At 45.1% G+C, this 144179-nt stretch overlaps 2 protein-coding genes and 1 long non-coding RNA gene across 3 annotated transcripts in view; 1 reads left to right on the top strand and 2 right to left on the bottom strand.

The window, feature by feature from the left end:
* Nucleotides 1-45616: 45616 nt before the first annotated feature.
* On the bottom strand, nt 45617-101970 carry LOC143172119 (uncharacterized). The gene is made up of 3 exons (XR_012997296.1): nt 101875-101970; nt 47470-47515; nt 45617-45660 (listed from the first exon to the last, which is right to left on the bottom strand). It is a non-coding gene; the product is annotated as an uncharacterized LOC143172119 (long non-coding RNA).
* LOC143172118 (alpha/beta hydrolase domain-containing protein 17B-like) lies at nt 86517-116825 on the top strand. Its single transcript, XM_076361378.1, has 4 exons — nt 86517-86536; nt 94182-94656; nt 115301-115480; nt 116392-116825. Exons 2-4 carry the CDS (start codon nt 94190-94192, stop codon nt 116609-116611), a joined length of 867 nt encoding a protein of 288 aa, XP_076217493.1. The 5' UTR covers nt 86517-86536; nt 94182-94189; the 3' UTR covers nt 116612-116825.
* An 18257-nt stretch (nt 116826-135082) lies between these two features.
* Nucleotides 135083-144179, bottom strand: part of LOC143172249 (adenosine 5'-monophosphoramidase HINT2-like) — a 14322-nt gene continuing 5225 nt past the window's right edge. Inside the window, 3 exon segments of the mRNA XM_076361474.1 lie at nt 135083-135867; nt 142710-142825; nt 143625-143729. Of these exon segments, the coding sequence (XP_076217589.1) occupies nt 135792-135867; nt 142710-142825; nt 143625-143729 (297 nt within the window). The 3' untranslated portion in view covers nt 135083-135791.

Here is a 144179-nt window from a genome sequence, read left to right as displayed (position 1 = left end):
ACCCTCGAGCAGATCAACGCTCCTGCCCAACTTGGTGTCGTCTGCAAACTTACTGAGGGTGCCCTCAATCCCCTCATCCAGATCATCGATAAAGATATTGAACAAGACCAGCCCCAAAACTGAGCCCTGGGGAACACCGCTCGTGTCCGGCCGCCAACTGGATTTAACTCCATTCACCACAACTCTCTGGGCCCGGCTGTCCAGCGTTTTTTACCCAGCAAACAGTACGCCCATCCAAGCCATAAGCAGCCAGTTTTTCTTGGAGAATGCTATGGGAAACGGTGTCAAAGGCTTTACTAAAGCCTAGGTAGACAACATCCACAGCCTTTCCCTCATCCATTCAGTGGGTCACCTTATCATAGAAGGAGAAGTCATAGAAGGTTAGTTAAGATATGTACTTGATTTTCTTTTTACAAATAAGTACTAGTTCTATTGATAAACTTAATACTTGTTATTGCTAGATACAAAAAAGGATTTACAAATTGTGGAGATGAGTTCCTTCTTCACTGTGCTGAATGTGAGCTGAGTTATCATAAGTATGATAACCCTTTTCCTCCAACAACTCCAAAAATAAACACTCACAGGAAAGTTTTAAAGTCACAAATAATTAATAGTCATTTGGACCTTTTGTCCTTCCTTGTTAAATGTTAAGGGAGGATACATAATTATGGAGGACGACTTGCAGTGGAAATGGAAAGGAATGATTGGTCTTTCTCTGCTCCGAAAGCAACTCTGACTTCTGAGAGTCTCAGCAGTCTTTCCTTATCTAGTCTCAAGTGTGACAGTGTGTTAGTGATAAAGTAAAGTCAAGTAACATGAACAATTGCCAGCATCAAGTCAAATTTAGTTACAAGCTGGGCTACAAGAGGGGCCACAAACTGACATTTCATGACAGTAGTCCTTAAATCTCTTTGAGCAGTTGACCCCAGTGGGGGACTCTCTGCTCATGTCTGTTCACGTCTGTTACCTGAGAGTTATTTGTGTGATTGTGTGGTGGACTGACTAACTGCTCTGGATAAAAATTACATGATTTTGATCTGACCATTTTTCAGTCTGATCTGATTCATTGCATGGCCACACAAGCATGTAGACTTATGGACTGGAGGGAGAAGTACGGGGACTAGAATGAATGGCTGGGTGGTCGGGGGGTTGGGATTGTTTCAACTATCTCTATCAGACTGTGCCCCTCACACTAGTGATTTGAAGGATGAAGAGGACAATATTTTTGAGGACAAGAGAGAATCTGGAGGAAATAGTGCAGGCTATGTTATCAGCTGCTTACCAGGGTTGAGCTGAGGAAACGTGGGCTTTCTTGAATACTCAGGATTGCAGTCTGAGATTTTACCAGACCTTAACTGATTCTGAAAATGCACAGAACAAGTAAAGAACATGGATACTTGTATATTTAGAAGTAGTTAGAATGATGGGGTTTTTTTTATTTTCCTCTTAAAAAATGCTTTCAAACAAAAACATTATGTAAGATTTTGACTGTGAAGTTTCCTCAGGCCCACAATGGAATTTCTTGTCAAAACAAGCTGGAAGGATAGCCCTCCTGACCTCTCTTTATGATGAGACCAGTGAGCTACAATGGTAAGGACACAGGGTCTAGGAGAGCAGAAGTGATTCTTTGTTATTGGGAGGCAGATGTGTTTTGCCAGCACTACCACAATATAAACTCCGGTTGTCTGGGATACCTTTTGAGGGTACTTAGGCTTTTCCTATAATCATTGGTTTTATCTACAGAGGACTTAGCTATCTTAAAGGCTCGACCCATCTTCTTGTGTACTGACATATCAGAGTAGATAATACTTTTTAGGGATCTTCTAACTACTGGCTATATGGAAGAAGGTCTGTAATATGTATAGAATGGAAACGTAGTTGTCTATATGTACAGTTATAATTAATAACAGACCCTATGTACACAACCTGTCTTATCCTTAGATTGTATTTTTATCATTGATGTTCTCTATATCTTGAATAAGTTTATTTTTAATGAGTTGTTATGCCAACTGAATCAATCCCTGGATTCAATACCAGCATCATAAGAGAAATGACCAATGTGTTCAATCATTTCTTCAGCTACTTCTTCCCAGAAGCAAGATTTAAGACACCCATATTTTTTTAAAATATCATCCACAGTCATGCATCTTGATAATGCCAATAATTTAATATAGGACTATTACCAGAAAAGTTCACACTGAATTTAGACTCAATTTCCTATTACAGTTCTTAATGTTCATCTGTATTATCAACTGTAGGTATGTTCTGCTATTTGCTTAATGGATACACTCTCTTAGTAGGACGGAAGAATCTGGACAGCATGTATATTGGAAGCCACCGAGGCGAAGGGCTCCGGAGCGGAGGATCGCGCCGGGGGACCCTTCCTGAAGCGGCAAAACCGCAGCAAAAACCGCGAAGGCAAAAGCGCAGGGAGTGAGAGGGTGCCCCAGCCTCCCGCCCCCGAGCCGGAGGAGGGAGCTCCTGACGAGCGGCAGCTCTGACTCAGCGTGGGCGGGGACAGGAGGGACGGCGGCAGTTTAAAACCCAGTGTACCCGCTATTTCAGTGAAGCCACCGAGGCGAAGGGCTTCGGAGCGGAGGATCGCGCTGGGGGACCTTTCCTAAAGCGGTAAAACCGCGGCAAAACCCGCGAAAAGCAAAAGCGCAGGGAGTGAGAGGGTGCCCCAGCCCCCCCCTTCCCCGAGCCGGAGGAGGGAGTTCCTGACGAGCGGCAGCTCTGACTCAGCGTGGGCGGGGACAGGAGAGACGGCGGCCAAACCCCCTCACATACAAGAGCAGCCCCCAGGGAGCACGAGCGACTCGGAGCGCGGTGAACAGCGCGTGGCGTGGCGTGGCGTGGCGTGGCGTGGCGTGGCGTGGCGTGGCGTGGCGTGGCGTGGCGTGGCGTGGCGTGGCGTGGCGTGGCGTGGCGATTCGTGAGGGAGGGCATGCAGGGAAGGTGAGTGTGCAGGGTGCAGTCCCCCTCCTGGCTCTAGAGGCCAACCCAACTGGTAGTTGTCGCTCTCCCAGAAGAGGATCAGCTATGGTTTCCACTCGGCCGAAAGCCATTGCCAGAAGAAATGTGGCGACCCAGATGGAGCCCTCACACAAGCATACAGCTGTCCGGGTCGCTGGCTGCAGGGAGTGCCTAAGCCTGTCACTTGTACTGGAGGGCAGCAGACACAACACCTGTGTGTGGTGTGACCAGGTGGATGATCTGCTCAGCCTGGTGGCAGAGCTGAAGGAGGAAGTGGAAAGGTTGAGGAGTATCAGGGAGTGTGAGAGGGAGATAGATTGGTGGAGCCACACCCTACCATCCCTGAGGTAAAGGCAGCAAATGGAGGCTCTGCAAGAAGCAGAGGATCCCCTGCCTTCTTGCCACCAGGCAGAAGGAGGGGACCTAAGTGATGGGGGGGAATGAAAGCAGGTCCCTGCTCGGGGTGCCAGGCGAACCCCCGCCCGGCCTCCCTTCACGTTCCCGGTTGCCCTTACAGAACAGATATGGGGCCCTGGAACTTGAGGGCCAGGTAAATGAGGATGTAGATGAAGGTCCATCCAGGGGGTTGCCGAGGGTGAGGCAGTCAGCCCCATGCATTATGACTGCCTCTGCTAAGAAAAAAGGAGGGTAATTGTGGTAGGCGATTCCCTTCTGAGGGGAACAGAGGGCCCAATATGCCGACTGGACCCATCCCACAGGGAAGTCTGCTGCCTCCCTGGGGCCCGGGTCAGAGACATTACTAGGAAACTCCCTGGTCTGATACGGCCTTCTGACTACTACCCGCTGCTGGTTATACAGGCTGGCAGTGATGAGGTTGCAGAGAGAAGTCTAGAAGCAATCAAAAGGGACTTCAGGGCACTGGGGCGACTGGTTGAAGGATCAGGAGCACAGGTAGTGTTTTCCTCAATCCCTACAGCGGCAGGGAAGAATACTGAAAGGAACAGGAAAACACACCTGATCAACACGTGGCTCAGGGGCTGGTGTCATCAGAGGAATTCTGGCTTTTTTGATCATGGGGAGGTTTACATGGCACTGGGCCTGCTGGTGACAGACGGAGTTCAGCTGTCTCACAGGGGGAAAAGGATTCTCGCCCATGAATTGGTGGGGCTCATTGAGAGGGCTTTAAACTAGGTTCAAAGGGGGAAGGGGATAAAACCAGGCTCACTAGAGATGAGCCTAGGGGTGGCATGCCAATGCTGGGGGTGAAATGGATAGCCCAGCTCAAGTGCATCTACACCAATGCACGCAGCATGGGCGGCAAACAGGAGGAGCTGGAAGCCATTGTTCAGCAGGATAGCTATGACTTAGTCACCATCACAGAAACATGGTGGGGTGACTCTCACGATTGGAGTGCTGCAATGGATGGCTATAAACTCTTCAGAAGGGACAGGCGAGGAAGGAGAGGCGGTGGGGTGGCCCTGTATGTTAGGGAGTGTTTCGATTGTATAGAGCTCAACGACTGTGATGATGATATGGTCGAGTGTTTATGGGTAAGGATGAGGGGGAAGGCCAACGAGGCAGATATCCTGCTGGGAGTCTGTGATAGACCACCCAACCAGGATGAAGGGGCGGATGAAGCGTTCTACAAGCGGCTGGCAGAAGTCTCTCAATCGCTAGTCCTTGTTCTCGTGGGGGACTTCAACTTCCCGGACGTCTGCTGGAAATACAACACGGCAGAGAGGAAACAGTCTAGGAGGTTCCTGGAGTGTGTGGAAGACAACTCCCTGACACAGCTGGTAAGTGAGCCTACCAAGGGAGGTGCCTCGCTCGACCTGCTGTTTACAAACAGAGAAGGACTGGTGGGAGATGTGGTGGTCGGAGGCCGTCTTGGGCTTAGCGACCATGAAATGGTGGAATTCTCGATTCTCGGTGAAGTAAGGAGGGGGGCCAGCAAAACCACAGCCATGGACTTCCGGAGGGCAGACTTTGGCCTGTTCAGGATGCTGGTTGAGAGAGTCCCTTGGGAGACAGTCCTGAAGGGCAAACGGGTCCAGGAAGACTGGACGTTCTTCAATGAGGAAGTCTTAAAGGCGCAGGAGCAGGCTGTCCCCATATGCCGTAAGAACAACGGGTGGGGAAGACGACCGGCCTGGCTGAACGGGGAGCTCTTGCTGGGACTCGGGGAAAAAAAGGAGAGTTTACCGCTTGTGGAAGAAGGGGCAGGCGACTCAAGAAGAGTACAGGGATCTCGTTAGGTCATGCAGAGAGGAAATGAGAAAGGCAAAAGCCCAGCTAGAACGCAATCTGGCCGCTGTCGTTAAAGACAACAAAAAATGTTTTTACAGATATATTAATGACAAGAAGAGAGCCAAGGAGAATCTCCATCCCTTATTGGATGCGGGGGGGAACATTGTCACCGAGGATGAGGAAAAGGCTGAGGTACTTAATGCTTTCTTTGCCTCAGTCTTTAACAGGCAGACCAGTTATCCACAGGGTACTTGGCCCCCCGAGCTGCAAGACAGGGACGGCGAGCAGGATGTACCCCCCATAATCCAAGAGGAAGCAGTCAATGACCTGCTACGCCACCTGGATGCTCACAAGTCTATGGGGCTGGATTGGATCCACCCGAGAGTGCTGAGGGAGCTGGCGGAGGAGCTCGCCAAGCCACTCTCCATCATTTATCAGCAGTCCTGGTTAACGGGGGAGGTCCTGGATGACTGGAGGCTTGCCAATGTGACGCCCATCTACAAGAAGGGCCGGAAGGAATATCCGGGGAACTACAGGCCTGTCAGCCTGACCTCGGTGCCGGGGAAGATTATGGAGCAGTTCATCTTGAGGGCGCTCACAAGGCATGAGCGGAACAACCAGGGGATCAGGCCCAGCCAGCACGGGTTCATGAGAGGCAGGTCCTGCTTGACCAACCTGATCTCCTTCTATGACCAGGTGACCCGCCTAGTGGATGAGGGAAAGGCTGTGGATGTGGTCTACCTGGACTTCAGCAAGGCCTTTGACGCTGTCTCCCACAGCATTCTCTTAGAGAAGCTGGTGGCTCACGGCTTAGACGGGTATACTCTTTGCTGGGTAAAAAACTGGCTGGACGGCCGGTCCCAGAGAGTTTGTGGTGAATGGAGTTAAATCCGGTTGGCGGCTGGTCACGAGCGGTGTTCCCCAGGGCTCAGTATTGGGGCCGGTCTTGTTCAATATCTTTATCAATGATGTGGATGAGGGGATTGAGGGCACCCTCAGTAAGTTTGCAGACGACACCAAGTTGGGTGGGAGTGTTGATCTGCTCGAGGGTAGGAAGGCTCTGCAGAGGGACCTGGACAGGCTGGATCGATGGGCCAAGGCCAACTGTATGCGATTCAACAAGGCCATGTGCTGGGTCCTGCACTTGGGTCACAACAACCCCATGCAATGCTACAGGCTTGGGGAAGAGTGGCTGGAAAGCTGCCTGTCGGAAAAGGACCTGGGGGTGCTGGTTGACAGCCGGCTGAACATGAGCCAGCAGTGTGCCCGGGCAGCCAAGAAGGCCAATGGCATCCTGGCCTGTATCAGAGAGAGTGTGGCCAGTAGGAGTAGGGAAGTGATCGTGCCCCTGTACTCGGCCCTGGTGAGGCCGCACCTCGACTACTGTGTTCAGTTTTGGGCCCCTCGCTACAAGAAGGACGTCGAGGTGTTAGAGTGTATCCAGGAAGGGCAACGAAGCTGGTGAAGGGTCTGGAGAACAAGTCTTATGAGGAGCGGCTGAGGGAACTGGGGTTGTTTAGCCTGGAGAAGAGGAGGCTCAGGGGAGACCTTATCGCGCTCTACAACTACCTGAAAGGAGGTTGTAGCGAGGTGGGTGTTGGTCTCTTCTCCCAAGTAACTAGCGATAGGATGAGAGGAAATGGCCTCAAGTTGCGCCAGGGGAGGTTTAGATTGGACATGAGGAAAAATTTCTTTACTGAAAGAGTGGTTAAACGTTGGAACAGGCTGCCCAGGGAAGTGGTTGAGTCCCCATCCCTGGAAGTATTTAAAAGACGTGTAGATGAGGCCCTTAGGGACATGGTTTAGTGGGCATGGTGGTGTTGGGTTGACGGTTGGACTCGATGATCTTAGAGGTCTTTCCCAACCTTAATGATTCTATGATTCTATATAATGAAAAGCAATTTATCTCTGTATTGGGTCTGGCTGGGATGGAGTTAACTTCCCCCATAGCAGCCCTCATAGTGCTGTGCTTTGTAGTTGTAGCTAGAAGGGTGTTGTTAACACACCAATGTTTTGGTTACTGCTGAGCAGTGCTCCCACAGCATCAAGGCTCTCTCCAACCCCCCCCATCCCCAAATGCTAGCAGGCTGGGGGTGGGCAAGAGGTTGGGAGGGGACATAGCCAGAACAGCTGACCCAAACTGACCAAAGAGATATTCCATACTGTATGACATCATGCTCAGCAATAAAAGCTAAGAGAAAGGAGGAGGAGGGAAGAATTCATTATTAAGGCGTTTGTCTTCCAGAGCAACTGCTACGCATACTGAGGCCCTACTTCCCAGGAAGTGGCTGGACATCACCTGCTGATGGTAAGTAGAGAATAAATCTTTTGTTTTCCGTTCTTCTGCGCATGGCCTTTGTTTTTCTTTATTAAACTGCCTTTATCTCAACCCATGAGTTTCTCATTTTATTTTCTCACCCTGTTCCACTGAGGAGGGAGAGGGATAGAGCGGCTTGGTGGGAACCTGGTGGTCAGCCAAGGTCAACCCACCACAATTTCATGTTTTGAGAAGTAATTTGAAAAAAAGACACATACAGCTGGATATACTTATGGGAATATCCTGGAACATTAATTGTTGCCCAGAAGAATGTCCTGAAGTTATCTGTGCACTTATGCGTTGCCTGTTCCTGAGAGAGGCAGCCTTAAGAATTTCACCAAAATAGAATAGATGTGATTTTTACCATAAAAAGTGATAAGCAAGGGCTATTCCAAGTGAAGTGCAGAACCATGGTTTTCGGAAATCTTGACCAAGGACTTGCTCAACTTGAAATAGTTATAAAGGAAAATAGACTCAAAATAGTAAGTAATGCATAAACTCATGATCAGAAGGACAGAAAAGGAGAATGCTGGACACATTCCCCTAGTCTGGATAGAACTTAAGGATCAAGTTCTTGTTTAGAATACTGCTTTTTTTGATTTTGGACTTTAAGTCCATCAAAATATTGGAGGTCTCCTTGCCTCTTATGTTAGATATAGGAAAAGCAAATGGATCATACATTCTTGATCAACACAGATGAAAGAAAAGCAGAGTAGATAAGTAGATTTTCTGAAACAATATTTCTAGCTCATGTGGTGAGTTTAAAGAGAGTACTTTTTACTTAGGAAATGTTGCTAGTAAACCTATAAAAAGCACCTCAGGAGTTTTGGCTTTCCCCCATGAGACTTTGGATTTTGAATATACTACTGTTAATCCAGCTTTGTCAGTGACTACCTGACACACACAAGTATTAAAGTTTTGAGAGGGTTTACTACCCATATGGCTGTCATGGTGTATTGGGTTTACGTGGCAAGGTTTTGGTAGCAGGAGGGGCTGCAGGGGTGGATTCTGTGAGAAGACACCAGAAGCTGCTCTCCTGTTGGACAGAGCCAGTTTCAGCTGGATCCAAGACAGACCTGCTGCTGGCCAAAGCTGAGCCAATCGGCGATGTTGGTAGTGCCTCTGTAATAACATATTTAAGAAAGGGTAAACAACGCTGCGCAACAGCAGCTGGGAGAGAGAGGAGTGAGAATATGTGAGAGAAACAACTATGCAGACACCAAGGTCAGTGAAGATGGAGGGGGAGGAGGTGTTCCAGGCACCAGAGCAGAGATTCCCCTGCAGCCCACGGAAAAGACCATCGTTGTGCCCCTGCAGCCCATGGAGGTCCACAGTAGAGCAGATATCCACCTGCAGCCTGTGGAGGACCCCACACTGGAGCAGGGGGATGTGCCCTGAAGGAAGCTGTGGCCCCATGGAGAGCCTATGCTGGAGCAGGTTTATGGCAGGACCTGTGACCCTGTGGGAGACCCACGCTGGAGCAGTCCATTCCTGAAGGACTGCACGCCATGGGAAGGACCCATGCTGGAGCAGTTCTTGAAGAACTGCAGTCCATGAGAAGGATCCACGTTGGAGAAGTTTGTGAAGGACTGTATCCCATGGGTGGGACCCCATGCTGGAGCAGGGGAGGAGCATGAGGAGGACAGAGTGGCAGAGACAAAGCATTATGAACTGATTGCAACCCCCATTGCCCCATCCCCCTGCACCGCTTGAGGGGAGGAGGTAGAGGAGTCAGGAGTGAAGTTGAGCCTGGGAAGAAGGTGAGGGTGAGGGGAAGGTGTTTTTAGATTTGTTCTTATTTCTCATTGTCCTTCTCTATTATTAATTGGCAATAAGTTAAATTAATTTCCCCAAGTCGAGTCTGTTTTGCCCATGACAGTAATTGGTAAGTGATCTCCCTGTCCTTATCTCAACCCACAAATTTTTTGTTGTATTTTCTCCCCCTGTCCAGTTGAGCAGGGGGAGTAATAGAGTGGCTTGGTGGGCACCTGGCAGCCAGCCAAGGTCAACCCACTACACGGGTAGTATTACAGCCTATGTGCCACCATACTGCATTGGTAGGCAGAACTGTGGAGCCACGGCTTTGACTGATGACATGTTTGGTGTTCACTGTCTTAAGCAAAGAAAAAAAATGAAGTGAAAAGAAATTTCACATGCTACCTCCAGTGATCATTTAGACTTAGCTTTCAAGGGAGCTATGAAAATAAACCATTTTTTATTAGTTGTATTGGGTAACAAAGTTTATTTTACTTAAAACAAAAACATCCCAGTTAATGTGAAGTGTTATGTCTGTGCTGTGTAAAGCTTGTAGACGTAAGAAAATCAAGAAATAATTAAGTTTTCATTACTGTCATGGTTTAACCTCAGTTGGCAACTGAGTACCAAAAAGGACTGTCGTGGTTTAACCTCAGTCAGCAACTGAGCACCATGCAGCTGCTCGCTCACTCCCCCCACCCCGGTGGGATGGGGGAAAGAACTGGAAGAGCACAAGTGAGGAAAAACTTGTGGGTTGAGATAAAAACAGTTTAATAATTGAAATAAAATGATGATAATAATATGATAATAATAATAATACACAAAGCAAGTGATGCACAGTACAATTGCTCACCACCTGCCGACCGATGCCCAGCCAGTCCCAGAGCAGCAGCCCCCCCAGCCAGCTTTCCCCAGTTTATGTACTGAGTATGACATCACATGGTATGGAATATCCCTTTGGCCAGTTTGGGTCAGCTGTCCTGGCTGTGCCCCGCTCCCAGCTTCTTGTGCACCTCCAGCCTTCTCAGTCAGTAGAGCATGGAAAACTAAAAAGTCCTTGGCTAGTGTAAGCATTACCTAGCAACAACTAAAACATCGGTGCATTATCAACTTTGTTCTCATCCTAAATCCAAAAACACAGCATTGTACCAGCTACTAGGAAAGAAATAAACTCTATCCCTGCCGAAACCAGGACAATATCCACCCCTTATTCTATACCATCTGCGTCATGCTCAAGTCTCATATTTTCCAGTACATTTTCATTAATCACCAGCCCCCTTTTTTTTTTATATATATATATACACACACACAGATATCATTCCCTTCATCTGAGGGCCATCCCTCTAAAATGTTCGGTGAGTTCATTTAGTCCATGACTTTGGGCTCCATCTGTCATAATAATCTTCCAGGGCAGGAAAGATGGAGATGGTGTGCAGTGTTGGATTGTTTCATGTTGAAGTCAGTTCTGGTACCATTATCATTGTGCTTTGCTTGGTTTCACTGAAGTTATTCCTCATTAGTCTGGGTGATTCTTATTGTAATATCATTAGTATGGCATATAATATTATTAGTATTATTAGTATAACTATTATAACTATAATTAGTACTTAACATCACATAATTCAGATCATTGGCTATTCTCACCGAAAATCAAATCCTCCTGAGGTACACATCGGACTTCCCCATCCTTCTGCAGTATCCACCAAGTGCACCCAGGTCCTTGAGCAAAAGCAATCCCACAACTGGGTTTCCCTTTGCCCGAGGCAGGAATAACCCAGACTGTTTTCCACAACATATTTTTTATGTGCACTACAGGGACTTTATTCCCATCTACAGTACGTAAAAGTTCTGACTGGGCAGGGCCTGCTCGATTGGCAGATCCCCGAGTGTTGACTAACCAGGGGGCCTTTGCTAAATGCATATCCCAATGTTTGAATGTCCCACCACCCATTGCTCTCAGTGTAGTCTTTAACAGTCCATTGTATCGTTCAGTTTTCCTGGAGGCTGGTGCATGACAGGGGATGTGATACACCCACTCAATGCCGTGCTCTTTGGCCCAGGTGTCTATGAGGTTGTTTCAGAAATGAGTCCCGTTGTCTGACTCAATTCTTTCTGGGGTGCCATGTCGCCATAGGACTTGCTTTTCAAGGCCCAGGATAGTGTTCCGGGCAGTGGCATGGGGCACGGGATATGTTTCCAGCCATCTGGTGGTTGCCTCCACCATTGTAAGCACGTGGCACTTGCCTTGGTAGATTTGTGGGAGCGTGATATAATCGATCTGCCAGGCCTCCCCATATTTATATTTCAGCCATCGTCCTCCATACCAGAGGGGCTTTAACCGCTTGGCTTGCTTGATTGCAGCGCATGTTTTGCATTCATGGATAACCTGCGCAATAGTGTCCATGGTCAAGTCGACCCCTCGATCACGAGCCCATCTATATGTTGAATCCCTTCCTTGATGGCACCCTGAGGTGTCATGGGCCCACCGAGCTAGAAATAATTCACCCTTATGTTGCCAGTCCAGATCCACCTGAGCCACTTCAATCTTAGCAGCCTGATCCACCTGTTGGTTGTTTTGATGTTCTTCAGTGGCCCAACTCTTGGGTACGTGAGCATCTACGTGACGGACTTTTACAACCAGGTTCTCCACCCGGGCAGCAATATCTTGCCACAATGCAGCAGCCCAGATGGGTTTGCCTCTGCGCTGCCAGTTGCTCCGCTTCCATTGCTGCAACCACCCCCACAGGGCATTTGCCACCATCCATGAGTCAGTATAGAGACAGAGCACTGGCCACTTTTCTCAATCAGCAATGTCTAAAGCCAGCTGGATGGCCTTTACTTCTGCAAATTGGCTTGATTCACCTTCTCCTTCAGCAGTTTCTACAACTTGTCGCATAGGACTCCATACAGCAGCTTTCCACCTCCGATGCTTTCCCACAAGACGACAGGACCCATCAGTGAACAGGGCATATTGTTTCTCATTTTCTGGTAGTTCATTATACATTGGGGTCTCCTCAGCACGCGTTACCTCCTCCTCTGGCGATATTCCAAAATCTTTGCCCTCTGGCCAATCCATGATCACTTCCAGGATTCCTGGGTGACTGGGGTTTCCTATTTGAGCCCGTTGTGTGATCAGTGCGACCCACTTACTCCATGTAGCATCAGTTGCATGATGTGTACAGGGGACCCTCCCTCTGAACATCCAGCCTAGCACCGGCAGTCGGGGTGCCAGGAGGAGCTGTGCTTCAGTGCCGATCACTTCCGAAGCAGCTCGAACCCCTTCATAGGCTGCCAATATCTCTTTTTCAGTTGGAGTATAGCGGGCCTCGGATCCTCTGTATCCCCGACTCCAAACCCCTAGGGGTCGACCTCGAGTCTCCCCTGGTGCTTTCTGCCAGAGGCTCCAGGTAGGGCCATTCTCCCCGGCTGCGGTGTAGAGCACATTTTTTACCTCTTGCCCTGCCCGGACTGGCCCCAGGGCTACTGCATGAACTATCTCCTCTTTAATTTGTTCAAAAGCTTGTCGTTGCTCAGGGCCCCATTTGAAATCGTTCTTCTTTCGGGTCACTTGATAGAGAGGGTTTACAATCAGACTGTAATTTGGAATATGCATTCTCCAAAAACCCACGACGCCTAAGAAAGCTTGTGTTTCCTTTTTGCTAGTTGGTGGAGACATGGCTGTTATTTTGTTGATCACATCCATTGGGATCTGACAACGTCCATCTTGCCATTTTATTCCTAAAAACTGGATCTCCTGTGCAGGTCCCTTGACCTTACTTTGTTTTATGGCAAAACCGGCCTTCAGCAGGATTTGGACTATTTCCTTCCCTTTTTCAAAAACTTCTCCTGCTGTGTTGCCCCACACAATGATGTCATCAATGTATTGCAGGTGTTCTGGAGCTCCACCCTGCTCCAGTGCAGTCTGGATCAGTCCATGGCAAATGGTGGGGCTGTGTTTCCAGCCCTGGGGCAGTCGGTTCCAGGTGTACTGGACGCCCCTCCAAGTGAAAGCAAACTGTGGCCTGCACTCCGCTGCCAAAGGGATTGAGAAAAACGCATTAGCGATATCAATTGTGGCATACCACTTGGCTGCCTTTGACTCCAGTTCGTATTGAAGTTCTAGCATGTCTGGCACAGCAGCACTCAGCGGTGGCGTGACTTCATTCAGGCCACGATAGTCTACTGTCAGTCTCCACTCTCCATTAGACTTCCGCACTGGCCTTATGGGACTGTTGAAGGGTGAGCGAGTCTTGCTGATCACTCCTTGGTTCTCCAGTTGACGAATCAGCTCATGAATGGGAATCAAGGAGTCTCGGTTGGTGCGATATTGCCGCCAGCGCACCGTGGTGGTAGCAATTGGCACCTGTTGGTCTTCGACCTTCAGTAACCCCACAACAGAGGGGTCCTCCGAGAGACCAGGCAAGGTGGACAGCTGTTTAATTTCCTCCATCTCCAAGGCAGCTATACCAAAAGCCCACCGGTACCCTTTTGGGTCCTTGAAATACCCTCTCCTGAGGTAGTCTATGCCAAGGATGCACGGAGCATCTGGGCCAGTCACAATGGGGTGCTTCTGCCACCCATTCCCAGTTAGACTCACTTCGGCTTCCAATACAGTTAGCTGTTGGGATCCCCCCGTCACCCCAGAAATACAGATGGGTTCTGCCCCTATATAGCTTGATGGCATTAGGGTACACTGTGCACTGGTGTCTACCAGAGCCTTATACTCCTGTGGGTCTGATGTGCCAGGCCACCGAATCCACACAGTCCAGTAAACCTGGTTGTCCCTTTCCTCCCCCTGGCTGGAGGCAGGGCCCCTCTAATCCTCATCACAGTACTCATTTCTCATTTCTTGTACGTACGGGTCAGAAGTTTCTTCATTAAGATCAAGAGTAAGATCAGCCCTTCTACTCTCTCTGGGGAACTGCCCGCTGGAAACTGGAGCAGCAATTTTCCTGGAAGAACCTCTTTCTGTGATTGTTTTCCCTTGCAAATCACGTACCCGTGCCCCTAGGGCTGCAGTAGGTTTCCCATCCCACTTCCTCATGTCCTCTCCGTGGTCACGCAGGTAAAACCATAGGGTGCCCCGTGGTGTGTACCCTTTATATTCTCTCACTTGAGCAAAAGAACGCTTACTTCTAATAGCCGAGATACTGGTCCGTACAGGTGAGGAGTAGGACCTATCCTCTCTGAGTTGCTGGATCTCCCGGGACAGTTTTTCGGACAGTTTCTCCACAGCCGAGACGAGGGAGGAAGAAAGACTTTCCTCGTATTGCCGGAGTTGACTAGCCAATTCATCCACTGTTTGTTCCTCTCCATCTTTCCAGGTCATCACTGCCAATGAATTGGCGTATGACGATGGTAAGCTCCTTATAAACTTCCGCCACATGGGTCGTGTGCACTTGACTTCATCTGGATCTTTGGATAGTTGTTCATTGTTCAGGTCATCATAAATCACCTCCAGCACAGCTAATTCTCTCAGAAACTGGATACTCTTCTCCATGGTGATCCACTTGCTTGGGCGACATATGACATCTTCCTTAAAGGGATACCTTTCCTTCACGCTTGACAAGAGTCGCCTCCAAAGGCTGAGGACTCGTGTCCCTTTTCCAATTACTTTATCAATGCCCCCTTCCCTAGAAAGGGATCCCAGCTGCTTGGCTTCTTTACCCTCTAATTCCAGGCTACTGGCCCCATTATCCCAGCATCGGAGCAGCCAGGTGACAATATGCTCACCTGGACGACGGCTGAAATCTTTTCGTATATCTCACAGCTCACTCAGGGATAGAGATCGGGTGGTCACTGCCTCGTTTATGAGTTCTTCCTCTTCCTCCTCCCCAATCAGCAGCCAGCTCTCCTCCTGCTGTTCTCGTGATGGCCCTTCTCCAGGGTATTCGTACAGTTCTTCCTCCGCTTCCCTTTTAGAAGAAGCTTCTTCCTCCCTTAGTAAACGAGCCGACTTCCGCTTCCAAGATTTCTTCTTGTGTACAGGGGCGACTGATACCGGCACAGGCTGGTTCTTTGGTTCAGCCACAGTGCGTGTCGCTGGGGTCTGAGTGGCCGCAGTGCATGTCACCGGAGTCTGAGTGGCCGCAGGGCCTGTTGCCGGGGTTGGAGTGGCCGCAGTGCATGTCGCCGGGGTCTGAGTGGCCGCAGGGCCTGTCGCCAGGGTCTGAGGGGCCGCAGTGCATGTCGCTGGGGTCAGAGTGGCCGCAGGGTGTGTTGCCCGGGTCTGAGTGGCCACAGTGCGTGTCGTTTTACTGTCAGAGCCAGAGACCTTCTCTTCCCTTTGAGGGTACTGAATGGTGTTGAACAGGGCTCGTAGGCATGGGCCAGGCCCCAGCACGTTGCAATGAGTTGCATCTCTCTGGAGTTGCCAGGGTGACAGCATACTTTTTCCAAATATTCTACTAACTTTTCAGGATTCTGCATTTGCTCAGGGGTGAAGTTCCAAAACACTGGGGGTGCCCATTGGCCTAGGTACTTGCCCATCTTGTCCCACACACCCTGCCACTCATAACTATTCAGCCTCGGGGCAGATCTCTGGATGATATTCTTAAATTGCTTACCAACTTTAGACAAAACCGAAACAATATTCCCAAGAAGTACCAACAGAAGTATCTTAACTACCCAAGGCTGTTCAAAATACTGAAAAATTACTGTAATGAAGGAGGAAACATTATAGAAGAAGGTAGTGACACTGCCATTCTGTATTTCCTCCGTAAAAAAACTCTCAGAAAAGTCACTGTAATTGCTAGTTGTCTCCACGAAATGGTATCCGTGGTACAGTAACGGCTTCATTGCGAAATTTACATACCACACTAAGGTCAAGGTCAATGTTCTAAAAACAAACCTCACAAGCGAGACATCACTATTCACTGCAGACCACAGCAAACTGCAAAAACCAACACCAATCTTTAACATGTACAGCAGGAAAAAGAGCACGATGCAGATTACACAAATCAATATCGAGAACAGAGCAACCAACATTGTGACCCACAACTACTAACAGATATAAGTTCCTTAATACACTCCGGTTAATCTGTTATTATCTCAAACCCTTCGTGCCCCACGTTGGGCGCCAAAAAGGACTGTCGTGGTTTAACCTCAGTCGGCAACTAAGCACCACACAGCCGCTCGCTCACTCCCCCCCACCCCCGGTGGGATGGGGGAGAGAATTGGAAGAGCACAAGTGAGAAAAAACTCGTGGGTTGAGATAAAAACAGTTTAATAATTGAAATAAAATGATGATAATAATAATAATAATACACAAAGCAAGTGATGCACAGTACAATTGCTCACCACCCGCCGACCGATGCCCAGCCAGTCCCCGAGCAGCGGCCCCCCCCGGCCAGCTTTCCCCAGTTTATGTACTGAGCATGACGTCACATGGTATGGAATATTTCCTTGGCCAGTTTGGCTGTGCCCCCTCCCAGCTTCTTGTGCACCTCCAGCCTTCTCAGTCGGTAGAGCATGGAAACCTAAAAAGTCCTTGGCTAGTGTAAGCATTACCTAGCAACAACTAAAACATGGGTGTGTTATCAACTTTGTTCTCCTCCTAAATCCAAAACACAGCATTGTACCAGCTACTAGAAAGGAAATTAACTCTATCCCTGCCGAAACCAGGACAATTACTAAATTTACAAAGCAGGTTGTGACCCTCAGAGTACACTTGTGATTTACTACTAGCAAATAGAAATTTATGTCATATCAGACCTGCAGAAATATTTACAATTCTATTTCATAGAATATCTCAAGTTGGAAGGGACCCATAAGGATCGTTGAATCCAACTCCCTGCTCCTCGCAGGACTACCTAAAACTAAACTATATGACTAAGAGCATCATCCAGATGCTCCTTGAACTCTGACAGGCTTGGGGCCATGACCACTTCCCTGGGGAGCCTGTTCCAGTGACCGACCACCCTCTCAGTGAAGAACCTTTTCCTAACATCCAATCTGAACTTCCCCTGACGCAGCTTCATTCCATTTCCTTGTGTCCTATTGCTGGTCACCAGAGAGAGGAGATCAGCATCTCTCCCTCCACTGCCTTTCTTGAGGAAGTTGTAGACTGCAAAGAGGTCACCCCTCAGCCTTCTCTTCTCCAAGCTGAACGAACCAAGTGACTTCAGCCGCTCCTCATTAGCAGTATTTAGTAGTTTTCAGTTAGTAACTTCTTGACAAACATTAAGCATTTTTCAGTATTTGCTTAATCAAGAAAACTGCCACATAATTATATTCCAGTGGCTGCCTTGTATACTCGTATCTCTGTTGAGGTAAGTACATATTCACATTGCCTGCTTAAACAACCTCTATGACAAACTAAATGTATATATTTTGCATTTCACCAGCAGAATCTGCAGATCAAAATATTCACTCATTTGAGGAACAGAAACAAACCCCTCTGACTCCTAACTGAATTAGATGTTGCAGATAAAAAATATGTTGCTGTTTTCAGACAAACAAATAAAAACAGCTGCCAGAACATCCTAAAGAAATCATATAACCTAATGAGGGTTCCAAAATAACAAGGATTAATTTGTTCACCTGTGCTGGGTTAGCCTTGGCTAACAGCCAAATGCCCACCTAGTCACTCGCTCACCCCCCTCTCTCATGGGATGGGGAGAAAATAGAAGGAAAGCAAAAAGACTCATGGATCAAGATAATGACGGTTTAATAAGAAAAGCAAAAGCTGTGCGCAAACAATGCAAAAAGAGGAATTCACTCACTACTTCCCATCAGCAGGCAGATGTCCAGTCACTTCCTGGAAAGTAGGGCCTCAGCACTCCTAACGGTTACTTGGGAAAACAAATGCCATAACCACAAACCCTTCCTCCTCCTTTCCCTGAGCTTTTATTGCTGAACATGAAGTTATATGGTATGGAGTATTCATTTGTTCAGTTTGGGTCAGCTGTCCCAGCTATGTCCCCTCCCAATCTCTTCCCCTCCCCTGCCTTACTCGCTGGGGGTAGGGGGTGGGGGGGCAGGGCACAGTGGAAAGAGAGAAAGCCATGACCCTGTGCAAGCACTGTTCAGCAATATCTAAAACACTGGTGTGTTATCAACACTGCTTTAGCCACAAATGCAAAGCACAGAACCATACGGGCTGCTATGAAGAAAATTAACTCTATCCCAGCCAGACCCAGTACATCACCCCACAAAGTTATTCATGCAATAACTCCAAAAATAGCTCTTTATATTAGTTAGAACTATCCTGTCCTGGCTGTTGCCTGTTGAAAGTACAGGTTTAGAGAATTTCAAAAAGATCACATAAAATTACTCCAAAATATGGATAATTATCTGAAGCATTTTTAAAATATATATCACAGTTATTAGAAGGCTCTGAAAAACTGTAATATGTTTTTTTCCTTATCATGTTTGTTTTTACAAGTTTTCAAACACATATCATGAATACCTGCCTACTAACTTGAAGCACTGAATCTCTGAGACTGAAAAAAGAGCCTAGGAGCTGTATACAGTCAATAATACTTGCAGAAGTTGATGCAGATCTCTGGAGGCCTTCCTGAGTATGATTAAGTTTAAGCATGGAAAGGTGTAAGGTCTCAGACTATCATTAGATGAACTAATTGAGAGATTCAAATCCTTTTATCTATTGACAAAAAACATCAACTGATATACTGAACACAAAAATCTTTGGACATTTGGCTGAAGTGCCTGGAAGTCAGCAATGATTATTAAACACTCAGATAACTATGAACTTATTGGCCTTCTATGGTAATGAATCGTAGAATCCTAGAGCAGCCCAGGTGGGAAGGGACCTCAAAAGATCATCTGGTCCAACCTTTCGTGGGAAAGGGAGCCTAGATGAGATTATCTAGCACCCTGTCCAATCGCATCTTGAAAACCTCTGGTGATGGGGACTCTACCACATCCCTGGGGAGGTTGCTCCAGTGATTGATTGTTTTCACTGTAAAAAATTTCTTTCTTATATCAAGATGAAACCTCTCTCCTGGTGCAACTTGTACCCGTTGCCCCTTGTCTTCTCCATGTGGCTCCTTGTGAAGAGAAAGTGTCCGTCCTCTTTGTAGCCGCCCTTTAAGTACTGGAATATTGTGATGACGTTCCCCTGGAGCCTTCTCTTCTCCAGGGAGAAAAGACCTAATTCCCTCAGTCTTTCCTCATAGGGCAGGTTCTCCAGCCCTTTGAACATCTTCATGGCCCTCCTTGGGACCCTCTTCTGTCTGTCTGCATCTTTTTTTGAATTGTGGGGACCAGAACTGGACACAGTACTCCAGGTGCAGCCTGACAAGTGCCGAGTAGAGTGGGATGATCCCATCTCTATCTCTGCTAGTAATGCCCCTGCGGATGCAGCCCAGGATCTGATTTGCCTTTGTTGCTGCAGCGGCATACTGTTGATTCATGTTCAGCTTGTTGTCCACCAGGACCCCTGGGTCCCTTTCAGCAAGGCTGCTCCCCAGCCACACAAATCCTAGCCTGTACTGGGCTCTTTGGTTATGTCATCCCAGGTGCAGGACCTTGCACTTGTCTTTGTTAAACCTCATACTGTTCTTGCTAGCCCACTCTTCCAGCCTGTCCAGGTCTCTCTGTAAGATGATGTGTCCCTTCTGACATGTCTACCTCACCAATTTAGTGTGATCAGCAAACTTGGTGAGGGTGCTTTCAATCCCATTGTCCAGATCATTTATGAAGATGTTGAACAGCATGGGGCCCAGTATCAATCCCTGGGGGACCCCACTTGTGACAGGCTGCCAGCCTGAGAAAAAACCATTGATCACCACCCTCTGAGTGTGGCCTGTTAGCCAATTTCCTACCCATCTCACAGACCACACATCAAGTCTGTATCTTGCCAGTTTGTCCAGGAGAAGGCTGTGGGAAACAGTGTCAAACGCTTTGATGAATTCCAGGTAAACGACATCCACTGCTCTCCCCATGTTGACAGAAAATGTTATTTTGTTGTAGAAGGTGATCAGGTTAGTCAGGCATGATTTGCCTTTGGTAAATCCATGCTGGCTTTTCCCAATCACCCGCTTCATTTGGTTTGTGATAGTTTCTAGGAGGACTCGTTCCATTACTTTCCCAGGGATTGAAGTTAGACTAATGGGCCTGTAATGGGCCCTTGCAAGAGGCCGCAGACCAGCCCTTCCTCCCCTACTGGTGGGTTGACACGTGCGTTGTCGTAGCTACTTGATCCTGTGATCTGGGGTCCAGCTACACCAGTAAAGACAGAGGCAAAGAAGGTAATGAGAACCTCTGCCTTGTCAGCATTATTAGTAACTAGTTTCCCTGCCCTGTTTAGCAATGAGCCTATGTCTTCCCTGTGCTTCTGCTTACTGTTCACATATCTGAAGAACCCTTTCTTGTTGTTCTTGACATCTCTGGCCAATTTCAGTTCTAGCTGAGCCTTAGCCTTCCTGACTGCATCTCTGCATGCCCTAGCAAGGTTCTTGTATTTGACTGCGTTTCCATAGCCAGTAGGCTTCTTTTTTTGCTTTTAAGCACACCCAAAAGGTCATTGTTAAGCCAGGGTGGTCTCTTGTTCTGCCTTCTTCCTTTCCCTTTGTAGGGGATGGACTGTTCTTGTGCTTCCAGGAGGCTGTTCTTGAATAACTCCCAGCACTCAAAAGCTCCTTTGCCCTCCATGGATGCTTCCCATGGAATCCCTCGCAGCTGGACTCTGAGCATCTTGAAGTTGGCTCTTCTAAAATCCAGGGTCTTTGTCCTACTACTGGTCTTCAGTGTGCTCAGCAGGATGCTGTGGTCACTGTATCCAAGGCTACCATTGGTAGTTATGTTGTCAAGTAAATCTTCTTGTTTGTGAGCAGTAAACCTAGCAATGCGCTGTTCCTAGTCAGCATGTCCAGCATCTGTAGCAGGAAGCATAGAACTTTCATGGTCTTCATAACTCACCTCTATGCACTCAAATTTCTCTTTTACATAAAATGCAACTCCACCTCCTCTTCTTCCCTTCTTATCTTTCCAAAAGAGTTTGTAGCCATCCATTGTGGTCTTCCAGCTGTGTGAGTTTTCCCACCAGGTTTCTGTGATTTCTATGACATCATAACCCTCAGACTGGGCATGGAGCTCCAGTTCCTCCTGTTTGTTGGCCAGACTATGTGCATTGGTATACATGCACTTGAGGTGGCTGGACTTAGGGTTCTTGCCTTTGGAAAGGGTTGGGGAGCATTCCTCGCTACTCTGGTAAGTGCACTCATCCACCCTGTTGTTTATGGATATACAGGTGTCACAGCTTTGGACACTACCCCCCAAGTTTGTTACTTTAAAGTGTGATTCACTAAGTCAGCCAATCTGCGAGTGAAGATTCTCCTGCCTCTTTTAGATAGGTGGATCCCATCTCTCCCCAATAGGCTGTATTCATTGAAGGACATCCCATGATTGTAGAAACCAAAGCCCTGGCGATGACACCAGCCATGAAGCCAGGTATTGATCTGCAATCAACTTTTGCCTGCACCCCTATCCCTGACTGGCAAGATAGAGAAGATCACTGGGCCCCTTGTCCCTTTCACTTGGGCTGCCAGGGCTCTGAAGTCCTGCTTGATCTTGCCCGGGTTTTGCTTTACCATGTCATTGGTGCCCACATGGAAAAGAAATAGGGGATAGTAGTCTGTGCTTTTTACCAGTTGTGGCAGTTTCTCTATGACATCCTGGATCTTGGCTCCTGGCAAGCAGCAAACTTCCCTTGACTGTATATCAGACTGGCAGATGGGTGCCTCGGTGCCTCTCAGCAGAGAGTCATCCACTACTAGCACTCGCTGCTTCCTTTTGCGGCTTTTAGTATGTGCTGCTGGTGCAGTTTATCCCTTCGAATCTTGCACATTGGTTTTGTCTGCTGCCAAGTCTTCATATCTGTTGCTGGTTGGTATATACGAGAAAGGGGAGTGAAGTGATATCCTGTTCCCATGGGTCACCAGAGACCATGGTGCCTCCTTCTCCAAGGTGCTGTCTGTTCACTGTTAAAGCTCTTTGTCTGGTAGTCCTTGGAGGTCAGTGCCACAGGGCCCTAGTATTTCTTCTTGCAAAGTCTCGAATAATACTCCATCTATTTCTTGTTCACCCTCCTTAATACAGCGTGGCCTGCTGACTTCCTCCTGCAGCTCCTCCACCCACTGCCTGAGTGATTCCGCCAGAGCACACCTTGCGCAGGTGGAGCTTCCACCCTCCTCCACCCAGGACTGTGGGGTGCAGTCTTTGCAGCCCTCCACCTGGACAGCAGCTTCCCCGATAGGAAGCTCTGTCTGGGTGGGTGCCTCCATTCATCCCAGGCTAGCCTGGCTAGGTGGCTGATTCCCATCTTCTGCAGAGTGCAGCCCTTTCCGGGTCTCTACCACCATGCTTCTGACAACCTCAAAGCACTGCCTAATAAGCCCTTCTAATTACCTGGAGATCTCAAGTAGCTGGGTAGGCTTGCACGGCCACCAGTTAGTTGAGGTGAGTTGGGAATGAAGGAGTGAAGTTGAGCCTGGGAAGAAGGGTGGGGTGGGGAAAAGTGTTGTTTTAATTTGTCTTTGTTTCTCACCATTCAGCTCTTGTAAAATTGCCAAAATATTGGCAATAAATTAATTTCCCCAAGTCAAGTCTGATTTGCCCATGATGGTAATTGGTAAGTGATCTCCCTGTCTTTATCTTGACCCATGATCTTTTTCATCTTCACTCCCTGTCCTGTTCAGGAGTTGGCATGAGAGAGCAGCTTGGTGGGCATCTGGCAGCCAGACAAGGTCAACCCACCACACATATACAGCCAATACAACTCTTTCTTCTCCACCATTGACCTTCTTTTTCTGACCTTTCAAGCAGTCTTTAAATCAAATTGTGGAAACCTGCTCACTTTCCGCAAAGCATCCCCAAATACTTCAATGCTAATTTATAATGGCACAGACACAACTCTAATTTTCAGAGGTGCATCTACAGCAAAAGAAAATGCCACCTCAAGGGCATTTTGAACAAGCACCTGTGGTGGGTTGAAAAACTCTTGGGTCGAGATAAAGGCAGATTAATAAAGAAAAGCAAAGGACGCGTGCAGAAGCAAAGGAAAACAAAATGATTTATTCTCTACTTCCCATCAGCAGGCGATGTCCAGCCACTTCCTGGGAAGTAGGGCCTCAGTATGCATAGCGGTTGCTCCCGAAGACAAACGCCTTAATAACGAATGCTCCCCCCCCCCCCCCTCCTTTCTCTTAGCTTTTATTGCTGAGCATGATGTCATATGGTATGGAATATCTCTTTGGTTTCTTTGGGTCAGCTGTCCCAGCTATGTCCCCTCCCAACCTCTTGCCCACCCCCAGCCTACTAGCCTTTGGGGAGTGGCGGGGAGAGGGTTATGAGAGACAGCCTCCATGCTGTGGGAGCACTGCTCAGCAGTAGCCAAAACACTGGTGTGTTATTCTAGCTACAACTACAAAGCACAGCACTATGAGGGCTGCTATGGGGAAAGTTAACTCCATCCCAGCCAGACCCAATACAGCAACATATAGGAAAAATCTACATGAAAAGATGTTTCTGGATACACATACAGGAAGCCTGATAGTCCTATGCAAATAACTTCTGTTCTCTTCTGGTCATCACTACTGCCTAGGGCTAAGGTCTCTGGTCCATCAATTTCCACTGAGCTGTGCACTCACATTAGAGGGCAGAATTTACTTCTTAAAAACAGAGGCACTTATGATCCAGTGGAAGAAGAAATTCAGACATTAAGGCCTGATGAGACAATGAAGATTGGTCTCTTTCATATTGACCATTAACACCTCATTCAGTATTTCCCGCATTCAGCCCAATCGCTGGTAGTAAAGAAGCCAAATTTAATTCCAAATTCTCCAAATAATCTATGATGCTGAAGGGAAATGTCTTCCAATGCTCAATTATCTGTTTTTATTAGTTGAGATTTATGACCGTTCTGTGAGATACTGATGCAGACCTGCCCAAAAGGAAAAGGATTATCACCTTTTTGTGCTGGTGCAAAAACTTCTGCCACTGGAGCCCAGTCCGGTGCCCTGGGGACCTCGGGGTCTCTGCTCAGGCGGAGGGATGCGGCTGCTGCTTTCCCATTTGCAGGTTCAACCAGTAGCAAAGCTGAGCACGTATCCCAGACACACACACACCCACACACAGAGGACACTGAGATGGCTCACTACACAGACTGCCACAGACAAGGTGTTGCCTTCAACAGCACCTACATACAGGACTCACATAAAACATAAACATAGACAGCCAAGTCCCCTTCCTCTTCGACTGGTAGAGATAGAAGTTCACTAGTGAAAGCACACACAACACTCTCTAGGTTCATAAGCACACACACATTTGCGGATTCCTCGAGTACCAGCATGGCCCCTCTGTCCACCCAGTACCCCTGCCTGGATCCCAGGCCCTCTTACCTGCCTCATGGGTCCCCTACTCACCAGCTAGTCCAGCTTGATGCTCACTAGCAAATACGCACACATGCTCACACACTCATCCCACAGGCACTCCACACTCACAAGTGCCCCTGTATCAGCATGGACCCTTGCCCGCCTGATACCCTGGCCCCGACCCGAGGCCCCCCTACTCACCAGCAAGTCCAGCTTAAAGTTTGCTAGCAAATGCACACACACACACGCACACACACACCCATGCATACCAGGTTTGGGGAAGATACAGACACTCAGCACCCCCCCTCCAGTATCTGGCACCAGACACGCAGGCTGTGACCCACAGTCCCTCACTTGCCTCACTCACGCTGGTCCCCCCAGTAGCTGCTTTTTGGGGGACACACAGTTCCTGCCCCAGTGGCTGGAGGTTAAAGACCCCCACTCACTCCAGTAGCTGGCACCCAGTCCACTTACGCCAGTTCCCCCAGTAGCTGGCACTCTGGGCTCAAAGTCTGTAGGACCCTCCCTAGTTCCAGAGAGCTATGGCCCCTCCAACTACTGACGCTAGGACCCTCGCTCGCTCCAGTAGCTGACACCACAGGCCATGGGGCGCCCACACGCCCGGTCTGACTCCAGTAGCTGGCATCAATTTTCACTCACACACACAGAGGTCTCACCAGTAGCTGGTACTTAGTCTTCGCAGCACACATACACACGGGACAGAGAGTGAGATTATGCAGAGAGATAGTTAAGAAAAGATTTAATAAGAAGATATAAGAATATAGGACAGACTGCAGTGATCAGGCATAGGGTTTAGTCAGACAAGCATACTGACTAGCCCCATTTTACACACGACCAGCCCCCTTTATACCCCCTTCTGTCTACCACCTGACTCCCCTTGCCACCCCTGACTCCCCCTTCCCCTTGCACATCCCTTCATCTATTTGTATGGTTCTATTAATTCCCTCACCCCTCCTATTCCGGTGTCCAGGATCTCTCCCCGATTTACAATTTTATCAGTTGCGAAGTCCTGGTTGGTCTTCCTAGGAGGCCCATCAATTAGTGAGACTAGTAAGGTTTGTTTCTTGTCATTGTCTTCACCTTTGTTTTGTAAGATTTATGTCCCAGAGTGTTTGCTTATTGTTTCCTTTTTTCCTTATCATCCCAATTTAGAAGGCCTCAATCAGATAACCCTGCTAGAATAAACATTCTCACACTCCATGTTTGCTTATCAATTAGTGCAACTGACCAGGTTTGTTTCTGGTCATTGTCTTTTTTAACACTAATTGATCAGGATTTCTGACTGTAAGTGTTTGTTCTCTTCCTTTTCCTTATCATCCCAATTTTGTGAGGCCCTTAGTCAGATAATTTTACTTCAACAAATAAATATTCTCACACTCCATGTATCCTTATGCTCAGTATCTCCATTTGCCACACATCTCTATAGACAGTGTTGTCTAGGACATTAAAACCCCTGATAAATATTTATTATGTTCTTCTGACTTACACCTGGGAGCTAAGAATATTCAATAAACCTCTTTTATCTCAAGTTATTTTTTTAATTCTAATCTCCACCTATTTTAGAAATAAAATGCTCTACTGAGTCTTTCAACATCATGAAAGATGGTTAAAAAGATTGTTTTTTCAAGACAACTGGAAGAGGAAACTTTTTGGGAGCTACTAAAGCTAAGGACAGATCCTGTGCATTCACTAAATATCTATGAAAAGTTATTTTTGCTTGGAGGGAAAAGGACTCTGAGTGCTCTTGCCTATCTAGGAAAGAGCACAGGTTAAAAGCATGAGGACAGAACTGCTGTGCCTGAACAAGGATGGGCTTTAAACACAAACCTTGGTTTGCAGATGGAAAGGACATATCCACAACTGATTTTGATCAAAAAGAACTTTTTAACATAAGGAGCTGAACCAGCTAAGGAAATGGTTGGCTTTGCTTCCCTAACCTGGTATTGGGTGTAACTCGGCAGCTGCAAAGCAGGACTCTAAAGACTGTGCTTGTTGCCTTGCTTATTGCTATTACCTTGCTTTTACGTGTAAAGAGCCTGACTCAAAATTGTCTCAGCTTCCTCTCTGGTGAAAAGCATTTTGCTCTGTTATACATGTTATACATATATTCTCTATTTTCAGCTTCTGACTTCTGAATTGTTGAGTCCATGCACATCCCAAGAATATAGGCAAACAATATTCTGTTTATTGGCTAGAACAGGTTTCTTTGTCTTACTAGAATAGCAGCAACTATTATTAAGGTTTTTGAACAGATGTAACAATATTTCCTAGGGTCCCTGAGTGATAGGCTCAATAAAGGCAATGCGGTTGCTCTGTGTGTCTTGTTTTTCCCCTTCCTCCAGCTTAATGAGGAATTTTCTTCCTGATCCATCTGTGCATCTGACTACAATCAACGTTGATAATGATGGGTACATGTGACCTCCAATATTTCAAATAAGTAGTTTTGTGCAGCTCAACTGTCATATCACCATAGCCTACAAATGCCAGCTTATCCCTTTTGCACAAAAGCATGCAATCACCAGTCAAAAACAAGCAATAACCCCTGTGGTTCTCTAACATCTCCGTTAGTTTTGTGTCACAAAATGTGTTTATTTCCTCCAGATTTAGAAGTAAATAAAGAACAGCAAAAACCAACAAAGCATCCCCACAAAAGAAGCAGCTCACAGGACTTTTTTGCTAACACCTCAGAAAAGTCTGAAGTCAAGTGCTGCTGTGGCATTTGAAGCTTTGAAAAGATATGCACAAATCAGTTGTAAGAGATGAAATATGCCTTTTGGATGAAAGGTTTGGCAACAGCGACTTGTTTGCTTATAAGATTAATATATAGGATTTTTTTTTTTTTAAAGATTAAGCATCTGAGACTAGACATTATCTGGGCTTTCTCATCTGGGCAATCTCATATTGGTAATCCACACCTTTTGGAGCTGCTTGATTTGATGATAACACCCTAATTTCCAAGGCCTTAATTACCTTTATTGTATGTAGCTTGGGAGATAAATATTTAGTAAACTTGGTATTGTTTGGCATCTTTTCACATTAGAGTCTTAACAAGCAATTATTGTGTTCTGCGACATGCAATACATAGTCACTTGTGTACAGAATCAGCTATGTGTATATGGCTCAGTTAGAACTATGTGCTGTAAACCCATCCCATGTATGAAACCTGCTTTGTAGCTTTAAATACATGCACAGCTCTTACATGTTAACCATTTAGTGCCAACCATGATATGCTCAGTCTTCAAAAAAAAGGTTGTAGAAGCAGATGATGTCACTGACCTTTAAAAAAAACAAACTTGCTTAGCATAACCAGCTGTGACTCTTCCTGTGTTTTATTTTTTTACTGCCTGCCTTTTCTCAGGTGTTAAGACCTGTGATAATGACTTGCATATGATAAATGCAATACCTGAAAGGGTGTAAGCCTGTTAAGGTGGAATGCTAGCAAAGCAGCAGTGAAGCACAAAGAATATGAGTCGGGGAGATTCATGAGTATTTTCCAAATAAAGTTTCAAAAACTTTTCATGCCCAGAGGACAAGCCTGTGACACTCCTGAGCAGTAAAGGCTGATGATAACAAAGATTTTCAAAAGATTAAAAATATCAGAGTTTTTACCTTCAAAGTTACACAGAAAAAAACCAGATTCACATCTCCTTATAGCTTTCTCCTACTGGGAAAGCTCATCTTTTATTGTAACAGACTTGGCTGAAGAATAAGGGCTTGTCGTGCTATGGTTTTATTTCTTAGTGGCTGTCTACCATCATGGCATTAGCTTTAGCTTCTCAACTTTGTTTTTTGTGAAGTAATTAAAAGGAAAAAAAAGATTTCATTATACTCTTCTCCTCCAGTAGCCTGCTGCTTATTAGTGGCTGTGCATCTTCATTGCTTCTATATCCAGCACCATGAGATGTGTGAGGATTTCATGAGAATGATAGCTAAAATGAACTTGACATGGTCATTAAATAAAAAGTAGGATCTCTGATTCCTCCTAAGGGACTGATGAAAATGGATGTGGCAATTTTAATTAGTTTTCTTTAATTTTGTTGATCTGCTAACCAACAGAGCCAGTGCCAGCCGGCTCCAAGATGGACCCACTGCTGGCCAAAGCTGAGCCAATCAGCCTCTGTGATAACATATTTAAGAAGGGGGAAAAACTGCTGCGCAACAGCAGCCGGAAGAGAAAGGAGTGAGAAAAATGTGAGAAAAACAATTATTTGGGTAAATAATTTCAGTGTAAGTTTTTCTCACACACACAATGAAGATGCCTCTATTCTAGTTGCAAACAGCGTGACCATGTTCTTGTGGGTCCATGCCAGGATTCTAGGGAGGCCTAACCCCCGCGCAAGGCCAAAGTCTAACTCAAACCATTTTCTGAGGCACATATGCAACTCTGCAAGGTTCAGGTATAGTTTTCAAAGTTTTCATTCTCAAGCCTTGGAATATCCACAGAGAACTAAAGCAAATTCCCTCATGAATTACTAAAGCAAATATCAACTAAATTCAAGCATACAGTGTGGAAACTTTTTTACTCAAAATCCACTTTCCTGTAAAGGCTTGTGGGGAGCAAGGGGCCAAGATGCACCCCTCCTGCCCCCCAGCAGAAGGTCTTGAAGGGAGGAAGCGAACAAGCCAGCCCATGGAGAGGTTGGGAGGAGGAAGGGTACGAGTTCACTGCATTTACCTGCAGTTTACCTTTCTTAAAGATATTGTAAATTGCAGATTATAGATATAGAAGCTATAGATATAGAATACTTCCAATTGGAAGGGACCTACAATGATCATCTAGTCCAACTGCCTGACCACTTCAGGGCTGACCAAAAGTTAAAGCATGTTATTAAGGGCATTGTCCAAAGGCCTCTTAAACACTGACAGGCATGGGGCATCGACCACCTCTCTAGGAAGCCTGTTCCAGTGTTTGACCACCCTCTCGGTAAAGAAATGCTTCCTAATGTCCAGTGTGAACCTCCCCTGACGCAGCTTTGAGCCATTCCCACGCGTCCTGTCACTGGATACCAGGGAGAAGAGATCAGCACCTCCCTCTCCACTTCCCCTCCTCAGGAAGCTGTAGAGAGCAATGAGGTCACCCCTCAGCCTCCTTTTCTCCAAACTAGACAAACCCAGAGTCCTTAGCCGCTCCTCATAGGACATGCCTTCCAGCCCTTTCACCAGCTTTGCTGCCCTCCTCTGGACACATTCAAGGACCTTAACGTTCTTCTTAAATTGTGGGGCCCAGAACTGCACACAGTACTCAAGGTGAGGCCGCACCAACGCTGAATACAGCGGGATAATCACCGCTTTTGACCGGCTGGTTATGCTGTGTTTGATGCACCCCAGGATGCAGTTTGCCCTCTTGGCTGCCAGGGCACACTGCTGACTCCTATTGAACCTGCTGTCAACCAGCACCCCCAGATCCCTTTCTGCAGGGCTGCTCTCCAGCCACTCCTCTCCCAATCTATATTTGTGCCCGGTGTTACTCCGTCCCAGGTGCAGGATCCGGCATTTGTTCTTGTTAAATTTGATCCCATTAATCATAGCCCAATGCTCCAATCTATCCAGATCCCTCTGCAAGGCCTCTTGTCCCTCAAGAGAGTCAACAGCACCTCCCAGTTTACTATCATCAGCAAACTTGCTAATGGTGCATGCAACTCCTGCATCCAGATCGTTGATAAATATATTGAACAAAACTGGCCCTAGAATTAAGCCCTGAGGAACACCGCTGGTGACCGGTCGCCAGCCAGATGCAGCCCCATTCACTACAACCCTTTGAGCTCTGCCCTTCAGCCAGTTCTTCACCCAGCACACCGTGAACCCGCTCATCTCACGGTTGGACAACTTGTCCAGAAGGATGCTGTGAGGGACAGTATCAAAAGCCTCACTAAAATCCAGAAAAACTACATCCACCGCCTTCCCTTCATCCACTAGGTGGGTGACCTTATCATAGAAGGACATCAAATTAGTTAGACAGGACTTTCCCTTTGTGATCCCATGTTGACTGTGCCTGAGGATTGCATTGCTCTTGAAATGTCTTTCAGTAGCACCCAGTATAATCTTCTCCATAATTTTTCCAGGAACTGAGGTTAGACTCACAGGTCTGTAGTTCCCTGGTGTCCTGGTTTCGGCAGGGATAGAGTTAATTTCCTTTCTAGTAGCTGGTACAGTGTTTTGGATTTAGGATGAGAACAAAGTTGATAACACACCGGTGTTTTAGTTGTTGCTAGGTAATGCTTACACTAGCCAAGGACTTTTCAGCTTCCCATGCTCTACTGACTGAGAAGGCTGGAGGTGCACAAGAAGCTGGGAGGGGGCACAGCCAAACTGGCCAAAGGGACATTCCATACCATGTGACGTCATGCTCAGTACATAAACTGGGAAAAGCTGGCCGGGGGGGCCGCTGCTCGGGGACTGGCTGGGCATCGGTCAGCGGGTGGTGAGCAATTGTACTGTGCATCACTTGTTTTGTGTATTATTATTATTATTATCATATTATTATTATCATTTTATTTCAATTATTAAACTGTTTTTATCTCAACCCACGAGTCTTTCTAACTTGTGCTCTTCCAATTCTCTCCCCCATCCCACCGGGTGGGGGGGAGTGAGCGAGCGGCTGCGCGGTGCTTAGTTGCTGACTGAGATTAAACCACGACAGTCCTTTTTGGCGCCCAACGTGGGGCACGAAGGGTTTGAGATAATAACAGATTAACCGGAGTGTATTAAGGAACTTATATCTGTTAATAGTTGAGGGTCACAATGTTGGTTTCTCTGTTCTCGATATTGATTTGTATAATCTGCATCGCGCTCTTTTTCCTGCTGTACATGTTAAAGATTGGTGTTGGGTTTTGCAGTTTGCTGTGGTCTGCAGTGAATAGTAATGTCTCGCTTGTGAGGTTTGTTTTTAGAACATTGACCTTGACCTTAGTGTGGTATGTAAATTTCGCAATGAAGCCGTTACTGTACCACGGAGACCATATCGTGGAGACAACTAGCAATTGCAGTAACTTTTCTGAGAGTTTTTTTACGGAGGAAATACAGAATGGCAGGGTCACTACCTTCTTCTATGATGTTTCCTCCTTCATTACAGTAATTTTTCAGTATTTTGAGCATCCTTGGGCAGTTAAGATACTTCTATTAATACTTCTTGGGAATATTGTTTCGGTTTTGTCTAAAGTTGGTAAGCAATTTAAGAATATCATCCAGAGATCTGCCCCAAGGCTGAATAATTATGAGTGGCAGGGTGTGTGGGACAAGATGGGCAAGTACCTAGGCCAACGGGCACCCCCAGTGTTTTGGAACTTCACCCCTGAGCAAATGCAGAATCCTGAAAAGTTAGTAGAATATTTGGAAAAAGTATGCTGTCACCCTGGCAACTCCAGAGAGATGCAACTCATTGCAACGTGCTGGGGCCTGGCCCATGCCTACCGAGCCCTGTTCAACACCATTCAGTACCCTCAAAGGGAAGAGAAGGTCTCTGGCTCTGACAGTAAAACGACACGCACTGCGGCCACTCAGACCCGGGCAACAGGCCGTGCAGCCACTCAAACCCGGGCAACACGCACTACGGCCACTCCAACCCCGGCGACAGGCTCTGCGGCCACTCAGACCCCGGCGACAGGCCCTGCGGCCACTCAGACTCCAGTGACATGCACTTGCACTGCGGCCACTCCAACCCCAGCAACAGGCCCTGCGGCCACTCAGACTCCGGTGACATGCACTTGCACTGCAGCCACTCCAACCCCGGCGACATGTACTGCGGCCACTCCAACCCCAGCGACATGCACTGCGGCCACTCCAACCCCGGCAACACGTCCTGTGGCTGAACCAAAGAACCAGCCTGTGCCGGTATCAGTCGCCCCTGTACACAAGAAGAAATTTTGGAAGCGGAAGTCAGCTCGTTTAGTAAGGGAGGAAGAAGCTTCTTCTAAAAGGGAACCGGAGGAAGAAGTATACGAGACAGATGACCCTAGAGAAGGACCATCACGAGAACGGGAGGAGGAAAGCCGGCCGCTGATCGGGGAGGAGGAAGAGGAAGAACTCATAAACGAGGCAGTGACCACCCGATCTCTATCCCTGAGTGAGCTGTGAGATATACGAAAAGATTTCAGCCGCCGTCCAGGTGAGCATATTGTCACCTGGCTGCTCCGATGCTGGGATAATGGGGCCAGTAGCCTGGAATTAGAGGGTAGGGAAGCCAAGCAGCTGGGATCCCTTTCTAGGGAAGGGGGCATTGACAAAGCAATTGGAAAAGGGACACGTATCCTCAGCCTTTGGAGGCGACTCCTGTCAAGCGTGAAGGAAAGGTATCCCTTTAAGGAAGATGTCATATGTCGCCCAAGCAAGTGGGCCACCATGGAGAAGGGTATCCAGTTTCTGAGAGAATTAGCTGTGCTGGAGGTGATTTATGATGACCTGAACAATGAACAACTATCCAAAGATCCAGACGAAGTCAAGTGCACACGACCCATGTGGCGGAAGTTTATAAGGAGCGCACCATCGTCATACGCCAATTCATTGGCAGTGATAACCTGGAAAGATGGAGAGGAACAAACAGTGGATGAATTGGCTAGTCAACTCTGGCAATACGAGGAAAGTCTTTCTTCCTCCATCGTCTCGGCTGTGGAGAAACTGTCCCGGGAGATCCAGCAACTCAGAGAGGATAGGTCCTACTCCTCACCTATACGGACCAGTATCTCGGCTATTAGAAGTAAGCGTTATTTTGCTCAAGGGAGAGAATATAAAGGATACACACCACGGGGCACCCTATGGTTTTACCTGCGTGACCACGGAGAGGACATGAGGAAGTGGGATGGGAAACCTACTGCAGCCCTAGGGGCACGGGTACGTGAATTACAAGGGAAAACAATCACAGAAAGAGGTTCTTCCAGGAAAATTGCTGCTCCAGTTTCCAGCGGGCAGTTCCCCAGAGAGAGTAGAAGGGCTGATCTTACTCTTGATCTTAATGAAGAAACTTCTGACTCGTACGTACAAGAAATGAGAAATGAGTACTGTGATGAGGATTAGAGGGGCCCTGCCTCCAGCCAGGGGGAGGAAAGGGACAACCGGGTTTACTGGACTGTGTGGATTCGGTGGCCTGGCACATCAGACCCACAGAAGTATAAGGCTCTGGTAGACACCGGTGCACAGTGTACCCTAATGCCATCAAGATATATAGGAACAGAACCCATCTATATTTCTGGGGTGACGGGGGGATCCCAACAGCTATCTGTATTGGAAGCCGAAGTGAGTCTAACTGGGAATGGGTGGCAGAAGCACCCCATTGTGACTGGCCCAGATGCTCCGTGCATCCTTGGCATAGACTACCTCAGGAGAGGGTATTTCAAGGACCCAAAAGGGTACCGGTGGGCTTTTGGTATGGCTGCCTTGGAGATGGAGGAAATTAAACAGCTGTCCACCTTGCCTGGTCTCTCGGAGGACCCTTCTGTTGTGGGGTTGCTGAAGGTCGAAGACCAACAAGTGCCAATTGCTACCACCACAGTGCACCGGCGGCAATATCGCACCAACCGAGACTCCCTGATTCCCATCCATGAGCTGATTCGTCGACTGGAGAGCCAAGGAGTGATCAGCAAGACCCGCTCACCCTTTAACAGTCCCATATGGCCAGTGCGGAAGTCTAATGGAGAGTGGAGACTAACAGTAGACTATCGTGGCCTAAATGAAGTCACGCCACCGCTGAGCGCTGCTGTGCCAGACATGCTAGAACTTCAATATGAATTGGAATCAAAGGCAGCCAAGTGGTATGCCACAGCTGATATTGCTAATGCGTTTTTCTCAATCCCTTTGGCAGCAGAGTGCAGGCCACAATTTGCTTTCACTTGGAGGGGCGTTCAGTACACCTGGAACCGACTGCCCCAGGGGTGGAAACACAGCCCTACCATTTGCCATGGACTGATCCAGACTGCGCTGGAACAGGGTGGAGCTCCAGAACACCTGCAATACATTGATGATATCATCGTGTGGGGCAACACAGCAGAAGAAGTTTTTGAAAAAGGGAAGGAAATAGTCCAAATCCTGCTGAAGGCCGGTTTTGCCATAAAACAAAGTAAGGTCAAGGGACCTGCACAGGAGATCCAGTTTTTAGGAATAAAATGGCAAGATGGACGTCGTCAGATCCCAATAGATGTGATCAACAAAATAACAGCCATGTCTCCACCAACTAGCAAAAAAGAAACACAAGCTTTCTTAGGCGTCGTGGGTTTTTGGAGAATGCACATTCCAAATTACAGTCTGATTGTAAACCCTCTCTATCAAGTGACCCGAAAGAAGAACGATTTCAAATGGGGCCCTGAGCAACGACAAGCTTTTGAACAAATTAAACGGGAGATAGTTCATGCAGTAGCCCTGGGGCCAGTCCGGGCAGGGCAAGAGGTAAAAAATGTGCTCTATACCGCAGCCGGGGAGAATGGCCCTACCTGGAGCCTCTGGCAGAAAGCACCAGGGGAGACTCGAGGTCGACCCCTAGGGTTTTGGAGTCGGGGATACAGAGGATCCGAGGCCCGCTATACTCCAACTGAAAAAGAGATATTGGCAGCCTATGAAGGGGTTCGAGCTGCTTCAGAAGTGATCGGCACTGAAGCACAGCTCCTCCTGGCACCCCGACTGCCAGTGCTGGGCTGGATGTTCAGAGGGAGGGTCCCCTGTACACATCATGCAACTGATGCTACATGGAGTAAGTGGGTCGCACTAATCACACAACGGGCTCGAATAGGAAACCCCAGTCGCCCAGGAATTCTGGAAGTGATCATGGATTGGCCAGAGGGCAAAGATTTTGGAATATTGCCAGAGGAGGAGGTAACGCGTGCTGAAGAGGCCCCAATGTATAATGAACTACCAGAAAATGAGAAGCAATATGCCCTGTTCACTGATGGGTCCTGTCGTATTGTGGGAAAACATCGGAGGTGGAAAGCTGCTGTATGGAGTCCTATGCGACAAGTTGTAGAAACGGCTGAAGGAGAAGGTGAATCAAGCCAATTTGCAGAAGTAAAGGCCATCCAGCTGGCTTTAGACATTGCTGATCGAGAAAAGTGGCCAGTGCTCTATCTCTGTACTGACTCATGGATGGTGGCAAATGCCCTGTGGGGGTGGTTGCAGCAATGGAAGCAGAGCAACTGGCAGCGCAGAGGCAAACCCATCTGGGCTGCCGCATTGTGGCAAGATATTGCTGCCCGGGTGGAGAACCTGGTTGTAAAAGTCCGTCACGTAGATGCTCACGTACCCAAGAGTCGGGCCCCTGAAGAACATCAAAACAACCAGCAGGTGGATCAGGCTGCTAAGATTGAAGTGGCTCAGGTGGATCTGGACTGGCAACATAAGGGTGAATTATTTATAGCTCGGTGGGCCCATGACACCTCAGGTCACCAAGGAAGAGATGCAACATACAGATGGGCTCGTGATCGAGGGGTGGACTTGACCATGGACACTATAGCCCAGGTTATCCATGAATGCGAAACATGCGCTGCAATCAAGCAAGCCAAGCGGTTAAAGCCCCTCTGGTATGGAGGACGATGGCTGAAATATAAATATGGGGAGGCCTGGCAGATCGATTATATCACACTCCCACAAATCTACCAAGGCAAGCGCCACGTGCTTACAATGGTGGAGGCAACCACCGGATGGCTGGAAACATATCCCGTGCCCCATGCCACTGCCCGGAACACTATCCTGGGCCTTGAAAAGCAAGTCCTATGGCGACATGGCACCCCAGAAAGAATTGAGTCAGACAATGGGACTCATTTCCGAAACAACCTCATAGACACCTGGGCCAAAGAGCACGGCATTGAGTGGGTGTATCACATCCCCTATCATGCACCAGCTTCTGGGAAAATTGAACGATACAATGGACTGTTAAAGACTACGCTGAGAGCAATGGGTGGTGGGACATTCAAACATTGGGATACGCATTTAGCAAAGGCCACCTGGTTAGTCAACACTCGGGGATCTGCCAATCGAGCAGGCCCTGCCCAGTCAGAACTTTTACGTACTGTAGATGGGAATAAAGTCCCTGTAGTGCACATAAAAAATATGCTGGGGAAGACAGTCTGGGTTATTCCTGCCTCGGGCAGAGGCAGACCCATCCGTGGGATTGCTTTTGCTCAAGGACCTGGGTGCACTTGGTGGATAATGCGGAAGGATGGGGAAGTCCGATGTGTGCCTCAAGGGGATTTGATTTTGGGTGAGAATAGCCAATGATCTGAATTATGTGATGTTAAGTACTAATTATAGTTATAATAGTTATACTAATAATACACAGATATACTAATAATACTAATAATATTATATGCCATACTAATGTTATTATAATAAGAATCACCCAGATTAATGAAGAATAACTTCAGTGAAACCAAGCAAAGCACAGTGATGATGGTACCAGAACTGACTTCAACATGAAACAATCCAACACCACATACCATCTCCATTTTTCCTGCCCTGAAAGATTATTATGACAGATGGAGCCTGAAGTCATGGACTAAATGAACTCACCGAACATTTTAGAGGGATGGCCCACAGATGAAGGGAATGATATCTGTGTATGTGTGTATATATATATATAAAAGGGGGTGGTGATTAATGAAAATGTACTGGAAAATGTGAGACTTGAGCATGATGCAAATGGTATAGAATAAGGGGTGGATATTGTCCTGGTTTCGGCAGGGATAGAGTTAATTTCCTTTCTAGTAGCTGGTACAGTGTTTTGGATTTAGGATGAGAACAAAGTTGATAACACACCGGTGTTTTAGTTGTTGCTAGGTAATGCTTACACTAGCCAAGGACTTTTCAGCTTCCCATGCTCTACTGACTGAGAAGGCTGGAGGTGCACAAGAAGCTGGGAGGGGGCACAGCCAAACTGGCCAAAGGGACATTCCATACCATGTGACGTCATGCGCAGTACATAAACTGGGAAAAGCTGGCCGGGGGGGCCGCTGCTCGGGGACTGGCTGGGCATCGGTCAGCGGGTGGTGAGCAATTGTACTGTGCATCACTTGTTTTGTGTATTATTATTATTATTATCATATTATTATTATCATTTTATTTCAATTATTAAACTGTTTTTATCTCAACCCACGAGTCTTTCTAACTTGTGCTCTTCCAATTCTCTCCCCCATCCCACCGGGTGGGGGGGAGTGAGCGAGCGGCTGCGTGGTGCTTAATTGCTGACTGAGATTAAACCACGACACCTGGGTCTTCCCTCACGCTCTTCTTGTAAATTGGAATAACATTGGCTAGCTTCCAGTCAGCAGGGACCTCCCCAGACTCCCAAGACCTTTGGTAGATGATCGAGAGGGGTCCTGCCGTAACATCCGCTAACTCCTTCAGTACTCTGGCATGAATCCCATCCGGCCCCATGGACTCATGAACATTCAACTGATACAACCGATCCCTTACAATTTCAGTGTTCGCAAATGGAAGGTCACTGTTCCTGTAGTTGTGGTCCTTCAACTCTGAGGACCGGGCAGCCCAAGGTCTGTCAGTATTATTAAAGACTGAGGCAAAACACCCTATTGAATGCCTCTGCTTTTTCTTCATCCCTATTTGTAAGGGGACAATAGGGGTGTTTGTCTGACACAACACTGGCCAGTTTCAACTCTAATTGAGCTTTGGCCTTTCGTGTCTTCTCCCTGCATATACAAACCACAGCTCTGTAATCTTCCTGCGAAGCCTGACCTTGCTTCCAGAGATGCAAGGTGGTTCTTACAAACTGACCAGCACTCGTGGACTCCTAAGCCCTCAAAAGCAGATTCCCAGGGGACTCTGCTAAATAGCTCCCTGAGTAGCTTAAAGTTTGCTCTCCTGAAGTCCAGGGTAGCAACTCTGCTGTCCTTTTTTCTCATTACACTGAATATTTTAAACTCAACCATTTCGTGATCACCGTGGCCAAGACAGCCACCTACCATCACATCCCCCACGAGTCCTTCTCTATTCACAAACAGAAAATCTAGGAGGGCGTCTTTCCTAGTTGGCTCACTGAGTACTTGTGACAAGAAATTATCTTCCACAAACTTCAGGAATTTCCTAGACTTGTTTGTCACAGCAGTATGGTAGTCCCAGTTGATGTCTGGGAAGTTGAAGTCTCCCATAAGGACAAGGGCTACCGATCCAGAGATTTCTCCTAATTGCCTATAGAATAACTCATCAGTGCTAATATTCTGGCTTGGCAACCAGTAGTAGATACCCACTACATCATTTGCTTCATAGCAGAATGATTCATAGTGGTGACTTTGTGGAAGAGTGCTTGGGGAATGATGATATTCAAAGATTAAAGGACTCAGATGTGAGACTGTCTGGGCAGAATCCCTATGCTAGCTAATATTCTTTTGATCTCTCTTAATATAAACAACTCTATTGTGGGGGAAAAAAGCGGCACGGACTCCGGCAGACACGGCAACCAAAGACCTTTATTGCTTTTTGTTAGCATCTTTTATAGCAAGCAGAAGTGTACACGCGCTACCTGCAGCTTGCAGATAGGTTATAGCCTTGTGTTCACGCGCATCTATGCTCTAGCAGATTGGCCCGTTCTTCCTGATCATGCGAAATGCCTTCATGGTCTTTATCTTGTTTTTCTCCTTCCAGCTGCACATTCCTTTCTCCGTTGTTTTCTGCTTAAGTGCCTTGTCATGCCAGGTGGTACAGTGTTTGCTCATTAAAATCAAACTCAGGAATGTCCGTTAGTGAGATTCCCATCCCCACACTCTATGGTAATTTCTTTGTAAGTATTGTATCATCTGCTTCATCAGTACCTTTCACAATTAAGATTTATATATGGTATGAGTAAGATGGTTTGAGTTTCATTAAGCATATGATGAGAAATATTTTTTTTAAGGATAAAGTTTCTCATGCAGACAAGAAAAATTAAGGAACTAGTAATGATTATAATTCACTGAAAGGAGGGATTTTATTACTAAACAGGTACATAGAATTAAATCTTAATAGGTAATGCTTTTTTCCAGACAATAAGACTTTTTAGTACTTCAGAGAGTTTCCCATTGTATCTCAGGATGAAAGCTAAAGCTTCTGGTGAGACCACTTCCTTGAGCGTGAGAGAAGCCCAGACTTAGTTCACTCTGCTGACAGATATTAAGCAGGGCCTCTGGACCTGACTCAGTACTTATCTACAGTATTGCTTGTGTCTGTGTATCTCACTCTAACTTGTCCAGAAATCCCACCTTGGCTCACTAGATTTTCAGTGTAAGTTTTGATGTTCCAGTGAAAAGTTTTGCTTTGACAAATTGGCATTTTCTACCGAAGGAAATTCAATTGATAATTCCTGCCAGTTCTACCTACTCTTTTTAGGCAGATTTTGACTCAGGGTATGTTAGGCAAGGGAAAAGAATGTTATTTTTCTGAGCAAGAGGCATACTCCCATTAAGAGCTTGAAAGAAGGAAATGTAGAGTAGGGTTTCAAGTGGAAAGGAAAGAATGTTTGTTTGCGGGACCCTGTGGAGAGCTTGCAAGCGCCAGAAGCTTAATTTCCCTTGCATCTCAGCTTCCCCACATGTCCCAGGGACACCACTGAACCTCATTTGGGCTGAAAGATGAGAAGGAAGGGATCATTTTATCAGTGATAGACAGGAATATGAAACAATATAGAGGATAGCTCTGGTGTGAGTTGACTTTTTTTTTGACTGATGTGGAAAAGCAACAAAATATAGCCTATTAATTTGGTATTGAAGAAGTCAAAGTATATTTTCAGTGCTAAATAGATGAAAATCCACTGTAATAAAAATAAATACAACTTTTTCCCTGCTCCTCTTCTATTGTTTTTCCTTATTGTTGTGATAACTACAGCTTGATTTTGCCCAAAATCTAATATTTTAGCGTATGTTCTAAGTTATTTTTCCACTGAGGATTTTCTTGAATTTAGACTTGTTTGAAAAAAGATCTGTGGAAAAATAATGAAGCTGTTTCTTTTCTATTCTTTTCTTTTTCTTGTCTGAAGTGGGCCCTAGGCCATGATTCCCATGGTGATAGGCCATCTGGGTTGGAAATCTGACTCCAGAATTGAGGGTTAGTTAGAGGAAGTAAGTTAGAGAAACATCTATTTGTCACCTTGGACAAGTTTGATAACTTGGATGCAGTGTTTTGTAGCTGTTTTGCCTTCTACAAAGTCTGGAAACCTCTGCTTTCTCCTTTTTTTACCTGAGGAGTTAACACATAGTTACAAAATTGAAACACAGATTTATTTTCATGATTTCTAAAATTAAGGTGTAAGAGGAATATGTAGATTGAAAAATATAACAGTTGTTCTTGGTATTATTTGTTAGAGAATTTTAAATATATTTACTACAACTGTGTTTCTATATTATAACAGGCACTCATCTAAAATATTCATAGAGAAAATATAAAGATGATATCATTTTGTGTCCCCTCTGTCTGCTTTGAAACAGCTCTGATCCTTCTACAGCATATGGAAAACTTTTATAGTTACAGAATTGCATGAGAGAGACATGCATAAGAGGGGATATTCAAATAATGTAAATATGTTCATACATATAAATTTTCTGGATAAAATGTGAATGTATGTGAATGTTAAATGGATAAATGTGAATATATTTCTATATTTAGAATTCCACATGGGGGAGGAAAGTACATTTATCTTCTGGCATCAGTATTACATCCATAAGAATGAGTACGAATGCTTCTGATTGCAAAACCATGGTGCACCTCTCTCTATACATTCACATGTGCTGGAACTGTGTAGTGTGCTGTCTTTGTTCCTACGTTACTCATACAGAGAGGGGACCCTTGCGATCATCCTCTCTGGCATCTTGTGTAACGGTCAAAAAGTCTTGTTCAATAATTGTGGTTTATCTGTTCACATGAATTTTGTTGTAAATCCAGAACAACAACATTATCGATTTTGTAGAGGTGCAATATATCAGCTTGCACCAATACTATTATGTAATAAGATCCTGTTATGCACAAATGAGTAAACAAGGAAAGCAGAGCTTTAACCTCAGTAGGGCTGGAGGAAGCCGTAGGGTGGGACATGTTAATGTCTGTTTGAGGCAGCCAATGCTGAGCCACTGGCCTTCTGCTGGGGAATGGCAGCAAAATCTGTCCACTTTCAAATGTAACATCATCACGCATCTACTGGGTGCCCCACGTGCTAATATGATATATTTGTCTAATTGCTAAAAGACACGGATTAAGTGAACTCATCCAGACTGATTTTTGAACATATAGTTTTTTTCCCAAGAAACCATATATCTCTTGTTGATTGTGTTATATATACATGACAAATTTAGTCTAATACATAAAGGGCTTGCCAGTATAAACATCACCTTTTCCATATATCCACTGAATCATATTTCAAAGCTGACAAAATGTCACACTCATTCCTTTAATTATTTGTGTGGAGGAGTTATTCTCTCTGTATAAATATGTTTTCGATGCTATCTTCTAGTATTACTTAAACTCTTGTAAGTGTTGGGAAGCAATTTTAAAGCTGTAACAGATTGTTGGCTCTCTAGACAGTGCGTCCATTAGCTGATTGTAAAATGTAAGAAAGACAGGCAGAAATAAGCATTTGTTTGCTTTAAAGGAAAAAACTAATTCCTTGATATGCATTTAGTTCAGGACTACAGCTGAGCTGAGTTGCACTGGATCAGTGACACAGCAGTTTTTTAGTCTTCCATCTCACTGTTCAGAATGCCAGTTTTCGTTTTGAAATGCATTTTTTTCTTTTTCCTGGCTGTAGTGAAATCTCAGCAAAGGTGAATTTAGGCGACTGAGTCCAGAGGAGCAGGCTACCTAGAGAGTCTCTGCCAAAGCAACCACAAGGGTGGTACTAATTTGGAAGGTCACCAATGATTATCTAAATTGTCAGTATAACTATCTCATTGGTGTTAAAAGCATGTTGCCAAGAAGAGGAAAGATCACAGATCTCCACAGTGTTCTGTGGGCAGTGATTTTGTTTAGTATTACGGGAAAATGTTATCACTGATTTCTTCCCAGGCTGTGGGAAGGAAGGGAAACCTGGAGGCATATGTGAGCTACATGGAAGGCAAACTAACCCTTCAGAGTCCAGATAACCATTCAGTCTCCAAGCTGGTTAAACAGGATCCAATTTTCCCCCTGAACTGCTCTGGCTGGTGCTGGTTGACTGAAGTGTGGAATCAGGCACCTTCTCTAGTTCCTGAAGCATTCAGGTTGCTCAGACTCGACAACATGACACTACACACATTTATGTTTTGAGTCGTTTCCTTAAAAAAACTGTTGTTCCAAACTAAAGTTTAGGTTTTAGCAGATTTACACTACTCTAGGGGTCACTGGCCCTAGGGAGATGTCTTGCTGTGATCTGCTTCAAGATATAGCTAAACTTCACTGAGTAACAGACAAGGCTGGGAGATCATCAGAGTAGGCAAAATAGTATTTCAAACAATTCCCACATTTCTGGCAATGTTCATATATATCCTGAAAATGACAGAGGTTTTACTTGGAGGTGGAGCTTGTCCAAGTACTATCAGTTTCTTCTCATCAAGCATAACTGAATTTTCAGTTTAATTCTGTATGGCCAAAATTCCATTTATTCTTGGCAAGTTAGTGATAGTCTATGTGGCCTTCTAAATCACTAAAGCTGACTGTGACTTCTGAAGATATATAATTTTTTAAAAATCTAGGAGCATTTAACTTTAATTGATATACATGTGTATGAGTGTACATACTGATTTCTATAACCCCATTCACTGTATATGTGGATATTGCCTAACACTTTAAATAAAATGTATTGAAAACCTTCTTTGTCATTTAAATGACCAGCCATTAAAAGAAAATTATTCAGCCATTAAAAGAAAATCTCACACATAGCCAGCCAAGTTCATCTGTCTTGTAATTTCATAGAATCATAGAATCATAGAATCATTGAGGTTGGAAAAGACCTCTAAGATCATCGAGTCCAACCGTCAACCCAACACCACCATGCCCACTAAACCATGTCCCTAAGTGCCTCATCTACTCGTCTTTTAAATACCTCCAGGGATGGGGACTCCACCACTTCCCTGGGCAGCCTGTTCCAATGTTTAACCACTCTTTCAGTAAAGAAATTTTTCCTTACATCCAATCTAAACCTCCCCTGGCACAACTTGAGGCCATTTCCTCTCGTCCTATCGCTAGTTACTTGGGAGAAGAGACCGACACCCACCTCGCTACAACCTCCTTTCAGGTAGTTGTAGAGAGCTATAAGGTCTCCCCTCAGCCTCCTTTTCTCCAGACGAAACAGTCCCAGTTCCCTCAGCCGCTCCTCATAAGACTTGTTCTCCAGACCCTTCACCAGCCTCGTTGCCCTTCCTGGATACACTCTAACACCTCGACGTCCTTCTTGTAGTGAGGGGCCCAAAACTGAACACAGTAGTCGAGGTGCGGCCTCACCAGTGCCGAGTACAGGGGCACGATCACTTCCCTACTCCTGCTGGCCACACTATTTCTGATACAGGCCAGGATGCCATTGGCCTTCTTGGCTACCTGGGCACACTGCTGGCTCATGTTCAGCCGGCTGTCAACCAGCACCCCCAGGTCCTTTTCCGACAGGCAGCTTTCCAGCCACTCTTCCCCAATCCTGTAGCGCTGCATGGGGTTGTTGTGGCCAAAGTGCAGGACCCGGCACTTGGCCTTGTTGAATCGCATACAGTTGGCCTCGGCCCATCGAACCAGCCTGTCCAGGTCCCTCTGCAGAGCCTTCCTACCCTCGAGCAGATCAACACTCCCGCCCAACTTGGTGTCGTCTGCAAACTTCCTGAGGGTGCCCTCAATCCCCTCATCCACATCATTGATAAAGATATTGAACAAGACTGGCCCCAAAACTGAGCCCTGGGGAACACCGCTCGTGACCAGCCGCCAACTGGATTTAACTCCATTCACCACAACTCTCTGGGACCGGCCGTCCAGCCAGTTTTTGACCCAGCGCAGAGTACACCTGTCTAAGCCGTGAGCCGCCAGCTTCTCTAGGAGAATGCTGTGGGAGACGGTGTCAAAGGCCTTGCTGAAGTCCAGGTAGACCACATCCACAGCCTTTCCCTCATCCACTAGGCGGGTCACCTGGTCATAGAAGGAGATCAGGTTGGTCAAGCAGGACCTGCCTCTCATGAATCCGTGCTGGCTAGGCCGGATCCCCTGGTTGTCCCACTCATGCCTTGTGAGCGCCCTCAAGATGAACCGCTCCATAATCTTCCCCGGCACCAAGGTCAGGCTGACAGGCCTGTAGTTCCCCGGATCCTCCTTCCGGCCCTTCTTGTAGATGGGCGTCACATTGGCAAGCCTCCAGTCGTCCGGGACCTCCCCCGTTAACCAGGACTGGTGATAAATGACGGAGAGTGGCTTGGCGAGCTCCTCCGCCAGCTCCCTCAGCACCCTCGGGTGGATCCCATCCGGCCCCATAGACTTGTGAGTGTCCAGGTGGCGTAGCAGGTTGTTGACTGCTTCCTCTTGGATTACGGGGGGTTCATCCTGCTCGCCGTCCCTGTCTTCCAGCTCAGGGGGCCAAGTACCCTGAGGATAACTGGTCTGCCTGTTAAAGACTGAGGCAAAGAAAGCATTAAGTACCTCAGCCTTTTCCTCATCCTCGGTGATAATGTTCCCCCCTGCATCCAATAAGGGATGGAGATTCTCCTTGGCTCTCTTCTTGTCATTAATATATCTGTAAAAACTTTTTTTGTTGTCTTTAACGACAGCGGCCAGATTGCGTTCTAGCTGGGCTTCTGCCTTTCTCATTTCCTCTCTGCATGACCTAACGAGATCCCTGTACTCTTCTTGAGTCGCCTGCCCCTTCTTCCACAAGCGGTAAACTCTCCTTTTTTTCCTGAGGCCCAGCAAGAGCTCCCCGTTCAGCCAGGCTGGTCGTCTTCCCCGCCCGTTCTTCTTACGGCATATGGGGACAGCCTGCTCCTGCGCCTTTAAGACTTCCTTCTTGAAGAACGTCCAGCCTTTCTGGACCCGTTTGCCCTTCAGGACCGTCTCCCAAGGGACTCTCTCAACCAGCGTCCTGAACAGGCCAATTTCATTGGAGTCATGGAATTATACCAGGGAAGAACTTATTCCAGGGACTTATTGCTATAACAGGAAAACATAAAAACTATAATGCACTCTGTTACACAAATGACAAATGTCATTCTAAACTTGTCTTGCCAGTCAAATGTATAAAAATGATAAAAAGCCCATGAAAAGATGATTATACACAGCTGTATACTTTTTCTATGATGTACAATGAAATTCTCAGAGTGAAATCTTTTTCTTGTTCCTTTTTCTCTCTTAGAGATCAACTTGTTTCTAAGCAGATGATCATATTAGAACTGCTACTAGCATACTGCATTCAGGAAATTCTGGGCTTTTCACTTAATTTCAAATGGAGTTCTTTGCATTCTGGTGTCGCTCTGGTTGTGTTGTAATCACTAGCATGATAAAGTTAATTTTTGGAAAATACTGCTTTGAAAAAGATTTTTATTTGAAACAAGTGATCTTTAATTATGCTGCTCAAAATCAAATACATTAGACAACTTGTGTCAAATTTGCCCTGCCATATTTGGGAAAAAAAAAATGTGTAGATAAAATACTTTGACTTCCTGTGTGATCAGACTGTGAGTTCTGATGGTTGCATTAGCTAGGCTTATGCTGTATTAAATGTACCTGAAGCCCTAATGTCTTTCTTCTTAAGGCTCCGATCTTTTAAAGATTTTATGCATGTGCTTATCTTTATGCACTGTAAATAACCCTATGGACTTCTTAAAATGTGGATGTCCTTTCAGTATCAGGGCCTGAGATTTTACAAGGCTGTCTCTGTGCTGTTTAAGAGCTACACAGAAGCTCCAGACGAAATCTCTGTTTCTCTGTAAAAAAGGATAGCATGACTCCATGTGTGTGTATATGCATGTAGTTATCTTGTTGTCTTTTTCTTTTTGGCGTTCTAATGATTTAGTATTGCAAGAACAGCATTCCTTAAATATATATATGTAGATATATAATTTTTAATATTTCCAGGGTGTATCTACAAACAATTGTTTTGCTAAACAAAACTGCAAAACCTATCAAGAACCATTTCTCTGAATAGTTCTCCAAATCAAATAGACCATCTTTCTGTAAAATGAATACTAAAAGAATGTTTTTTGTCAAGGAGGATAGTGTTTTGATAGGTGGTGTGGCCCAGTAACAAAGTCCTCATTGAGCACAGTTTGAAAGGTTCTGCTGAATTGGATTCTGAAAGCTGACTTGGATTCTGAAAGCTGAGATGAACTCAAAGTGCGTTTTGCTGAATTGAGATACCAATTTCTTTTTTAGAAAGACGACTTTTATTTTCCATGTCCAGGGTTTACTAGCAGTCATTCTGTAGTGAAATAATATGTAGTATCAGCAGAATTAGCTATAATCTGAGCTGCGTTCAAAAGCTGTGAAAATAATGCTATGGCTATAAGTGAGTTAATTAACTGTGCATAAACAATAGAGCAGCTACAGAGATAAATGCTATCTTCACATTAATATTAATTTAGTATTTGTGATAAGTATACACTGAATGGCAAAAGAACTCATATACAATGATTACTGCAATAAATTGCTACACAAAAATTCAATATTATGTAATATTGCATTGTACTTTGCACTGTAAATTAGAACAAAAAAGCAAACAAATAACAAAACCTGAATGTGTAATTTAAGTATATTCACATTTAATTTTATATGTATTTTTACTGAAACATAAAATGATATAAAACAACTTCATTAAAAGTGTTTTTTATTAATCATAGTGTTTGCTCTTATTTGCAAGCAGGTTGTATATTTAAATCAATGTTCTGGAACAAATGTAGGAATATCTACACAACAGAAAAATTCTAGGATTGTTCAGGGGAAGATGGAAAAACTAAAAATTACCTTATTTGAAGGTCAGTGGAGAACTTTTGTCTGTCATCTGAGATATCTGATAACAGAAGCAAACACAAGTAAAGTAGTAAAGTGCTACACCTCCCCCAGGTCATGTAAGATAAGAATTGTAATGACGCTGACAATATGGCATTGTACAAAATATAGGGAGCTGCTGGCCCAATTAAAAACAAATTACCCACACTTTTATCAGCATCTCTATATAATGAAATCTAATCACCAGTGTCAAAGGGCACAAAATGGTCCATTTTTCTAAGTAAGTCCTGAATAAGATTCAGAAATCACCCATGATACAAGTTGGCAAAGGATGGACTAAGCCAGCTTCCCAATATATCAGCCATCAACTATAACAGCCTTCTGTTTGGTAATAATGCATCAGTGGAAGCTTTCACACCTTGAAGCTTTATTAATTTTTCTCTATTTTATAATTTATTATATTTAGCAAACACGGATTTTTATTTGCATTTTAAATATTTTTCTATTCAATTTAGTTTGTAAGTTTCTTACATCTTTATTCTAAAAAGCTTGATGCTTGTCAGAAACAAACCCACTGTCAGGTGAGAGTAGAATCTGCTGTTATCCCTGACCCCAAATTATACCTATCTTCTGTAATTGGAGGATGGGACTGCTAACAAAATGAGCCAGATGCCTGGAACTAACATTTTTTATTTCATGTTTTGGCTAAGATACGATGAGCACAGTAGTTCAGATACAGGCCAAATAACAAATAACCTCTTTTATAACAATATGTTTCACAATTTTTTGCAGTGTCAATTTCAATATGTTTAATTTATATAGTAATATTCTAATATTTTTTCAGTAGGCTGATGAGCTGAAACAGGCTTACTTATTTGAAGGACCTGTAAAGCAGTGCCTAGAAAAAGCATGTTATATAAACTCCTCACAATAAATTATTACTTCTAGATTAGGACAGTGGAAAATATCCTATCTAAAACTTATGTTGGCAAGTGTGCTTTTCCAAGAATAAAATGAATATGAAGAGAATCAGCTGTGTCCAAAAACACTTAAAAGTTTGATTGTCAAAGTGTTCAAATCAAGACCCTCAAATGCAATTTCTTCCCATTTCAATACATTGTGGCCACTCATATTTACATATATAGTTCCACTGTAATTCATCAGAATCTGCATGGGTTTAAATAAAGGCAGAATTAGCTTAATAGGTCTTTTCTAACATGAAAACTTCTATAGCAATAAGCCCTGATTGGCCTTTCAGAGATTCAGGGACCAATCTAAAATTTGGTGTAATTTATCAAAACAATAGATAAAACTCACCAAGTTTAGTTTTGGATTAGAAGTTCTGAACAAAATGGAGGTTTATATTTGCTTGACCTTTGATTTATAACAGAAATTACAAAGTTTTTATTACAAAAACAAAACTAAAAATTTAGAAAATTTTGACATTTTATAGAATGTTATTATACTGTACATTTCACATGTTGCATTAATGCTTCTGCAATTTCATGTCTAATGGATAGATCCTCAGCTGATGTAAATGAATAATGAAGCCATTGGAGCTATTGAAGTCAACTGTAACAGCTGAAAACCTGTCTGTAACACTACAGAAAGCAGCTGTTTGAATTGGGTTGACATAAAATTACAGTTAGCAACACAAGATATTTAAAGCATTTGTCCTTAAAACCAAACAAAAATACTTGCCATAAATGTTTTTTTCATGAGCTAGTAAAAAATTAAGAAAGATAGGAACAAAGAAACATCTGTGTTTTCTTATTTACTATCTTTTTGCTTTGCTTATAGCCTAATTGAATAACTTTAAAATATTCCTTGCAAAACCTATATGAATAATAATTGGAAAAGGAACAATCTTAATCAAAATTATCTCTGACCTTGCAATACATTAACTGTATTGACTCAGAAAAAAATAATTAGTGTCTGTGAATACAGAGAAAAGGTGTGTCTGGTTAGATAGGACATGATGTAATCTTGTCTTTAAGAACAATCAGGAGACAGTAATGCTGGTTCAGTCAACTCTCCCTTATCCAGGATAATGAGCAGCTGAGGTGTCTTGGAAAATGAAAAACCTCAAATGATAACCCTGCTTCCAGAGCAGAGCTCGTACCTGCAAAGCCAGGGCTTCTGTTTCTTTGCAATGGTCCCAGCTTATCTGCTCCCAAGGCAGGGGAGAGAGGGAGGACATTTAGTAGTTTACATGTAATGTCATGACTATAGAGAGAGAATTTGGGGGCCAGAAGCTGAATAACTACAGTCAAACAATGCTCCATAACAGCTCGGAAGTCTTTTGGAACTGTGGAAGTGCTGAGGAAATGTAATAATAAGAAACCTGAGTGCATTTAGATTAGGTCTAATACGGGCAACATGAAAATCAAGCTCATAAACCCTGCAGGACCTGAGCTGGCTTAGGAATCTTTCGGACCTGGCAGAGTGGTGCAAAGACATGACTTGTCGCTGCCAGTTCTTTGAGTACAGCAAGGTTTACCAAAATCTGATTGTAGTTAAATCATGGGAAAAGAAATGCTGTTCCTAGTTTCTGTTTTTGGCTTTACTGTTTTCTTCATGTCCCTACCCCTGCTGTTCCTCACCTAATCCCTATTGTACATCCTAATTGAAAACATACAGACTACTTGCTCAAGTCATGCCAGTATTGTATTTACCTCCATTGTGGAGGATACATATGGGAATAACAGTGACAACATTGACGGTTAAATTGAAAGTCAGGTTAATTTATATTACTTCTTGTGTTTCATCTATACTGTGGAAACCCTTTAAGCGTGTTCATTACTTTCTAGTATCTTTCCAGTAATATCCACAGTGGGCTAAACTGGTGGAAAAAATTAATAGATCCAGCCTTCCTCAAGAGCTCAAATTCCAAAGACCTTCAACCAGAGGCAAGATTAGGAATGCAGTAATAACCAAGATATATTAACCCAAGAGAGCATTGCTTAACAATAATACTAGCAAATATTTTATATTTTGTTTCTAGATGAATATATGTATTATTTCTAGTTTCTCTTTGCAATTAGGTTTTCCTGTGATTATCACAGACCACGTGTCTGTAGAGAAGATCAAAAGTGAACATGACAACAGCATTACTAAAAGTATTGGGAGAAGTGTAGGGACATTTCTGTTTCTGCTGTGCCTAGGAAAGACAGTGAGAAGGAAGAATACGATGTGAGAAAAATGCGTCATTCGTGTATTGAATTTCATTGAAATCTCTATGACAGTCTGTTGTGAGTGGATATCAATACTGGTATTACATACACCTGAATATTTTGGGAATGAGACACTGATTGCCAGTTTTGTTTCAGAGCAACAGAAAGCATTAAATCCATATTTTTTTTCCTCAGAGAATTAATGTTTACAGGTTAGTTACTTTAGATGCACACGTGTACGTAGATTTCATTCTGAATTTGATTTGGTATGAAGCCAAATAAGAAATACTAGCTAATCTGAATAAGACATGAACTAGTAAAAGAATTGTAGAAGTCGGTTTGAACAGATTATTCTGGCAAGGCAATTTCTTATTAGGTTGAAGGACACTGCTGCTGAAGCTCCCCAAGACTGACCACTTCCCATTAGTGACCTTGGTATAAAAAGTAAGTGTGTGCCAATGAAGTCTGGGGACCACACAGAGCTGAGAGACATTGCCCACACAGAATTAGAATATCTTGTTGTGGAACTGAATGACTGTGAGGATTAGAGGAACAGAATGGGGGGGAAATTAGCAAAGTTTGCTCTTCAAGACTAAAAGCAAGAATTTCACTATAAATTGAGGCTCATCAGTTAGCCATGACAGAGGAGGTAAAAGATCTTAGTACACTGACTGATCACAGTATGGCTATCAGCCACTGGTTTGATGCAGCTGTGGAAAAGGAAGAGAGTGTTCACATATATATCTCAGACAAAGCAGTTTAAGTAGAGCTGGAAGTACAGATGCTATGGTACAAAGAAAAGTTATTTTGTTAAAAAACAATGTTGACAAAAATGCAGATAGTTATTAATTGGCCTAGGTTAACTTAATCTGGAAAATAGATGATTTTTCACCAGTAAAAGGTTAAATACTGAAACAGACTCTTAATAGTGTAATAATAGGACTAAATAGCTTGATTAGTTTTAAGAAAACCTCAGTACACTAACTTAAAAGGTTAACATTGTCTGCAGCATCAGGGACTAAACTTGATGAGAAGAAAAGACTCTTCCATCTATTCTGCATACACCCATACAATGACTACACACTCATGAATATGTAGCAAATGAGGCTTTTTTGTCCAAAAAAATGTATGCTGTAGAGATTGGGATTTCAAAAGGACTTAATATTCACCTAACTTTGTTTTCTTAAAAGTGAAAATGTATATATGACTGATCACTAAATACTTTTTAAAAATTCCTCAATGTATATGATTATAGGATGTTGTAATAATGAAAGGATTTTGTATTTAAAATAATGTTAAAGCATTTCTTATAAGAAATGAAGTTTCTTCTCTTATTTTCAACCTGATGTTGAGTGGGTATTGACTCTCAGAATATTGATCAGACAGCGTTGAAGGCATCAGTGTTAGGATACTTGTGTTCATATTTCCATTCTCAAGGAAAATGTTGAATCATATTAATTAATGTGCTCTGTAAATTACTTAAATAGTTACTTGATGATTGAAAATAAATGCTTCATTAGGCTTTAACATTAATCATGAGAAAACTAGGGAAGAGGAAATGAAACAATGAATGACCTTACAAAGAGTCAAGAACACAAGATACTGTGCCCCATGCACAGGAATATGACCTGTGTTAGACATTTTCATGATGTCTGTCCTACAGATCACATGTTAATTCTGTTGAGACTTCACAGTGAGAAGCAGTAACCTCAAGAAATTTCAGGAGAAGAAACAATATTTTTCGTCCTGCAGCAGGATTTCCATGTGTTAAATTAATGGCAGGAGGTTATCTAATAATTACAGTATCTTTCACACATATCACCACCACTGTCTGAGGCTCAAGGGTTGTAAAAGGACTTCGTAAAAAATAAGTAAATAATAAAAAGACTTTGGAATTGATAGACACACAATAGAAAGATGGTTATTTATTAAAGCTTTGCTTGCACTGGGAATTTGTCTTAATAATACCATCTATCAATCTTGGCTGATATTGCTACACCATCATAAGCCCTGTGGTAAACTGGGAATAGTGGGGAAAACCATGATATGGGCTTTTGGAGACTTTTGGAAACCCATAACTGTAGCCAGACATTCTGGTCACTCCCATTTATGGGGATTTCCCTATTCACCCCTTTTCCCTTCCATGACCAAGTGTCTTGTTCTATCTCCTTGTTCCCTTGCCTGCAGATCCGTGTAGCATTACTGATCTCTTTCTAGTTAATTATGTTCAAGTGATTTTTCCAGGTGCTGTTACAGACCTGCAGCTGGAAAGATTTAGACAGATCTACCACCTCCCCTCTTCCAGGAGGAAGACTGCTGGAGTGAAAGAACATCCTATGAATTGGGCCTGTGTTTTGATGCTGAAAGTCTCTAGCCCCATATCTGCAATGGACAGGCTGCAGATAGTAGCCTCTCAATGTAGAGACAGTAGAGGTACAATGCAGTAAGTAGGCCTTGAACACTGCCATGTTCTCCCGACTCTCAGTTCTGTTCTATAGAAGACACATCTATTTTCTCTCTGAAGAATTGCTGTTTAAAAAACAGGAAAAAAGGGAACACTATTGTTAAGACATATTCCCTACACACAAGTATGAATTCTGCAAATGATCAAGTTAATGCATCTTGTGAAGGTATCATCTCTTAAATGAGATACAATAACTGACTATGAACACAGCACACATCAGGTACAGATTGATTGGGCTAAGACATCCATCTTGTTAACATTAGCTGGTGCAGCATATACTGCCATGACAAAGAGTGTATTCCCCCTTCTAGAATATCAGAGCTGCATCTATCTCTGCTCCTAGTCCACCTTCATCACACACACACACAGAGAAAAGCTTAAATAAAGCTGATCTGAGAGTATCAGATGAAAAACTGTAGCTTCTGAAGATGTGCTAACTAAAATGCTTGTAAAATACTCTAAACATTCATTACTTAGTTTTGCATTGCCCCCAAACCAGCATTGGGTCCCAGATAATAAATTAAATTAATTTCCCTGAGTCGAGTCTGTTTTGCCCATGATGGTAATTGCTGAGTGACCTCCCTGTCCTTATTTCGACCCACGAGCCTTTCGTTATATTTTCTCTCCCCTGTCCAGCTGAGGAGGGGGAATGATAGAGCGGCTTTGGTGGGCACCTGGCATCCAGCCAGGGTCAACCCACCACGGCAGTGTGAGAAGCAGAAAAGTTCTCGATGCTGTGAAAGCACTGTTCAGCAATAGCTAAAACACTGGCGTGTTATCAACAGTGTTTTCATCACAAATCCAAAATATAGCCCCATACGAGCTGTGGCCAGTTCAAACAGTGGGAAGCCGACGCTAGCAGCAGCAGCACCGGCAGCAGCATTTTTTGCCATGCACTGAGAGGAGTGTGAGGCTTGTAAGGTCCCCGGGGGTGTCTGAGCGGGTTTCTGTGCCCCCGACACCCTTGGGCTGTGTATGTGGAGGGACAGGCCAGCAGGCAACGGTTCTCGCAAGAGGGGCGGGTGAGAGTTGGGCAGTCAGTTCAAACCACGGGAAGCTGCATATAACTGGTCCCTAGGGAGCACCAGTGACCAGGAGCACTGCGAACAGGGTGTGGCTTCAGTTGGGAGCCGCGTTGGCAGTTTGCGTGGAAGGGTGCGTGAGAAGGGCAGCGCGCTCTGCCAGCTGTCAGGCTGCTGCCTGCTCTGCTCACCTGCAGGCTTAGGCTGCTACCCCAACAGTCACCCCAGCTAGCTTGTGGCTGTGCAAGCCTACCCAGAAGCTTGAGGTCTCCAGGGAACTAGAATCAGAAGGATGACCTCTTTCAAAAGAATGACCATTTTATAAGTGGGCCGTTTTTTTTCTGGTAACTATAAGGATACTGTGACATGCTGAAAGACAATGGTGCCTACCTGCTGCAACCGTGAGGCTGAGGCTGAAACCCAAACAGAAGCACTACAGCCTAACTATGCTGACATCTCCACCCAAACAGACCTCCTAAGGACTGAAATAGCTGTCCAGACCTTAGGTTGCATGGAGCTCCAGCACCTTGAAGTCACCCTAGCACCTGAAGGCAGCTGTGGATGTCATAGCTGCAAGTGTGCCCAGCTGGAATAACTCTTCAAACAAGTAGTGATGTTACAAGAGGAGCTCAAGAGGCAGTGCAGTACGCAGGAATGTGAGCAGTATTGTGTGCTGTCCCAGGCTGAGTGACAGCCCTGCCTTAAGGCTGCGCAAGGGGGAGGTAAGCCTGAATTCAACCTCAAGATGACTGACAAAAGTAACCCATGACAGATGAAGGAGACTGGACCCTTTGTCTCTGCTCGGGGCAGAAGGAAAAACCTTCCCCCTTCCCCTAAAGTGCCCCTATGTAACAGATGCGACGCTCTAGGGGTGGAGAATGAAGAGCATGTGAGTAACAGACAGGATCCAGGAGAAGCTGACCATGCAAAGTTGATCCAATCATCCACCTGCATTAGAACCAGTGCCACCAAAAAAGTAAAGTATTAGTAATTCAAGATTCCTTACTGAGAGGCACCAAAGCACCCATTTGCTGTTGTTGTGGTTTAACCCGGCAGGCAGCTAAACACCACACAGCCATTCGCTCACTCCCCCTGCCACCCCAGTGGGATGCGGGAGAGAATCAGGAAAAAAAAGTAAAATTCGTGGGTTGAGATAAAGACAGTTTAATAGGACAGAAAAGGAAGGGAAAATAATAATAATAACAACGATAAAAGAATATACAAAATAAGTGATGTACAATGCAATTGCTCACCACCTGCTGACCGATGCCCAGCCAGTTCCCGAGCAGCGGTCGCTGCCCCCCAGCTAACTCCCCCAGTTTATATACTGAGCATGATGTCATATGGTATGGAATATCCCTTTGGCCAGTTTGGGTGTGCTGTCCTGGCTGTGCCCCCTCCCAGCTTCTCGCTGGCAGGGCATGAGAAGCTGAAAAGTCCTTGACTAGTGTAAGCACTACTTAGCAACAACTAAAACATCGGTGTGTTATCAACGTTATTCTCATCCTAAATGCAAAACACAGCACTATACCAGCTACTAGGAAGAAAATTAACTCTATCCCAGCTGAAACCAGGACAGCTGTCCAGACGATTTCTCTAGAGAAGTCTGCTGCCTACTAGGAGCTCACATTCACAACGTCACTGAGAGGCTGCCAAGCCTGGTGAACCCTACAGACTATCATCCGCTCCTACTGTTCCACATAAGGCCTAATGATACTGCGATGAGGCAACTTAGAACCCTCCAAGGAGACTATATGTCCCTCGGAGCAATGTTAAAAGGATCAGGAGCACAGGTGGTGGTCTCCTCTATCCTCCCAGTCAGGGGAAAGGGTCCAGGAAGGAGGAGACGAATTGAACGGGTGAATGCCTGGCTGCGTAGCTGGTGCCGTACGCAATGATCATGGCTCTACCTTTGAGAAGCCGGGTCTGTTGGGGAGCTGATGGGATTCACCTGACCAAGCGGGGCAAGAGGGTCTTTGCCAACAAGCTGGCCAGACTTACAAGGAGGGCTTTAAACTAGACTCAGCGGGGGACGGGGATGGAGTTTTGAGCAACAGAGAAGAGCCAGGGGCTGCTGATGCGTTTGGGGACCAACAGGGGAACACCTGAGAAATGCCGCAAAGGAATTGGGGCTTGATCCTCCAAAAAGGCGACACGGTCGAGAGCCCAACTGAAGTGCCTCTATACCAATGCACGCAGCACGGGTAACAAACAGGAGGAGTTGGAAGCCACTGTGCAGAAGGAGCAGAAGGGAGCTGGCAGCTCTTTAAGGACGTTTTTCTTAGTGCACAAGAGCTCTCGATTCCCACGCGTAAGAAATCAGGCAAGGAAGGCAGGAGACCGGCATGGCTGAGTAAGGACCCTCCGGTCGAGCTGAAGCGCAAGAAGGAAACGCATAGGCAGTGGAAGCAGGGACACGCATCCTGGGAAGAATATAGGGATGCTGCCCGGGTGTGTAGGGATGGGATCAGGAAAGCTAAGGCACAGCTGGAGCTGAATTTGGCAAGGGCTGTGAAGAATCATAAGAAGGGCTTCTACAGGTGCGTTGGCCAGAAAAGGAAGACTAAAGAAAACGTACGCCACCCCCACCCCCCCTCCGATAAGTAAGGCAGGAGATCTAGTGACGACCAACACGGAGAAGGCTGAGGTACTCAACGATTGTTTTTCCTCCGTTTTCACTGGTAATCTCTCTTCCCACATTTCTCAAGGCCCTGAACCTCAAGGCAGGGACTGGAGGAATGAAGTCTGTGGTGGGCTGACCTTGGCTGGATGCCACGTGCCCACCAAGCCACTCTATCACTCCCCCTCTTCCACATGACAGAGGGAGAAAATATGATGAAAAGCTCATGGGTCAAGATAAGGACAGGGAGATCACTCAGCAATTACCATCACGGGCAAAACAGACTCAACTTGGGGAAATTGATTTAATTTATTGCAAATTAAAAAGAGTAGGATAATGAGAAATAAGAACAAATCTAAAACACCTTCCCCCCACCCCTCCCTTCTTCCCAGGCTCAACTTCACTCCCAAAACTTCTAACTCCTCCCCCCCGAACGGCACAGGGAGATGGGGTGGCCCTGTATGTTAGGGAGTGCTTTGATTGTCGAGAGCTCAACGATTGTGATGATGGTACGGTTGAGTGTTTATGGGTAAGGATGAGGGGGAAGGCCAACGAGGCAGATATCCTGCTGGGAGTCTGTGATAGACCACCCAACCAGGATGAAGGGGCGGATGAAGCGTTCTACAAGCGGCTGGCAGAAGTCTCTCAATCGCTAGCCCTTGTTCTCGTGGGGGACTTCAACTTCCCGGACGTCTGCTGGAAATACAACACGGCAGAGAGGAAACAGTCTAGGAGGTTCCTGGAGTGTGTGGAAGACAACTTCCTGACACAGCTGGTAAGTGAGCCTACCAGGGGAGGTGCCTCGCTCGACCTGCTGCTTACAAACAGAGAAGGACTGGTGGGAGATGTGGTGGTCGGAGGCCGTCTTGGGCTTAGCGACCATGAAATGGTGGAATTCTCGATTCTCGGTGAAGTAAGGAGGGGGGCCAGCAAAACCACAGCCATGGACTTCCGGAGGGCGGACTTTGGCCTGTTCAGGATGCTGGTTGAGAGAGTCCCTTGGGAGACAGTCCTGAAGGGCAAACGGGTCCAGGAAGACTGGACGTTCTTCAAGAAGGAAGTCTTAAAGGCGCAGGAGCAGGCTGTCCCCATATGCCGTAAGAAGAACGGGCGGGGAAGACGACCAGCCTGGCTGAACGGGGAGCTCTTGCTGGGCCTCAGGAAAAAAAGGAGAGTTTACCGCTTGTGGAAGAAGGGGCAGGCGACTCAAGAAGAGTACAGGGATCTCGTTAGGTCATGCAGAGAGGAAATGAGAAAGGCAAAAGCCCAGCTAGAACGCAATCTGGCTGCTGTCATTAAAGACAACAAAAAAAGTTTTTACAGATATATTAATGACAAAAAGAGAGCCAAGGAGAATCTCCATCCCTTATTGGATGCGGGGGGGAACATTGTCACCGAGGATGAGGAAAAGGCTGAGGTACTCAATGCCTTCTTTGCCTCAGTCTTTAACAGGCAGACCAGTTATCCTCAGGGTACTTGGCCCCCTGAGCTGGAAGACAGGGACGGCGAGCAGGATGAACCCCCCATAATCCAAGAGGAAGCAGTTAACGACCTGCTACGCCACCTGGATGCTCACAAGTCTATGGGGCCGGATGGGATCCACCCGAGGGTGCTGAGGGAGCTGGCGGAGGAGCTCGCCAAGCCACTCTCCATCATTTATCAGCAGTCCTGGTTAACGGGGGAGGTCCCGGACGACTGGAGGCTTGCCAATGTGATGCCCATCTACAAGAAGGGCCGGAAGGAGGATCCGGGGAACTACAGGCCTGTCAGCCTGACCTCGGTGCCGGGGAAGATTATGGAGCGGTTCATCTTGAGGGCGCTCACAAGGCATGAGCGGAACAACCAGGGGATCAGGCCCAGCCAGCACGGGTTCATGAGAGGCAGGTCCTGCTTGACCAACCTGATCTCCTTCTATGACCAGGTGACCCGCCTAGTGGATGAGGGAAAGGCTGTGGATGTGGTCTACCTGGACTTCAGTAAGGCCTTTGACGCTGTCTCCCACAGCATTCTCCTAGAGAAGCTGGCGGCTCACGGCTTAGACAGGTATACTCTGCGCTGGGTCAAAAACTGGCTGGACGGCCGGGCCCAGAGAGTTGTGGTGAATGGAGTTAAATCCAGTTGGCGGCCGGTCACGAGCGGTGTTCCCCAGGGCTCAGTTTTGGGGCCAGTTCTGTTCAATATCTTTATCAATGATGTGGATGAGGGGATTGAGGGCACCCTCAGTAAGTTTGCAGACGACACCAAGTTGGGCGGGAGTGTTGATCTGCTCGAGGGTAGGAAGGTTCTGCAGAGGGATCTGGACAGGCTGGATCGATGGGCCGAGGCCAACTGTATGAGATTCAACAAGGCCAAGTGCCGGGTCCTGCACTTGGGTCACAACAACCCCATGCAGCGCTACAGGCTTGGGGAAGAGTGGCTGGAAAGCTGCCTGGCGGAAAAGGACCTGGGGGTGCTGGTCGACAGCCGGCTGAACATGAGCCGGCAGTGTGCCCAGGCGGCCAAGAAGGCCAATGGCATCCTGGCCTGTATCAGAAATAGTGTGGCCAGTAGGAGTAGGGAAGTGATCATGCCCCTGTACTCGGCCCTGGTGAGGCCGCACCTCGACTACTGTGTTCAGTTTTGGGCCCCTCACTACAAGAAGGACACTGAGGTGCTGGAGCGTGTCCAGAGAAGGGCAACGAGGCTGGTGAGGGGTCTGGAGAACAAGTCTTATGAGGAGCGGCTGAGGGAACTGGGACTGTTTCGTCTGGAGAAGAGGAGGCTGAGGGGGGACCTCATCGCTCTCTAAAACTACCTGAAAGGAGGTTGTAGCGAGGTGGGTGTCGGTCTCTTCTCCCAAGTAACTAGCGATAGGACGAGAGGAAATGGCCTCAAGTTGCGCCAGGGGAGGTTTAGATTGGACGTGAGGAAAAATTTCTTTACTGAAAGAGTGGTTAAACATTGGAACAGGCTGCCCAGGGAAGTGGTTGAGTCACCATCCCTGGAGGTATTTAAAAGACAAGTAGATGAGGCCCTTAGGGACATGGTTTAGTGGGCATGGTGGTGTTGGGTTGACGGTTGGACTCGATGATCTTAGAGGTCTCTTCCAACCTTAATGATTCTATGATTCTATGATTCTATGAATGGGGGTTGCAGTCAGTTCATAACATTTCATCTCTGCTGCTCCTTCCTCCTCACATTCTTCCCCTGCTCCAGCATGGGGTCCCTCCCATGGGAGACAGTCCTTCACAGACTTCTACAATGTGGCCCCTTCCCACGGGCTGCAGTTCTTCAAGAACTGCTCCATCATGGGTCCTTTCCACGGGGTGCAGTCCTTCAGGAATGGACTGCCCCAGTGTGCATCCCCCACGGGGCTGCAGTTCCTGACAGAAAACCTGCTCCTGCATGGGCTCCTCTCCACTGGCCGCAGTTCCTGCCAGGAGCCTACTTCAGCGTGGGATCTCCACAGGGTCACAGCTTCCATCAGGCACATCCACCTGCTCTGGCATGGGGTCCTCCACAGGCTGCAGGGTGGATATCTGCCCCACCGTGGACCTCCATGGGGTGCAGGGGGATAACCTGCATCACCATATTCTTTACCACGGGCTGCAGGGGAATCTCTGCTCTGGCGCCTGGAGCACCTCCTCCCCCTCCTTCTTCACTGACCTTGGTGTCTGCATAGTTGTCTGCATAGTTGTTTCTCTCACATATTCTCACTTCTCTCTCTCACAGCTGCTGTTGCACAGCATTTTTTCCCCTTTCTTAAATATCTTTTCACAGAAGCACTACCACTGTCGCTGATTGGCTCAGCTTTGGCCAGCAGTGGGTCCATATTGGAGCTGGCTGGAACTGGCTCTGTCCAACATGGGGGCAGCTTTTGGTGTCTTCTCAAAGAAGCCACCCCTGTAGCCCCACCTGCTACCAAAACCTTGCCACGTAAACCCAATACAAAGTCACACCCATCATAGCAGATCAGGTTCGAGACCACCTGAGAAACCTGAATATACATAAGTACATGGGACCTGATGAGGTACATCCCAGGGTCCTGAGGGAATTGGCTGATGTAGCTGCCAAGCCACTCTCCATCATATTTGAAAAGTTGTGGCAGTCAGGTGAAGTCCCCAGTAACTGCAAAGAGGGAAACATCATGCCAATTTTTTAAAAAGGGTAAAAAGGAGGACCCTGGAAACTACCAGTCAGTCAGCCTCACCTCAGTGCCCGGTAAGATCATGGAACAGATCCTCCTGGAAGACATGTCGAAACATATGGAAGGCAGGGAGGTGACTAGAGACAGCCAACATGGCTTCACCAAGGGCAAATCAGGCCTGACTAATTTAGTGACCTTCTACAATGCCATTGACTGCATCAGTGGACAAGGGATGTCATCAGTGGAGCTAAGGATGTCATCTACCTGGACTTCTGTAAGGCTTTTGATATGGCCCCCCACAACATTCTTGCTGCTAAATTGGAGAGATATGGGTTTGATGGATGGACTGTTAGATGGATAAGGAACTGGCTGGGTGTCTGTGTCCAAAGAGTTTCAGTCAATGGCTCAATGTCCAAGTGGAAACCAGTAACAAGTGGTGTCCCTCAAAGGTCCATACTGGGACCAATACTATTCAACATCTTCATCAACAACATAGTGAGATTGAGCGCACCCTCAGCAAGTTTGCAGATGACACCAAGCTGAGTGGTGCAGTTGATTTGCTTGAGGGAAGCGATGCCATCCAGAGGGACCTTGGCAGCTTGAGAGGTGGGCCCGTGCGAACCTCATGAAGTTCAACAAGGCCAAGTGCAAAGTTCAAACATGGGTCGGGGCAATCCCTGATATCAGTACAGACTGGGGGTTGAATGGATTGAGAGCAGTCCTGCAGAGAAGGACTTGGGGATACTGGTGGATGAAAAACTGGACATGAGCTGGCAATGTGCACTTGCAGCCCAGAAAGCTCATCCTATCCTGGGCCACATAAAAAGAAGCATGGCCAGCAGGTCGAGGGAAGTAATTCTCTCCCTCTACTCTGCTCTTGTGAGACCCCACCTGGAGTTCTGCATCCAGCTCTGGGCTCCTCAGTACAAGAAAGACATGGACCTGTTAGAGCGGGTCCAGAGGAGGGCCACAAAAATGATCAGAGGGATGGAACACCTCTCCTCTGAAGAAAGGCTGAGAGAGTTGGGGTTGTTCAGCCTGGAGAAGAGAAGGCTCTGGAGAGACCTTATTGCGTCCTTTCAATACTTAAAGGGGGCTTATAAGAAAGATGGAGAGAGACTTTTTACCGAGGCCTGTAGTGACAGGACAAGGGGCAATGGTTATAAACTGAAAGAGGGTAGATTTATATTGGACATAAGGAAGAAACTTTTTACAATGAGGGTGGTGAGAGACTGGAACAGGTTGCCCAGAGAAGCTGTGGATGCCCCATCATTGGAAGTGTTCAAAGTCAGGTTGGATGGCGCTTTGAGACAGAGAAAGGGGGAGGGAGAGGAAAGTAAGTAAAAGAGAGAAAGAAAGAGATAGAGGAAGAAAGAAAGAGAGAAGGAATGAGATAAAGAAATAAAGAAAAATAATGAAACAGAGAAAGAGAGAGACAAAGAAAGAAAAAGGAAGGAGGGAGGGAGGGAGGGAAGGAAGGAAGGAAGGAAGGAGAATAGACCTTGGCTGGCTGCCAGGTGCCCACCAAGCCACTCTATCACTCCCACTCCTCAACAAGGCAGGGGGAAAAAATACAATGAAAAGCTTGTAGGTCAAGATAAGGACAGGGAGATTACTTACCAATTACCTGGGCAAAACAGACTCAACTTGGGGAAATTAATTTAGTTTAGAATCATAGAATCATTTAGGTTGGAAAAGACCCTTAAGATCATCGAGTCCAACCATATAAAGTGGAAAAGCTATGTTCCTTAAAATTTTTTTTTTAAGAATATGGAAAACTATTCCAACTAGTTTTATTTACCTTTGTATTCAAATAAACATATTTCAATTTCTACTTAAAGGAATATGCTTCATTAAATGGGAGAGGTTACTTCAATATTTTAAAGAGATGACTTTCATTACAAAGTAGAACTTATTTACAACTTGTCTTGCCCTCTATGCAATATAAAATGGAGCTGTATTTAATACTGCGAAAAAAAACTTTAATGTGCTCACTACTTTAGCAACTGAGTACTGAGTCTTATCAGAAAAGTTAATTTTGTACATGTAAAACCACTGAATATTACTTTCCTCCTTTCCTATACATTAAAAAACAGTGATTACATCTCGATTAACCTTTCTATAATTTTATTCCACCTCTCAGATATATTCACAGAAGCCTAATAAATAGAAAAATGTAAGTCTGATCCCAAGTGACCAAAACCAATTCCAATCACTTAGATGGCTCAAGGTATCTAAAAGCTGTCATATGTGTGACCTTTAAGAATTGAAATGCTCTGTGGGGTTTCTTACCAGTGGTTGCTCTCCTAACATACACACACTTCTGTGTGTCTGTATGTGCTGAGGAGTTATATATCCACCCAGTCCATGCTCACTGTTGTGATGTTAGGGGAAAAAAATGAAAAATAAAATTTTGGCTTATCTGCACAAAAGAGAAATCTAAGACAGAAATGCCTCCTTCAAATCACAACTGTAGTTGTGATACTCTGGGTGGAGTAGTGCCTCTGGTGTCAGTGCTGGGAACTACACTGTCCAAGCTTGCTCACCGGGTATTTTCTTGTCCTCCCTCTATTCACTTCAGCTCAGGATATGCTCTCTTCTGGCCTTGACCTGACCTTAGGAAACATGCTATTTGCATGTATCTCAGTTTCTTGCACTGCTGCATGTATGCAAGACTACTATTCATTAGCTAGGCTGGGCCCCAAGGCACCAGTATCACTAGAAGACCCATCATCTCATTCCTGACCCTTTCTTCCAGGTGCTATTTGTGCAGAGAGAGAAGTAGCCCCTAGTCCCTGTGCTATCTAGTGTACATGACTCACGTGGCCTGGTATTTCTTACAAACTGACAAGGTTTGCTTTAAAAAAAGGAAAAAAAATATTAATATATTCACAACTAATTATGAAACTGATAGATTAAGCCTTTCATGCTCAGGGAACATGAGAGCAATCATGATTACAGAAAATGTATCATTTGATATAATTATTTTGGGGAATACCTTAACTCTGTAGATCAGTCCCTAAGTTCTCCACAAGTATTTGATATTCCATATCAATAGTTGGTACTTGCAAGTCATGTTTTGTCCTGTGCTTCAGCAAGGTGTTTAAGCAGGTACATATCTTCAGGTAGGTAAGTTCTCTCATTAAATTTAAATGAGAGTTTGCATGTGTTTAAATTCACTTTACAGAATCAGACACCTGTTTAGATGTGACTCTTCAGATAGTCAAGTAGTTTGAGGAAATTTTGATAAAAATAAACTGAAATGAAAGAGTGAAATCAATGTAGTTAATCCTGCTGTAATACAGCAGAAAGAATAGCTTATTCTCCAAGTAACAGAAGAACATCTCCATACATTCTCACTGTTGTCATATATGCCATTCTGCCATAAAACAGTGAACATCAGATAGTTTTTCATTGTTCAAAACTTAGGTCATGGAGCAGATTTTATTGATGTTACCCTTGTTTATTATTGTAAAAAGGTTTATTACTGTAAAAAGACAACACAGAGATAGGATGGACATGTTCCACTTATCTTTCACCATAGATGACTGTTGTTATCAGCAAATCACTTGGAGAGGATCATCTGACTAAGGATACCAATTGAAGTTGAACAAAAGCAAGGCTTGAATTATGTTGATGACAGGGAAAATAGCTTGAGTCGGAAACCATGCTTATCATCATTTTCAGTGGGAAGTATAAATCTTCAAATTTTCAGGTCAGTCTATACTCCACGATAGTTCCTCAATTTCTCATTGATGATAAAGTATGGGGGACCATCCCTGAGCAATTATTTCAACATTCCCAAGTCCTGTTGTTTCCACCAGGAAGCAGTGATCTAGTGTTCATCACTTCAGTTTTATCATTGTTCAGCTGAACTAGAGCTAAGCCGCCCATCTGGGCTTGTGGTCTTTGGCGCATACAAGACTCTAGCCAGTGCCAAATTGGCAGCATGTGTCTTCACTGACCATGGCCCTGTGAACAAACCCCAGCTCCCAATCCAGTGCACCGGAAGAATAGAGTTCAGTGCCATAACCCTTATCTTCAAATCTCAGTTGATTCCCATATTTAGGGGACCAAAAAACTGATTTAAGTACTGTGAGAAAGACAACACAAAATCACTTTGTTCCTTTCACACTATGAAATTGTCTGTATTAAAAAGTTATCAGTGCAGACTTCTGAGAGCTTGGTCTAATATTGCAGAATGGTCTCCCAGGAAAATTAAGGACCATCAGATACCTCACTACCTTCCCCTCAAAATGCACGCTGTGCTCTGCTTCCTCGACTGTGCTAGCCCAAACCTATTATTCCTCCGGATATCTTTCAAACTAAAACAAACCACTCTGCTCATTTTCCCCCAAGGGGAAGACGAGAGGGCAAACACAAGACAGATGTTACTCCTTCTGTTTAATTCAGTACACAGATACATTAAGAGTGTGGTATAAGAATCTACACAAGCATTACAGACTACACAGTTACTAATGAGTCTAATTTTACAGTACCTTAAAAAAAATTATTTAAGAAGTCCTCCACAGAATAATAACATACCTCTTATCCACGCCTTTCACTCAGTGGCTCAAAAAGTCCAGGAAATAAAGTAAATGGAAGTGAGATAACAGAAGTTTCATACTCTCTGTACCAATTTAAAAGCTTTTGAGAAGTTCATGCATCTTCAGATTATGTCAGGGTGTCATTTGTCTTTGTTTGGCACCAGTTCTCTAGTAAGCTTGTCTTTTCACCATATAAATAGGTCTGATGCTGTATTAGCACAGAGGACTAGACAGAAGCACCCATGCATTTAAAAGCACAACCTATTTCAGTTGATGTCAAAGTAGCTTTCCCACTATTAAAGCTGAAACAGGATCTGACCATAACAGATAGCTATATTCCACTTGCAGTGAGTAGAAATAAATCTACAGCAATACTATTACCAATACATTCCACTCTGAATTTACACTGTTGTCTCTGAAAGCAGAGTTTAGTTCTGCTTAGCCCCAGTTTTAGTTTATTTGCAGTAGTGAAAAGCATGGTTAAGGGAATTTTATATAGCTAGAACCACTGAAAGGAAGATACATTTCAACCATTTAAATGCTTTCAAATACAGGTTTTCTTTCTCAATTTATTGTGATAAGATTTGTTTCCTGAGGTGGAAGATGTAATTAACAATTAAAAAACTGACAATTAAACCACCTGCAGATGACCCTGTAGAAATGGAAGATTTTTTTCTTTCTTTCTTTTTTTGGGCATCTTTTTCTGCTAATCATACTGAAAGGAAGTACACATTAGAGCTTTCAAATATGAATGTTGAATCCACCTTTTGATTTTGAGGCCTATTCTCATTTAGTGCAAGTATGAAAATCCTAGTAACACTCATGTGAGTTCTGCACCTGTCTGTTTAATTTATTGCCAATTAAAAAGAGTAGGATAATGAGAAATAAGAACAAATCTAAAACACCTTCCCCCCACCCCTCCCTTCTTCCCAGGCTCAACTTCACTCCCAAAACTTCTAACTCCTCCCCCCCGAACGGCACAGGGAGATGGGGAATGGGGATCGCGGTCAGTTCATAACGTTTCGTCTCTGCCGCTCCTTCCTCCTCATGCTCTTCCCCTGCTCCAGTCTAGGGTCCTCCATGGGCTGCAGGGTGAATATCTGCTCCACCGTGGTCTTCCATGGGCTGCAGGGGGACAACCTGCATCATGACGGTCTTTGCCACGGGCTGCAGGGGAATCTCTGCTCTGGCGCCTGGAGCACCTCCTCCCCCTCCTTCTTCACTGACCTTGGTGTCTGCAGAGTTGTTTCTCTCACATATTCTCGCTCCTCTCTCCAGCTGCTGTTTCACAGCTTTTTTTACCCTTTCTTAAATATGTTATCAGAGAGGCGCTACCAACATCACTGATTAGCTCAGCTTTGGCCAGCAGTGGGTCCCTCTTAGAGCTGGCTGGAACTGGCTCTATCCGTCATGGGGGCAGCTTCTGGTGTCTTCTCACAGAAGCCACCCCTGCAACCCCCCTGCTACCAGAACCTTGCCACATAAACTGTGCCCAATACAGAAATAAAGAAGGAAAAAAGGCAGGAAGAAAGAGGGAAAGAATTAAGGAAGGAAGGAAGGAAGGAAGGAAGGAAGGAAGGAAGGAAGGAAGGAGAAAGAAAAGAAGGAGGGAGTGAGGGAGGAAGGAAAGAAAAGAAAGAAGGAAGGGAGGAGAAAAGGGGGAGAGATAGAGGGAAGGAAGGCTTCAGGAAAGGAGGAAGGGAAGTAAGGATAGAGGGAACGAGGGAAGAAATTAAGAAGGGACAAAGTAAAGGAAAGAAGGAAAGTGGGAGGGAATGAGGGAGGGTAGGAAGGAAGAAGGGATGGAAGTACAGAAGGAAGGAGGGAAGGAAGGGAGGGAGGGAGGAAGTGAAGAAGGGAGGGGTGGGGGAGGAAGGGAGGGATGAGGGAGGAAGGCAGGCAGGCGTGGGGAAGGCAGGCAGGAAGGCAGGCAGGAAGGCAGGCGTGGGGAAGGAAGGAAGGAAGGGCTAGGGAAAATTAGGGCTAGTATTAAACTCCAAGCACTCAGTGTTAAACTTAATTATGGGCTAGTTCATGCTGCAGGATTGTCAGTGTAACTACATCATTTTTAGTTTTGTAAAGTTTTTTTTTAGTTCTACGGAATAGCAAGAAGAGTAGCTTCAGGCCTAGGATTAGGGCCTAAGTTCTGGTTTGCCTCTAGCTTTCCCCTCCCTCCCCTAAAGGACAGAAAATAATAAAGGGTTAATTATTTATTTTTTAAAAAATAATAAACATAGGGTCATTAAAATGTTTTCTAAACTGTTAGGGAACAATTAAGTCACAATTTCTTGTTTTCCCACAATCAGTAGTTAAAAATTTCCTCTGTTAAAAAAAAAAAGATAATTTATCGATTACATGATTTTGTTGTAAATAGTTGTAAGATAAACTGCTGGATTAATCAAGCCTGCATCAAACATGCAAGGCCAAAGCTAACGAGCACATCATATACAAGGCCAAAGTTAACGAGCACATCGTGAGAGACAGATAAGTACTAGCAGAAACCAGACAAGGACAACCAAAACTGTGGCAAACGGCAGTGATGAGCCAGTTTGTGACTGTGCAAGGAAAAGTTCACCTCCTGCAAAGACCACAAGAGACCACCAGAGACCACCAGAGACCACCTAAGACACCTCGTAGATGCTCCTAAGGACTCAAAACACATGCGTGAAAGACTATGCAAATATTATAATTAGTTCTTAGAAATATAATGAATATGTATGATTATTCCAAGAAATTATTATGAATATGTATATCAAAGAGCCATATAAGGGACGGTTGATGCAACATACGGTGTGCATGCTAGGCGGAGAGATCCCCCACGCACCCGGTGCCGAATAAAGTAATGCCTGCTCTTTAATACACCCAGTGTTAAGGAGTTTTATTCCCGATGTTCGGTGACAATTTGGCACCCCAGATGGGACACTGCATCTGACACTCGACGGATTCTCGGGATCGAGAGGGGGGAATGGAAACAGGTCCCTGCTGGGGTGCCAGGCAAACGCCCGCCTGGCCTCCCTCACCTTCATAGTTGCCCTTACACAACAGATATGGGGCCCTGGAACTTGAGGGCCAGGCAAATGAGGATGTAGATGAAGGTCCATCCAGGGGGTTGCCTAGGGTGAGGCAGTCAGCCCCATGCATTATGACTGCCTCTGCTAAGAAAAAAAGGAGGGTAATTGTGGTAGGCGATTCCCTTCTGAGGGGAACAGAGGGCCCAATATGCCGACCGGACCCATCCCACAGGGAAGTCTGCTGCCTCCCTGGGGCCCGGGTCAGAGACATTACTAGGAAACTCCCTGGTCTGATACGGCCTTCTGACTACTACCCGCTGTTGGTTATACAGGCTGGCAGTGATGAGGTTGCAGAGAGAAGTCTAGAAGCAATCAAAAGGGACTTCAGGGCACTGGGGCGACTGGTTGAAGGATCAGGAGCACAGGTAGTGTTTTCCTCAATCCCTACAGCAGCAGGGAAGAATACTGAAAGGAACAGGAAAACACACCTGATCAACACGTGGCTCAGGGGCTGGTGTCATCAGAGGAATTCTGGCTTTTTTGATCATGGGGAGGTTTACATGGCACTGGGCCTGCTGGTGACAGACGGAGTTCAGCTGTCTCACAGGGGGAAAAGGATTCTCGCCCATGAATTGGTGGGGCTCATTGAGAGGGCTTTAAACTAGGTTCAAAGGGGGAAGGGGATAAAACCAGGCTCACTAGAGATGAGCCTAGGGGTGGCATGCCAATGCTGGGGGTGAAATGGATAGCCCAGCTCAAGTGCATCTACACCAATGCACGCAGCATGGGCGGCAAACAGGAGGAGCTGGAAGCCATTGTTCAGCAGGATAGCTATGACTTAGTCACCATCACAGAAACATGGTGGGGTGACTCTCACGATTGGAGTGCTGCAATGGATGGCTATAAACTCTTCAGAAGGGACAGGCGAGGAAGGAGAGGCGGTGGGGTGGCTCTGTATGTTAGGGAGTGTTTCGATTGTCGAGAGCTCAACGATTGTGATGATGATATGGTCGAGTGTTTATGGGTAAGGATGAGGGGGAAGGCCAACGAGGCAGATATCCTGCTGGGAGTCTGTGATAGACCACCCAACCAGGATGAAGGGGCGGATGAAGCATTCTACAAGCGGCTGGCAGAAGTCTCTCAATCGCTAGCCCTTGTTCTCGTGGGGGACTTCAACTTCCCGGACATCTGCTGGAAATACAACACGGCAGAGAGGAAGCAGTCTAGGAGGTTCCTGGAGTGTGTGGAAGACAACTCCCTGACACAGCTGGTAAGTGAGCCTACCAGGGGAGGTGCCTCGCTCGACCTGCTGTTTACAAACAGAGAAGGACTGGTGGGAGATGTGGTGGTCGGAGGCCGTCTTGGGCTTAGCAACCATGAAATGGTAGAATTCACAGTGAAGTAAGGAGGGGGGCCAGCAGAACCACAGCCATGGACTTCCGGAGGGCGGACTTTGGCCTGTTCAGGATGCTGGTTGAGAGAGTCCCTTGGGAGACAGTCCTGAAGGGCAAACGGGTCCAGGAAGACTGGACGTTCTTCAAGAAGGAAGTCTTAAAGGCGCAGGAGCAGGCTGTCCCTGTACGCCGTAAGAAGAATGGGCGGGGAAGATGACCGGCCTGGCTGAACGGGGAGCTCTTGCTGGGCCTCAGGAAAAAAAGGAGAGTTTACCGCTTGTGGAAGAAGGGGCAGGCGACTCAAGAAGAGTACAGGGATCTCGTTAGGACATGCAGAGAGGAAATGAGAAAGGCAAAAGCCCAGCTAGAACGCAATCTGGCCGCTGTCGTTAAAGACAACAAAAAATGTTTTTACAGATATATTAATGACAAAAAGAGAGCCAAGGAGAATCTCCATCCCTTATTGGATGCGGGGGGGGAACACTGTTACCGAGGATGAGGAAAAGGCTGAGGTACTCAATGCCTTCTTTGCCTCAGTCTTTAACAGGCAGACCAGTTATCCTCAGGGTATTCAGCCCCCTGAGCTGGAAGACAGGGACGGCGAGCAGGATGTACCCCCCATAATCCAAGAGGAAGCAGTCAACGACCTGCTACGCCACCTGGATGCTCACAAGTCTATGGGGCCGGATGGGATCCACCCGAGAGTGCTGAGGGAGCTGGCAGAGGAGCTCGCCAAGACACCCTCCATCATTTATCAGCAGTCCTGGTTAACGGGGGAGGTCCCGGACAACTGGAGGCTTGCCAGTGTGACGCCCATCTACAGGAAGGGCCGGAAGGAGGATTCGGGGAACTACAGGCCTGTCAGCCTGACCTCGGTGCCGGGGAAGATTATGGAGCAGTTCATCTTGAGGGCGCTCACAAGGCATGAGCGGAACAACCAGGGGATCAGGCCCAGCCAGCACGGGTTCATGAGAGGCAGGTCCTGCTTGACCAACCTGATCTCCTTCTATGACCAGGTGACCCGCCTAGTGGATGAGGGAAAGGCTGTGGATGTGGTCTACCTGGACTTCAGTAAGGCCTTTGACACCGTCTCCCACAGCATTCTCCTAGAGAAGCTGGCAGCTCACGGCTTAGACAGGTATACTCTGCGCTGGGTAAAAACCTGGCTGGACGGCCGGGCCCAGAGAGTTGTGGTGAATGGAGTTAAATCCGGTTGGCGGCCGGTCACAAGCGGTGTTCCCCAGGGCTCAGTTTTGGGGCCGGTCTTGTTCAATATCTTTATCAATGATCTGGATGAGGGGATTGAGGGCACCCTCAGTAAGTTTGCAGACGACACCAAGCTGGGCGGGAGTGTTGATCTGCTCGAGGGTAGGAAGGTTCTGCAGAGGGATCTGGACAGGCTGGATCGATGGGCCGAGGCCAACTGTATGAGATTCAACAAGGCCAAGTGCCGGGTCCTCCATTTCGGCCACAACAACCCCATGCAGCGCTACAGGCTTGGGGAAGAGTGGCTGGAAAGCTGCCTGTCGGAAAAGGACCTGGGGGTGCTGGTCGACAGCCGGCTGAACATGAGCCGGCAGTGTGCCCAGGCGGCCAAGAAGGCCAATGGCATCCTGGCCTGTATCAGAAATAGTGTGGCCAGCAGGAGTAGGGAAGTGATCGTGCCCCTGTACTCGGCCCTGGTGAGGCCGCACCTCGACTACTGTGTTCAGTTTTGGGCCCCTCACGACAAGAAGGATGTTGAGGTGCTGGAGCGTGTCCAGAGAAGGGCAACAAAGCTGGTGAGGGGTCTAGACCACAAGTCTTATGAGGAGCAGCTGAGGGAACTGGGACTGTTTCGTCTGGAGAAGAGGAGGCTCAGGGGAGACCTCATCGTGCTCTACAACTACCTGAAAGGAGGTTGTAGCGAGGTGGGTGTCGGTCTCTTCTCCCAAGTAACTAGCGATAGGACGAGAGGAAATGGCCTCAAGTTGTGCCAGGGGAGGTTTAGATTGGACATGAGAAAAAATTTCTTTACTGAAAGCGTGGTTAAACATTGGAACAGGCTGCCCAGGGAAGTGGTTGAGTCCCCATCCCTGGAAGTATTTAAAAGACGTGTAGATGAGGCGCTTAGGGACATGGTTTAGTGGGCATGGTGGTGTTGGGTTGACGGTTGGACTCGATGATCTTAGAGGTCTTTTCCAACCTTAGTGATTCTATGATTCTATGACTCCGGCACCACTGAAGTCTTTTTTTCGGGGAGATCCTCCGATCCCCTGATCCAATGAGTTCAATGCAAGATCCCCTGGGATTATAAGGTGTCGTGGTTTAACCTCAGTCGGCAACTGAGCACCACGCAGCCACTCGCTCACTCCCCCCCGCACCCCGGTGGGATGGGGGAGAGAATTGGAAGAGCACAAGTGAGAAAAAGTCGTGGGTTGAGATAAAAACAGTTTAATAATTGAAATAAAAGAATAATAATAATAATAATACACAAAACAAGTGATGCACAGTACAATTGCTCACCACCCGCCGACCGATGCCCAGCCAGTCCCCGAGCAGCGGCCCCCCCGGCCAGCTTTCCCCAGTTTATGTACTGAGCATGACGTCACATGGTATGGAATGTCCCTTTGGCCAGTTTGGCTGTGCCCCCTCCCAGCTTCTTGTGCACCTGCAGCCTTCTCAGTCGGTAGAGCATGGAAACCTAAAAAGTCCTTGGCTAGTGTAAGCATTACCTAGCAACAACTAAAACATTGGTGTGTTATCAACTTTGTTCTCATCCTAAATCCAAAACACAGCACTGTACCAGCTACTAGGAAGGAAATTAACTCTATCCCTGCCAAAAGCAGGACATAAGGCATTACTTCTAAGGGAACCAGTCCGTAAGGGACTAAAAGGGAAACCGGTTAAAGGGAAGGCTTGTTTGCACATTATTACGGGAACGCCCGGAGTGCCAGCCATGGAAAGGTGTGTGAGTGTTGTGAGTGTATCCGCAGAAGTGTGTGGTGTTGTGAGTGTGTGAACGTGTCTGATATTGTTAATTGTCGGTAATTGTTGTCTGTTGTGTCATGGGTTCTGGACAATCCTTAGAAGGGGAAATTTTGAAAAAGTCACCTCTGGGATGTTTATTAAAGCACTGGAAGGATGTTGGGAATGACCCCCTTACAAGGAAGCAATTGATTGAATATTGTAATCATTGTAAATGATTGATTGAATATTGTAATCACTGTATATGTTGGAAGACCAAGAAAAATGGCCAAAGAATGGGACTTTGAAGTATAATACTATATTACAATTAATGTTATTTTGCCGCCGTGAAGGGAAATGGAATGAAGTGCCTTATGTTGATTTGTTCTTTACATTGCAAAATCGACCGGAATGGCAGAAAGATTGTTGTTTAGTGCCAAACAATCCTATGGTTCTGGCCTTAGAGAAGGATCAAGGAAAGAAACCAAGGAGATGTTGTTCTGCTTGTAATATTGGAAAGCATTGTGTTAAGTATGGAAAATCAGAGGAAGAGGATGTAGATTTACTAGTGGCCCCAGGGCAAAGGAGATCAGGGACAAGGCAGGAAGATGAGTCGAGTACAGATGAAGAAGGGGATTTTAGCCCCATAGCTGGGAGAACTAGGAGGGGAATGGGACATCGTGATGTGGAAAGGGGGGAGGCACTTCAAGCACCTCTCCGGCAAGCGGTTGGGAATAACGGGCCAGTTACTGTTAAAGTTCCGTTTTCAGTAACTGATTTAAGGTCCTGGAAGGAATTGGCAGGGACATATAGAGAAGATCCAGAGAAGGTAACAAAAATATTTGAGACCATAGTTCGAACCCAGGACCTGGATTGGATCGATATACAGGTGGTGTTGGATACTTTGTTAACTCTAGATGAGAGAACTATGGTATTAGCTAAAGCTAAAGAAGAGGCAGAAAGAATACATGCTCAGAGTGCCCAACCAGGAACTGTGAATGACCATTTTCCACCTGCGGATCCCCGATGGGATCCTAACAACCCAGCTCAACGAGAATTATTGACCAGATCCAGAGATTGATAGTGTTTGGTATAAAACACACTATTCCAAAAGCTATTAATCTGTCCAAAATGTACCAGGTGATACAAGGGAGGGAAGAATCTCCCTCTGACTTTCATGAGCGATTAATGTCTGCAGCTCGGAAGTATACAAACCTAGATCCTGAAAAGGAAGGGGATGCTTTGCAATTGGTAACTTTGTTTGTAGGACAGTCTGCACCAGATATCAGGAAGAAGCTTCAGAGACTAGAGGGAGAAGATTCCAAGAACCTTAACAAATTATTAGAAACCGCTTGGAAGGTGTATAACAACAGGGAGGTCGTTGAGAGGAATTGGGAAAGGAAGCTGATTGCTGCACTAACAGAACAAGGATCATGAGGAGTAGGGTATGGAGGGCGAGGTCGGGGAAGTGCTGGAGGAAACCGATTCCAGCGCCGACCTCTGGATAGGGATCAATGTGCTATTTGCAAGGAAAAGGGACATTGGAAATGAAATTGTCTGCGAGGGAGGAGAGTTAGCAGAACTACCCCTGATCAGGCTGTAAGACTGTTGACTTTAGATGAGGCATGAAGAGGACTGGGGGAGTCATCCCCAGCTGAGCCCCTGGTTACCCTGATGCTAGGGAATGAGAGGACAGATTTTTTGATAGACGCTGGAGCAGCATATTCTGTTTTAAATACTTGTAAAGGGAGTTTTAGTCAAGATTGTGGGAATGGGAGTCTCACTAACGGACATTCCTGAGTTTGATTTTAATGAGCAAACACTGCACCACCCGACATAACAAGACACTTAAGCAGAAAACAACGGAGAAAGGAATGTGCAGCTGGAAGGAGAAAAACAAGATAAAGACCATGAAGGCATTTCGCATGATCAGAAAGAACAGGCCAATCTGCTAGAGCATAGATGCGCGTGAACACAAGGCTGTAACCTATCTGCAAGCTGCAGGTAGCGCGTGTCCATAGCAGTTAACTATATAAGCCCTGTTATAAGTGTAAATAAAGGAGAATGACCATACTCATATTGAGATCTGTCATTACTCCGGAATCGCAACTCCCGCTCCGTCGTCGACACTGAACAAAGGGAAACTCCGACATCTGGTAGCAGAGGATGGTTCGGCGCATATCTTCGAGACTGCGGTAAGAGCAGCGAGAGAAGGGGAGCGGGAGAAAAGCGGCTGGGAGTTGTACTATCCCGATGATCGGAGGGGGATAAGATAACGGAGCAGTCTGGCCAACTGCCTCCCAGTGAGCGACCGCTATCATGGAAACAGAGGCGGCAGCTGTGTTGCTCGTAAGCATCCTCTCCAAGAGAGGGATCGAGACAACGGTAAAACAATTATGTACGTTGATTAGGACAACGTTGGGGACATTTTAAGGACAGTCAAACTATTTTTTCTGACCTTGAGTGGCGAGAGCTTGGCAATACTATGTGGGAGCAGACTATCACGGGGGATGAAAAGTCAAAGGAGATTAAAACAGTGCGGGAACTATGGAGGTCTGTGTCAGAGACTTTAAAAGCCATGAAAGCTGAAAGAAAGGTGGCTTGTGCAGCCACTCAAATGCTAGCCCCAGAACCCTTGCCTGATAGACCGAAGAATACAACATCTGGACTGTTTCGGTTCTTTGGGCCGTCTGCAGTCCGAGGTATGTCGGGTACCCCCAAACGAACTGCCTTGGAAGCCAAGTATAGTGTTCTGGGGGGTGACGGCGCTTCTGAACTGCTTGAAACGTACCCTCCGCTTACGGACTGCAAAGATGCAGAAACTAGCGGTAACGGGGCCCCTCTTTCACCTGAGGCGGTCGCGGAAGAGCGACGACCCGGAGAGGAGGAGCGGCTGGTTCCGTTAACCCCTCCGTGGCCAACAGCCCCGCCTCTAGGAGTCTCTTCAGGTGCATCTACTCCGCTACAGGGTGACAGCAAAGAACAGAGTATGGCTGGGACTAATGAGCTCCTGAAGAAGGTAGTGCAACAGTTACAGGACTTAACAATTGCAGCCCAGAGGGGAGGGATGGAGCACCTGTCCGGGGCATCAGGGGAATCCCTACCCCCTTGCCTCTCTGGACCACCAGCGATGGTTCAGCCCAGACGCTGGAGCCAAGTGGCTAGAGACGCTATGCTGGACGGGCAGTGGCAAGCGGTATCCAGCTTGGGGGCGAGTGCTTTTCCTGTGCTGCAAGAGAATAACGGCAATAAGTGGGCACCTCACGATTGGAAAATCCTTCAGCAAGCAAAAAACACTGTGTCCCAGTATGGGATAAAATCAGAAGCTTCACGTCAAATTGTAATCTGGATTTTTTCGGCTGACCTGATGTGCCCTTCTGACTGCCAAAACCTTATGCGGCTTTTATTGTCACCTACGCAGTATTTGTTGTGGGGGTCGGAATGGTCACGGCGGGCGGCAAGTGCTGCGGCACAGCATCAAACGCAGGGGGATCCCCTCTATGGGATTACCGCGGAAATGATAACGGGGACGGGAAGGTTTAATGATATTAATGCTCATTTGGTTTTTCCTATTGCTTTGTTGCAGTTGTCTGCCAAACTGGTGCTAGATGCCTTTTTAGCCTTACCCGGTTCGTCCACTCCATCCTTTAGTTCTGTACAGCAAGGTGCCACTGAAGCGTATAGTCATTTTGTCGATCGCTTGTGGGGGGCGATACGTGGGGAGGAAGAAAAAAAAAAAAAAAAAAAAAAAAGAGAGAGAGAGAGAGAAAAAAAAAAAAGAGGAAAAAAAAAAAACAACAAACAAAAAAAACAAAAACAAAGAGTGCCTACGGTGTGTACCATGAGTATTGTGTCAGTGTTACCATTGTGATAAGAAGTGGTGGGCCCGGTGCACGCGCGCACAAAGGTGATCTGAAACTTGCTATCTGAAAGAAATACTGCTGTATAGAATATTAATAACCACTGGACACGAAATACAGTTCACGAAACTGCCAAATTGATTATTGTTTGTATAAAAAATAAAAAAATAAAAAAATATTAAAAAAAAATAATAAAAAAAAAAAAAACAAAAAGAAAGGCAATTCGCCTAGAAGAGAAAATGTTGAGCCAGGCAGATGTGATCGTAATTGGGCTAATCTTAATAATCCCAGGGTCGGCAACTATACATCGCATTAAACCAAGGGAAAATATGTGGGTAACCTGGGCAAATAAAACAGGGCAGCCCGCGTTTTGCCTTTCCCTCGCCTCAGCAACTGAGCCGTTTAGGACTTGTTTGTTAGGTATGCCTGGATATAAGGAAGGTGACTTTGCCAGGTTCAGTACTGGCAGCTGTACTAATGTGACTGCAACTAGCAACTGTAGTGCTAACTTGATAAAAGGATTAAATCACTCGCTACCCTGGAATCCCCAGGAGTTGGAACTATTAGGGTCGATGCGAGTTAGAAATACATCTAAAAATTGGACTCAGACATGTTTTATATTTGGGGGACCCCTACAGACGGGTATCCACTTCTACCAGGCAAGAAATTGGACAGGGTGGACTAATGTCACCTCTCACGCATCTTACTACAAGTATCAGGATGTGGGCGATTTTTGTGGTACCAATGACAGTGGTAATAGCTATGCTTTAGGAGCGGCTGGAGCGGAAACAAAGGGAGGAATAGGGATCTGGAACAATGGTACCCCAAAGGTGTTGCCCCCACAGGTATTTTTAATATGTGGGGACAGGGCCTGGCAGGGTATCCCAGCAAATGCTGTAGGAGGGCCTTGCTACTTAGGAAAATTGACCTTGTTGGCCCCGGGAGAAAATTGGTGGAAAACCATAACAAGAAAAGGGCAACAACAAAGACGAAAAAGAGCCGCCACGGGTCTTTCCCCAGACTGTCGTGATGACGTAATTCTGCCTAGCGACACCAAAAAGGTCTTCCTTTCACTATTTGTACCAGGCGCTGCAGCTGCGAGGGCCCTAAATGAGGTAGGGAAATTAGCTTGTTGGGCTAAAAAGCAGGCTGATGTGACAACAGAGCTTATTGAAAAATTACTTGCAGATCAGGATACCTTCCATCATGCGATTTTACAGAATAGAGCTGCTATTGACTTTCTGTTATTAGCACAAGGACATGGGTGTGAGGATTTTGAAGGGATGTGTTGTATGAATCTGTCTGACCATGGGGAGTCAATCCACAAACAGCTACAATGGTTAAAGGACCACACCAAGAATATTCAACAAGATCACGGGTTATTCGATACCTGGCTTAAGAATATATTTGGGGAACTGCCATCTTGGATAATAAGTTTAATAAAAGAAAGCTTACGCATTTTAATTGTTATATTAGTAATAAGTATATGCTCTTGTATAATTTTTAGCTGTGTGAAGAAAGCAATTATGAAAATTGTTAATCAAGTCTGGGTTGCTCAAAAACAAGAAGGGGGAATTGTGGAGGAGTGGTTGGTACAGCAGGGGCACGATCTAGTATCCATGAGCAACCCATGTTTTTAACAGTAGCAGGGATATGCTGACAAAGACGGCTGGTGACCTTGACCATCCTTCCCTGAGCAGAAGAAGGAGCCTCACTACGTGCTGAACAACAACAGCGGAACAACACCCGGGATAAGGAGGAGGCAGAGATCGGTGGGACCAGCCTGCAGCTACCGATGAGAAGGGTGTTGTGAACGCGTGGACAGCTGTGATTAACCAATTACAGGTTGTTATGAAGAGCGTGTCCGAAGGTGTTGTGAGTGCGTGGACAGCTGTGATTAACCAATTACAGGTTGTTATGAAGAGCGTGTCCGAAGGTGTTGTGAGTGCGTGGACAGCTGTGATTAACCAATTATAGGTTGTTATGAAGAGCGTGCCCAGCCACCCCATCCGTTCCGGTGAATGATGGGGGAGTGACCGGGGAGAAAGACCCCCTGGCTGCTGCGTTTGCAGACTTGCGGGTATCAGACAGCTCCTCCTCGTGGCTGGTTAAAAGGACTAGCCAAGCTAAGAGGGATATGTGTAATAGTATTTATATGCATTTTTGTTTTGTGTACCCTGTTTGTTGCAATGTATATGAAAAATGATTGAAAGACCGGTTTCAGCAGTGTTTCTAGTAAAACAAAAAGGGGGAGATGTGGGAATGGGAGTCTCACTAACGGACATTCCTGAGTTTGATTTTAATGAGCAAACACTGCACCACCCGACATAACAAGACACTTAAGCAGAAAACAACGGAGAAAGGAATGTGCAGCTGGAAGGAGAAAAACAAGATAAAGACCATGAAGGCATTTCGCATGATCAGAAAGAACAGGCCAATCTGCTAGAGCATAGATGCGCGTGAACACAAGGCTGTAACCTATCTGCAAGCTGCAGGTAGCGCGTGTCCATAGCAGTTAACTATATAAGCCCTGTTATAAGTGTAAATAAAGGAGAATGACCATACTCATATTGAGATCTGTCATTACTCCGGAATCGCAACTCCCGCTCCGTCGTCGACACTGAACAAAGGGAAACTCCGACACAAGATACCGTAAATGTAGTTGGTGCCACTGGGAAAGGGGAGAACAGGCCGTTTTTCCAGCCATTAAAATTTAAAATAGGAAGGCGATGGTTGACGCACCAATTCTTATACATGCCTGAATGCCCAATGCCATTGTTAGGAAGGGATATCCTGAGTAAACTGAATGCACAAATAACTTTTGAAAATGGGCATGTACAAGTCCATATTCCAGAAAGTAAAGCCCTGGAAGCCCAGGTTTTTATGTTACAGCAACCCAAGGCGGAAGAAGGGATTCCGGAGGAGGTAGAGAATGCCGTTACTCCGCTGGTTTGGGCCACTGAAATCCCAGGGAAATCATGAGCAGCAGAAACAGTAAGAATACAACTAAAACCTAATGCCAGACCAGTAAGACAAAAACAATATCCTTTAAAATTGGAAGTAAGAAGGGGATTGGAAAAAATGATTAATAACTTTGTACAGTATGGATTGCTAGTAGAATGCCAATCAGCCTATAATACCCCTATTTTGCCAGTAAAGAAACCTCATTCAGACGAATATCAGCTGGTACAAGATCTTAGGGCTATCAATCAGATAGTGCAGGATATACACCCTGTCGTACCCAATCCATATACATTATTGAATACGATCAAGGAGAATGATAAGTGGTTCACAGTCTTAGATTTAAAGGATGCTTTCTTCTGCATACCTCTAGAGGCAGGAAGTCAGGCGTTGTTCGCATTTGAATGGGAAAGTCCGAGTACAGGCCGAAAAACACAACTTACCTGGACTGTGTTGCCCCAAGGTTTTAAAAACAGTCCTACATTGTTCGGAAATCAATTAGCGAAAGAATTAGAAGTGTAGAAGAAGGAAAATGAAGATCTAATACTCCTCTCTTATGTGGACGATATTTTGATCGCCGCATCCACATGGGAGGAATGCATTCATTCGACTATCAGTTTATTAAATTTCCTAGGGCAAGCTGGCTACCGGGTGTCAAGGAAGAAGGTGCAAATAGCGAAAACTCAAGTCTTATACTTGGGATTTACCATATCGCAAGGAGAACGGAGCTTGGGAACAGAAAGAAAAGAAGCAATCTGTCAGACACCAGAGCTAAGATCTGTGCGAGGACTGCGTGCCTTCCTAGGAATGGCTGGATGGTGTCGGTTGTGGATCCCTAATTACGGGCTGCTTGTGAGACCCCTATATGAAACTTTGAATGAATCTAAGGAAGTATTGTATTGGACTCCTGAATGTAGGACAGCCTTCCAGTCTCTTAAAAGGCTTTGATGACAGCCCCTGCTTTAGGTTTACCAGACCTGACTAAACCTTTTGAACTTTTTGTACATGAATGCCTTCACTTGGCATTGGGAGTATTAACTCAAAGATTAGGCTCTTGGAAAAGAGCTGTGAGGTATTTCTCCAAACAGCTGGACAACATAAGTAAGGGATGGCCGGCCTGTCTCAGAGCAGTAGCCGCCACAGTATTACTAATCCAAGAAGCCCAAAAACTGACTATGGGACAAAGAATGACTGTTTATGTACCCCACATGGTTATAGCTGTTCTGGAACAAAAAGGAAGTCACTGGCTGTCTCCAAGTAGGATGCTGAAATACCAGGTGGTGCTTTTGGAGCAAGAAGACATTGAATTGAAAACAACGACTGCTCTCAACCCTGCCATATTTCTTGAGCCATCAGTAGAAGGAGAAATATTACACGCCTGTCTCCAGACCATTGAACAAGTTTATTCAAGCAGGGAAGATTTGAAAGACACCCCGATAGAGAATCCTGACTGGGAACTGTTCACAGATGGAAGCAGTTTTATGCGCAAAGGGAAAAGAGTGGCTGGTTATGCAGTCGTGACTCAGACTGAAGTTGTGGAAGCTCGTCCGCTACCTGGGAACACATCTGCTCAAAAGGCAGAATTGGTCGCACTCCAAAGAGCCTTAGAACTATCTAAGGATAAAAGAGTCAACATATGGACTGATTCCAAGTATGCGTTTGGGGTAGTACATGCCCATGGAGCTATATGGAAAGAGAGAGGACTGCTATCTGCACAGGGATCTCCTGTCAAGTATGGGGATATAATTAAACAACTGTTGGACAGTGTTCAGCTACCGATAGAAGTAGCCATAATGCATTGTAAAGCCCATCAGTCTGGACAAACATCAACTAATATAGGGAATCGATTAGCGGATAAAATAGCAAAAGAGATAGCAGAGGAAAGCATCCTGATTGTTGCTCCATCGAGGTATGTGAACCTCCCAAATGTAACCCCAGAATATCAGAACCAAGATAACCAATTGGCCGAACTATTAAAAGCCCACCTAAACCCTGAAGGGTGGTGGATAACAGCAGATAGACAAGTAATAGTACCCCAGGCAGTAATGAGGCAGTTGGCAGAAGACAAACATAAAGCAACACATTGGGGTGCAGAAGCCATTGTAAATGCCTTAAAAGATCAAGTACTTAGCGTAAGGATGACAGGAATTGTTAAGAGTATAGCGGGTAAGTCTGAAATTTGCTTACAAAATAATCCACATTCCTATAAAAGACCCCCCTTAGGAATTATAAAAAAAGGAAATAGTCCTGGAGACTACTGGCAGATAGATTTTGCTGAGTTACCTCGACAAGAAGGATACCGGTATTTGCTGGTTCTAATTGATACATTTTCTGGATGGCCTGAAGCATTTCCCTGTCGCACTAACAAAGCTAGGGAAGTTACTAAGGTGTTATTGAAAGAAATAATACCCCGATTTGGGGTTCCCTTCGGAATGTCATCAGATAGAGGACCACATTTCATAGCAGAAATCGTACAGAACTTGTCTAAAACGTTAGGGATCAGGTGGGATTTACATACCCCATGGAGGCCACAATCCAGTGGGAAGGTTGAAAGAATGAATCAGAGTCTAAAAAGACAAATGAGTAAAATTTGTCAGGAAACATCACTTAAATGGCCGCAGGCTCTTCCCCTGGCTTTATTGAGAGTCAGAATTCAGCCAAATTCCAAGGAAAAGGTGAGCCCATACAAGATTCTCTATGGGAGACCTTATCAAGTTACCATCATTCCAGGGGAAAGCCAAATAAAAGGAAATCATGATTTAAAGGAGTATGTAATATTTCTGGGAAGGATACTTTCATCTTTACATCGATTTATTGGTTTAGCTTCTCCAATAACTTTGGACATCCAGGTACATCCCTATCATCCAGGAGACTGGGTATACATCTGGACCTGGGGAGATGAACCACTCAAAGAGAAATGGAAAGGACCTTTGCAAGTTCTTCTGACTACCCATACAGCAGTAAAGGTAGACCAAATAAATTCATGGGTACATTTCACTCGGATAAAACCAGCTCCAGAACCGGACGAACCTCAGTGGAAAGTAAAATCGGCAGAAGGTCTATGGGTAAAACTGACAAAGGGACAATGATGCTTTTTGTGTTGTACATTCTAGGGTGGAGTGTATTAAAAGGGGCCACTGTTATTGATGAGGTTGGACATGAAAATACCTATGAGAATTTAAAGATAAGCTTTGCAAAGGCAGTGAATATGACTGATTGTTGGATATGTTCACAAATAATGACAGGAGGGACAGGATTTCCTTGGAAAGTTATCCCCTTAAGTTGGCCTGAGATGTGTTCTTTTTGGTTAACAAAACAGAACATAACTGCATCATGGTAAATCAAAGTATGATCAACTTTGGCAATCAACCAAATTATTTCCCCACTGAAAAACCTCAGCCCATACTAGTAAGAAACCATAGAGAGCAAGGGTTTGAGTGCTTCAGTATAAACAAAAATGATTCCTGGAAACAATCATGGAAAGCTGGAAACAGTACTTGTAAATATTATCTAATTCCTACCCAAAATGCCACCATACCGTTCCTCCATCCGAATGGCACATCAGACCAGTTTGTTGATTATATCCTTCGTCTATGAGTAAACTGTGGAGCAAAGGAAAGGCGGCTTTGCTTGCCAATGCCGGGACTTATTGGATATGTGGAGACAGCGCATACAAATGGCTTCCTTCTGGATGGTACGGTTCTTGTTATATGGGAATATTGGCCCCACCCTTTAGAGTTAAAAAACCCATACCTGAAGGACGCCCTAGACATAGAAGGATGATAGACATTAGTGATCGACCAGTAATTATTGAGGGGAGTAGGTTCTTGTATGTAATGTGCCCCATGTGTGCAGCCGGAAAGTATGGAACATATATAAATAAGTTGAGCGCTTTAGTTGAACGATTGGCTAATGACACTGTTAAAGTATGAAATAGCACTTCACTCGAACTACTGCAAGTCAGGATGATGACTTTACAAAACAGAATGGCTTTAGATTATATATTAGCCAGTCAAGGAGGCACTTGTGCCATCATAGGGAAAGAGTGCTGCAGTTATATAGAAGATGATTTTAAGATCCAACAATCCAGAATATCATCAATTGAGAGGGCTGTACAAGAATGGAAAAAGATAAAAGAAAAACCCTGGTGGAACTGGGATTGGCTCACCTCCTGGTTGCCCAACCTACAGTGGCTTAGGGAAATATTTTTAGTTATAGTGGGAATAGTAGTAATATGTATATTGAGTTGTGTTATGATACAGTGTGTCCCTTTACTCACTCTATGTTGTAAAGTCTTATGTAGAACTCCAGAACAGAACATGTATTACTACGAACATGAGTTATGAGACTCCCAAGAAAAGGATCTTGGAAGTCTCAAAGGGGGGAATTGTTGTAAATAGTTGTAAGATAAACTGCTGGATTAATCAAGCCTGCATCAAACATGCAAGGCCAAAGCTAACGAGCACATCATATACAAGGCCAAAGTTAACGAGCACATCGTGAGAGACAGATAAGTACTAGCAGAAACCAGACAAGGACAACCAAAACTGTGGCAAACGGCAGTGATGAGCCAGTTTGTGACTGTGCAAGGAAAAGTTCACCTCCTGCAAAGACCACAAGAGACCACCAGAGACCACCTAAGACACCTGTAGATGCTCCTAAGGACTCAAAATGCATGCGTGAAAGACTATGCAAATATTATAATTAGTTCTTAGAAATATAATGAATATGTATGATTATTCCAAGAAATTATTATGAATATGTATATCGAAGAACCATATAAGGACAGTTGATGCAACATACGGTGTGCATGCTAGGCGGAGAGATCCCCCATGCACCCGGTGCTGAATAAAGTAATGCCTGCTCTTTAATACACCCAGTGTTAAGGAGTTTCATTCCCGATTTTCGGTGACAATTTCAGAAATTATAGGGGGTGAGAAGGAAATAAGTAGGATAAAAAAAATACTGGAAAATCACAAAGAGCAGAACACCATGGTGAGAGGCACTATACGCGTCTCCATCAATGCCAGACCCACGTGGGGCCGGCTGGTGCACCCTCAGAGCCACAGGTAGGCCTGTGAAGCAGCAGTGGCATCTTGCCAGGGCCATGGCTACAATACAGGTAATTCCAGCTGTGCAATGTCAGGGTGGCTGTATGGCAGCTGCTGCTGCAGGGACCAGCATTAGGTTGACATATTTCAAGTCACCCAGACAAGCAGAGGGGACCTTTACAAGAAGGTGTGAGTGGTGGCCCAGGCCTCTCCGGAGTGGGAGGCAGGCCTGTGTGAGGTGGGTCTGTGTTGAAGCAGTGGCCACAGCTGTGAGGGGTGGGGTGACAGGGAGGCAGGAGCATAGGCCCCAGCAGAAAACGGTTGATCAAGGCTCTGTCCGCTAGCAAAGCCACTTTGCAGGGCTATGCATGTTGAGCCTGCCTCACTCCCCCCGCTTCCACTACCACAGAGGGGTGGCATTGGGCTGATGGGTAGTAACTTTGGTGTGAGGCTCCGCAGCAGCTGGCAGATCCTGAAGCAATGCCCACCTTGAGAGCATGTGGCGGCAGGAGGAGGAAGAGGAGCAAAGAACAGTGGTGACTCCTCTGTGTGTCATCTTTTCCCTCTCCTGGGTTTCCCTCTTGTGGGCTGAAGGAAAACTCTAGGAGGAAAATAGAGCTGTTCCCCAGCAGTGAGTAACATGGCAGCGCCACACTGCCAGTGGGTGCCCCTCTGAATCGCTGCTGTTGACCTTGGGTGGGGGGCACAGCCTTCCTGTGGCAGGCCTACCCAGCAGCCAGGAGCACCCTGGGCAGAAGCTCACCCCATGGAGAGGAGCCTTCCTGGGTGGGTCCTCAAGCAGCTAGGCATGGCAGCTCTGCAGCCAAGGTGGAGGAAGGCCAGCGGGAGGGCAGTAGCCAGGCAGGACAGATAGCTCCCACACCAGGGACATAAGCACAGACAAGGCTCCTGGCAGGTGCAGCTTGCTGTACTGGTTTTGGCTGGGATAGAGTTAATTTTCTTCATAGTAGCTGGTATGGTGCTATGTTTTGGATTTGTGCTGAAAACAGTGTTGATAACACAGGGATGTTTTAGTTATTGCTGAGCAGTGCTTACACAGCCTCAAGGCCCTTTCTGCCTCTCACACTGCCCCCACAGCAAGTAGGCTGGGAGTGCACAAGAAGTTGGGAGGGGACACAGCCAGGACAGCTGACCCCAACTGACTAAAGGGATATTCCATGCCATATGACACATTTTTCCTCTGCTCCAGCATAGGTCCTCTCCACAAGCTGTAGATCTTCAGGGACAATCTGCTCCAGCATAAGTTCTCTACTGGTTGCAGTTCCTTCAAGAAACATCCAACTACTCCAGCAGGGGGTTCCCCACAGGCTACAGTATGAATATCTGCTCTGATGTGGTCTCTTCCATGTAACCAACACTACCGCCCCACCTTCGAGTCCCCTCTAACTCCACCGCCTTTCCCTTGGCTGCCAGAAGAAGAGCCCAAACCAACCTACCCATTGGCTAGAGCCCGGTGGCTCCGCGCGCACCGATTTGCTGCCTCCTGGCTGCCCCCGCCTACCCCCGCTCAGGCGGAGCTTCAGTGGCCGGAGCTGAGCTGCGGGTTGTGTTCTTATTGGTGTGCTGCAGCCGGTTGCTAGTTCCTGCAGGTCTCTTCCTCCTTCACCATTCTCTTGGCTGCTGAGGCAGTTATGTGATTAGATGCGTTCTTCTAGCGAGGCTAACGTAGCTCTCTTTGGGTCTTGTTTTCTCTTCTAAAGAGCGTGGCTGGGGAACTGCAGGTGTTGGTTGGGGTTGTGCCATTAACTCAGCACAACCGATTCCTCCGTTGGTCTGGCGTTCAAGCAGCGGCTGTTGGGGAAAGTGCGGGGCCGTGCGCGCGCTGCCTGCTGCCCAGCGAGGGAGACGGAGGCGGCCGCGCGCTATCGAACGAGCGTCAGGTGTAGGTACGGATTCTTCTAACCTACTGCTCTCGTGGTGTGCGCGCGCCGGCGAGCCCCCCTTCCCCCCCCCCCCCCCCCCCCCGCTATCTGTTGGAGGTGGTTGCTCAGAGCAAGGCTCTTTCAGCGGGGCCTTAGCACGGTGGAGGTTGTGGGAGCGGCAACGCCACCGGTTGTGGTTCGTGGACCCGCTTTCAAGTTGTGGAGGCGAGTTGGTTTCTTGGTAGCTCTGACCGTTTATTTCTTTCCTCACCTTTTTATGTGCTCCCTCCCCGCACCTTCTCCATTATAGGGCAGGTGAGGGGAGATACCCACCCCCGATAACTGTTGAGCAGGTCCGGGAGGAAAGGCCGGGATAGGTGCTGAGCCTCGGTGAGGGAGGCGGCGGTTCAGCTCTCTGACCCTGGAGCGTGCGGACAGGGTAGGTGGGTTGTGGTGATCTCCGCCTATGTCCTGGCTGCGGGCCCTCGGGGGCTTGTGCCCTGCACCCTGGGGGGGGGGAGCAGCTCGCCGCTTCTCGCGCCACGGAAAGGGATGAGGGGCTCTCTGTGCCTAGGGAGTCGGGGTGTCGTCCGCCGAGGTGCTTTAGAGGGCCTGGGGTGCTGTGTGCAGTCTGCCCTGGGGCTTCCGTTTCTGTGGTCTGGCTGTGGGTGTCTTTGTTTAGGAAACTGGTACGCTGACTTAAATGCTTGTTAAATTCTGTCTTTTACCAGATTTAAATAGTGGTTCTGTGTAAATGTCGTTGACTTCCATGAGGTCCTTATTAAATACAGACACTTGAAGAGCTCCTTTCAGTTTGTCCAGCCTGAATTTATTTCTTCAATTTTGGCTATTGATGGTGGGAGTGATGTGTGCCTTAAAATTTCATTAGAATGTATAGTTTAAAAGTATTTGGCTAAAAGATGACTATAGAAGTATATATCTCTATAGATATATATAAGCATGACTGCAGAAGCTAAAATAGAACTGCTTGACTAGTTTTAAAAGCATATCTTTTCATTATTGATACACTGACTGGTGCAGTGAAGCACCAGGCTGATGCCTGTGAAATACAATAAGGGGCTTAAGTGTCTGTCATTGTGCAGATTGTTTTAACGGGGCAGTTCTGTAGTGCAGTGCTTTTCCTGGAACATACAAAACATTATGTAATCTAACATAGTCTCACACATTCACATCCACATCTAGGATCTTATGAGGGTTTTTCTTTGGGTTTGGGGAGTTGGGGTTTTTTTGGGAGGTGGGGGCTTGGGGGGTAGGTTTTTTGGCGTTTTGGTGGTTGGGGTTGTGGTGTGGTTTTTTTTTTTTGTGAGAAGGAATGGCTAGACTTTTGCAATCTGTTTTCTGTGTTCCACTTCTACTTTCACGTGTGTCACTAGGTCTGTTTTGAAATATACAAAGTAACCAGCAAGAGAGTTGGTGGTACAATTAAGAATGTTTCTGTGTTACTGTAAAAACAAGTTAGGTTTTCTAATATTGTTAGAATTTGTGAGACTAGTAAAACTATTTTTTTTTCTTTTAAAATCTGATGATTCCAAACTGAAATTTTGGTCATATCAGGCTACTCAGTCTTTGTGGGTTGTTTTGCTCTTTGAGACATACTCGAAAGGTTAGAGTTACTTCACAGTATTTCTGGGTATGGTTTTTTGTTATTAAATAGACTTCATCTGTGTTCTTTTCCAGATCTACTGTGTGTTCTTTTTAAATTCTTAGTTGAATCCTTTTATATAATATTTGGTTGGATACTTTTTTAATTTTTGTTTGCTCTACACACTTTGTTTCTTTAACTGTTAAACTAGTTGGAAAATGTTCATACCTTTCTCTTCTGTGACAATATAATGCAGATGTTGAAATAAGTACTAGTGTTTCAGTAGTGAACTCAAGCCTTCATTGAATTGTGTTCAATGAAAGGGTGAGGGGAAACTGTTACAGTTTCTTACTTCAGCGGTATATAATGAAAAATGATTATTTAAAAAAAAACTCAACAATGTGAATATCTTGCCTGTTGCACAGTTAGAGCAACACCAAAGATTTATAAATTGGCAGCTGTATTTACAAGTTTAACTTTGTTCTAGGTAAGTGTTTGCAAGGGTTAGGCTTTTGAGGCTAAGCTACTAATATAGAGTGAAGTACTTGGCGACTTAACAAGAGTGGCTCCTATTCATTATTTATGGCTTTCAGAGGAAAAAGGACAGGAATGACTTCTTATATGAAAGAACTACACTTGTGTTATCATAGGAATCCCAAGATAAATATTTGAGGTGTTTCTGATTAGACAGATTTCTCTTTTTCCTTCCCTCTTCTATCAGCTTTAATGAAAAGGTTAATTGCTAAAGAGTGGACTAAAACTACTGGCACTCTTAATTTTTCACTTTGTATGTTACTTTTTTTTATTCATATGAGAGTTACATAAGTTTGATAAAGTGATTGCTTTCCTTTTAAAAGCTTATCATGCTGTACTGGTTTTGGCTGGGATAGAGTTAATTTTCTTCATAGTAGCTTGTATGGTGTTATGTTTTGGATTTGTGATGAAAACAGTATTGATAACACAGGGATGTTTTAGTTATTGTTGAACAGTGTTTGCACAGTGTCAAGGCCTTTTTTTGCTTCTCAGACTGCCTGACCAGCGAGTAGGCTGAGGGTGCCCAAGAAGTTGGGAGGGGACATAGCTGGGACAGCTGACCCCAACTGACCAAAGGGATATTCCATACCATATGATGTCATGCTCAGCAATAAATGCTACAGGGAAGAAGGAGGAAGGGAGGGCATTTGGAGTTACGGTGTTTGTCTTCTTGAGTAACTGTTATGCTTGATGGAGCCCTGCTTTCCTGGAGATGGCTGAACACCCGCCTGCCGATGGGAAGTAGTAAATGAATTCCCTGTTTTGCTTTGCTTATGCACACAGCTTTTGCTTTCCCTATTAAGCTGTCTTTATCTCAACCCACGAGTTTTCTCACTTTTACTCTTCTGATTCTATCTCCTATCCCACTGTGGGGGAAATGAGTGAGTGGCTATGTGGTGCTTAGCTGCTGGCTGGGGTTAAACCACAGCACTCACAAAGGCTGGGTAATGCCACTTGAGTCTGTTTTGTTTCTTCGCCAGTCTTGGTACAACAGTGAGTTTTATGCATTTAAGTTTCTTCAACAGGATCTTATTTATTTTTTTATATATATGTGTGTGTGTAAAATGTGTGCAAAGTTTTGTATTATTTTTAAAGGTTACATACATTTCTTAGTATACTTTTTTTGTTGTTAGTAACTTTACCAACCTCCAGAATTACAATTTGCAGATCAGAACTGGCTTCTTGATTAGTACTGAATTAGGTATGTTTTTGGGATGTGTTGATCTCTATATCTAAAGATGTTACTGTAATGAGGGCAGAGATTTGCATCGTAAATGCTGAAAAGGTTTTAGATGATAATGGGAGTCTTTCTCTAACATACATTTTTGAATAGATGAGTTAAAACTATTCATCTGTACCTGTGGAATTGTCTCCTTGAGGTAATTTGTGGTGGGTGTTCTTTTCCTCCCAGTTTTAGTAAGAGTTCAGGTAAAGCATTCATCAAGCCTGTTTGTTATTAGTGTTTTTTAACACAAGTTCATTTATGATACTTCGTTCATGTTCCATAAGCTATATTTTAGACTTAATAAAATTATTGGTCTTTTTAAGACTGATCTCAAAATGAGAATTTTTGAACTGTTTTTGCCAAGGCTGGGCAATGCTAAATGAAGGTGTACTTGTGACTTTTTTCCCTGTGTGGCCCTGTCATGGTTTAACCTCAGTCGGCAACTAAGCACCACGCAGCTGCTCGCTCACTCCCCCCCACCCGGTGGGATGGGGGAGAGAATTGGAAGAGCACAAGTGAGAAAAAGTCGTGGGTTGAGATAAAAACAGTTTAATAATTGAAATAAAATGATGATGATAATATGATAATAATACACAAAACAAGTGATGCACAGTACAATTGCTCACCACCCGCCGACCGATGCCCAGCCAGTCCCCGAGCAGCGGCCCCCCCGGCCAGCTTTCCCCAGTTTATGTACTGCGCATGACGTCACATGGTATGGAATGTTTCTTTGGCCAGTTTGGCTGTGCCCCCTCCCAGCTTCTTGTGCACCTGCAGCCTTCTCAGTCAGTAGAGCATGGAAACCTAAAAAGTCCTTGGCTAGTGTAAGCATTACCTAGCAACAACTAAAACATCGGTGCGTCATCAACTTTGTTCTCATCCTAAATCCAAAACACTGTACCAGCTACAAGAAAGGAAATTAACTCTATCCCTGCCGAAACCAGGACAGGCCCTTCTCCCCTCTCCTTCTCAATTGGTTTTTTTTTTCCTCTTTGTATCTTAATAATTCTTGGGTAGGTGGATCATTGAGAAATCATGTTTTCCTAATGTTAAGAAATACCTTGTTTGTTTTAACATTGTTTAATCCCTTCACTGAAGAATCTGACCTGTATACCTTATGATAAGGTCTGTTTTAATTGAAGCTAAATTATGATATCTTGTGGAGAACTACTAGGTTGAAATGATGATTTAGTTGAACATTTAAACACTGATATCATAATTACTCTATACACCCTGGGGACTCTCGCATCCTAGTTTTATTCCAGATCCGGAGGTTAAGAACCCATTCGTGTGAATACAAACCAGTTCCAGTATAATGAAAACACTGTTTGCATTTACTTGAAGGTATCCTTCTGAGGGAGTTCAGTAGGTGTTTTATCAGATTTGTTCAGTTAGTGATGCTAGGGATCTACTGTTTGTTTTCTTGCTTTAGGTCAATCAAGTGAAGATAGGAAATATTTGCTTTAAAGAAAGGAGCTGTTGCTAGCTGTGATTTAGATGGAGAACACCTCTGGGATCAGAATCTTTAGATTCAATAGAGATAGTTTCTATTGGATTAAATGGGTGTTACATTAAATCTGCATTACAGTCTGGTATAGGAGAGAAATACTTTAGCTATGTTCATCAGCATAGGAAGTTATTTGCCATATGTGGCAAAACCCCATTTTTAGCACACTTAAGCTGTCTTGGGGCACTGTACCCACCGCAGCTGATTCTAGTTAATAGCTAGTGTTGCTTGAAATGTTCACTGCAATACTGCCCTGTATGTGAATTCCATAGGCCAGATTCTAGTCTTCTGAAACTATTATGACAAATATTCAATTTTTTTTATGAAATCATATTTGCAGTGTTGTTGGGTTGTTGATAACTATAGTGAAAACTGTTTGATTTGCTTTTCAATCCACTTGTCAGAACTAAGAAATTCTGTAGCTATTGTTCTATTGCTGGCATGGAAGGCAGCCTGCTGTTCTTGGGCATAACAGGCTATTTGTACCTCACTTTTTGAGGTGTAGCTTTTCTTGTGCATAAGACAGTCTAAGCCTTTTGCAAATCCCTGGTCCTCTTCAATAGACCTCTTCCACTGCAAATTAAGGTCAAGTTTAATGTCAGATAATCTCACCTGACAGGGAAAAGATGAATCATTACAGATTTGAGTGACTACTTATGTAGAGGCTGTCGTTTCTTTAGCTAGCAGAAATAGTCATTTTTACTCAGGATCTGTCATTCAAGAGAGAATTTACTCTTTTATGGGAGGTGACTAGTACCCTTTTTCTGCCATCTCCTCTAAATTGGTAGTGTTGGCTACCCATATCTAAAAATCTGTGGCTTCCCTCTGTTTTGAAGAAAGCTAGAGACCTTGGATGAAAGCACTTGGCTGTAGCAGTCTCAGCAAAAATACTCTGTGAACTATGAAGAGCTATTCTAAAAATCCTCATTTTTAGAAAGAGGCTACTCATACATCCAAAAATAAGGTTAACTGTTCTGTGATTTGTATTCAACAGTTCCTGCAGCGGTGCCTAATGGAGTTTTTAAAAAAAAAAAAAATTGGAAATGCATTCAGGCATGAAAACTATGCTTCTATACAAGTTAGAGGATTGATTTTGAGATCAGTTCTCAATATTGTCAAGTGTTATAGTGTATTGGGTTTATGTGGCAAAGTTTTAATAGTGGGGAGGCTGCAGGGGTGGCCTCTGAGAAAAGAGGTAAGGGGCTGCCACCAGGCACCTCTGAAACAGACCCACTGCTGGCCAAAGCTGATCAGCAAAGCTGGTGGTGCCTCTGTGATAATGTATTTAAGAAAGGGTAAAAAAAAAACAACTAAACAAAAAAAAACAAACTGCTGTGCAGCAGTTGTGAGAGAGAAGGGGGGGGGGGGGAATGCGAGAAAAACAATCCTGCAGATACCAAGATCAGTGAAGGAGAGGGAGGAGGTGCTCCAGGTTAACCCACCATGTATAGTTAGAAGTAAGGTGGTTGTTGTTGTTGGATTACATGGGTATTTCTAAAATGGCATGGGACTATGGATATCAGAGGTTAGCTTGTTTTGTTCCTGACTGTAAACTTGAATCTAGCATTGAAGGTGGTGCATGAAACTATAAGAGCGTTTCTATTTGCATGACCTGGTAAGAACTGAACTTGAGACCTGTGGATAGAGTTGGGATGGAAAAAGCTGTTTAAGTTGACACGCCTTAGCATCATGAAAGTAGTGTAAATGCTTATTTTTAGCTGCACTGGTGTGGCCAGCATGGCTCTAGGCAGATTTCATCACCCCTCCTCTTGGGGGGGGGGGATATTGTTGACAAAGAATATCCCCCTGCGCCCACCTCTCTTGTAAATTAAGAGGACAAAGTACCTGTTTGTCAAGGCAGCTGTATCTTTACCTAGCTTGCTTCAGGTGTATGTGCAGTTATTGTTTTGGTTTTTCTTCCCCGTTCTATTAACCAATAGTTTGAATAGGTAGTGTGGCTTATATTGATTTGCAGAATATCTGCGTTAGAGCATTTGGGTTTGGGATGTTTTTGTTAAAGCATAGTATAAAAATAGTCTTATCACTAAAATGGATAATATCAACGTAATTCCAATTCCTACTTGCAAGACAGGAAACCTTGGTTAATTTTTGGAGGGCTTGAAAACATTGATGTAAGCCAGCGTGGGAAGAGTTTATGTCTAGATTTCAGTGTACTGAAGGTCTATAGTGCTCTGTAGGCCAGTAAAGCATCTCATTTTGCTTAAGTCTTAACCTTCATGCACATTTCCTACTGCTGATAGTGCTTACAGGGGCCCATAACTTATACTTGCCATACTTTCTCTATAGCTGGGAAACATTGTAGTGATTTTTTTTTTTTTGGCTGCAGAGCTCTTCATTGCCTTATTACCCTGCAAATGCTATAACATATTCTAATTGTTCTTTGACATGTATATTTGTCAAGGAAGTGAACACTTCTGTTATTGCCTTAAGGGGGGGGGGGACTCTGTTTCCTCAAAAGAAACTCTAAAACTCATGCTTGTTATTGTTCTGGGTAAAAATATTTTTGTTTTGGTTTGTGGCATGGTTTGGGTGTGGTTTTTTTAGCTTTAACATCTGGCAGGGCTGTAGTTATTACTGTTTTTTATAGCATGCTCATTTTAAAGCAGTTAATATCAAATAAACTATTCTATAGAAATTTGATTATATATGTAAATGTTTTGTTAAATGCTTCCATGGAAATTGCTTATTTACTGGAGAGATGAAGTTTGTATTTTTCATGAGGCTTTTTTAATATGGGATTATAACTAGAAACTGATACCATTCTCTCTTCCTATTTCAGACTAGAAGATGAATAATCTTTCCTTTAGTGAACTGTGTTGTCTGTTCTGTTGTCCACCATGCCCAGGGAAAATTGCTTCCAAACTGGCATTCTTACCTCCTGATCCTACGTACACACTGATTTGCGATGAGAGTGGTAGTTGCTGGACTCTACATCTCTCAGAGCGAGCAGACTGGCAGTATTCTTCTAGAGAAAAAGATGCCATCGAGTGTTTCATGACTAGAACAAGTAAAGGTAACAGGATTGCCTGTATGTTTGTGCGTTGCTCGCTTAATGCCAAGTATACTTTGCTCTTCTCACATGGAAATGCTGTTGACCTAGGTCAGATGAGCAGCTTTTATATAGGACTGGGTTCACGGATTAATTGCAACATATTCTCATATGATTATTCTGGATATGGTGCAAGTTCTGGGAAGCCAACAGAGAAGAATCTGTATGCTGACATTGATGCTGCTTGGGTGGCTCTTAGAACAAGGTAAGACATCTGTGGATAAGTGAAGGGGGGGGGAACGCAAGTGATGCAAAGGCAATCACCACTTCCCAGAGGCAGACTGATGCCTAGCCAGTCTCTAAGCAACAGCTACCTTGGAAAGATTAACCTCCAGTTTTATTGCTGAGTGTGATGTCATATGCCACGGACTATCCTTTTGGTCAATTTGGGCCAGCTGTCCTGGTTTTGTCCCCTCTCAACCTCTTGCTCCACCTCCCCAATCTATTCACTGGACGGGGGGGGTTGGCAGCAGAAGAGTGAGAAACTGAGAAGGCCTTGACATTGCATGAGCACTGTTCAGCTATAGCTAAAACATTGGTGTGTTATCAGCACTGCTTTAGTCCTAAATCTAAAACACAGCACCATACAAGCTGCTGTGAAGAAAGTTAACTCCATCTCAGCCAGACCCAGTACAATTTTCCAGCATGCTTTCCAAATGGTTGTACTTAATCTGTACTGGCAGTTTAAATAGAAATACTGTATTTTAGGATTAGATTAATGGATTCATATCAAAGCTGGTTGGTGGTGTTTTATACTGAAGGCATTGTCAATATTTAGCAGAATTATTATATAGTGCTGATGTACTAGAGAAATTGAAATATACACTAATAAATTTCATTCCATTTCAGTCTTACTTGAATGATTAGAAGATAATCCTTATTTATCACCGTTTGGGATCTCCTCAGTTGGAAGTCTCAGAAGAGAAGAAAAACCTATAATAATTGATTGCCCAGTAACTGAGCCACTAGTTTGTGGGTGAGAGAAAAAGGCAAATCTGTTCTTCAGATGCATCTATTGCCTATGTTTTGTAGGGAGGGGTAGTAGAAAGGGGACCCTGGCAAGACTACCAAAATTTTGTTGTAGCGTTCTGGTCACCTTTGTTTCAGAATTCAGACTAGCAGCTACAGCCTCTAGTTTTAGAGAGATTAAATGGTAAGTTAAAAGGCTGTAGAGGCATTTTCCAATAAACGTAAGAAGCCCAAGCACCAAATAAATATAGTACTGAACACCCACTACTTAAATTTGAGAGCATTTTTTTCACCATGGCTTATTCCATTTAAAAACAAAAATTCTTCTTGTTTTACAAATGCCCAAACTACAAAAAGATTATTTTTGAAAATACTATGTGACCATAAGAACAGATGTTCACAAAATTACCATCATATTGCATATTTAGCAATAGAAAAGCTGTGAAAAACTGAATTTTAATATTGTTCAGCTTATTATGGTTGGATCATCACAACTTGAGTATTCTGTTTAATATTATCAGGGCTGTGACTTAGTGTAGGGGCGTGTGTAGAGATTGTGCAAATCTTGGGGCCTGGTTGTCACAGTGAATTTTGAACTTGTCCCATGTAACTTTAACTATTTCTCTGTTACTTTAGAGGGGATTCTCCATTTTCTGGGTTTTAAGTAAACACATTGTCTTGAATTTTTATTACATTATAACAAGGGCTTGATGCTTCCTTTTTAAAGCATATATTTTAATCATATATTAAACCTCATACAACCAGAGGGGGCAGGTATTCAGCCTCAGATGTTATTCTAAAACACTTGTTCTGTGTAGTTAGGCTAGTTTTGGCATTTCTCTTGATTATAGTAGAAAGTTGGTATATAACTAGACATCTCCTCCATAAACAAAAGAGCTACAACAGGTGCATTGGTGACTGTGGTCTGTAGTTGACAGGTTATCTGGAAGATAGCTACTTGATGAAAGACCCAGTAACATTGGCTGCAAACAATGTTATGTTTTTGGTCAATGTGGAAAACAATCAATTGCTTATACATATCAGCAAAACAGAAGCAAAGTAGATGATTGTTGTGGTTTAACCCGGCAGGCAGCTAAACACCACACAGCTGTTTGCTCACCCCCACCCCACCCCCAGTGGGATGGGGGAGAGAATTGGGGAGGGGGAGGTAAAATTTGTGGGTTGAGATAAAGACAGTTTAATAGGACAGAAAAGGAAGGGAAAATAATAATAAAAGAATATACAAAGCAAGTGATGCACAGTGCAATTGCTCACCACCTGCTGACCGATGCCCAGCCAGTCCCTGAGCAGTGGCCTCCCCCCTGCCAGCTTTCCCTAGTTTATGTACTGAGCATGACATCACATGGTATGGAATATCCCTTTGGCCAGTTTGGGTCAGCTGTCCTGGCTGTGCCCCCTCCCAGCTTCTTGCTGGCAGGGCATGGGAAGCTGAGAAGTCCTTGACTAGTGTAAGCACTACTTAACACACTGATGTTTTAGTTGTTGCTATCAACATTATTCTCATACTAAATCCAAAACACAGTACTATACTAGCTACTAGGAAGAAAATGAACTCTATCCCAGCCGAAACCAGGACAATGATGAAGCTTAATTGCTTGTTTACATCAGTTTACAGGCTCTGTTATATGAAATAATTAGTAATTATCATATTCCCCCCAAATAATGTCTGATTGAAAACATTAAAGGAAATGAGATTGCAAGTTGAATTCTCCTCTGTATTTCAATAATCCATAGTATATCTTCCCCAATCAAATAAGATTATTGATCAGAATAATATCACATCTGAATATGCTCTTAATACATTTCATTGGAATATGCCCTTTTCTGAAGAGCTTTGGGGGGGGAACGACTCTAAATACATGCTCTGTATATTTGCTTTTCCCTTTCCAATTCAGGAATGACTTCACCTCAAGCACATCTATTGCCTGCGTTTGTTTTTGTGTCAAAAACTTCTTTAGAAATATGTAATAGGGTGTGTAAAGCTGGGATTGTTCTGCTCAATTTTTAATTTTTTTCATTAATTAAAAAGAGGTTGGTACTACTGGCTTTCCCTGTGCTACTTTCAGCAACTTTCCAACTGGTAGACCTGGTCTTGTCTTTGTATGTGAATATTGAATGGAGAGGGGACAAATCTAGCATGTGACTCTGGGTATACTGGCTCCTATAGTTCGGTTACCAGTCCATGGTATTCTCTTGAGCCCTGAAACACAGTGCTCAGCTGTGTTTAAATACTTGATTAAAATGTGGACCAAAATATAGCCTTTGAGCATTTGCTGCAATATTGATTCTTTTTTTCTAGCGTAGCCTGTTTTGTCAGTATTGCAATGATTGACATCATAAGTGTTGATTATGTAGTGTTCTGCAAAAACAAATCTGTGGATTGTTTGCTGGATGGACATAAATATTAACTGTCACTCTTCCTTTCTTCAGGATGTCTTGTAATTCTGAGGCCCTGTTTAAGTGACCAATACTGATGTCACTTTTTTTCTCTTGTGTGGTGGGTTGACCTTCGTTGGCTGCCAGGTGCTCACTAAGCTGTTCTATTACTCCCTCTCCATCAACAGGACCAAAGGAGAAAATACAATGAAAAGCTCGTGGTTGAGATAAGGACAGGGAGATCACTCGGTAATTACTGTCACAGGCAAAACAGACTCTGGCTTGGGGTAGATTAAATTTAATTTATTGCTAATTAAACAGAGTAGAATAATGAGAAATAAGAACAAACCTAAAAACACATTCCCCCCCACCCCCTCCCTTCTTCCCGAGCTCAACTTTACCTCCTAAACTTCTAATTCCTCCCCCCCAAGCAGTGCAGGGGAATGGGGGTTGGGGTCAGTTCATAACGTTTCGTCTCTGCCGCTCCTTCCTCCTCACACTCTTCCCCTGCTCAAGTGTGGGGTCCCTCCCATGGGATGCAGTCCTCCATGAACTTTTCCAACGTGGGTCCTTCCCATGGGATGCAGTTCTTTACAAACTGCTCCAGTATGGGTCCTTTCCATGGGGTGCAGTCCTTCAGGAATGGACTGTTCTAGTGTGGTTACCCCCTGGGGCCACAGTTCTTGCCAGAAAAGCTGCTCCTGCACGGGCTCCTCTCCACCACAGGGTCCTGCCAGGAGCCTGCTCCAGCATGGGCTCTCCACAGGCTGCAGCTTCCTTTAGGGCACATCTGCATTCTCTGGTGTGGGGTCCTCCATGGGCTGCAGGGTGGATATCTGCTCCACTGTTAACCTCCATGGGCTGTAGGGGGACAGCCTGCTTCATGATGGTCTTCTCCATGGGCTGCAGGGGAATCTCTGCTCGGGCACCTGTAGCACCTTCTCCCCCTCCTTCACTGACCTTGGTGTCTGCATAGTTGTTTCTCTCAAATATTCTCATTCATCTCTCCCAGCTGCTGTTGTGCAGTGTTTTTTACCCTTTCTTAAATATGTTACCACAGAGATGCTACCATATCATCATTGAGGCAATAAGTTAATCACACAATCTTTACAAACTTCACTTCAATCAACAAAAAGAATTCCCCACACTAAAATCAAAACATCATCATAACACTGACAAAGGTGGACAATTTACACGCGCTCCACCCCTCGTCCCTTCACCACAATTATTCTGCTCTCTAGCAATGTTCAGCCCATGTTTTGCCTGTTGCCTTTCTCTACTATTCTTATCTCAAATTCCTTATGCCCCATGTTGGGTGCCAGAAAGCACTGGCTGTCAGGTGCCTACCAAGCCACTCTATCACTCCCCCTCTTCAGGGGGAGAAAATAAGATGAAAAACTCATGGGTTGAGATAAAGGCAGTTTAATCAAGAAAAGCAAAGGCCGCACGAGCTGGAGGAGGAAGGAGTGGTAGAGACAATGCATGAGGAGCTGACCCTAACCCCCATTCCTTGTCCCCCTGTGCTACTCGGCAGGAGGAGGTAGAGAAATCAGGAGTGAAGTTGAGCCTGGGAAGAAGGGAGGGGTGGGGGGTAGGTGTTTTAAGATTTGGTTTTATTTCTCGTTATCCTACTCTGATTTGATTGGTAATAAATCAATTTCCCCAAGTTGAGTCTGTTTTGTCTGTGATGGTAATTGCTGAGTGATCTCTCCCTGTCCTTATCTTGACCCATGAGCCTTTTGTCGTATTTTTCTCCCCCTGTCCAGCTGAGGAGGGGGAGCGATAGAGCGGCTTGGTGGACACCTGGTGTCCAGCCAGGGTCAACCTACCACAGTAAGCACCACTCAGCAGTAGCCAAATCATTGGTGTGTTATTGACACTGTTCTAGCTACAAATACAAAGCACGGGGCTATGAGGGCTGCTATGGGGGAAGTTAACTCCATCCCAGCCAGACCCAATACATTTTGATTTGATGCTTCTTAATTTGCCAGCAAGTTGGCTGACCTGGTAAGAAAGGCTTTAAACTAGGAACTGTGGGGGAGGCAGAGAGTTATCAGCGGCTCTGTGTGGGAGTGATGGACAGGATTGACAAGTAAAGAGCTGGAGGGGATGTGAATGAAAGAGAATCGTAATCAACAAAACAGAGCTTAAGTGGGATCATCTCCTGCGTTTGCATGTAAGCAAGGAAGTGCCTACAAGGCACTATTATGGGGAATACCCCCCTCACACACACGTTCTGGGAAATCAGCGTGCGTGGTGCCTCTCTGAAGTGCCTATATGCTAATGCACGCAGCATAGGGAATAAACACAAGGAATTAGAGTTCTGTGTGCAGTTGCCAAGACTACAATCTTGCTAAGATCACGAAGACGTGGCGGGATGGCTCTCATAACTAGAGTGCTGCAATGGAAGGATACAGGCTCTTTAGGAAAGATGGACTGGGAAGACGAGGAGGTGGAGTTGCCCTTTATGTGAGAGAACAGCTAGAATGTATGGAACTCTGTCTAGGGATGGATGATGAGCAACGTGAGAGCTTATGGATGAGGACTAAAGAGCAGACCCATATGGGTGACATTGTAGTGGGTGTCTGCTAAAGGCTGTCTGATCAGGAAGAACAAGTGGATCCATCCTTCTACAGACAGCTAGGAGCAGCCTCACCTTCACAGGCCCTGGCCCTCACGGGGGACTTCAACCACCTTGATATCTGCTGGAGGGACAACACAGTAGGGCATAAGCAATCCAGGAGGTTCCTGGAGTTCATCAATGACAACTTTCTGACCCAAGTGATAGAGAAGTATCATGGTTTAACCCTGATATCCAGCTAAGCACCACACAACTGCTCACTCACTCCCCCATAAGTGTGGACTTATCCATGTACCAGAGCCCCTTAGGGGTGTACCTGCTCCAGCGTGGACTTATTCATGGGCCACAGTCTCTTCAGGGGTATACCTGCTGAGGCCTGGACTTATCCATGGCCACAGATGCTTCAAGGTGTACCTGCTCCCGCATGGACTTATCCAGAGATCATAGTCCCTTTGACTCGAGTTCACACTGGAGTTCCAGCCTGTCCAGTACAGCAGCACAGAAACAACAGGGATGCCCTGGCCATCTGCCAGCCCAGGTGCATCGCCATTGCTGTTATCAAAATGTTCCCAGGCACAGCAGAGTAAGATGATAAGCATTACAGCAAACATCAGCCACAGTACAGCAACAGCAGCAGTACAGCAAACAGCAGCAAAAAGCAGCCACTAACAAGCACTAGACTCTAATATACAGTGAGGCGAGGAAGCCCCATGGCAAGTACAAGAACATGCAAATTAATACCTAAACAGCTATAACAGCTATAAATTCAGTCTAGCACACTGCAATAAAATCTGTTATTTCAAACCCTTTGAGACTCATGTTGGGCACCAAAATGACTGTTGTGGTTTAACCCTGGTAGGCAGCTAAGCACCACACAGCTGCTCACTCACTCCCCCCACAGTGGGATGGGGGAGAGAATCAGAATAGTAAAAGTGTGAAAACTCATGGGTTCAGATAAAGACAGTTTAATAGGTAAAGCAAAAGCTGCATGCATAAGCAAAGCAAAACAAGGAATTAATTCACTACTTCCCATCGGCAGGCAGGTGTTCAGCCATTTCCAGGAAAGCAGGGCTTCATCACATGGAATGGTTACTTGGGAATACAGATACCATAACTCCAAACATCCCCCCTTCCTCCATCTTTCCCCCGGAATTTATTGCTGAGCATGACGTCATATGGTATGGAATATCCCTTTGGTCAGTTGGGGTCAGCTGTCCCAGCTGTGTCTTTTCCCAACTTCTTGTGCACCCCCAGCCTACTTGCTGGTGGGGCAGTGTGAGAAGCAGAAAAGGCCTTGATACTGCGTAAGCACTGTTCAGCAATAACTAAAACATCAGTGTATTATCAACACTGTTTTCATCGCAAATCCAAAACATAGCACCATATGAGCTACTATGAAGACATTTAATTCTATTCCAGCCAAAACCAGTACAAAGAGCCAACAAGGAGAGGTGCTTTGCTGGACCTCATACTCACCAACAAGGAGGGGTTCGTTGAGGATGTGAAGGCTGAAGGCAGCCTCGGCTGCAGTGGCCATGAGATGGTGAACCATACAAAGGGTGGAAGCAGGGACAGGTAACCTGGGAGGAATACAGAGACACTGCCTGAGCCTGCAGAGAAGCAGTTAGGAAAGCCAAAGCCCACATGGAGTTGAATCTGAGAAGGGATGTCAAAGGCAACCAGAAGGGCTTCTGTAAGTACATAGGTGACAAAAGGAAGACTAGGGAACATGTGGGCCTGCTGCTGAATGAAGCAGGAGACCTGGTTACACAGGACATGGAAAAGACCCAAATGCCTTCTTTGCCTCAGTCTTTACAAATAAGACTGGTCTTCAGGAATCCCAGGCCCAGTGGGAAAGGTTGGAGCCAGGAAGACATACCCTTGGTGGAAGACGACCCGATTAGACAATACTTAAGCAAATTGTACATACATAAGTGCATGAGCCCTGACGGGATGCACGCACAAGTGATGCAGCCTGTTCCAATGCTTGACAAACCTTTTGGTGAAGAAATTTTTCCTAATATCCAATAGAAACCTCCCCTGGCACAACTTGAGGCCATTTCCTCTCGTCCTATCGCTAGTTACTTGGGAGAAGAGACCGACACCCACCTCGCTACAACCTCCTTTCAGGTAGTTGTAGAGTGCGATAAGGTCTCCCCTCAGCCTCCTCTTCTCCAAGCTAAACAACCACAGTTCTCTCAGCTGCTCCTCATAAGACTTGTGCTCTGCACCCTTCACCAGCCTTGTTGCCCTTCTCTGGACACGCTCCAGCACCTCAGTGTCCTTCTTGTAGTGAGGGGCCCAAAACTGAACACAGTATTTGAGGTGCGGCCTCACCAGTGCCGAGTACAGGGGCACGATCACTCCCCTACTTCTGCTGGCCACACTATTTCTGATACAGGCCAGGATGCCATTGGCCTTCTTGGCCGCCTGGGCACACTGCTGGCTCATATTCAGCCGGCTGTCGACCAACACCCCCAGGTCCTTTTCCGCCAGGCAGCTTTCCAGCCACTCTTCCCCAAGCCTGTAGCGTTGCATGGGGTTGTTGTGGCCGAAGTGCAGGACCCGGCACTTGGCCTTGTTGAATCTCATACAGTTGGCCTCGGCCCATCGATCCAGCCTGTCCAGGTCCCTCTGCAGAGCCTTCCTACCCTCGAGCAGATCAACGCTCCTGCCCAACTTGGTGTTGTCTGCAAACTTACTGAGGGTGCCCTCAATCCCCTCATCCAGATCATTGATAAAGATATTGAACAAGACCGGCCCCAAAACTGAGCCCTGGGGAACACTGCTCGTGACCGGCCGCCAACTGGATGTAACTCCATTCACCACAACTCTCTGGGCCCGGCCGTCCAGCCAGTTTTTGACCCAGCGCAGAGTACACCTGTCTAAGCCGTGAGCCACCAGCTTCTCTAGGAGAATGCTGTGGGAGACGGTGTCAAAGGCCTTACTGAAGTCCAGGTAGACCACATCCACAGCCTTTCCCTCATCCACTAGGCGGGTCACCTGGTCATAGAAGGAGATCAGGTTGGTCAAGCAGGACCTGCCTTTCATGAAACCATGCTGACTGGGCCTGATCACCTGGGTGTCCTGTACATGCCGCGTGATAGCACTCAAGATGATCTGCTCCATAATCTTCCCCGGCACCGAGGTCAAGCTGACAGGCCTGTAGTTCCCCGGATCCTCCTTCCGGCCCTTCTTGTAGATGGGCATCACATTTGCTAACCTCCGGGCAACTGGGACCTCCCTGGTTAGCCAGGACTGCTGATAAAGGGTTGAAAGTGGCTTGGTGAGCACTTCTGCCAGCTCCCTCAGTACCCTTGGGTAGATCCCATCTGGCCCCATAGACTTGTGTGTGTCTAAGTGGCGTAGCAGGTCGCTAACCATTTCCCCTTGGATTATGGGGACTTCATTCTGCTCCTCATCCTTGTCTTCCAGCTCAGGGGGCTGGGTACCCTGAGGATAACTGGTCTGCCTGTTAAAGACTGAGGCAAAGAAGGCATTAAGTACCTCAGCCTTTTCCTCAGCCTTTGTCACTATGCTTCCCCCTGCATCCAATAAAGGATGGAGATTCTCCTTAGCCCTCCTTTTGTTGCTAATGTATTTATAGAAACATTTTTTATTGTCTTTTACTGCACTAGCCATATTAAGTTCTAGTTGGGCTTTGGCCCTTCTAATTTTCTCCCTGCATAACCTCACGACATCCTTGTAGTCCTCCTGAGTTGCCTGCCCCTTCTTCCAAAGGTCATGAACTCTCCTTTTTCCCCTGAGTTCCAGCCAAAGCTCTCTGTTCAGCCAGGACGGTCTTCTTCCCCGCTGGCTCGTCTTTCGACACATGGGGACAGCCTGCTCCTGCACCTTTAAGATTTCCTTCTTGAAGAATGTCCAGCCTTCCTGGACTCTTTTGCCCTTCAGGACTGCCTCCCAAGGGACTCTGTCAACCAGTCTCCTAAACAGGCCAAAGTCTGCCCTCCGGAAGTCCAAGGTAGCAGTTCTGCTAAACCCCCTCCTTACTTCTCCAAGAATCGAAAACTCTATCATTTCGTTATTGCTATGCCCAAGACGGTCTCCAACCACCACATCACCCACAAGTCCTTCTCTGTTTGCAAACAACAGGTCCAGCGGGGCGCCTTCCCTAGTTGGCTCACTCACCAGCTGTGTCAGGAAGTTATCTTCCACACACTCCAGGAACCTCCTAGACTGTTTCCTCTCCACTGTATTGTATTTCCAGCAGAGATCTGGTAAGTTCAAGTCCCCCACGAGAACAAGGGCTAGCGATCGTGAGACTTCTCCCAGCTGCTTATAGAATATTTCACCTGCCTCTTCATCCTAGTTGAGTGGTCTATAACAGACTCCTGCCATGATATGTGCCTTGTTGGCCTTTCCCCTGATTCTTACCCATAAACACTTAACCCTATCGTCACCATCATTAAGCTCTAGACAATCGTAGAATCATAGAATCATTAAGGTTGGAAAAGACCTCTAAGATCATCGAGTCCAACTGTCAACCCAACACCACCATGCCCACTAAACCATGTCCCTAAGCGCCTCATCTACACGTCTTTTAAATACTTCCAGGGATGGTGACTCAACCACTTCCCTGGGCAGCCTGTTCCAACGTTTAACCACTCTTTCAGTAAAGAAATTTTTCCTCACGTCCAATCTAAACCTCCCCTGGCGCAACTTGAGGCCATTTCCTCTCGTCCTATCGCTAGTTACTTGGGAGAAGAGACCGACACCCACCTCGCTACAACCTCCTTTCAGGTAGTTGTAGAGCGCGATAAGGTCTCCCCTGAGCCTCCTCTTCTCCAGACGAAACAGTCCCAGTTCCCTCAGCCCCTCCTCATAAGACTTGTTCTCCAGACCCTTCACCAGCTTCGTTGCCCTTCTCTGGACACGCTCCAGCACAATCAAACACTCCCTAATATACGGGGCTACCCCACTGCCTCTCCTTCCTTGCCTATCCCTTCTGAAGAGTTTATAGTCATCCATTGCAGCACTCCAGTTGTACGAGTCGTCCCACCGTGTTTCCGTGATGGCAGTTATATCATAGTTTTCCCGCTGCACAATGGCTTCCATATGGAGGACAAGGAAGTCATCAGGAGTAGTCAGCATGGATTCACCAAGGGGAAGTCATGCTTGACCAACTTGATAACCTTCTATGATGAAATGAATGGCTTGGTAGATGAGGGCACAGCAGTGGATATTGTGTACCTAGACTTCAGGAAGGCATTTAACACTGTCTCTCCTAAGATCCTCATAGACAAGCTGTTGAAGCATGGGCTGGATAGCAAAACGGCCGGGCCCAGAGGGTGGTTATCAGTGTGTCCTGGTTTCAGCAGAGATAGAGTTAATTTCCTTCCTAGTAGCTGGTACAGTGCTGTGTTTTAGATTTAGGAGGAGAACAAAGTTGATAACACACCGATGTTTTAGTTGTTGCTAGGTAGTACTTACACTAGTCAAGGACTTTTCAGCTTCCCATGCTCTACCGACTGAGAAGGCTGGGGGTGCACAAGAAGCTGGGAGGGGGCGCAGCCAGGACAGCTGACCCAAACTGGCCAAAGGGATATTCCATACCATGTGATGTCATGCTCAGTACATAAACTGGGGAAAGCTGGCGGAGGGGGGGCACTGCTGAGGGACTGGCTGGACATTGGTCGGCGGGTGGTGAGCAATTGCACTGTGCATCACTTGCTTTGTATATTATTCTCATTATTATTACTTTATTATTATTGTTATTATTATTTTATTTCAATTATTAAACTGTTTTTATCTCAACCCACGAGTTTTTTCTCACTTGTGCTCTTCCAATTCTCTCCCCCATCCCACCAGTGGGGGTGGGGGAGTGAGCAAGTGGCTGTGTGGTGCTCAGTTGCTGACTGAGGTTAAACCATGACAGTCCTTTTTGGCGCCCAACGTGGGGCTCGAAGGGTTTGAGATAATAACAGATTAACCAGAGCGTATGAAGGAATTTATATCTGTTAACAATTGTGGGTCACAATGTTGGTTCCTCTGTTCCCGATATTGTTTTGTCTAAGCTGCATCGTGCTCGGTTTTTTGCTGTACATGTTAAAGATTGGTGTTGGTTTTTGCAGTTTGCTGTGGTCTGCAGTGATTGGTGATGTTTCGCTTGTGAGGTTTATTTTTAAAACACTGACCTTGAGCTTAAGTTGGTATCTGAGTTTCATACTGAAGCCATTACTGTACTTTGGATACCACTTCGTGGAGACAACTAGCAATTACAGTTCTTCCTCTGAGAGTTTTTCTATGGAGGAAATACAGAATGGCAGCATCGCTACCTTCTTCTGTGATGTTTCCTCCTTCATTACAGTAACTTTTCAGTATCTTGAACATCCTTGGGTAGTTAAGATACTTCTATTGGTATTTCTTTGGAATATTGTTTCGGTTTTGTCTAAGGTTAATAAGCAATTTAAGAATATCATCCAGAGATCTGCCCCAAGGCTGAATAATTATGAGTGGCAGGGTGTGTGGGACAAGATGGGCAAGTACCTAGGACAACGGGCACCCCCAGTGTTTTGGAACTTCACCCCTGAGCAAGTGCAGAATCCTGAAAAGTTAGTAGAATATTTGGACAAAGTATGCTGTCACCCTGGCAACTCCAGAGAGATGCAGATCATTGCAACGTGCTGGGGCCTGGCCCATGCCTACGAGCCCTGTTCAACACCATTCAGTACCCTCAAAGGGAAGAGAAGGTCTCTGGATCTGACGATAAAACGACACACCCTGCGGCCACTCTGACCACGGCGACAGGCCCTGTGGCCACTCAGACCCCGACAACAGGCCCTGCGGCTGAACCAAAGAACCAACCTGTGCCGGTATCAGTTGCCCCTATACACAAGAAGAAATCTTGGAAGTGGAAGTCGGCTCGTTTAGTAAGGGAGGAAGAAACTTCTTCTAAAAGGGAGCCAGAGGAAGAAGTGGATGAGGCAGACGACCCTGGAGACGGGCCATCACGAGAACGGGAGGAGGAGGGCCGGTAACTGCTTGACGAGGAAGAAGAGGAAGAATTCATAAAGGAGGCAGTAACCACCTGATCTCTATCCTTGAGTGAGCTGCGAGATATATGAAAAGATTTCAGCCGTCGTCCAGGCGAGCATATTGTCACCTGGCTGCTCCGATGCTGGGATAATGGGGCCAGTAGCCTGGAATTAGAGGGTAAAGAAGCCAAGCAGCTGGGATCCCTTTCTAGGGAAGGGGGCATTGACAAAGCGATTGGAAAAGGGACACGAGTCCTCAGCCTTTGGAGGCGACTCCTGTCAAGCGTGAAGGAAAGGTATCCCTTCAAGGAAGATGTCATATGTCGCCCAGGCAAGTGGATCACCATGGAGAAGGGTATCCAGTACCTGAGGGAATTAGCTGTGCTGGAGGTGATTTATGGTGACCTGAGCAATGAACAGCTATCCAAAGATCCAGATGAAGTCAAGTGCACACGACCCATGTGGCGGAAGTTTATAAGGAGCTCACCATCGTCATACGCCAATTCATTGGCAGTGATGACCTGGAAAGATGGAGAGGAACAAACGGTGGATGAATTGACTGGTCAACTCCGGCAATATGAAGAATGTCTCTCTTCCTCCCTCGTCTCGGCTGTGGAGAAACTGTCCCAGGAGGTCCAGCAACTCAGAGAGGATAGGTCCTACTCCCCACCTGTACGGACCAGTATCTCGGCTATTAGGAATCAGTGTTCTTTTGCTCAAGGGAGAGAATATAAAGGGTACACACCACGGGGCACCCTATGGTGTTGTGGTTTAACCTCAGTCGGCAACTATCTATCTATCCCTGCTGAAACCAGGACATATGGTTTTACCTGCATGACCATGGAGAGGCCATGAGGAAGTGGGATGGGAAACCTACCTCAGTCCTAGAGGCACGGGTACGTGGGTTGCAAGGGAAAACAATCACAGAAAGAGGTTCTTCCAGGAAAATCGCTGCTCCAGTTTCCAGCAGGCAGTTCCCCAGAGAGAGTAGAAGGGCCGATCTTACTTTTGATCTTAATGAAGAAACTTCTGACTCGTATTTACAATAAATGAGAAACAAATACTGTGATGAGGACTACAGGGGCCCTGCCTCCAGCCAGGGGGAGGAAAGGGACAACCGGGTTTACTGGACTGTGTGGATTCGGTGGCCTGGCACGTCAGACCCACAGGAGTATAAGGCTCTAGTAGACACCGGTGCACAGTTTACCCTAATGCCATCAAGCTATATAGGGGCAGAACCCATCTGTATTTCTGGGGTGACGGGGGGACCCCAACAGCTAACTGTATTGGAAGCCGAAGTAAGTCTAACTGGGAATGGGTGGCAGAAGCACCCCATTGTGACTGGCCCAGAGGCTCCGTGCATCCTTGGCATAGACTACCTCAGGAGAGGGTGTTTCAAGGACCCAAAAGGGTACCGGTGGGCTTTTGGTATGGCTGCCTTGGAGACGGAAGAAATTAAACAGCTGTCCACCTTGCCTGGTCTCTCGGAGGACCCCTCTGTTGTGGGGTTGCTGAAGGTCGAAGACCAACAGGTGCCAATTGCTACCACCACGGTGCGCTGGCGGCAATATCGCACCAACCGAGACTCCCTGATTCCCATTCATGAGCTGATTCGTCGACTGGAGAGCCAAGGAGTGATCAGCAAGACTCACTCACCCTTTAACAGTCCCATATGACCAGTGCGGAAGTCTAATGGACAGTGGAGACTGACAGTAGACTATCATGGCCTGAACGAAGTCACGCCACTGCTGAGTGCTGCTGTGCCGGACATGCTAGAACTTCAATACGAATTGGAATCAAAGGCAGCCAAGTGGTATGCCACAATTGATATTGCTAATGTGTTTTTCTCAATCCCTTTGGCAGCAGAGTGCAGGCCACAGTTTGCTTTCACTTGGAGGGGCGTCCAGTACACCTGGAACCGACTGCCCCAGGGCTGGAAACACAGCCCCACCATTTGCCATGGACTGATCCAGACTGCACTGGAGCAGGGTGGAGCTCCAGAACACCTGCAATACATTGATGACATCGTCGTGCGGGGCAACACAGCAGGAGAAGTTTTTGAAAAAGGGAAGGAAATAGTCCAAATCCTGCTGAAGGCCGGTTTTGCCATAAAACAAAGTAAGGTCAAGGGACCTGCACAGGAGATCCAGTTTTTAGGAATAAAATGGCAAGATGGACGTCATCAGATCCCAATGGATGTGATCAGCAAAATAACAGCCATGTCTCCACCAACTAGCAAAAAGGAAACACAAGCTTTCTTAGGCGTCGTGGGTTTCTGGAGAATGTATATTCCAAAACACAGTCTGATCGTAAACCCTCTCTATCAAGTGACCCGAAAGAAGAACGATTTCAAATGGGGCCCTGAGCAACGACAAGCCTTTGAACAAATTAAAGAGGAGATAGTTCATGCAGTAGCCCTGGGGCCAGTCCGGGCAGGGCAAGACGTAAAAAATGTGCTCTATACCGCAGCCGGGGAGAACAGCCCTACCTGGAGCCTCTGGCAGAAAGCACCAGGGGAGACTCGAGGTCGACCCCTAGGGTTTTGGAGTTGGGGAGACAGAGGATCCGAGGCCCGCTATACTCCAACTGAAAAAGAGATATTAGCAGCCTATGAAGGGGTTCGAGCTGCTTCGGAAGTGATCGGCATTGAAGCACAGCTCCTCCTGGCACCCTGACTGCCGGTGCTAGGCTGGATGTTCAGAGGGAGGGTCCCCTGTACACATCATGCAACTGATGCTACGTGGAGTAAGTGGGTCACACTAATCACACAACGGGCTCAAATAGGAAACCCCAGTCACCCAGGAATCCTGGAAGTGATCATGGATTGGCCAGAGGGCAAAGATTGTGGAATATTGCCAGAGGAGGAGGTAACGCATGCTGAGGAGGCCCCAATGTATAATGAACTACCAGAAAATGAGAAGCAATATGCCCTGTTCACTGATGGGTCCTGTCGTATTGTGGGAAAGCATCGGAGGTGGAAAGCTGCTGTATGGAGTCCTATGCAACAAGTTGCAGAAACTGCTGAAGGAGAAGGTGAATCGAGCCAATTTGCAGAAGTAAAGGCCATCCAGCTGGCTTTAGACATTGCTGATTGAGAAAAGTGGCCAGTGCTCTATCTCTGTACTGACTCATGGATGGTGGCAAATGCCCTGTGGGGGTGGTTGCAGCAATGGAAGCGGAGCAACTGGCAGCGCAGAGGCAAACCCATCTGGGCTGCTGCATTGTGGCAAGATATTGCTGCCCGGGTGGAGAACCTGGTTGTAAAAGTCCGTCACGTAGATGCTCACGTACCCAAGAGTCGGGCCCCTGAAGAACATCAAAACCACCAGCAGGTGGATCAGGCTGCTAAGATTGAAGTGGCTCAGGTGGATCTGGACTGGCAACATAAGGGTGAATTATTTATAGCTCCGGATGGCTGGAAACATATCCCGTGCCCCATGCCACTGCCCGGAACACTATCCTGGGCCTTGAAAAGCAAGTCCTGTGGCGACATGGCACCTCAGAAAGAATTGAGTCAGACAACGGGACTCATTTCCGAAACAACCTCATGGACACCTGGGCCAAAGAGCACGGCATTGAGTGGGTATATCACATCCCCTGTCATGCACCAGCCTCCGGGAAAATTGAACGATACAATGGACTGTTAAAGACTACACTGAGAGCAATGGGTGGTGGGACATTCAAACATTGGGATACGCATTTAGCAAAGGCCCCCTGGTTAGTCAACACGAGGGGATCTGCCAATCGAGCAGGCCCTGCCCAGTCAGAACTTTTACGTACTGTAGAAGGGAATAAAGTCCCTGTAGTGCACATAAAAAATATGCTGGGGAAGACAGTCTGGGTTATTCCTGCCTCGGGCAAAGGCAAACCCATCCGTGGGATTGCTTTTGCTCAAGGACCTGGGTGCACTTGGTGGATACTGCGGAAGGATGGGGAAGTCCGATGTGTACCTCAAGGGGATTTGATTTTGGGTGAGAATAGCCAGTGATCTGAATTATGTGATGTTAATTGCTTCATAATATTATATGCCATACTAATGATATTACAATAAGAATCACCCAAATTAATGAAGAATGAACTTTGATGAAACCAAGCAAAGCACAGTGATGATGGTACCAGAACTGACTTCAACATGAAACAATCCAACACCACATACCATCTCCATCTTTCCTGCCCTGGAAGGTTATTACGTCAGATGGAGCCTGGAGTCATGGACTAAATGAACTCACCGAACATTTTAGAGGGATGGCCCATAGACTAAGGGAATGATATCTGTGTGTGTATATATATATTAAAAACCAGGAAAAGGGGTGGTGATTAATGGAAACGTATTGGAAGGTGTGGGACTTGGGCGTGACATAGATGGTATAGAATAAGGGGTGGATATTGTCCTGGTTTCGGCAGGGATAGAGTTAATTTCCTTCCTAGTAGCTGGTACAGTGCTGTGTTTTGGATTTAGGATGAGAACAATGTTGACAACACACTGATGTTTTAGTTGTTGCTAAGTAGTGCTTATGCTAGTCAAGGACTTTTCAGCTTCCCATGCTCTACCGACTGAGAAGGCTGGGGATGCACAAGAAGCTGGGAGGGGGCACAGCCAGGACAGCTGACCCAAACTGGCCAAAGGGACATTCCATACCATGTAATGTCATGCTCAGTACATAAACTGGGGAAAGCTGGCGGAGGGGGGCCACTGCTGAGGGACTGGCTGGGCATCGGTCGGCGGGTGGTGAGCAATTGCACTGTGCATCACTTGCTTTGTATATTATTCTCATTATTACTACATTATTATTATTGTTATTATTATTTTATTTCAATTATTAAACTGTTTTTATCTCAACCCACGAGTTTTTTCTCACTTGTGCTCTTCCAATTCTCTCCCCCATCCCACCAGTGGGGGTGGGGGAGTGAGCAAGTGGCTGTGTGGTGCTCAGTTGCCGACTGAGGTTAAACCACGACACAGTGGCATGAAGTCTAGTTGGAGGCCAGTGACTAGTGGTGTACCCCAGCAGTCTGTACTGGGTCCAGTCGTGTTCAACATCTTCATTAATGATCTGGGTGGTGGGGCAGAGTGTACCCTCAGCAAGTTTGCTGATGACACACAACTGGGAGGAGTGGCTGATACACCAGAGGGTTGTGCTGCCATCCAGAGGGACCTGGACAGGCTGGAGAAATGGGCAGGCAGGAGCCTCCTGCTGTTCAACAAGGGGAAGTGCAAGGTCCTGCAGCTGGAGGGGAACAATCCCACGCACCAGTATATGCTGCAGGTCGCCCAGCTGGAAAGCAGCTTGGCAGAAAAGGACCTGGGGCTCCTGGTGGACACCAAGTTGAAGATGAGCGAGCAATGTGCCCTCGTGGCAAAGGCGGCTAACGGTATCCTGGGCTGCCTTAGGAGGAGCATTGCCAGCAGGTGGAGGGAGGTGATCCTTCCCCTTTATTCAGTGCTAGTGAGGCCACACCTGGAGTCCTGTGTCCAGTTCTGGGCTCCTCAGTACAAGAGAGACATGGACATACTGCAGAGAGTCCAGCAAAGGGCCACAAAGATGATGAAGGGACTGGAACATCTCTCCTATGAGGAAAGGCTGAGAGAGCTGGGACTGTTTAGCCTGGAGAAGAGAAGGCTCAGTGGGGATCTTATTAACGTATATAAATACCTGAAGGGAGGGTGTAAAGACGACAGAGCCAGGCTCTTTTCAGTGGTGTCCAGTGACAGGACAAGAAGCAATGGGCACAATCTGAAACACAGGATGTTCCCTCTGAACATCAGGAAACACTTTTTTCCTGTGAGGGTGACTGAACACTGGCACAGCTTGCCCAGGGAGGTGGTGGAGTCTCCCTCCTTGGAGATATTCAGAAGTCATCTGGACACGGTCTTGGGCAACTGGCTCTAGGTGACCCTGCTTGAGCAGGGGAGTTGGACCAGATGATCTCCAGAGGTCTCCTTCCAACCTCAACCATTCTGTGATTCTATGATTTTTTTTTTAAGCTTCAAAGCATTAATTTGCTGTATTTTTGTGTGTTGAAATTTTGAGAAAATCATTATTAATCAGGATGACATGTTTTAATTGGTTTTTTACGCTCTGAGGACTGTTGTGAGGTGGGAGTTTTGCCTGTAGCTGTAGATTGATGATTGAGCCTTAGTGTTTAAGAAGTCTTCATTTGATTATAATCCTAGCAAATCTTTATAGGAAACACTGATAGTAATTGAAAATAGCCATGGTATAGATGGATTCTATGAATATAACTGTGTTGATACTTCTATAGGTTTTGTTTCACTCTAGCAGACCTCTATTTTTTTATATATATTCATTTATTTTACTTTGTTAGTTGTGAACACTGTTTTTAGCCTCTATTTAGAATGCTTTTGGAGGTGTCTAATGAGCTCTGGTAATGTTTTTTATATTTTAGTAAAACTTAAATGTAATTTTGTTGTTCTTGAAATCTTTGTAGCTTTTTTTAATTGACTTTATTACACAGTGATGTAACACACTGAGGTGTGTTTTCTAGCTTATTTTATGTTTCAGTATTTTTATACATATGAAATCCTTTTTTTCTAATATTCTTGATTTCAAGGCCTTTAGACTTTACTAACAATTTTACTGTTTTGTAAAATTCTACAAAATCTTATACTGTCCAGGTGTTATACAGTTATTTAGCCATAGTTATAAAATATTGAATAGTGGTTTTTTAACCTCTGTTTCCCTGGCTTTACTGGAGCTGTGCAAAAGGGACCAATTTGAAAACTCCTCTGTGGATGTGAGTGTTCTCATCTGATTCTGCTGTCCTGGCTTTTCCAGAAAGGATGCATGCATCTATTGTAAGAGAGGTTGCAGCCTTCCTGTAAGCTTAAAACAGTTTGTTGTCTGTCCTTCTAGGAATATAGCCATTTGGTAGACATTAAACTTATCCTGATGCTATGTATTCCTTCATATTTAAGGTACTCCCATTCCCAAATAAATAAAAAAAAGGTGCTACAGGTACTGACTGTAGAAGTGTGTCTACAAGTATTTTGCTAATAGAGATTGATTTATCAGTAGTTCATTTCTGCTGTGAATACTGCATTTGCCAGCATAACTATCTGCTTACAGGCTTTTTCAGTACTGCTGTGTTACTTGGGAATCAGATCCTCTTTGTGTCCACATTAGTGCAGAAAAATATATTAGATCCGACTTGTATAGGTGTCAATTTAATGTTTCACAACTCAATTGTCTACCTCAGTTAATTACAGAAAAAGTGAGAGTGGTTTCATCTAAGTATGAGGGGCTTTGACTTGAATTTTCTAGTGCTTACTGGGCTGTCTCAATTGTGGGTTAGGTTAGATATTCCTCTTCCTGCCTATGTGTCAAAGCAACTGTGATAAAAAAAAGCATCACAGCTATTACACAGAATCCATAATATTCTGGCTACTGTCTGTATAGGGATCATTTAAGTCCCCATAAATTGCTGAGCAGGGTTACCAGCTTTTAGCTTTTACCAAATATCAGAATAATAAAGCTGACCAAATTTTTGCATGTTTGGCTACTTTCCACTTGATAACCATAGAGATAGTAAGTAAGACTCTAATCAGTTTTCTGTTGCAGGTCCGCTAGTGTTATCAGTAAAGGTATACAACTAGTATACAAGTTATAACTGCATTCACAAATCCATATTTTAAAAAATAAACCCATATTTCAGTATCATTCAGGGCATAAGGCAAAAAAAGTACTGCAAATGCAAAGTAAATAATTTTCCTTTTATTTTAAGTCAGAAATGTTATAAAACATATTTGCTTGTTCTACCAGCTCCTGTTTCATAGTTTATCCTCTTCAGGAAATTTTTATCTACAGAGGGGCTTTTTTGTCTAGTTGTGTAGAAACCGATTTGTTTCATTTTAAATGACATTTCTGTTAACGTTTTTAATTTTCTAGGTACGGAATCCGCCCTGAAAATGTTATTATATATGGCCAAAGTATAGGAACAGTACCATCTGTGGATCTTGCTGCTAGGTATGAAAGTGCTGCTGTAATTCTTCATTCTCCACTGACCTCAGGAATGCGAGTAGCTTTTCCTGATACGAAGACGACCTACTGCTTTGATGCATTCCCGAAGTGAGTTGTGGGATTTTTTGTGCATGTGGTTTTTTTCTATTACAAAAGTTGTAGAATAGGGAAACAAGTAATATGGCAAATACTCTGAAATTTCTTTAGGCGGTTTAAAAACAATAATTGGAGAATAATCAGAGTGAATGAAAAAAATTAGAAACATTTGAGGGAGTTTACAAAACTTTGTAAATCTTTTAGGTTTTTCATATCATGAATCATTTCAGTGGGTATCTATGTTAAAGTGATTAGTTTTCCTATACATAACCCCTAAATACTAACAAGTAGTTCTCGTGCAGTGAATTGTTACTCTGGGTGACTATAAATAGTCTTTTGTATGTATTTCTATAAGTAGCAAAGACTGGAAAAAATAACTAGACTTTAATTGAAGTAAATAGAGTCCTGTCATGTATTTCGGAACTATGCCATTAGTTGGCCATTACAAACTGGTACACTTTGCTAGAAGAATTGCTTGTGTTTTAAATATCTATCTTCAAGGAGTTTCCCATAGAGGATCAAAAGTTAAGAGCCAAAATTCTTCCAGTTCTGACAGGCTTTTTTTCTACTGAGGAAAAACTCTGAAGCAGTATTTTTATCAGTCCAATGACTTTGATTTTTAAAGTGAACATGGTAATGAATACCATTTTAAGATTGATTGTTCTGTTATGCAATCCTAGTAGTTTCCACTAGTGTTTTTCCTTTCTGTGTAGTTTTGCATATGCTACTCTAATGGCTTCCAGGGTGTTGATAATATCTAAATATCTAATGATTTAAACAATTTTAAAATTTAATTATACATTGTACTTTTAATTATGCATTGTACTTTTAACCATTACAAAAAATTAAATTAAGACTCTCTGGTCCTTCAAGAAGGTTTAATAAAGCTGACTGTGTTCATGGATATAATCTTTTTCTTACAGCATTGACAAAATCTCTAAAATAACATCTCCTGTGTTAATCATCCATGGGACTGAAGATGAAGTAATTGACTTTTCACATGGCCTAGCATTATTTGAGCGTTGCCAGAGACCTGTAGAACCACTGTGGGTAGAAGGAGCAGGCCATAATGATGTGGAACTCTATGGACAGTACCTTGAAAGATTAAAACAGTTTGTGTCACAGGAACTGGTGAACTTGTAATTTTCTTTGTATATTTACATGCTTTTTCATTTCACTGCAGAATTGCACACCTTGATAAATACATAACATAAAATCTGCAGGTTGTGTTTTGAAATAATGTTGGTTTCCTTCATTAAATGTACAGGTAATGATTTGTCAACATAATTAATGAAGGTTTTAATGCCAGTATTATAAACTGGAATGACATGATCATGCAGTAAAGCTTGGCAGTTCATATTACTTTGAGGGGTTTTTTTCTTTTTAGATGTACAAAAAAAATCACAAGGAATACTGTATGAAATATTAATTATATAAAATGTAATGCTGTAAAAGTGTTGCCAAATGCTTTAGCATATCAAAAAAAAATTTATAAATATTTTTTAAATATCTCAAAATGTACTGTGACTTACTCTTGCACAGGTGTAAAGTAAAAAAACAGGCTTTTAAACAGTTGTCCTGTAAAAATGCAATAGCCATTAAATTTGAGCAAAATAATGAGAATAGACAGTCACTGGAAATGACCTATGCCCTGTTATAGAGGGAGGGGCTCAAAATAGATTTCTTTTTCCATATTTTTCATGTCTCTTGTGCTTAGTTTTGCATTAGTTGTTTTGGGTTTTGGTTGGGTTTTTTTAACCTGAAAGATAAGGGTCAAATTTACCCAATCATCTTCTCAGTGATCCTGGTCTTGCCAAAATAATGTCACAAGTTATCATTTGTATAACATAAATATCATTTACATGATTGCTACTAAGGCCACTAAGTACTTCTTTGAAATCAGTAAGCCTTTTAGAACTTAGAAAAACTTTGTGGGCAACATAGTTTTAAGCATTGTAGAGATGCAGTATTTCAATAGAAAGAACCTAGAAGTTTATCCAACTTCACAATAAACAATTTGCAAGTTTGCAGATGTCTGTTCAGGCTTACTTTTGGCTGTTTAGTGTAAGAGCTTGTTTCTTGAGTATTGCATGAAAATTTCACCACTCACTCCAGGACAGTGCAGGGAGGGGACAAGAAGATAATGTTGACATTTTTCTATTAACTCATAGTAAAATAAACTTTGTAAGATGCCTTTCCCTTGAATGCATTTTGCTTGAATAAAACTATGAAAGATAAACTTAATTAAAAGTAGCCTAATTTGTAAACAAAGTAATATTCCGACGGTGCATGCTGTGCTTGTAATTTTAAGGCCTTATGCAGCTTAATTGTTCTGCTTATTTCTGTGATTGTTTGAGAGTATTGTATAATTAAATGTATTATCAAGTATTGTGAAGACTTTGGTTCAGATCTGTTGATTAACAGTAAACAAAATTCCACACACTTGCTGTTCTTTCTTTTTTTCTGAAAAGAAATAGCAACTGTTAATTGTAAATCAAAATAATAAGCAACTCCTCACTTACTCTAGGAAATCAAAGAGCTAATGCAGTAACGAACTGTTATTAGTTATTGGCACTCTATATTGGCATCTATTGCTCTGATTACCCTCCTATCTCCGTGTCTCAATTCGTACTTCTTTCTGCAGGTTTTCTGTTGCAGAGTTGCATTATAAACATTCTTCTGTAATGAATTCAAGTTTATCTTTCATTGAAATAATCAGTGACTTCTTGTCTTGTGCTTCCTGGTTTGTTATTTGAATATAAAGGAATTTAAGATTGTTCTCGAACAACTGGCTTTTTTGTTTGCTTTTTTGATCAAGTACAGACCAATATGTTCTAAACTTCAGACTAGTATTGAGGTACAATAATTAGACTCGTAATTTTCATCTTAATCCAAGATTTTGCAATTGGAAACACACTTCAATGGATATGTAACTCAACTTTATTACATCATACCTTATATACAATTTGATTTTGGTTCCTTACTACCTTTCAGCCACTCTGATTTATATGGAAATCCTGAGCCTTTTTAATGAATTAGATCTGTTTCCAGAACCCTCTTCAGAAATTCACAAATAAAGAGTGTGGAACTGCGATGAAAAGTGATATAGATCAGCTGGTAGTATTGCAAATTGCAGGCAAATGATCAAGTGTCATCACTAGAACTATCTGATTTCTGAATTGTATGCTGGGGAATGCTATGGCACCCTGTAATTGAAATGACAAAAAAGGTGGCATAGCCATTTTGCTGCTCTTGTTTCTGTGTTTTGTTGAGGCAGAACAAAAAATGCCTAATAGTGTTGTGCCTTCAGTAGATGCAGCTGTGCTGGATTACACTAGTGAGTAAAGATTCTGTTCTCTTAGGGACCACTTATGAATGGTTAATTATTACCAGTTTGTTCTGATTCGTATTCTACACCTAGATTTTTTTAGATAACTTGTTTACTGAAGGAATTGAAATAGCTTTTATGCATAGCCTTGTATTTTGTATCATATTATGGCAACAAATCTTTTATTGACATAAAGCAACTCCAAGCTATTTCAACTAGAAGGAAAACATTTCACATGGTGATTGACTTGTCCTTAAACCATCATTTTGGTGAAATCGACAATGGGCTCTTGGTTTATGTTATAAATACAATTGTCTCATGATAAATAAGAGTTGATTCAGCATTCATTAATAAGACAATGTCTGATTTCAGAGAAAAGAGCATTTTGTGAACCATGTAGACTTATTCCTTTTTTCTTTAATAGCCAAATATTTGACACTAAACTGTCTTTCCAGTTTTGGAAAGCTGGCAAATCAGCTTTAAAAACAACTTAATTTATGTAAAACATGAGGTGACTTTCTAAAGGTGTGGTCTTTTGGGTCATGTTTTGGTCCTGTGCTGTCTCATACTCCCAGCTACAGATTTAAAAACAAGCAAACAAAAAAGTCACAGCAATCATCTCCCTTCTGTTTACTGTCTGCCTGCAGTGGCCAAGTGATCTAGTGCATGGTCAATTAGCTACTGTTACTGACTGATTTCAAACCTGCTTTCCTTTTCAATTTTTTTTTAGTGAAAAAAAAATGCATGCCTTTACTTTTGAGCTTTTTTAATTAAATGCCATTGTGCAGTGATGTAGTCATTGCCTCCTGTTATAGAATATTACAGATGCTGCAGATATAAATTTTCCTCAGTGTACAATAGGCATTGTTAGTGAGTATTTGTCTTGATCAGCCAAAAATACAAAAATGAGGAAAAAAATTGTTTGAGAAGCAGAGGAGGAAGAGGCATCCTGAATAAGTATGGTATGGAAATCCTTCTTTAAATGGTTGGCAGTAGGAATATTTGTGCACCATCATTGTACACCAACTCAAAAGCAGAGGAGACTGTTGAATTACAAAAATTATCGTTATTTAGTGCTCCTTACTATGGATGCTTCATCTTTCAGCAACAGAAAGACAACAAAAAGACTACTATAGAAAAAGCCCGCATCTGGCTATCTTAATCCTGAGACCATCAGTGCTTGATGTGCTATTGCTGGGACTGACTCTAATACCAAAATTTATACCACAGACAGTATCATCAGAGCTCACATTGGTATCCTACTACAAAAGGAAGATTGAAAAGCTAAATGGAGCATAGGCATGCTATCCTAAAAAGAGAAATGCTTGAAAGATATCCTAAACCTTCTCAAAGATGGGAATGTTGCACTTATGACTACTATTATGTAACATGTGACAGGCTGCTTCTCTTTCACTTAAATAGTTCAGATAACAAAGTCTGACTCTTTTTATTCTTGAAAAAGTTAACATGAAAATTGAGTATAAGTAGCCCTAGATTGAAATTTCATCATGAAATAGCTTTAGAACTCTTGACAGGTTGTACTAGGTGTACATGGCAAGGTTTTGGTAGCAGGAGGGGCTGCAGGGGCGGCCTCTGTGAGAAGAGACCAGGGGTTGCCCTGTGCCAGACACAGCCGGTTCCAGCCGGCTCCACAACAGACCCACTGCAGGCCAAACCTGAGCCAATCAGCGAAGTTGGTGGTGCCTCTGTAAAACATACTTAAGAAAGGGCAAAAACGCCACACATAGAAGAGGAGAGAAAAAAAGTGAGAAACAGCAGTGCAAACACCAAAGTCAGAGAAGGAGGTGCTCCAGATGCCAGAGCAGATATTCCCCTAAAGCCTCTGGAAGAGAAAACACCGGAACAGGTATTCACACAACAGCCCATGGAGGACCCCACACAGGAACAGTTGGATAGGTTCTTCACGGGCTGTAATTCCTTCAGGAACTATCCAACTGTCATGCTCCAACTGCAACACGGAAGATAAAAATACTTCTTTTTTAAAAAGAAAACTTAGATTCTGTTGTAACTACAGTATCCTAAGGGCTGAGACTTCAAGGCAAACACCGAATTAAGCTTCAAACTAATGAAAGATACGTGGGAGTTGACAACACCAAATACTAAATGTGCTTGAATCTGTAGTGATTCCTTATATTCTCCTACTTGCAGGGCCAGTTCTGAGATTCTGCATTCTGGGGGTTCAATGGCCAAGGACAGCCTGAGGTCACATAACTGATAGGTACATTGGGTTATGTGACCAGGAAGACCACAGCTTTGGCCTCTGTAATTCCATGACTTCTCCAACTTTAGAACATTTGCAGTCCAGAGGAGGAGCTTTCAATGCTGTAAGTGGAGGCTCAAATAGGTTGCAAAGTGTCAGCCAGACATCAAATACAGCAATCTCGTGCTGACTGTGTCAGGTTTGCCAGTTTCATACTGAGATGTGACTTTGCTGCTGCTAACATTATCTGAATGTTTAGAAGAGCCTTAAGCCATGAAGAACTTTTTCCTAAACGTCTGTTCCTTCCAATTCCTGTGCAAAGTTTAGGAATTCATAGAATCATAGAATCATAGAATGGTTTGGGTTGGAAGGGACCTTAAAGATCATCTAGTTCCAACCCCCTTGCCATGGCAGGGACACCTTCCACTAGACCAGGTTGCTCAAAGCCCCATCCAACCTGGCCTTGAACACTTCCAGGGAGGGGGCATTCACAACTTCTCTGGGCAACCTGTTCCAGTGTCTCACCACCCTCACAGTAAAGAATTTCTTCCTAATATCTAATCTAAATCCACCCTCTTTCAGTTTAAAGCCATTACCCCTTGTCCTATCACTACATGCCCTTGTAAAAAGTCCCTCTCCAGCTTTCTTGTAGGCCCCCTTCAGGTACTGGAAGGCTGCCATAAGGTCTCCCTGGAGCCTTCTCTTCTCCAGGCTGAACAACCCCGACTCTCTCAGCCTGTCCTCATAGGAGAGGTGCTCCAGCCCTCTGATCATCTTTGTGGCCCTCCTCTGGACTCGTTCCAACAGGTCCATGTCCTTCTTATGTTGGGGGCCCCAGAGCTGAACACGGTACTCCAGGTGGGGTCTTATGAGAGCAGAGTACAGGGGGAGAATCACCTCCCTTGACCTGCTGGCCACACTTCTTTTCATACAGCCCAGGATACGATTGGCTTTCTGGGCTGCAAGCACACATTGCCGGGTCATGTTGAGCTTCTCATCAACCGACACCCCCAAGTCCTTCTCCTCAGGGCTGCTCTCAATCCATTTTCCGCCCAGCCTGTATTTGTACTTGGGATTGCCCCAACCCATGTACAGGACCTTGCACTTGGCCTTCTTGAACTTCATGAGATTCGCACGGGCCCACCTCTCAAGCCTGTCAATGTCCCTCTGGATGGCATCCCTTCCCTCAAGTGAATTGACCGCACCACACAGCTTGGTGTCATCAGCAAACTTACTGAGGGTGCACTCTATCCCACTGTCCATGTCGCCAACAAAGATGTTAAACAGTGCCGGTCCCAATACCAACCCCTGAGGAACGCCACTTGTCACTGGTCTCCACTTGGACATTGAGCCGTTGACCGCAACTCTTTGAGTGCAACCATCCAGCCAATTCCTTATCCACCGAGTGGTCCATCCATCAAATCCATGTGTCTCCAATTTAGAGACAAGGATGTTGTGCGGGACAGTGTCAAATGCTTTGCACAAATCCAGGTAGATGATATCAGTTGCTCTTCCCTTATCCACCAACGCTGTAACCCCACCGCAGAAGGCCACCAAATTTGTCAGGCACAATTTGCCCTTAGTAAAGCCATGTTGGCTTCACTAATTATCATCATCTTTTCTAGGGCACTGTGAAAAGTGTATCAAAGGCAATCACTCACCACCTCCCACCAGCAGACAGATGCCAAGCCAGTCTCCAAGCAATGACTACCTTGGAAAGACTAACCCCCAGTTTTATTGCTGAGCATGAATGTATGGAACATCCCTTTGGTTAGTTGGGGTCAGCTGTCCTGGCTGTGTCCCCTTCCAGCCTCTTGCCCACCCCCAGCCTACTCCCTGGGGGGGCAGAGTAAGAAACAGAGAAGGCCTTGATGCTGTGCAAGCACTGTTCAGCAATAGCTAAAACATTGCTGTGTTATTAACACTGCTTTGGTCACAAATGCAAAACACAGCACCAAAATGGGGCTGCTCTGAAGAAAGTTAACTCCATCCCAGCCAGACCCAGTACAATGGTAAATACATCAAATAAAATAGGAACCCCTTTTTGGGAGAAGGGAAGGTGGTGTGTTAAAAAAAAAAGGCATACATTTTGGAGCCCAAATAAAGGCATACATTTTTTTTTTTAAAATATATCATTACTACTGAACAGTCCTGTAGGCTTGTTGTATCTGACAACATGTCACTCAGTATTTACTATACAGGATAGATATATCAGATATAGCAATGCTTAAATTCTAATTATATTCGATGAGAAGGGATCTGAAATAAGAGTATGTGTGAGTAAATAACACATTTGTGCCCATTATATCACTTTAATTCATTATCTGTGTTGAGTGATGTAGAGAGTGTGCAGCTGCCTCCTCCAGACGCTCTGTCCCAGGACCTCTCCTGCCCAGCTGCTGGAGCCCAGCCCAATGCCTGGGGACCTAGGACCTCTACCCTGGCTGAGGGACGCAGCTGCTGCTTTCCCGTTTGCAGGTTCAACCAGTAACAAAGCTGCGCATGTATCCCAGACACACACACACACACACACACACACACACACAGAGAACACTGACAGCCAGTCACACAGATTGCCATGGACAAGGTGCTGCCTTCAAGAGCACCTATATACAGGACTCACATAAAACATAAACACAGACAGCCAAGTCCCCTTCCTCCTCTTTGGCTGGTAGAGATAGAAGGTCACTAGTGAAGGCACAAACACACACACCACTCTCTAGGTTTACAAGCACACGCACATTTGCGGATCCCTTGAGTACTGGCACGGCCCCTCTGTCTGCCTGGCACCCCTGCCCGGATCCCGGGCCCCCTTACCTGCTTCATGGGTCCCTTACTCACCTGCTAGTCCAGCTTAAAGTTTGCTAGCGAATACACACGCACACCCTACGCACACCAAGTTTGGAGAAGATACAGACCCCCCCACAGCAGACAGCACCAGGCACACAGGCTGTGACCCATGGTCCTGCTCCAGCCTCTAGCGCTGAGCCCCTCATTTGCCTCACTCACACCAGTCCCCTCAGTATCTGCTTTTGGGAACACACACCATTCCCACCCCAGTGGCTGGAAGTTAAAGACCCCCACTCACTCCAGTAGCTGATGCTGAGACTCCACTTGCTCCATTAGCTGACACCACAGGCCGGGGGCACCCGCACCCCTGGTCTGACTCCAGTAGCTGGCACCAAATCCACTCACACATACAGGTCTCACCAGTAGCTGGCACTTAGTCCTTGCAGCACACATACACCAGATAGAGAGTGAGATTACGCACAGAGATAGTTAAGGAAAGATTTAATAAGAAGATATAAGAAGATAGGACAGACTGCAGTGATCAGGCACAGGGCTCAGCCAGACAAGTGTACTGACCGGCCCCATTTTACATGTGACCGGCACCTTTTATACCCTTTTTTGTCTACCCCCCCTCTCTTTGTTCCTCCCTGCTCTCCCTTCCCCTGCACATCCCCTCATGGGTTTGTACAGCTCTATCGATTCCCGCACCCCTCCCAGTCCGGGATCTCCTCCTGGTTTACAGTCTTATCAGTTGCAAAGTCCAGGTTAATCTTCCTGGAAGTGGTGCCTGTGGTTTCTTGATAGCCCATCAACTGGTGTGACTGGCGAGGTTTGTTTCTTGTCATTGTCTCCATGTTTGCTCTGTCAGGTCTGTGTCTTGGTATATTTTGGTTTCTGGCTTCCCCCTTTTCCCTTGGTTTCCCAGTTGACCAGGTCCCTGATCAGATAACCTTGCTGGAATAAACATATTCACGCTCCCACATACCCTCATCAATTAGTGTGACTGACCAGGTTTGGTTCTCATCATTGCCTCCCTTATCATTTGTAGGTCAGGTTTGTGTCCCTGCATGTTCTTGTTTATGGCTTCCTCCTTTTCTTATTATCCCTTGTTGCACTGAGAAAGGTCCTTGACCAGATACCCTTAAAGGAGCAGACACTCTCCTTCCACATACCCTTGCAATCTGTACTTCAAGTCAATGTTTTGCTTTGAGGGGGATGTTTTTAAAGTTAAAACAATTTCTGTACTGTCTGACCTTCAGTCAATTTATAGTCACATTTCTCTGTTTCTGAAGAAGTGTTTTCTTTCCCTGATTAGTTGTGACAGACGAAATTGTGAAGCTGACTAGAGGTAAGCTGTTATCAAAAATACAAAATAAACAGGGAAAAGCCTTCTACTCTAAATTCTTTCAATTAAAATTACCTTGGAGGATACTCATAACAATAATAGCTTTTAAATAGTAAAAAAGTGTTTACTTAGTCTTTTTTTTAACTTAAAAAGATTCCTAACAGTGTTTCTCTTACTTTGTTTTGTATGACTTTGTACTTATTCAAGCAGGCCACGAAGATGAAGCTACTAAACAATTTACATGTAGGATTTGGGGTTTTTTATGTCTCTGAAAGGTGTATGAGTTGAAACAGCAATGTCAAAAGTGTTTGCCACTAGATAAGTGGAATGAACTAAAATTGCAAACTTCCTGATGATCTCTTTAATTGTTGTGGACTATTTATACAGTCCTTTGTGCATAGGAAAATATTTGAGCTAAAAGCATCCATAGTTTTGGGAAGCAACAATATTCTGTTCTTTGCCTCTCCTTGTTTGCAGGACTGTGGATCTCTAAGAGTTTATGTTCTGATCATTGATCACTCCAAAGAGAAGACCCAACTTTTACCCAGTCTGAGATGGCTTCTTGTTCTGACCAGTCCTGCTCAAGGACACCTCCTTTTTGAAAGCATAAGTATCTCTCATCATACAGATTTAAGTATCTGTTTAACAAGTTCACTCCTTTGTTCTTCATTCCTCAGGATTAGATCATGATTCTGGTTCACATCCAGGTGGGACTTTATCCAAAACCTGCATAAAATTCATCCCTGCAACAGAGGCCAACAAGAAGCTTGTATATTGCTTAGCTCTCACTTGAGTTTTAGTTTGAATACGTAGAACGGTCTAAGCATTGTATTAGTTCAGCACAGGAATAAATTTCACCATCTGTGACTCCTTATACTTGTAAACAATATAAATCATATGTATGCTAGGAAACATCATGCTTAATAGAAAATGTTGGCCAAAATAGTCTTTAAGGCAGTCTGTCTGATACATAAAGTCAGCAAGGCCTTTTCTGTTCAACGTTACTGTCCAGTCAGATTCTCTAACAGGTTGGTTGTGTGGTTCTGCGGTTTTTTTCTAGACCCTAATTGTAGCATTCTTTTTCCCAGGGCTTGGGTTGAGTTATGGCTACATTTCTCATCTCCATAAAGTCTATGCTCTGTCTAATTCAGAAATGGAGAAAATTGCTTTGACAGATATATGCTGTTATTATACTATCTGTATGCTTAGCTTGAAGTTTTAACTGAGAAATCAGTGTCTAGGAAATCTTTGTTGTCTGTTTCAGATGCATTAACTACAAACATACAGTATGTTCCCAGCTGTAGTATTTTTTTCCTTTTGCTGCATACTTGTTACCGTAAGTGGGCAGATGAAGAACTCTCTAAGACTCAATTTAGAGTTTTAGAAAGCAGGCATTCTTTATTGCGGCGCCGGGTGCAAGGTGGAATTTCCACAAATCAAGCACACCTATGCCGAGTTCACAGTTACATTTATACACAAAAATTACAAGGTAGTACACTCCCAGTTACAATGATTGGTTAGTGATTTACATATAATTATAATATCTGCTGTGTCATTCTCTTCTGTTACTACGCTTGCACGGGGGAAGGGTCTTCACCTGGGCAAGGGTCTTCTTGACCTGTGGGTATGTCTTTTAATATTATAATGAAGGCAGTTCACTTCAGGATACCTTAAAAGTAAGTTTTGTTGCCAAGTTGGCCAGCTAGATATCTACCTTGCCAGGTTGTCAAATAACTCATCCCATATACAATAGAACCTAGGGGCTCTGGTTATGGTCCAGAAAATAAGGACTAAGGCTAACATGGTCCAGAGAATAGGGACTTCAAGCAACACAGCTTCAGATAACAAGTAACACAGCAACCCATACATAATGTTAACATAGAGGCTAACTTCTTAAATCAAGATGTTCTTATAAGTTGCTTATTTCACAAACAAACACAAAATATAGAAAGATTCAGTAAAACTTAAGATAATCTTCAACACACTGATTGCTCCATGGGACTTTGTGGAGGTAGGACTTAATTATAAAATGTTGGTATCAGTCCAACATGTACATCCGGCTTGCTTAGTAAATTTATTTCTACAAGAGTAAAACAATAGGCAGTGGGGGAAGGGAGAGGAATCAAAAAGCAAGACAGAAAGGTTGGTAGCAAGAGAACTTGAAGGAAAATTAAGGGGTCAGCAAAAATGAATTTTCCTGATCTACTGGAATTTAGCCTCAAGTGTATAAAGAATGCCAAACTTACACTGAGAACCGTGGCCTGTCTTGAGCATGTGTTACATACCATGTACTTTACTACATATTTTTCCTGGGTTTTTTTCCCCCATTGTTTACCTTAAAATTAGATGCTGATATTTTGAGAAGCCAACAGGAAAGTGATGTTTTGTTTTTTATAAAAGAGATGGTGTATTGTGAAGCTGCCATTATTTCATTGTTCTTTTATATGTAGATTTTTCAAGAATGGATGTATCTCAGTTGCCTTGTTTTCAGAGTCTGTAAGTGAACTTTTTGCTTTCCCTTTGTACTGGGTCTGCCTAGGATGGAGGTAACTTTCTTCAGAGCAGCCCATATGGTGCTGTGCTTTGTATTTGTGGCTAAAACAGTGTTGATAACACACCGGTGTTTTGGCTATTGCTGGACAGTGCTTGCACAACATCAAGGCCTTCTCTGTTTCCCACTCTGCCCTGCCCCCTGCCAGCAAGTAGGCTGGGAGTAGGCAAGAAGTTGGGAGCTGGGATAGCTGACCTGTACTGAGCAAAGGGATATTCCATACCATATGATGTTGTACTCAGCAATAAAAGCTCAGGGAAAGGAGGAAGTGGGGGGACATTTCTGGTTATGGCGTTTGTCTTCCCAAGCAACCGTTATGCGCCCTGAGGCCCTGCTTTCCAGGAAGTGGCTGGACACCTGCCTGCAGATGGGAAGTACTGAATGAATTCCTCCTTTTGCTTTGCTTGTGCGCACAGCTTTTGCTTTCCCTATTTAACTGCCATTATCTCGATCCACGAGTCTTCTTACCTTCCATTTTCTCTGCTTATCTCTGTTTCACTGTGCCTGGGAACATCTGGATAAAAGTAATGGCCATGCACCTGGGCTGGCATAGAGCCCTGGCATTGATACCATTTCTCCACTGGGTGAGTTATCTTGTGGAGAGAATGAGGGATTACATCTCCTTGTTCTCCTCTGTGCCCAGTTTTGTTGCACGATCACCTTTGTTCCTGCTCACCTTCTTGTCCTCCATGTGCCTGGAAATGGTGCCCAGGATTAGTTGCTCCATCACCTTCCCATGGTCGAGGTGAGGCTGAGCAGCCTGTAGTTCCCTGGGCCTTCTTTTCCTGCCCTTTTTGAAGATAGGAGTGACATTTGATTTCTTCCAGTCCTCAGGAACCTCTCCCAATTGCCATACTAATTCAAAGATTATTGAAAGCATCCTTGCAATGACATCAGCCAGCTCCCTCAGCACTTGTGGGTGCATCCCATCAGGGCCCATGGACTTATGTGTGTCCAGTTTGCTTAAGTATTCCCTGACCTGAACCTCTTCCACCAAGGGTATGTCTTCCTTGCTCCAGACTTTCCCCCTGGTCTCTGAGACCTGGGATTCCTGAAGGCCAGTCTTACTAGTAAAAGTTAGAGGAAAATATATCATGACGGATATAACAGCCCAAGACAGGCGAGGCTGCCGCTGCTCCATGCCCCCTGGTCCAACCAGTAGCTAGGCTGAAGATGTATTCCCAGCAGGTGCACACACACACAAAGCACACATATACACATATACACTACTGTCCTGGTTTTGGCTGGGATAGAGTTAATTTTCCTCCTAGTAGCTGGTATAGTGCTGTGTTTTCGATTTAGGATGAGAATAATGTTGATAACACACGGATGTTTTAGTTGTTGCTAAGCAGTGCTTACACTAGACAAGGACTTTTCAGCTTCCCATGCTCTACCGACTGAGAAGGCTGGAGGTGCACAAGAAGCTGGGAGGGGGCACAGCCAGGACTGTTACCGTAAGTCGGCAGATTAAAAACTCTCAAAGACTCAATTTGGAGTTTTAGAAAGCAGGCATTCTTTATTGCGGCGCCGGGCGCACAGGGGATCATTCCAACCTAATGTGCACGCCGAGTTGTTCAACTTCAGAAGTTATATACAATTAGAATATACATATTCATTAGATTTCCTAGTAATGATTAGCATATTCATGTTACTTCCTGGAACTCATCAACATATGTAAAAGTCTTTAATGCATGCACTCTTATGTCCATTGGTGGTCTCTCAGGGTCCTCTGGTGGTCGTCAATAGTCTTCCTCACTGTGTCCTTTTGCTCACCTCTTCAATTTGGCGTCCTTCAGTCTGAGTCATTCTTGTCTTTCTTAAAGGTTAACTTTAAAGGTTAACTATTGATGTATGGTTTGCCCTTGTTCTCTCCTATTACTGTTACAGGGTGTTACATATACTTCTGAACACTGATGTTATCATTCCCTCCTATTCTTTTGAGGATCTGGAACTATACTTCTGAGTGCTGACGTAATCACAGCTATGGTTTCCACTCGGCCGAAAGCCATCGCCAGAAGAAATGTGGCGACCCAGATGGAGCCCTCACACAAGCATACAGCTGTCCAGGTCGCTGGCTGCAGGGAGTGCCTAAGCCTGTCACTTGTACTGGAGGGCAGCAGAGACAACACCTGTGTGCAGTGTGACCAGGTGGATGATCTGCTCAGCCTGGTAGCAGAGCTGAAGGAGGAAGTGGAAAGGTTGAGGAGTATCTGGGAGTGTGAGAGGGAGATAGATTGGTGGAGCCACACCTTACCAACCCTGAGGCAAAGGCAGCAAATGGAGGCTCTACAAGAAGCAGAGGATCCCCTGCCCTCTTGCCACCAGGCAGAAGGAGGGGACCTAAGTGATGGCGGAGGGGGGGCGGGGGGGATGGAAACAGGTCCCTGCTCAAGGTGCCAGGCGATGCCCTGCCGGGCCTCCCTCACCTTCCCAGTTGCCCTTACACAACAGATATGGGGCCCTGGAACTTGAGGGCCAGGCAAATGAGGATGTAGATGAAGGTCCATCCAGGGGGTTGCCTAGGGTGAGGCAGTCAGCCCCACACATTATGACTGCCTCTGCTAAGAAAAAAAGGAGGGTAACTGATACCGAAATGCTAAAGAGACATACGGTTTTCTTTGTCGAAGCGAAGTAACTAAATGTTCTGCAGACTGGACATTCCATAGATAAAAGGAATCCTTGAAGCTCTGTGTACAGGGGTGGAATGGATAAGGAAGTTATGCTGAAATCAGCTACTGCAACTAGGTAAAAAGACTGAGTTCAACTAGCGGACACAGTGAGGAAGACTATCGACGACCACCAGAGGACCCTGGAAGACCACCAATGAACATAAGAGCGCATGCGTTAAAGTCTTCTGCATATGTTAATGAGTTCCAAGAAATAACATGAATATGCTAATAATTTCTTAGAAATCTAATGAATATGTATATTCTGATTGTACATAACTCCCATAGTTGAGCAGCCCGGAACGCACACTAGGTGGAGCGATCCCCTATGCGCCCGGCGCCGCAATAAAAAATGCCTGCTTTCTAAAACTCCAAATTGAGTCTTAGAGAGTTTTTCATCTGCCTACTTACGGTAACATAACTGTCGTAGGCGATTCCCTTCTGAGGGGAACAGAGGGCCTAATATGCTGACCGGACCCATCCCGCAGGGAAGTCTGCTGCCTCCCTGAGGCCCGGGTCAGAGACATTACTAGGAAGCTCCCTGGTCTGGTACGGCCTTCCGACTACTACCCGCTGTTGGTTATACAGGCTGGCAGTGATGAGGTTGCGGAGAGAAGTCCAGAAGCGATCAAGAGGGACTTCAGGGCACTGGGGCGATAGGTTGAAGGATCAGGAGCACAGGTAGTGTTTTCCTCAATCCCTACAGCAGCAGGGAAGAATACTGAAAGGAACAGGAAAACACACCTGATCAACACGTGGCTCAGGGGCTGGTGCCATCGACGGAATTTTTGCTTTTTTGATCATGGGGAGGTTTACACAGCACCAGGCCTGCTGGCAACAAATGGAGTTCAGCTGTCTCGCAGGGGGAAAAGGATTCTCGCCCATGAATTGGTGGGGCTTATCAAGAGGGCTTTAAACTCAGCCTTTTCCTCATCCTCAGTGACAACGTTCCCCCCCGCATCCAATAAAGGATGGAGGTTCTCCTTGGCTCTCTTTTTGTCATTAATATATTTGTAAAAACTTTTTTTATTGTCTTTAATGACAGCGGCCAGATTGCGTTCTAGCTGGGCTTTTGCCTTTCTCATTTCCTCTCTGCATGACCTAACGAGATCCCTGTACTCTTCTTGAGTTGCCTGCCCCTTCTTCCACAAGCGGTAAACTCTCCTTTTTTTCCTGACTCCCAGCAAGAGCTCCCCGTTCAGCCAGGCCGGTCATCTTCCCCGCCCGTTCTTCTTACGGCATATGGGGACAGCCTGCTCCTGCACCTTTAAGACTTCCTTCTTGAAGAACGTCCAGCCTTCCTGGACCCGTTTGCCCTTCAGGACTGTCTCCCAAGGGACTCTCTCAACCAGTGTCCTGAACAGGAAAAGGCTGAGGTACTTAATGCCTTCTTTGCCTCAGTCTTTAACAGGCAGACCAGTTATCCTCAGGGTATTCAGCCCCCCGAGCTGGAAGACAGGGACGGCGAGCAGGATGAACCCCCCATAATCCAAGAGGAAGCAGTCAACGACCTGCTACGCCACCTGGACACTCACAAGTCTATGGGGCCGGATGGGATCCACCTGAGAGTGCTGAGGGAGCTGGTGGAGGAGCTTGCCAAGCCACTCTCCATCATTTATCACCAGTCCTGGTTAACGGGGGAGGTCCCGGACAACTGGAGGCTTGCCAATGTGACGCCCATCTACAAGAAGGGCCGGAAGGAGGATCCGGGGAACTACAGGCCTGTCAGCCTGACCTCGGTGCCGGGGAAGATTATGGAGCGGTTCATCTTGAGGGCGCTCACAAGGCATGAGCGGGACAACCAGGGGATCCGGCCTAGCCAGCACGGATTCATGAGAGGCAGGTCCTGCTTGACCAACCTGATCTCCTTCTATGACCAGGTGACCCGCCTAGTGGATGAGGGAAAGGCTGTGGATGTGGTCTACCTGGACTTCAGTAAGGCCTTTGACACCGTCTCCCACAGCATTCTCCTAGAGAAGCTGGTGGCTCACGGCTTAGACAGGTGTACTCTGCGCTGGATAAAAAACTGGCTGGACGGCCGGGCCCAGAGAGTTGTGGTGAATGGAGTTACATCCGGTTGGCGGCCAGTCACGAGCGGTGTTCCCCAGGGCTCAGTTTTGGGGCCGGTCTTGTTCAATATCTTTATCAATGATCTGGATGAGGGGATTGAGGGCACCCTCAGTAAGTTTGCAGACGACACCAAGTTGGGCGGGAGAGTTGATCTGCTCGAGGGTAGGAAGGTTCTGCAGAGGGATCTGGACAGGCTGGATCGATGGGCCGAGGCCAACTGTATGAGATTCAACAAGGCCAAGTGCCGGGTCCTGCACTTGGGTCACAACAACCCCATGCAGCGCTACAGGCTTGGGGAAGAGTGGCTGGAAGGCTGCCCAGTGGAAAAGGACCTGGGGGTGCTGGTCAACAGCCGGCTGAACATGAGCCGGCAGTGTGCCCAGGCGGCCAAGAAGGCCAATGGCATCCTGGCCTGTATCAGAAATAGTGTGGCCAGTAGGAGTAGGGAAGTGATCATGCCCCTGTACTCGGCCCTGGTGAGGCCGCACCTCGACTACTGCGTTCAGTTTTGGGCCCCTCACTACAAGGACACTGAGGTGCTGGAGCGTGTCCAGAGAAGGGCAACGAGGCTGGTGAGGGGTCTGGAGAACAAGTCTTATGAGGAGCGGCTGAGGGAACTGGGACTGTTTCGTCTGGAGAAGAGGAGGCTGAGGGGGGACCTCATCGCTCTCTAAAACTACCTGAAAGGAGGTTGTAGCGAGGTGGGTGTCGGTCTCTTCTCCCAAGTAACTAGCGATAGGACGAGAGGAAATGGCCTCAAGTTGTGCCAGGGGAGGTTTAGATTGGATGTAAGGAAAAATTTCTTTACTGAAAGAGTGGTTAAACATTGGAACAAGCTGCCCAGGGAAGTGGTTGAGTCCCCATCCCTGGAGGTATTTAAAAGACAAGTAGATGAGGCGCTTAGGGACATGGTTTAGTGGGCATGGTGGTGTTGGGTCGATGGTTGGACTCGATGATCTTAGAGGTCTTTTCCAACCTTAATGATTCTATGATTCTATGCTCAATCTATAAACTGGGGGGAATTAGCCGGGGGAGGGGTGACCGCTGCTCGGGAACTGGCTGGGCATCGGTCGGCGGGTGGTGAGCAATTGTATTGTGCATCATTTATTTTGTATATTCTTTTATCATTATTATTATTATTATTTTTCCCTTCCTTTTTTGTCCTATTAAACTGTCTTTATTTCGACCCACGAATTTTACTTTTTTTTTCCTGATTCTCTCCCCCATCCCACTGGGGTGGCAGGGGGAGTGAGCGAATGGCTGTGTGGTGTTTAGCTGCCTACCGGGTTAAACCACAACAACTATATACATATACATGGCCAGCCACACATATTACAGACACTCAGAGCACCAACATGAACATAAACAGTACCAATGGCCTCATCCTTCTCCCCTCTCTGGCTGGACAGGATGGAAGGTCACTACTGAGAATATATATAGATATATGTACAACGTGGATCCCTCTAGCAGCTGGGCTCAGACATTCAGTCCCCTGGATCCCAGTCTTCTCATTTGCTGGCATCTGGACATACAAGCCCCTGAGGCTACAGTCCTACTCCAGTTGCTGGTACAGTCTGTCTTGCGCACACACATAGCTGGCCAGGACTCCCCTAGTCCCACAGCCAATCCCCTTGTGCCGTCACCCCTAGAGATACACAGGCACTCTCGCACTCAGAGCTGGCCCTTAGAGACCCACTCACTCCCTTGCTCCCAAGCCACTTTACCTACGTGTCATCTAGACTGGCTTGACCTTTGCTAGCAATCACACACTCACTCACACACCTTCATTCGCTACAGTCACTGGCACCACAGACACAGGGGCCCTCTGACCCATGGCCTGGCTCCAGTTGCTCACACTCACACCCCTATACACACACGGACACAGAATAAAGACCCCTCACCTAGGAAAAAATTAGAAAGGAATTAAACAAGAAAATAGGACAGACTGCGTTGATCAGGCTCAGGGCATAGCCAGAGAAGCATACTGACCAGCAAATCATTTACACACAACTGGCCCTTTTTATCCCCTTACCCCTCCATTTTTTATGCAACCCCTGGGCATAAAAGGTGATATTTAAAGGTCCCTTCCTACCCAAACCGTTCTATGATTCTATGATTCTATTTTCCCACTCTTGTTCCTCCCAGAATCACGTAAACCCCTCCCTTGTCCTACCTTTGGTTCCTCCCCTAAACATCTCATAAGTTCTGTGCGATCCCAAACTGCTTTTCCCCTGAATCACAAAATATGTCCCACCCCTAGCCAGCAACCCCCTCTAGCCCGAAAGGTGATCTGGAGAGCTGCTCCCGATGACTCATCATGATGGGTTTCACGCCTGGACAGTGGCGCTGAGGGCTCTGCTTGGACAGCCCTTGGAGGTACCCTGACAAGGTGTTTGTTCCTCAGGAGTCCTTGATTTGGGTTCCCGCCTTCCATTGTGCACCCCATGCTCCTCTGGGCTTGTGCAGATGGGCCTTTGATGGGCTGATGGCCCCTGTGATGGACCTGGCAGTAGCCCAACAGGGTATTATTTGGGGTCCCCCTCCTGCCATTGTCTCTCTGAGCTCCTTTGTGGCTGTGCAGATGAGCTTTATCACACAACCTAATGTCACCGAACATCGGGAATAGAACTCCTTAACACTGGGTGTATTAAAGAGCAGGCATTACTTTATTCAGCACCAGGTGCATGGGGGATCTCTCCGCCTAGCATGCACACTGTATGCTGCATCAACCGTCCCTTATATGGCTCTTCGATATACATATTCATAATAATTTCTTGGAATAATCATACATATTCATTATATTTCTAAGAACTAATTATAATATTTGCATAGTCTTTCATGCATGCATTTTGAGTCCTTAGGAGCATCTACAGGTGTCTTAGGTGGTCTCTGGTGGTCTCTTGTGGTCTTTGCAGGAGGTGAATTTTTCTTGAACCTTTGGGCCCTTCTCCTTATATGGTCATAAATTGGCTCATCACTGCCATTTGCTACAGTTTTGGTTGTCCTTGTCTGGTTTCTGCTAGTACTTATCTATCTCACGATGTGCTCGTTAACTGTGGCCTTGTATGCTTGACGTATGCTTGATTAATCCAGCCGTTTATCTCTCAACTATTTACAACAGTAGCGGCTCTGGAAATTGGAACTAGAGGCAAATAACTCATCTCAGGGCTGAGGCTCTGACCCTGAATATCACATTACAAATCAGGCTGGTCAGCAACCTAAATCTTTCTGAAGGCAATCACTAGAAGTAAAGATTTTTCCAGCTAGCATAACTTTTCCTTTCTGTTCTCCCATGTGGGTTTGCTCCTTGTCTGTTCAAAAAGCACTGGGAGGACTTCTGTGTATATATATATTACTCATGATGTTGTGAAGTCTGTTCTTGTTTGTGCCTTGTTTGGCAATGTTTTTCACCTGCACTTGTTGGGATCCTGTAGGAGATAGGAAACACAAAGAAAAGAAGGCAGTAAATGCACAGTTTGTGGCAGTACCCTGCAGCCTCTACTCCTTCTTCCTTTATATCTAGATGATAAGGATTTTACTCTATTTTTCTTTGGCTTGCTTTTTTGTTATTGTTGTTTCTGATGTTGAATTAGTGAGTAAATCTCATTTCCAGGGAGTTTGAATCTCACTGCCAGAATTTACATGTATTTCAATGGAAACATGCCATGATAAGAAATCTCTGCTGTTCAATGAGAAAGAAAAAGCCTTTAGTCCTTTGGCTGTTTTTAGGAAAACCAAGCTGGTCAACCTGTTAGAGATAAACAGGTCATTCAACCACTTTGTTGCTTTTCTGTATGTATGTTTTCTAAGTTATTTATTTGCATATATCAAGTACAATGAAGGTACTATATAAAACATGTCAGCCAGTAGAATGCTTGGTGATGTTGCATAGGAAATGCCCAATAAGCAATCAGTTTAGACATATTGTAAGATTTCTGTTCTTTGGGGGAATAGAAAATTAATAAAGAGGGAAAGGGGAAGATCAAACTACTGAACCCTTGATTCACAGAGAGAGTGAGACCAGTGTGGAGAGAACATATTAATGCTTTCATTTCAGGTCCACCTTTGAGACACTGCTGTTAGAAAAATAGGGCTGCTAGCAATTTGGAAACAAATTTAAAGAGAACCTTCTCTTGAAATGAGAAATACAAGCTAACACACTGCTATTTTATATGTTTGATATATATATTGGTTCAGTCACAAAGGGACTTATAAATTACAGCTGTTTCACTTAACCTCTGGCTTCCTGCCCATTTTTCATGGTTCTGGCTGTAATGGGTTTGGTCACTTACCCTCGGTAGGGTTACTGAGAAGTTGGAATGCTTATCCCAGCCATTCTCACCATTGAATACTACTTGCAATGTGGGCTGCAAAGCTAGGAAAGGCTTGGTCATATTTTTTAAGTCATCGATGCAGTTAATTGCACATTGTTCAATGTGTTTGTATCAGAGTCCATGATGGGAGGGTGGCCTTTGATTTAGATAAACAACTATCAATAGTTGAGTGGATCAACTGGTGGTGTAAATGTTTCTCCCTGAGTTCATTAGAGTGTGAATGTCTCCCTGAGTTAGCCAGACCAGCATGGGGGGAGTGAACATGTGGCTCAGCCCAACAGAGAGTATAAAAACTAGACAACTAACAAAAGAATTTCAAAGAGAGCAATGGGCTTGAGCTGGTTTCAACACACATATTCCTTCCCAGTGATTGGGGGTGCCCAGCATCGTGATGGTGAGCATATTATAGAGAAGAAGAAAATTAACACCATCCCAGCCAGACCCAGCAGTTAGTTACAAGGAGCCTTCAATTTTATTTTTGTTATATAGACACATTAATAGTGAGAGCAGAGAAGATGCAGAATGAAAGGCTGTAGTTGTTGTGATCTATATAACTGATTAGAGACAGTGCATAACTTTGTCCAGCTGTTATTAATTTGATGTAATCAGTTACAATGAATTGAAGAAAAATCACTAGAATAGCATCTTCTATCTAAAAGAACTTATACAGCGTGGACAATGAACAGCCACCTGTCAAAAAAATGACCAGTTTTAAAGGAAAGTGTTATCACAGTTATCAAAGGACTTGCAAGAGTTCTGTTGTAAAATTATTTCCTTTCATATCCAGTATTTGTTCTGTAAATCTCTGAGTAACATCAAGAGGTTTAAGCAGGGCTTAGTCAAACTGAAAATTAAGAGATGTGATCTATACTGAAAAGAAGATTGGTCTGGTGATATGGCAGATGTTTGAAGTGTTGCATTTTATATGAAAATAAATAAATTACCTCTCTTTTTTATGGCTTAATCATTTTAGTTCCATCTGAAATAACAATATGTTACTTGATTTGGTGATATTTCTGATCCCATTACACTGACCTTGTCACTCCTATTATTTACAAGTTTTACTTCAGCTCTGGAGGAAGTTTTGGACATCAGCATGAAAGATGGTTTCTCTGGACATAGGTAGTCTAGTTCATCAGTTAATACAACTGAGTGTGACTCTTAAAATTGATCTGATCCTGTTTTACTTTTTGCAAAATCAATTTCACACTGGGAATCTCGGAGGTTTGTCACATGCAGTAGGCAGAGGCTTTCAAGTCCCTGCAACCTGATGAACTCCAAAGGTTTGAGGAGGCAAATTTGGGGGTGCTGTGAATGACAAAGGCTTTAATAATTTGAATGAGAGACTAATTAGCACCAAATACATGCAATACAATCACGTCTATAACAATATACTTTCTATTAACACTGAAACAGAATTCCCAGCATGCTATCAAAGCTGTTTTCCCTCCAATTTAAAATGCTTTCTTTGGCAGAATTTTCAAATTCTTTAGGCTATTTTATGCCTAAATTCTTGTAGTAGGGCTGTTCATCTACTGTGTCAGAACTCACCAACAGTGCTGAATTGCTGGTATGTACTTTTTACATTGCTAAAAGCTACAAAGTTATTACTTACAGAAGCAATGAATTTGTATTTTATGCTTTCAGGAATGCTGGCTGTCATTAACCGCCTCAACGAGTTGAATTACTTGAGTGAGTTCAATAACATGTAGGCCTTAGGTCTGAGTGACAGGTATCACTGGGGTATCATGCTAATGCTAAGCCACAAGGAAAACTCTTTTTTATTGATACAAAAAGAAGGGCAGAATTGGACCTTAAGGAAGAAATGGGTATATATTGAAAGATGTACACTAATTTTCAGTATAAAATCACATGCATGTGACATATGTTCTATAAATTTTGGCTCTTTGGAATATTTTCCAATGGCACTATTTTCACAAGGCTGAATTCTCTCCATCATTATGTCTAAGGTGTGGGAGGTCATTTCAATGTCTACTTTTCCTCTTTGATGTAAGACAGAGAAAACTGACTTGCAGAGGGTTCAAAACTTGTCAAAGGGTTAGTGAAAGAATAACCTTTTTTCTTTGACCAATGAGAAGGTTTGAACCAAGAACAGTCATTAGTTGATCTAGGAAACTACTGATACATCTTCTGTTCATGTCACATAGGATGCATTACCTGAAATGTCTATAGCACGTAAGTGAATGATTTGTTACTTAGCAGTGATTGTGCCTGCGTGGAAAATGAACAGTAGAGACCTTAGCTGGAAAACAGCCCTCTTCCCTACCTTTTTTTTTTTTCTTTCCAGAATATTTCTGGATTACAGAAGCATTTTGAATGTGTGTGTGTTGGATCTTTAGAAATCTGTATGATAGCATTTTTAATAGTTTGTGAGACATAAAGGAAATGTACTCTTGACCAGAAAAAAGTTTGGTGATGCAGTCTGAGGATACCTTCATCCTGATACTACAGTCTGTTTTGTCCACACCATGTTGTCAAATGAAGGTCTTCTCAAAAAGGTACAATGCTAGACAGGAAGTTGCACTTGCAGAAACAAATAAAAATGAGAGCATGAAGCCACTCATCCCCCTGACACCATTTCACTCTCTGTGGCTTGTCTTCCATCTAACTATCCTATGTTCCCCTCATTGTTTTCTGAACTCCTCTTTTTTATCCAAGAGGGGATCTACTAGAAATCAGTGACCCTAGTTAAACAACACCTCTAGCTATTTCTACTATACTTAGCTATTTCGGATCTTGAACCTAACTATTACCAGATGGAAAGGTTTTTAGGAGTAGTTCCAGTCCAAGCTTTTCTTGATAGAAATAGGTACTTCCACCTGAGCACACCACACTGGTGCTCAAACTTGAAGGACTGGGCACTGTCCCATGGTTTATACTGAGTTGTACCGACTTCTCCAGATGAAATAAAGAGAAAATCTTGAGGAGCAAGGTTATACGCAAAAGTGAGTTAGAGTTAACAAATTGTGTTTGTGCTTCACAGTCCATGAATCCCAGTGTGCTGATGGAGAAAATGAGACCTTTGTGCAGAAAGCTTGTGGGCAGACGCAGAACTGGAATCAAAGTCTCTTTATTTCTACTTCTGCCTGATTATTGGCAGAGCTGTAAAACTTTGAATATCTATAAGAAAGCTGATCTGTGTGAGAATGATAATCAGTAATAGATGCAAAAGGAAAAAACATTAGAAGTAGGGTAACAATAAAATGATCTTCCTTTACATATCCCTCCAGCTTATGGTAGCCAGCAGTTTAAGGACTGGTCAGGAGAATCATCCAAAAGAGTATGTTTTAGATACTTTGATTAGAGAAATTGATGGTCTCTTTCATTAAATTATCTTTTAAACTCATCTTTTAACTCATCCATGTTAAAGAAATTCCTTTAGCGTACTGTATGAATCTTCTGAATCTCCTACAGTTGCCTTTACCATTTTCTATTCTGAATACTTTCGTGTTATCTACTAGTCCCCTTTTCAGGTCATTTTCCTGTATGCTAAACTGTTCACAGTACCTGTAACCTTTCCTGCACTGTGTCGTCGGCTTCATAGCTCAAAATAAATTAATGAAGAGTCTCCTTTACATAGAATCATAGAATGGTTTGGGTTGGAAGGGACCTCTGAAAATCATGTAGTCCAACCCCCCTGCCATGAGCAGGGGCATCTTCAACTAGATCAGGTTGCTCAGAGCCCCATCCAACCTGACTTTGAACACTTCCAGGGAGGGGGCATCTACCACCTCTATGGGCAACCTCTTCCAGTCTCTCACCACCCTCATCATAAAAAATTTCTTCCTTATATCCAATCTAAACCTACCCTCTTTCAGTTTAAACAGAGCCTTCTCTTCTCCAGGCTGAACAACCCCAACTCTCTCAGCCTTTCTTCAGAGGAGAGGTGTTCCAGCCCTCTGATCATTTTTGTGGCTCTCCTCTGGACCCGCTCCAACAGGTCCATGTCTTTCTTGTACTGGGGACCCCAGAGCTGAATGCAGTGGGGTCTCACAAGAGGGGAGCAGAAGGGAAGAATCACCTCCCTTGACCTGCTGGCCACGCTTCTTTTGATGTAGCCCAGGATACAATTGGCTTTCTGGGCTGCAAGCGCACATTGCCAGCTCATGTCCAGCTTTTCATCTACCAGTACTCCCAAGTCCTTCTCCGCAGGGCTGCTCTCAATTCCCTCATCGCCCAGCCTGTATTCGTTTGGGATTGCCCCGACCCAGGTGCAGGACCTTGCACTTGGCCTTGTTGACCTTGAGGTTCAGGGGCTTGAGAGGTGTGGGAAGAGAGATTGCCAAAGAAAATGGAGGCAAAACAATGGTTGAGTACCTCAGCCTTCTCCATGTCAGTTGTCACCAGCTCTCCTATCTTATTTAGCGGGGGGTACATTTTCATTAATCTTCCTTTTCTGACCAATGTACCTCTAGAAGCCCTTCCTATTATTCTTCACATCCCTCACCAAATTCAGCTCCAGCTGTGCCTTAGCTTTCCTAATACCATCCCTACACATCCCCCTCTATTCTTCCAAGGATACATGTCCCTGGTTCCACTGCCTGTGCATTTCCTTCTTACCAGGAGGTCCTTACTGAGCCATGCCGGTCTCCTGCCCTCCTTGGGGCACACATGGGAATCGAGAGTGCTTGCACGCTAAGAAAAATGTCCTTAAAGAGCTGCCAGCTCTGTTCTGCTCCTTTATCCCTGAGGGCAGTTTCCCAGGGGGTCCCATCCAGTAGCCCCTTAAACAACTGAAAATTTGCTCTCCTAACATTCAGGGTCCTGACTACTCTTCACCTGGCTCATATCCCTCAAGATTGTGAATTCCACCAGGGCATGATCACTGCAGCCCAGGCTGCCACCAATCTTGAAATCTCTAATTAATTCATCCCTGTGAACAACAGGTCCAGTAACGCTTCTCCTCTGGTCGGGCTATCACCTGGATTAAGAAATTATCATTGACGCACTCCAAGAGTCTCCTGGACCACTTAAAGCTCACTGTGCCGCTTTCTAGTGTATGTCAGGGTGATTGAAGCCACCCAGCAGGATCAGAGATTGCGAGATTCCTGTAGTTGAGGTAAGAACACTTCGTTTACAGGCTCCCGTTGGTCTGGTGGCCTGTAGTAAACACCAACCACGAGGTTTCCTTTGTTGGCTCAGCCTCTAATTTTTACCCATAAGCTCTCAACCTGTGCATTGCTGTTTTTCAAAGACAGCTCTGTGCCATCAATCCATCTTTTTATATAGAGGGCCCCCCCCCGCCTTCCTTGCCTGTCCCTCCTGAACAGTTTATAGCCATCAATTGCAGCAGTCCAGTTGTATGATGTGTCCCATCACACTTCAGCAATAGCTTTAGATAGTAGCTTTCTAGCTGCACAGTGGCTTCCAGCTCCTCCTGCTTGCTACTGTTACAAAAATTTGCAACTGGCCCGTGCCGACTGAGAGGCTAGGACGCAAATTATAGAATTATAAGGGTAATTCTTTTATTCATGTGCATGAGGTGTCCCAGCCAAATTGGGGCACCCCAAATGCGGTTTTACACAGGATTCTTATACCCTTCAAGCATTCAGGTACAAAATGATTTGACTAATCACTGACACCCACAATACTGATTACTAATCATAGTAAATCTTTGCAAAGAAACTATATTTCTACAGCATTCTTGCTGCTTGTCTATTGATCCAGATGTCCCTGGAGACAGTCTTGCTATGGTTATTTACCTATGATGCCAGATGATGCTGGGAGGGGTTCAAAGAAGGGCTAGAGGGGCTAGGATGCTGGAGTTATCTTGATTGTCCAGGGGTATCTTTTATCCTTCATGGACAGCTCTAAGCTTCCAAGAAGCAAAGTCCTTATTTCCAGGGCTGGGCTGTCCTTTAGTTTGCTTTACTTAAGCATGAACAATACCAAAGTCTCCAGTAAAATTCCACTACCTCTGACAGACAGACTGCCCACCCTCGGGCCCTTCATCCACAACCGTCCGGAATCCATTGGTCAGGCCCAGGTGAGCAGCACGCTTCTCGCCAACAATCATTAAACGCCCAAGAAGCTGGAGAAGGAAGTACAAAGCCATAAATAAATAAAATAAAAAGCCACACACAAAGAGGGGAGAGGGCAGGAAGGGAAGGAACGAGAGCAGAGAACCACCCAGAGAAACCAGTTAGCCAATGCCTAGCAATTCAACCATTGCGCTTCAGATTACTGTCTGCCCGCCTGCAACTGACTTTTTCCAAGCAAAGCTACAGAGACCGATTACGCACACTATAGGGAAAGAAAGAGCTATGCAATTTTTTTCAAGCTAGACAGTAACGGACTACGGAACAGCCACAGAAGCTAAGTTTGTCTCCGGGTTAGAGCCCCCATTATACCTTCAGGCAACATAAGCAATTCTGGTGGAAAATAAACTTTAGGCTGCCTTTTGCGTGGGTTTACAAAGCCTCTGAACTTGACTTTTATAGCTAAAAGCGAAGCGTCCAGCACCTCTCAACCAGCTTTGCCCTTCCTCGCCCCTGACCTGCCAAAAACCCCGAGCCCTCTTCTCCGTATTAGAAGAAGTACTACCCCTCTTACTCTAAACCATGACAATAGGCATCAGACGGCGCTCCAGAACAACACTGCGTTTTGCACCAGAAGTACGTACCCAGGGGTGAGCGTTGCTTTATATCACTACTTTTAGTCAAAAAGCTCAATTCCGTTACAAGCTAGAGGCAAAAGATGATAGCGCCAGAAAACCCAAAATAGCCTACCGTGCCCCATCAAGAGGAAAAGAGGGGATGGGAAAGAGTCTCGTAAATTAGGAACTAATTACAGGTACAGTTCAGCGTACAGAAAGCTTCCACGGTACTTACAGATTCACCAGAATCTTCTGCTTCAGATAACCTGACAATTGGCTCCTTAGGCACGACTAGGAAAAGCGTCGGCGCTTGGGGTGAAAGATCACGGAACGCAAGGCACTGGAGGAAGAGTAAACAGTTAAAACGCAATTGGCTTCAGAGAAAGGCAATAGCTTAAGCAGATCAACATGCCCCACTGAACTCGTACAGAAGCAGATTACCAGATACCCCAAACACAAGCCGAAACGTTGATTTTTTCTTACTTTCTATGCACAAAATACAACATGTTTACAGAGCCCCCTCCAGAAGCGGGATTCAGCATGCAAGATGATGGGGGCAAGGAGACGGGCCAGTGTCGTGCCATTTGCCAAAGCAGAGGGAAGGAGCAGTCACTCAATGTGAGGGATCAGCAGACTTCGTTTATTAGAATACCATCATTACACTTTATAGGTTCCTTAATTAGCTCATACATATTACAAAAGCCAAGCTCCTTATTGGTTAGTAGCCTAAATGCCAGCCTTTACATACACATCTTGTTTCTCCCAACATTTACATACACATCTTGTTTCT

The sequence above is a fragment of the Aptenodytes patagonicus genome, chromosome W (assembly GCF_965638725.1).
Source record: "Aptenodytes patagonicus chromosome W, bAptPat1.pri.cur, whole genome shotgun sequence".
Taxonomy (NCBI): domain Eukaryota; kingdom Metazoa; phylum Chordata; class Aves; order Sphenisciformes; family Spheniscidae; genus Aptenodytes; species Aptenodytes patagonicus.
The sequence above is the reverse complement of the archived record's forward strand: the minus strand, read 5'-3'. Positions and strand labels throughout refer to the sequence as shown.

What these genes read in the sequence shown, in the direction of transcription:
- LOC143172118 (XM_076361378.1), top strand. Translation starts at nt 94,190, where the DNA reads ATGAATAATCTTTCCTTTAGTGAACTGTGTTGTCTGTTCTGTTGTCCA. An exon ending in TGGGTGGCTCTTAGAACAAG is followed by an intron (nt 94,657 to 115,300) that starts GTAAGACATCTG and finishes TTAATTTTCTAG; the next exon opens with GTACGGAATCCGCCCTGAAA. An exon ending in TGCTTTGATGCATTCCCGAA is followed by an intron (nt 115,481 to 116,391) that starts GTGAGTTGTGGG and finishes TTTTTCTTACAG; the next exon opens with CATTGACAAAATCTCTAAAA.